The sequence below is a fragment of the Peromyscus maniculatus genome, chromosome 1 (genome assembly GCF_049852395.1).
Source record: "Peromyscus maniculatus bairdii isolate BWxNUB_F1_BW_parent chromosome 1, HU_Pman_BW_mat_3.1, whole genome shotgun sequence".
NCBI lineage: Eukaryota > Metazoa > Chordata > Mammalia > Rodentia > Cricetidae > Peromyscus > Peromyscus maniculatus.
Window position 1 is genome coordinate 160062105 of NC_134852.1, and position 143299 is coordinate 160205403.

General features: G+C 44.3%; 4 protein-coding genes and 1 long non-coding RNA gene across 12 annotated transcripts in view; 3 read left to right on the top strand and 2 right to left on the bottom strand.

Moving 5' to 3' along the window:
• Positions 1–9008, bottom strand: part of Spindoc (spindlin interactor and repressor of chromatin binding) — a 17078-nt gene extending 8070 nt beyond the window's left edge. The window contains exon 1 of one of the 2 annotated variants that reach the window (XM_006980749.4): positions 8686–9008. In XM_006980749.4, coding sequence (XP_006980811.2) covers positions 8686–8815 — 130 coding nt within the window. In that variant the 5' untranslated portion in view covers positions 8816–9008. The remainder of the gene's footprint in view (positions 1–8685) is intronic. The other variant, XM_006980748.3, reaches the window with a different exon arrangement.
• On the top strand, positions 8086–11551 carry LOC143270048 (uncharacterized). The gene is made up of 2 exons (XR_013046922.1): positions 8086–8428; positions 9449–11551. It is a non-coding gene; the product is annotated as an uncharacterized LOC143270048 (long non-coding RNA).
• A 42602-nt stretch (positions 11552–54153) lies between these two features.
• Zfta (zinc finger translocation associated) lies at positions 54154–62664 on the top strand. 3 transcript variants are annotated; one of them, XM_076558659.1, is made up of 5 exons: positions 54154–54924; positions 57012–57509; positions 58211–58600; positions 58877–59440; positions 59631–62664. In XM_076558659.1, the coding sequence occupies exons 1-5, from the start codon at positions 54786–54788 to the stop codon at positions 60092–60094; spliced, it is 2055 nt and encodes a 684-aa protein (XP_076414774.1). In that variant the 5' UTR covers positions 54154–54785; the 3' UTR covers positions 60095–62664. The 3 variants fall into 3 exon arrangements, with proteins under 3 accessions (XP_076414774.1, XP_076414777.1, XP_076414785.1); XM_076558662.1 differs by having other exon boundaries at positions 54155–54447; XM_076558670.1 differs by lacking the exon at positions 54154–54924 and adding an exon at positions 54967–56603.
• A 396-nt stretch (positions 62665–63060) lies between these two features.
• Rtn3 (reticulon 3) lies at positions 63061–119926 on the bottom strand. 4 transcript variants are annotated; one of them, XM_015999188.3, is made up of 9 exons: positions 119540–119882; positions 104542–104598; positions 91261–93216; positions 71959–72166; positions 68425–68563; positions 68063–68132; positions 67099–67145; positions 65691–65749; positions 63061–65067 (listed from the first exon to the last, which is right to left on the bottom strand). In XM_015999188.3, exons 1-9 carry the CDS (start codon positions 119679–119681, stop codon positions 65022–65024), a joined length of 2724 nt encoding a protein of 907 aa, XP_015854674.2. In that variant the 5' UTR covers positions 119682–119882; the 3' UTR covers positions 63061–65021. The 4 variants fall into 4 exon arrangements, with proteins under 4 accessions (XP_015854674.2, XP_015854675.1, XP_006980812.1 ...); XM_015999189.3 differs by lacking the exon at positions 91261–93216 and having other exon boundaries at positions 119540–119864; XM_006980750.4 differs by lacking the exons at positions 91261–93216; positions 104542–104598 and having other exon boundaries at positions 119540–119926.
• An 11444-nt stretch (positions 119927–131370) lies between these two features.
• The window catches only part of Atl3 (atlastin GTPase 3), a 44543-nt gene continuing 32614 nt past the window's right edge, over positions 131371–143299 (top strand). Inside the window, exon 1 of one of the 2 annotated variants that reach the window (XM_042260209.2) lies at positions 131371–131607. Coding sequence is in view for 1 of the 2 variants with exons in the window: in XM_006980753.4 (XP_006980815.2) it covers positions 132015–132060 (46 nt within the window). In the remaining variant the exon portion in view is untranslated. Of the gene's footprint in view, positions 132061–143299 lie in introns of both variants that reach the window. The other variant, XM_006980753.4, reaches the window with a different exon arrangement.

Here is a 143299-nt window from a genome sequence, read left to right on the forward strand (position 1 = left end):
TCTCTGGACCATCAGATTTTGTGTGCTGACCCTGAGGAAATACTTCTCTGAAAATTTTATCACAATAATGTCATGCTTTTATTAATTACTGTTGATTTTTTTCAGCACCAGGTAACCAACGTCCATTGTTCCAGTAAAATCTAGGTTTCACTTGCACACAAACTACCCTGATAAGAGTCTACTTCCTGTTAGGCAATAGTGGCACACATTTAAATCCCAGCACTCAGGAGGTAGAGGCAGGTGGATCTCTGAGTTCAAAGCCAGCCTGATCTATGGAGTAAGTTACAGGACAGCCAAAACTAGAGAAACCCTGTCTCAGAAAAACCAAAAGTCTTTACTTTTCCTGAAACTTCAAAAGCCACCCAAACCTTGATCAGCTGCATTTCTCTCAATTTCCTGCACCAAGACAGGGTTTCCTTAAGGAGCCCTGGAATAATCCTTTGTACACTGTGAATATGTATTACTCTCATTGGTTAATAAAGAACTGGCTGGCCAGTAACCAGGCAGGAAGTATAGCAGAAAAACCAAACTAAGGATGCTGGGATGAAGAAGGGCAAAGCCAGGAGTCTGAGCAGACAAAGAGTAAAGGACATGCCATAATGAAAAAAGGTATCAAGCCATGTGGCAAAGCATAGATAAGAAATATGGGTTAACTTAAAATGTAAGAGTTAGCTAGTAACAAGCCTGAGCTATTGGCCAAGCATTTATAATTAATATTAAGCCTCAGTATGTTTATTTGGGAGCTGCAGGTGGGATAGAAACTTCCGCCTACAAATGGTATCCCAACATGGGGCTGGATTTTCACATAAGACCCGAGAAAGCTTAAAAAAAAAAAAAAAGTTCCAAACACACAAAAAACTGAGTCAAGTGCAGCTTCTTGGTAACTACTTTTTATCGGTAAGCTCTGTTTTCTAGTGGCAAGCAGAGGCAAGGCTCCTTTAAGAGACAGCTTCTTGGCTCAGTGTTAGCAGCAAATACAGGTGTGAAAGAGGCACTGCCACCAAACACTTAAATGGGGTATATGAGCAGTGGGTGACGCACTACTTGGTGACAGCATGGACCCAAAAACTCCCTAGAGTGGGGGGCAGTCAACGTGGCTCTTGCACCAGTACCTCCACCATGAAGTTTGGCTATCAGGGAACCAAGCAGGGTGGAGCCAGCCGCCAAAACAGAGGTGGAGGTCCTAGCCACGCTGCTTAGCAGTTTAAAGGCTCATCTGGTCAGAAAAAGATTACAGATATGGATGGAAAAAAAAAATCTCTAAAATGGGTTATAGTGTATTTAAAAATATACATAGGCTTTAGAGAGAAAAGAGAAAGTATAATCATAAAAATGAAATATAGTCTTAAAAGCTGGAGAGGATGGCTCAGCGGTTAAGAGTATTGACTGCTCTTCCAAAGGTCCTGAGTTCAATATCCAGCAACTACATGGTGGCTCACAACCATCTGCAATGAGATCAGGTGCCCTCTTCTGGCCTGCAGACATATATGCAGGCAGAACACTGTATACATAATAAATAAATAAATCTTAAAAAAAAAAAAAAGAAAGAAAAAGAAAAAAGCCACATAAAGACGAGAAATACACAGAGAGTCTGGATCCTGTATGTTATTGTGCTGTCTTTAAATTTTTTGGCTTCTAAGAGACACAGAATATATAAAAACTGCTAGATTGAACCAACCTATATATTTAAAAATATCTTGAGTTCAAAAGCCAAGTCAAAAGGTGTTGCTTTGGGGGAGAAGACTCTCTGAAAGTTCTGACTACAGACATAAAGAAATCTACAAAAACTATAAACAGGGGGCTGGAGAGATGGCTCAGAGGTTAAGAGCACTGGACATTCTTACAGAGGTCCTGAATTCAATTCCCATCAACCACATGGTGGCTCACAAACATCTGTAATGAGATCAGGTGCCCTCTTCTGGCCTATAGGCATATATACAGGTAGAACTCAGTATAAATCATAAATATTAAAAAAACAAACAACTACAAAACATGTAACATACATTTTACCTGTTTAAATATAAAGCAAAAAAATTATCTTTGGCTAACTTGTGTACAATACACATTCTGTACCCATATTAATAAAAAAATATATGCTACCTTTAAAAGTTTATGTATTTTCAGAACAAGGAGACCAGACACCAATGAAAACAGATGGTCCAAGTGATCCACATCTGAAAATGCATCTTTTACAGTCTCCTCAAAAATTCTACATTCAAAACAGCTGCGGGCCGAGATGGTCCAGCCTCTCAAACTACTCCAGCTAAAACCCAATCATTATATTGGTTTTATCAAGGTTCCTCCCCAAACCCACAACCAACAGAAAGTAGTCTACAGAATACTTACATTCCCAAAATATTGGTTATGGATGTTTGTTATCATTTTAGGGAGGGTTGGTTACAAATTGTTATTGGTCATAGTCAAAAAACAAAAAAAGGCTAAACAAAGGAGTTAAATTCAAAGATCTCTTTCTAGGGAGAAAAAAGAAGGCTCTGATATAGGAAGGAAAGGAAAAAAGGGTAGATTATTGGCTCTATTCCAAAACACAGCTATTAATCTAAAATATTTTAAACTGATATGGATTTTGGTTTATTGACACAAATTTAAATTTATTTTAGCTATACTATATGTATGCTTCTACTCTTATTTGGGGTATTGTATTTATGCAACTCACTTAAAAATGTAATGCATATGCCAGGTGCTGGTGACACGCCTTTAACCCCAGCACTCAGGAGGCAGAGATAGGCAGATCCCTGTGAGTTCGAGGTCAGCCTGGTCTACAGATTTTGAGTTCTAGGCCAGGCTCCAAAGTTATAGAGAAACCCTGTCTCAAAAAAAAAAAAAAAAAAAAAAAAGTAAGGTATAATTAAAAATACAGGTTAATAGTCATCTATAATAGTCAAATTTATAGTCATGTTAGGAATGTTTTCAAGGTCATACACAGATATATTTAGATAGACACATGGTCTTCAAACACTTCAAAGACCTACATATTAATATGTTCAATAACCTAAGGCTTTTCATGACAGTGACACAGGTCTGCTCCCAGCAGCACCAATCTACTTCAGAGAAGATGATGGGCATTGAAGAAACTCCGTATGGAGTTTGCTTTCTTTATGGTAAAAAGCTGGCCATTTGGGCCAAGAAACTGCCCTTGCCTCAACTGCTGACAGTTACTGTCCAAACTAGACCAGCAGGATGAAAAAGAAAGCAACTGCCAAACTTTGCCAAGACAAGGTAATAGAGCCCCTCAAGATTCCCTGCTTCTCAAAAATGTTAGATATGCCAGGCCTGTAGGCCAAAGTTGGATACCCCAACATTACAGAACCACCTAGGGTAACTGTGCAGGCAGCCTGATGTCCCTGTCATTAGGTAACATTTGCTCCTTCTGGGGTCTTTGACAGAGTTGAAGATTAGATAATCATAGTTAAAAGTTTCCCTTAGTTACAATAAAACATAAATTAGGCATAAAATTTTAGTCACAAAGAGAAGTTATATAAAGAGTGTTTTCTCTAAATTTAGCAAATACAAATGGACTCAATAGTGTAATTGTAATTCTTTATTTTTTAAAGATTTATTTATTTATTATGTATACAATGTTCTGTCTGCCTGTATGCCTGTAGGCCAGAAGAGGGCACCAGATCTCATTACAGATGGTTGTGAGCCACCATGTGGTTGCTGGTAATTGAACTCAGGATCTCTGGAAGAGCAGTCAGTGCTCTTAACCCCTGAGCCATCTCTTCAGCCCCTGTAACTGTAATTCTTAATAACTGTTTTGTTATAGTTTTACTATGTTAAGGTCAAAACCTTTTTTAATTAGACAAAAAGGGGGAAATGCTGTGGAACAATTCTTCTGTACACTGTAAATATGTATTACTCTCATTGGTTAATAAAAGAACTGACTGGCCAGTAGCCAGTATAGGCAGGACAACCAAACTAAGGATACGGGGATGAAGGGTGGAGTCAGAGGAGTCATGAGCAGACAGACACAGACAGACATGCCATAATGGGAAAAAAAAAAAATGTACCAAGCCACATGGCAAAGCATAGATAAAAAATATGGGTTAACTGAAAATACAAGAGTTAGCTAGTAACAAGCCTGAAATATTGGCCAAGCATTTATAATTAATATTAAGCCTCAGTATGTTTATTTGGGAGCTGATGGCAGGAGAGAAACTCCCGCCTCCACTAGAACTCAAGAGATTGGCCTGCCTCTTCTTCCCAAATGTCCTGCACCACCATGCCTAGCTTCTCTCAAATTCTTATCCTTTAAGCTCCTGCTACAGCTCATTACACTCTGAGTACTTCCTATCCAAGTTCCAAATGGTCAGGTTCACCACAGCAACATCCCACTTTCCTGGTACCAATTTCTGTCCAAGTTTGGTTTCTGTTGCTGCGATAAACACCACACCAAAAGCAACTAGGGGAATATGCTGGCTAGTTTTATGCCAACTTGACACAAGCTGGAGTTATTAGAGGAAGCCTCAATTGAGAAAATGCTTCCCACAAGCTGTACAGGCAAGCCTGTAGAGCATTTTCTTAATTAGTGATTGATGTGGAAGGATCCAGTGCTTGTGAGTGGAGCTATCTCTGGGTTGGTGGTCCTGGGTTCTATAAAAAAGCATGCTGAATAAGCCATGGAAGAGCAAGCCAGTAAACAGCACCCTCCTCCAGTTCCTGCCCTGCAATGGGCTCCTGCCCTCACCACTTTTGATAATGAACTGTTAAACAGAATGTGAGTGAAATAAACCCTCCCCTCCCCAAGTTGCTTTTGGTCATGGTCATCACAGCAGTAATAACCCTAACTAAGAAAGGGAGGAAAGAGTTTACTTCAAGGTTACAGTCCATTATCCAGGGATGCCAAAGGCAGGAGCTTGAAGGAGAAACCAAAGAAAAGGGACTTACTGGCTTACTCCCAGGCTCCTTCAGCTACCTTTCTTACACAGCCCAGGCTTACCTATATCAATCAGCAATCAAGTAAACGCTCCACAGATAGGCCTATAGGCTAATCTGATGGAGGCAACTCCTCAATTGCGGTTCCCTCTTTCCAGATGGCAACAGGATTAATCACAATAATATATATTCTTTTGAGGGTGAGGATGCTAAATTTCATCTTACTGTTACCAAAAGAACTTGTATGCAGGGAATGGATGCCCTGCCTGTTCCTCTACAAGTTGAGGCCTCTCCCAAAGGTCAACCTCTTTCTCTGTCTCTCACAACCAGCCTTCCTTTTTTCCACGGTGTTCCTGAAGTATTTGCAATGAAGGTCATGCCCCTTTTGGCTTGTGTTATCGGCTCTCTGTATTTAAGGACTAAAAGTTCCCACAGAGCAGAAACTCTCAGTTCAGCATCAGCCTGGTACTCTTCTGAAAAGTGCCTATGATCCCTGGGTACCATAACCCTCTCTCTACCAACTGGGACTCCTTCATACCTAGGGCTTTAGGAAGAGAGAGCTAGAACAGTTTACGTCCCAGAACCTTTCTCCCATGTGACAGGTCCCCAAGTTTCAACTGGCCTAAACCAGGTCTTGTGAGGTCACCAACCCAGACAGTAATTCTTCCAGTCAGTCAGTCACCTTTCCCATCTTGACTTTTACAGGCATTCAGGGAACCTGTCCTGCTTGGTTCTCTTAACTTGCCTGTTCCTCCTCCTGTCACTCTGAAAACTATCTTCAACTTCCTGCAGGAGCTGCAACCTACCAGCTGACCATGCCACTCTCCTCTGCCTTGTTTCCTCCAGAGCACAGCACAGCACCAGCTCTGGAGAGATTTCCGTTTCGTGTCTAAACCTCAAGCACAAAAGGGACTGACTGGCCTCCTCCTTCAGGTAATTCTCACCTGTTGCCTGCTGACAACTCCTGTATTCTATTTATTTCAGTGGTATTAAGGACTGACTGTAGGGTTGCATACTTGTTATTTAGCAAGTGTGCTACCACTGAGCTCTATCTCTAGGTAATTTTTTTTTTTTTTACTTTTTGAGATAAGATCTACTGTCCAGGATGGCCGAGAATTTGTGATCCTCATGCATCAGCCTTCTGAGTAGCTCAGATTACAAGCCTGATCATCAGGCCTGGCAACTCTTATGTATACCCCTGGCAAGGCACTCACAAAAACTCTAGGTGTAGATATCCAAATGCTTAGCTAATCACTCTGCTAGAGCCTGTAAGAGACACTGTGAATTTAACCATATTCAAAGACCTATCCCAATCTTCCAACAAGTCTACACCTCAGCCCTGTGGTCTCAGTAAACTGGTAGATAATCCTTCTACTTTCAAAGAATAAAACTGTGGTGGTTTGAATGAGAATGGTTCAAAAGACTCATGGATATGAATGCTTGGTCTGCAGTTAGTGGAACTGTTTGGTGAAGACTAGGAGGTGTGGTGTTGCTAGAGACTGTGGGTCACTGGGGGTGGGACTTTGAGGTTTCAAAGGCCCCATGCCATTCCCAGTTAGTATATATGGTCTTTCTCTCTGCCTCTCCCAGTCAGCTCCTGTAGTCTCTCTGCCTTGTGCTTGTGGATCAGATGCAAGCTCTCAGCTACTGCCCCAGCACCATGCTTGCCCACCTGCAGCCGTTGTGATGGTCATGGACTCTAAGTTCCCAATTAAGTTTATCCCCTCCCCCCCAGACAGCTTTTCTGTGTGACCCTGGCTATCCTGGAACTCCTCATACCATAGACCAGGCTAGCCTTGAATTCAGAGCTCTACCAGCCTGTCCTCTGCCTCCCAAGCGCTGATTAAAGGTATATGCCAACAAAGCCCACAGACAAGTTGCTCTGTTTTTGTTTTTAACACTCTCAAAAAAACAAAACAAAAACAAAGAAACAGAGTCTCACGATAGCTCTGGTTGGCCTACAACTCACTAGGTAGACTAGGATGACCTGAAACTCAGCAGTCGGCCTGCCTCTGCCTCCTGAGTGATAGAATTGAAGGTGTGCACCACCACACTGAGTCCAAACAACAAAACTTTGAACTCATCCACTTTCTCATACCCTAGATCTTTCTAGAACCTTGTGCCTAGGCTGAGAGGCCTCTAGAATCTTTGCACTTTCTCTTCTAAGACCTCTTCCTTCTGTTCTTTTTTGTTATTATTTTTGTTTTTCAAGACAGGGTTTCTCTGTGTAGTGCTGGGATTAAAGGCGTGTGTCACCACTGCCTGGTTTAGAAACAAAATTCTTACCACACCCCCACTTCTCTATTCATGTTCCCTAAAAAACTGATTGCTGGGCCAGGGAAATGGCTGGGTTGATAAAAGTTCTTGCTGCCAAACCCGATGAGCCAGATTCAATCCCACATGGTGGAAGAATTGACTCTCAAAAGTTGTCCAGACATCTTCATGATGCATACTGTGACACACAAACCAAGTTAAATAGAACTCATTGCCACCTAGCACACGATAGTTCAATTTACCTGTTGGGATTTATGTTCAAGAGCGGGGCTTCATTTACCCTGTTCAGCACCGTTACCATATCTCCACTCCCCACCCCCCTCCCACACGTGCGCACCTGAAACAATGCTTGGCATATTAGTTGCCCAATAAATAAATACAGTTGAATGAATGAACCTCTGTAGATGTCTGTTTCCTTCTAACAGTGATGAGGCCACCTTGGCAGGGAGTCTGAGTGGATTAAGTGTGAGCCTTTGACAATAGCAGGGCAAGCACTCCATAAACCAGCACAAGCAGAAAATAACCTGTGTGATGCAAACACTGGGAGGAATGTGGCCTTCAGTTCTCGAATTTTCTAACCCTCCCATCTCCAAAAGGGAGGAGAGCAGAATTTCTTAAATTCAAGAAGCACAACGTCCGACTTAGTTCTCGATCTCTTTTGGGTACTGTCTTGCTAAAGGGAAACTCGTATTCCACCATAAGGAAATATTTGCATTTTCATGACTAATAGTCTTCCACAAAGGTAGCTCTTTGTTTTCTCCTTTGGACCAAAGAAGCGGAGGAAGAGAAAGGGGGAAGGGGAGGGGAGAGCAAGTTATTTCCAGATTGTCTCTCAAATACCTCCTTTGGTGAATAATCTCCATATAGATGGCTTAGGTTTCCCCCTCCTCCCCCCACCCCCCCAGCAAGTCCCGCTTTTCTCAAACTGGGTGCTGCTTGTAGTTCCATTCAACGGCCGGGTTCTAGAACTGACACCTGTGGCTCCTGCCAGAGAAGGTCTGGGGATGAGGATAGGACTGTTTCTACATGGCAGGGCTCTTAAAATTCTCCTCTGGGGAGGTTACCAGCCGCGCTAGCCTTTGCCCCCGTTATCGCTGCGGCGACCAGCCTGGGGCCTAGAGGCCTGGTCGCCCCTCGGCCTAGGACAGTCAGGCCGAAACGGGGAGATGGCGGCGGAGCACAAACCACGGTCCTGGGAATCTAGCCTTTACGCTGGGCCCGAGGGGGCCCAGGGAACCGGAAGACCCGAAGCGCTCGTTCGGTGAGGATGGAAGTCTCCAGACCCTGAAGGGGGAGGGGAGGACGAGGGAGGGAGGGGGCTCCGGGAGGCCTGGGATTCCAAACCCGAGTGGGGGAGGAGCGAAGGCGCGCGCTCGCCGCGGACCCGACCGGGAAGGGCCCGCCGGGGCTGCAACGCTGGCCTTGGACCGCGCCCGGGGACCGGGGACCGGGAACCGGGGTCCGAGCCCCTGGCCGCCATGCGGAAGTGAGGTTCCCCCCCCCCCCCCGCGCCCTTACCTCGGAGCATCGGCTCAGGCCGCGGGATCACGGCAACCACCACGGCCTCCTCGTCGTCCTCCCCTTCCTCACACTTCAGCGTCACCTCGAAGCAGTCCAGCGCCGCGGCGCCCTCTGCTCTCAGTGCCATGGCGAGGCGGAGACGGGCGACCCGATAGCGGAGGACCGGCGCGCAGGCCTCGGCGCGCCGCCACTGGCGGCCGCCTCCCGCCCCGGACCACGCAGGGCCCGCGGACCGTCTAGCTCACCCGCCTCCCGCCCGGCCGCCCGGCCGCCCGCCCGGCTGCCCGGCCAGCCACGGGCTTCACAGCGTCACGACCCCAAGCGGGGAGGGCTCGATCCGGGGCCCCCCCGACCCGCCGCTCCCTTTTATGGAGGCTCATTGTCAGCGTCCGTCCGGCAGCCCCGCCTCCTGGCCCGGCTGGCCAATCACGTGAGGGCTTTCCCCCAGCTCCGCCCCAGGCACGCGTCTGGGCCAGAACCCCGGGCAGCACCGAGTCGGTAGCTGCTTTACGCGGCGGAGAGGCCCGGAGTCGCCCTTGGGAGGGGCGCCCGCAGCTTTGGGGACCCAGCAGGGCAGCCCCACCTGCCGCTGGCGGAGTGGGCGCTGCCGGGCGGCTCGACATCTTGCTTTCCCTCCACTAGCCACCGGGAAGGCATCCCGACGAAAAAAGAGCGGTAGGGGTGTGAGTAGGACCTAGGTTCAGAATCGTGGAGACAGCATCTATTCTAATTTCCTTTGCGCCTTGTTTCTTTTTACTAGTTTATACGCTCTCGCGAAAAACAACAAAAAACGAAAACCACAAAACCACTTTGGATCCTCCTAAACAAAGATTCTGGATGATAAGAGGACTGGAGTGGCGTGTAGGCGTGTGTGAACCTCTTCCTGGTGGATATCATTTCCGTTTGAGTCCAGAGAGTGCCTTTTTCCAGGACACAGCAAATCCCTTGAGAACCTCCAAGACCGGGATGCGGTTGCCATGGCGCTGCTGCCTGGCATTGTGCTCTGCGTGGAGGCTGTTACAATGGGCGCTTACTCTTCTACGGAACACCCCATCACCTCCCCCCCCCACACACACACACACTAGATTTCAGCTGAAAAACAGCAAAAATGTCTGGCACTAAAACTTCCGATTTAAAGTGCCACTAAGTCAGCCCAGAAACAGTAATTCTGGATGATCTAGAAGACCAGGGAACAGAAAAAGAGAAATACGGTTTTCCTACAGTGTGTGAGCCTTGGGTATGCCCAGCAACTCTACCACTGTATCACCAGCCTTCATTTTGTTGAGATAAGGACTCGCTTTGTAGTCAGCCTGGCCTGGAACTTGTCTAACTCCAATCGGTCTGGAACTCTTCCGGTTTCCCAGACGCTAGGATTAAAGTGTCCTGGCCGGGTGGTGGTGGCACACGCCTTTAATCCCAGCGCTCTGGAGGCTGAGGCAAGCAGATCTCTCGAGTTGGAGGCCAGCCCGGGCTACAGAGTGAGTTCCCGGGCAACCAGAATTCTCAAAAAACAAAAAAAAAAAAAAAAAAAAAAAGAGAGAGAGAGAGAAACAGTAAAGTCCAAGACGGTCAAGACTACATAGAGACCCTGTCTCAAAACAAAACAAAACAAAACAAAAACAAACAAAACACAAAGCAAGGCCCTGAACGATGATGGCTCAGCAGTTAAGAACATTGGCTGTTCTTACCAAGGTCCTGAGTTCAGTTCCCAAGAACTACAGGGTGGCTCACAACTATCGATAATGGGATCCTAATCCCTCTTCCTGGCAAGCTGGAGTACATGCAGATAGAGCACTCATATACATAAATTTTTTTTTTTTTTTTTTTTTTTTGGGTTCTCAAGACAGGGTTTCTCTGTGTAGCCCTGGCTGTCCTGCTTTGTAGACCATGCTAGCCTCAAAATCACAGAGATCTGCCTGTCTTTACCTCCTGAATGCTGGAATTAAAAGCATGCTCTGACACCACCGCCTGGCTAAATTGTTCCTCTTGTAGCCCATAATGTTGTAGACTTAAAAGAATGTAGTTGTTGCCAAGGCAGGAATCACTAGTTCTGGTATGTGCCACCACTGCCCAGCTAATTCCAACACATTCTTGAAGAAACCAAATCAAAAAGCATGAACATCACAGACAGGAAACTATCCCATCTTCTTCTACTGAGCTGTGACCACTACTGTGTACTCAGTGCTGAGCAAGAACACCCCAAAGAAATGGGAATTTCCACTGTTGGTCTGCTGCTGAGACAGGGTGGAGCCTTGTCAGAAATCACAAGTCTACCTGGAGTCTTTTCACTGCAGGAATTTGTCCTTGGAATGTGAGATTCCTAAGCTGGGGCAGGAGGAACTGGAGGTGAAGAGGTGAGGATGAATTGCCTTTGTTCCAGCAACAACTTGCTCCAGGCCACTATAATGTGTGCTTAGCTCGGGCCAGAGCTGGAATGAAATATTTCTTTTGAGCATAGTTTTTATTGTTGGTATTTCAGGCTTCTGCTGAAGATTTTAAGTTGGTTCATCAAGGGAAGGGGTGGACGTCACCTCTAATGTAGTGACTTCAGCCAAAGCCATATGACCTACTTTGTGACTCAGGTCTGTAGCCCCAGCTACCTAGGTGAAAGTTTCTTCTGCTGGAGCATGTCAAAGGCCTGTGGACCCAGGGGCTAGATAGTTGGCTTAGCTATTAAGAGACCTTGCTGCTTTTCCAAAGGAACATGGTTCAGTTCCCAGTACCACGACTATCTGTAACTTTAGTTCCAGGAGATATGACATCCTCTTCTGGCCACATCAGGCACCAGGCACTCATGCAGGCAAAACACACACACACACACACACACACACACACACACACACACACACACATATATATTTTTTTATTAGAAAAAAAAGTAGCTGGGTGGTGGTGGTGGTGGTGGTGGTGGTGGTGGTGGTGGTGGTGGTGGCGGCGGCGGCGGTGGCGGCCGCGGCGGCGGCAGCCGCAAATGCCTTTAATCACAGCACTGGGGAGGCAGAGGCAGGCTGATCTCTGTGAGTTCAAGGCCAGACTGGGCTACAGAGTGAGTTCCAGGAAAGGCGCAAAGCTACACAGAGAAACCCTGTCTGGAAAAACCAAAATATAAATAAATAAATAAATAAATAAATAAATAAATAAATAAATACTAAATAAATAAATAAATAAAAACGGGCACTTACTGATCTTTCAGAAGACCTGGGTTCAATTCCCAGCACTCACATGGCAGGTCACAGCTGTCTATAACTCAAGTTCCAGGGTATCTGGCATCTTCTTCTGCGGTCTGTGGACACCAAGGCCAGACCTCTCTTCGTGGCACACGCCTTTAATCCCAGCTTTCAGGAGACAGAGGCAAGTGGATCTCTATGAGTCTAGAGTGAGTCCCAGGTTAGCCAGGAACACAGGGTTACATAGAAAGACACTCAAAAAAAAGGATGAAAGACATCAGTTATGGGTCAAGAAGATGACTCCCTAGGTAAATGTGCTTGTGTTATGGCTGTGTCATGAGCTCCCCAGAGACCGTCAGGAGTCCGAGTTCATATGCAAAAGCAAAGAGTCTATTACAAGCTTGAGCTTGGGCTCTCTGTCCATTCCTATACATACAGCAGTTGGATCAGGGAGAACACTGAGCTCAGTTATGGCAGGGTTTTTAAGGAGTAAAGGTATGGTGATATTTTATTTGTACTGAAATGTGATTTTAATTGTATGTTAATAAATAAAGTTGCCTGGGGGTCAGAGCTAATAGCAAGCCATAGCAGAGCTGGGCGTTCGTGGAGCACACCTTTAATCCCAGCACTTGGTAGGCAGAGCTAGGTAGATCTCTGTGTGTTCAAGGATACAACCAGCACTGGAGACACACGCCTTTAATCTCAATACCATAGAAGACCTGGAGGGCTGTACAACAGACAGTGACGAGGCAGTCATGTGGTTGGTTTTATAACCAATGAGAAGGCAGAACAGAAAGTCTATATAAAGACAAACAGACAGGCAGTAGGTCTCTTTCGGAGAGGTCTCTTGGCTTAAGAGGCTAGCTGCAGCAGGCGGGTAAGGCTCTTAGCTCTGATCTCTTGGCTTTCTTCTTTGCATTGGTTCTGTGTTTCTTATTTAATAAGACGGTTGGTTACATCTACATAAAGGATGTGGGGTAGGGGAATTCCAGATTCAGACAGGACTTGAACTCCTGATTGGGCAGGAGTGAGGTAAAAGAAGTCTCATCAAACAGTGATTGGTAATGACATTGCTACAGGAAATTGGCAACCTGTATATAAGTGATGTGAGCTATCCTTAATGTTCTAGAGCATTTAGTACTTGTTTGTCTCAATTCTGATTGGTCTCCCGAAGGGTACAGTTTGTGGCTTTTCCTGGTTATTGAAATGATGAGGCCTAGTCCTAGTATTGTTAGTCTGCAGCCTATCATGGCTGTACTAATGTTAAGTTAGGCCCCTTCACTTGGATAAGCCTGACAACCTAAGTTCCATTCCCTGTGGAAGGAGACAACCAATTCCCAACAGTTGTCCTCTGATCTAAACACTCTCTCATAACTATACACACACTAGAATACACACACACACACACTCAAAAAATTTTTTAAAACATTGAAAATGACTGAATATTAAGAAATAAATAGGCTGGGTGGTGGTGGCTGGCACAGGCCTTTAATCCTAGCACTCGGGAGGCAGAGGCGGGCAGATCTCCGTGAGTTTGAGGCCATCCTGGGCTACAGAGTGAGTTCCAGGAAAGACACCAAAGCTACACAGAGAAACCCTGTCTCGAAAAACAAAACAAAACAAAAAGACAGTGCCTAATGCAGAAGTTACAGGAAACAAATGAGAGCAGCTGTCCTTGTCTGTCCACCAGTGTCTGTCTCATGGAGCACAGACTCCAAGTCTGTGGACAAAGCACTAGCATAGATCACATGGACTTGTCGTCCATCCTGCTGCTGCTGCGGTAGATTACACTGCAGTCCACCCGAGGACTCTAGGGAGTCTTTCCTTAGGAAGTGAATAGTGTCCTACCTCCTTGTCTTTGGCCTTGACCGTTGTGACTTGCCTTGGCCAGTGGAATATGAACCTTCATAAAAAAAATCTAAGCCTGTCCGCACCCCCCCCCTCCTCCAGGCTTTCCTGCATTGGTTTGGCTTGTGGTCACGCTCTCTGTTGTGTAGCAATTGCCTCCCAGAAGACCCATTCCACTTTGGAGCCTAGCTCCAGGTGCTGGATAGTTTTGTATCAACTTGACAAAAGCTAAAGCCATATGAATGGAGGGAGCTTCAATTAAGAAAATGACTCTGCCTGGCAGAGGTGGCAGAGGCAGGTTGGATCTCTGAGTTCGAGGCCAGCCTGGTCTACAGAGCAAGTTCCAGAACAGCCAGAACTACACAGAGAAACCCTGTCTCAAAAAACAAAACAAAGCCGGGCAGGGGTGGAGCAGGGCTATTATTCCAGCACTTGGGAGGCAGAGGCAGGTAGACCTCAGGGAGTTCGAGGCCATTCTGGTCTACAAAGCAAGTTCCAGGGCAGCCAGGACTATTACACAGAGAAACCCTGTGTGTGGGGGAGACGGGGACCTAAATTAAACCAAACAAACAAAATAAATAAAAAATAAACAAAAACAAATACCTCCATAAGACCAGGGTTTGTGCATTTTCTTAATACAGTGGTTGATGGGGAGGGCCCAGCCCATTGTGGGTTCAGCATCCTTCAGCTGGTGCTTCTGGGTTCTATAGGAATCCTTCACCATCACAGAGGCAGACATGGCAGCAGGAACAGCTGAGAGCTCACTTCTCCAGTGAAGCAAGCAGATAAAGTTCAGCTGGGGATGGCAGGTGGCTTTGAAATGCACATTTCTTCCAGAAAGGCCACACCTCCTAACCTCCCAATGGTGGCATCATCTGAGGGCCAAATATTCAAATGCCCAAGAATTTGGGGGACATACCATTTAAACAACCACACTAATCCTTCACCTGTACTCCTGTAAGTCACCCAAATAAAACCCACCAAGTTGGACCTGGTGGTATCTGCCATTGGTTTTCTATCTGGGGTGAGTAGACATTCATTCATGTCTCTTAAGGAATAGTGTCACTCTTTGGTGATATTTTATTTATGCTGAAATGTGATTGTATTGTGTTCCCCAAAATATTGTGCACGCTAATAAACTTATCTGGGGTCAGAAAACAGGACAGCCACAATATTAAACATAGAGGATAGGCAGTGGTAGCACACGCCTTTAATCCTAGCATTCCAGAGGCAGAAATCCCTCTGGATCTCTGTGAGTTCAAGGCCACATTGGAAACAGCCAGGCATGATGACACACACCTTTAATCCCAAGAAGTGAGCCTTTAATCCCAGGGAGTGATGGTAGAGAGCAGCAAGATATATAAGGTGTGAGGACTAGAAACTAGAAGCATTTGGCTGGTTAAGCTTTCAGGCTTTCAAGCAACAGTTCAGCTGAGATTCATTCTGTATGAGGACTCAGAGGTATCCGGTCTGAGGAAACAGGATCAGCTGAGGAATTGCGAGGTGAGGTTGGCTGTGGCTTGTTCTGCTTTTCTGACCTTCCAGCATTCACCCCAATAACTGGCTTCAGGTTTGATTTTATTAATAAGAACTTTTAAGATTCCTGCTACAGTATGTTAATAAATAAAGTTGCCTGGGGGTCAGAGCTTTAACAAGCCATTTAGCAGAAGTCTGGCAGTGGTAGCACACGCCCTTAATCCGATCACATGGCAGGCCAAGTCTCTGTGTGTTCAAGGACACAGACAGCATGGAGACACATGCCTTTAATCACAGAGACCTGGAGGTCTGTATAGACAGGCAGTGACGAGGAGGTCATGTGGTTGGGTTTAGAACAAATGAGAAGGCAGAACAGAAAGGCAATAAAAAGACGGGTCATACAGGAGAAGGTCTCTCTCTCAGGGGAAGGAGGACAGCTAAAGGCTATTCGCTAGTGCTCTGACCTCTTGGGCTTTTAACTCTTTATTTGGCTCTGTGTTTCTGATTTAATAAGACTGTTTAGAATTACATCTACATCACAACATTGTCCATCAGAAGAACTTGCTCCTGGGAAATGCAAGAGGTGCTTGGGGCAGACTCCGAACCTGCAAGTCCAGCTGAGCCCAGTTGGCTCATACTGACTCATAGACCTGTGACCTAGAAAAAAATGCTGTTGTAAATGACTGAGTTTTGGACCTGTTTGTTACATAGCATTGCCATAACAAAAGGTTATTAATGTGCCAGACACTGAGTTTTCTCCCACATCTCCTTGTGTTTTTTTTTCTGATTTTTATTTTTTTTAATTGAAGATAGTTCTATTATTAGGGGAGCTACGTCTCCTAGTTTAATATTGGGAGGTTTCCTAGAACTTGAGACTTTCAAGTATTTAAAAATAGCTTCATCATTGGCCAGGTGTAGTGGCATACACCTTTAAGTCCAGCACTTGAGAGGCAGAGGCAGACAAATCTCTGAGTTTGAGGCCAGACTGGTCTATAGAGTGAATTCCAGGACAGCTAGGACTACACAGAGAAACCCTGTCTCAAAAAAAAAAAAAAAAAGAAAAGAAAAAAAGAAAGAAAAACAAACAATAAAAGCTTCATCAGGATGGAGATAGAGTTCAGTTGACAAGCACTTGCCCAGCATGCATGAAGCCTGTGTTGGATCTTGTATCAGTTACTGTCCTATTGCATCAATAAATACCAGGACCCAAAAGCAATGTGGAGAAGAAATGGCTCTTCACAATGCATCACATCATGAAGAGAAGTCAGTGCAGAGACTTAAGCAGAAACTGAAGCAGAAACCACGGAGAAATGCTGTTTATTGGCTCAGTCACTGAGTCATGCTCAGAGTCCATCAGCCTAGGGAGGGTGCTGCCCAAAGTGGGCTGGCCCCTCTCACATAAATCACCAATCAAGACAATCCTTCACAAACACAGCCACAAGCCAGTCTGATCTGGAAAATTCCTTAATTGAAGTTCCCTCTTTCCAGGCCATTCTAAACTGTCAAGTTCACCATAAAAACTAACTCGCACAGATCCCCACGTAAAGTGGTTACGGGGCATAAGTCTATAATCCCAGCACCCAAGAGGTAAAGGCAAGAAGATCCTAAGATCAAAGTCATCCTTGGCTATATAGGTTGAGGGTCAACATGGGTACATGATACCCAATTTCTTTTTCTTTCCTTTTTGCTGTGTTTTTGTTTGTCTTGTTTTGTTTTAGAGGCAGGGAGACAGGATTTCTTTGCATAGCCCTGACTGTCCTAGAACTCACTCTGTAGCCCAGGCTGGCCTCAAACTCACAGAGATCTGCCTGCCTCTGCCTCCCAAGTGCTTGGATTAAAGGTGTGCACTGCCACTGTCAGATGAGACCCTATTTCAAAACTAAAAATGGAGGAGCTTGGGAGACTGCTTAGTTCATAAAGTCCTTGATACACAAGCATGAAGACCACATTCAGCCCCAAGCATCCATATAAAAATCCAGGTGTGATGACATGTACATGTAATACCAGCACTGTGGAGGCAGAAACAGGAGGATCCTTCCACCATATGGTTCCCAGGGATCGAACTCAGGTGGTCAGGTTTGGTAGCAAGTGCCTTTACCCACTCAGCCATTTTGCCAACCCATTTGATGTTTGTTTTTGAGTTTTTGAGACAGGATCTCACAGTGTAGACTTGGCTGGTCTGGAACTCATTATGTAGACCATGGTGGCTTCAATCTCCCAGAGATCTGCCTGGTTTTTGCCTCCAGAGTATTAGGACTAAAGGTGTGTATTGACACACCCAGAATTGTTGGATGTACATGTGTATTTTATAAAAAATTTTTAAAAGTGCATGAGTATTTTGCCTGCATGTGTGTATACATTATGTGCGTGCCTGATACCTGGAGGTTAGAAAAGGGCAGTGAGTCCCTTGGAACTGGACTTGTGAGCTGCCATGTGGGTGCTGGGAGTTGAACCCAGGTCCTCTGGAAGAGCAGCCGGTGCTCTTAACTGCTGAGTCATTGTTCCAGCCCCTCATTGGATGTTTTTTAATGTATTCCCAGAACTGTGCAAGCATCACACTCTAGTTTTATTTTATTTCCAAGATGTAAAAATATTGTGTATAACATCAACTCCTTTTTGTAACTCTAATGTAATACCTGGCATAAACAACTGGAGAAAGAAAGAAAGGAAGAGAGAAAGAAAGAAAGAAAGAAAGAAAGAAAGAAAGAAAGAAAGAAAGAAAGGAGGGAGGGAGGGAGGGAGGGAGGGAGGGAGGGAGGGAGGGAGGGAGGAAGGAAGGAAAGATGCCTTTTACTCATGATTTCACGGGTGTCATGGTGGTTTCGTCCAGTGCACTTGGGAAGAACATGGCGGTGGGAGTGTGGTGGGAGCAGTACTCACTTTTTGACTGACAGGAAGTATAGAGTGAGCTATGAATGTTGTGGAATATTTGTTTAACCACGTGAAGATGTGTTGCTGTTTTACCTTGCCTGCCTAAGGCACCTGATTGGTCTAATAAAAAGTTGAACAGTCAATGGATGGGAGGAGATATAGGCAGGACTTCCAGGCAGGGAGAATAAGTAGGAGGAGGAAATTAGGCTTGGGGGAAGAAAGAAAAAAAGACATCAGGCAGAAGCCAGGGGCCAGCCAGACAGACACAGAGGAAGCAGGAAAGTAGGACACACAGAGTGAAAGAAAGGTAAAATGTCCCCGAGGCAAAACAGAGATGAAGAGAAAAAAAAAATAAGTTAAAAGAGCTAGTGGGACAAGCCTAAGCTAAGGCCAAGCATTCATAATTAATAACAAGTCTCTAAGTCTTTATTTGGGAGCCAGTTGGGGGCCCAAAGAAAATTCCAACTACATGTGAATCTGATTTCAGAATATTTTCTCTTTTCTTAAGGAACTCCACAGCCATTGGTGGTCACTTGTGGAACTCTACCCCATGGCCATTACCATCTTGAAATCCGAACAGCTGTGATTACCTACAGGAGACCCTCACAAAATCAGGCCTGTTGACATTATCTGGTAGAAAGAGAGGCTAACCAGGCCATGAGACCCATACCTGGGATCCCAGCTGCTCAATCAGTCCTAAACCATCCTCCTGTCGTCTGTGTTCCCATGCCTGAGGCATGATCTCTGGTAGTGCTAGAATGTGGATAGGAGGTCAAAGGTAACTCTAATAGTTTGAATAGGAATGACCCCCATAGACTCGTGTGTTCGAATGCTTGGTCCATAGGGAGTGGCACTATTAGGAGGTGTGGCCTGTTGAAGTAGGTGTGGCTTTGCTGGAGGAAGAAGGTCACTAAACTTGTAGGCTTTGAGGTCTCAGAAGCTCAAGCCAGTTCACTTCCGGCTGCCTGTGGATTCGGATGTAAAATTCTCAGTCCTTCTCCAGCAACATTTCTGCCTGCACGCCACCATACTTAATGCCATGATGATAATGGATCAAATCTCTGAACTGTAAGCCAGGCCCAATTAGATGTTTTCCTTTATAAGAGTTGCCATGGTCATGGTGTCTCCTCACAGCAATAAATCTCTAACGAAGACAGTAACTTGTTATGTGATATTTTGTTTGTTTATTTCTGACAAATAAAGCTTGCTTGGAGTCAGAGGGTGGAGCTAGCCACTAGTTAACCATAGAGGTTTGGAGGACTGTAGAGAGAGGGACAGGAAGTGATAAGGCGGGGCTGAGACGGATCTCAACCCTTTTGGACTGAGGAGTGGACGAGGAAGGAAGCGACTGTGGCTGCTCTCCTGCTTCTCTGATCTTTCAAGTTTTACCCCAGTATCTGACTCCTGGTTTTTATTGATAAGATTAATTAGATTTACACTTCATCTGGCATCTAACTTTTGGGGCATGAATTCACCATATAGCTGCTTGCAAGTGACTTTATAGCCACTGACATCTGCCAGAATTGCACCACCAGCTAGGTTTTCCCTTTCTTCCCCAAGCCCTCTGAGCAGTCAAGGATTTTCCTGTTGCAGCCCCTCTACAGCAATCTCCAAAAGTCCCAGACTCCACAGGCCCCTGGACTCCAAATGCTGCTGGTGTTAGCCCCTCACCACCCGCCAGCTCTGCCTTGAGGCAGCTCTGTGCTTTCACTTCCCGCCAGTCATGCATACTGCTTTCACAAGTTCCTTTGTGCAGACAGCTAGCTCTTTGGCTACTTTTCCCCTTTGAGTTGTGGGCTTTCCCTGGACCCCCTCTTTAGGCTGCTGACATGTGATCAGCAGCAGCTGTCCTCAGCCAGGCTGTGTACTGCCTGTGTTCTCTGCTTAGACATACTATGCAGCAGTCTGCCTCACACTTCACTGTTATCATCAGCCGATTAGGTCAGACAATTGGGGATTCTTAAAGGAGGGAATTAGTTTAAAAAAAAGAGAGAGGGATATTTTTCTCACATTAAAAAATGAGAAACACGGCGGGGCGGTGGTGGCACACGCCTTTGATCCCAGCACTCAGGAGGCAGAGGCAGGCAGATCTCTGTGAGTTCAAGGCCAACCTGGGCTACCAAGTGAGTTCCAGGAAAGGCACAAAGCTACACAGAGAAACCCTGTCTCAAAAGAACCAAGAGAGAGAGAGAGAGAGAGAGAGAGAGAGAGAGAGAGAGAGAGAGAGAAACACTATTATGATGGATGGAATTAGGTCTCTGTATGATTACACAATGGATGCTTTAAAAATGGAACAATTAAATGAAGGGATAAGTAACTTAGATGGGATTTACATAATGTCCATTATAATCATTATCAGTTTGATAATTCTTGTTTTGTCCCTAAAAAAGTTGGTTGATATCAGTGTCAAATATGAGAAATTGACTGATAAGATACAAACCTTAGAAAAACTTGCTATTCATAAAATACAGGCCTTAGAAAATGTTACTACTGATAATATGAAATCCTTACAACTAAATACTAAAGAAAATAATGCAATTTTGACTGATAAGTTACAGGCCTTAGAAAAACTTATTAAAACAGATAACAGATATTTAGACAAAGACAGAGGAACTTAAAGGAGAACCAATCTCACCATTGCATTATAAAATTAGAGAGGAACAGCCCAAGGTTATCAACAACCAATCTTAATTTATCCAGTCACCATACAGGAACAACTGCCAAAGGACAGGTGTCCACAAGGCTACAAAAGCACTCACTGGACTACTGTGGAAATGCTAGATTTGAGGAGATTTAAGGAAGCAATAGTCTCATATGGTATGCATTCACCTTTTGTGAAGCAGATGTTAAATTCATGGTCAACTAGTAACAGAATTGTTCCATAAGACTGGAAGACTTGGTTACAGCAGTATTGGAACCTGGTCTTCAATTACAGTGGAGGACCTGGTGGAATGATGAGGCTAGGACATTGAACAACAAAGTAGGGCTAGAGATATGGAAATCTCCCAAGACCAACTTCTTGGAGAGGGCAATGATGCTGATGTACAAAGACAATCTCTATATGTTGACCACACCCTGGCTCTATGCCATGCAGCAGCTTTGAATGCTTGGGACAGAGTTGAAGAACTCAGAAAGAGTCATTTACCAAATTTATATAGGGCCCAAAAGAAACCTTCACTGATTTATTACAAAGATTGGTTTCAGCTATAAATCAAATTATACCAAATTCAGAAGCCAGACAAATAATAATTGAATCTTTGGCTTTCAAAAATGCTAATTCACAATACAAAAGAATAATTAGGCCTTTAAAGTAAAGATTATCACCCATAGAGGAATGAATCTGAGATATAGTCAATATTGAATCTCATGACCATGATGATGCTTGGATAGGAGAGGTAATTTCCAGAGGTTTGAAGAAAAATTGAAATAGGTGTTTCAATTGTGGCAAACAAGGTCATCTAAAAAAGGGATAGTAGACAGGACATTCCTAGAAACGATGTTTCTTCTAATACAAATTGAAAGGCCCTTGCCTTGTGGAGTATGCAGAAGGTACAGCAAGGGCCAACACTGGACCAATAAATGTAGATCAACAAGGGACAGACAAGGTAACCTTTTGCCATTGGGAAACACCTTGGGGGACATTTCCCAGGCCCCCATGTCAAATTTGGTTCAGTCATTCCCTGTCACCATGGGGGAAATGCTTCCCCAGAGCAATTAAAGGACCTAATGCCTATTGTGAAAATAATCACACTGCTCTGGATGATAGAACAGCTTTAGAAGATAAAACAAAAATTTCAGGAGAAACTATAAAGCAAATATTTTGGCAAACTTCTATAAATGATCAAATACCAAAGCTAAAACTATGAATAAATGGCACTGTAATTGAAGGTCTTATAGACATAGGAGCTGATGTAACTGTTGTATTTTTAAAATTTATTATTTTTATTTTATGTGCATTGGTGTTTTGTCTGCATGTATGTCTGTATGAGGGTGTCAGATCTTGGAGTTAGACAGTTGTGAGCTGCCATGTGGTTGCTGGGAATTGAACCTGGGTCCTCTGGAAGAACAGTCAGTGCTCTCAACCTCTGAGTCATTTCTCCAGCCCCTTAACTGTTGTATTTTAAAAAGTGGCACAAAGAAGTCAAACCATACAACAGGGCCTACATGGGAGGTTTATTGAGGGGAGGGGAGAGAAGGGAGCAGAGACTAATCCCTGGGGATGAGAGCAAAGGGAGAGAGAGAGAGCGAGTGAGAGTGAGTGAGTGAGTGTGTGTGTGTGTGTGTGTGTGTGTGTGTGAGAGAGAGAGAGAGAGAGAGAGAGAGAGAGAGAGAGAGAGAGAGAGAGAGAGAACCCGCCTTTTATAAGGGAATGTAAGGAATGCACACAGGGGGTGCACTTAGTGGCTGCAGCTGAGGATATATCCTGTCAGGACCCTAAGGGCAGGCCAGTACAGATGCCTAAATGCGAAGTAACAATAATTGCACAAGAATCTTGGCATCCAAATTGGCCTCTTCAGGAGGTAAATGTTCAGCTTTTAGGTAAATGTTCACCTGAGCTTTATCTCAGGTGAAATAAAGTGCAAAATAGGTTGAATGTATAGGGCCAGGACAGTGAGGAAAATTAAAGCCGTATGTGACTAATATAGCAATGAATTTTTTTTATTTTATTTTACAATACCATTCAGTTCTACATATCAGCCACGGGTTTCCCTGTTCTCCCCCCTCCCACCCCCTCCCCTTACTCCCAGCCCACCCCCCATTCCCACCTCCTCCAGGGCAAATCCTCCCCTGAGGACTGCGATCAACTTGGTAGACTCAGTCCAGGCAGGTCCAGTCCCTTCCTCCCAGACTGAGCCAAGTGTCCCTGCATAAGCTCCAGGTTTCAAACAGCCAACTCATGCAATAAGCACAGGACTTGGTCCCACTGCCTAGTTGCCTCCCAAACTGATCAAGCCAATCAACTGTCTCACCTATCAGAGGGCCTGATAGCAATGAATTTATGGGGACATGATTGGTTACAGCAATGGAATACTCAGATTAACATTCCTCCAATTCTCAGAAACAAACTATAAACTAATGTATGTTTCTGGGGGAAAATATTAAAAGGTATTATAAAGCCAGGTAGTGGTGGCACACACCTTTAGTCCCAGCACTTGAGAGGCAGAGTCAGAGGCAGAGGCAGACAAATCTCTGTGAGTTCAAGTCCAGCCTGTACTACAGAGTGAGTTCTAGGATAGGCGCAAAGCTACACAGAGAAACTCTTTCTCAAAAAACAAAACAAACAAAACAAAAAAAAAATGTGTGAATGGAAGAATGGCTTTTGATATCAGAAAAATTACAGGCCTTAGAACAGCTGATGCAGGAGCAACTAAATGCTCAACATAGCGAAAAATAGACCAGTCCTTGGAATTCTTCTTTATTTGTTATTAAAAGGAAATCTGGAAAATGGAACAAATCTAAGAGCTATTAATAAGGTGTTTCAGCCAATGAGTTCTTTACATCCTGCCTTCTTTGGTATCCAAAGGATGGTCTATTTATTTTATTTTATTTTTTATTTTTTTTCTGGAGCTGAGGACTAAACCCAGGGCCTTGCGCTTGCTAGGCAAGTGCTCTACCACTGAGCTAAATCCCCAAGCCCTCAAAGGATGGTCTAATATAGCAATTGATTTAAAAGACTGTTTCTTTACTATACCTTTACAAGAAAAGGATAGAGAAAAATTTGCCTTCATGATGCCTACTTATAATTCTCAGCATGTTAATATCAATGGAAGGTTCTCCCACAAGGGATGTTAAGCAGCCCCACTCTGTGCCAATATTTTGTACAATAGTCATTGGAAATGATTCATGTACAGTTTCCTAAATCTATAATTTAGCATTATTTGGACATTATCTTACTAGCTGTTTCAAATGTAGATAATTTAGAGAGAATGTTTGAAGAAATAAAGAAAATTTTACCTTATTGGGGATTAGAAATTGCTCCTGAAAAAATACAAAGAGGAGATTCTATTAATTACCTAGGATATAAAATAGGTTTACAAAAAATTCAACCCCAAAAGGTGCAAATCCGGAGAGATCAATTGTGGACACTTAATAATTTTCAAAAATTGCTGGGAGACATTAACTGACTATGACCCACAATTGAATTAACAATTCAAGAACTAAGTAATTTATTTCAAACCTTACAAGGTGATAAGGATTTAAACAGTCCAAGAAAATTATCAGCTGAAGCTGAGAGAGAATTGGTTTTGGTAGAAAAGAAATTATAGGATGCACATGTGAATTATTTTGATCCAGAGCTTGACTGTGTTCTGATTATTTTACCTTCCATGCATTCCCCTAAGGGAATTTTAGTGTAGAGAGAAGATGATATCTTAGAATGGATATTTTTACCACACAGAGTAAAAAATTAAAGATCTATTTCTGAGTTGATTCAGAAAGGAAAATTGAGACTTTGTCAATTAACAGGAATAGACCCAGGAGAAATTGTAGTACCTTTTACTAATGCTGAAATTTCCTCTTTATGGACAAAAAAAAAAATGAACACTGTCAAAGAGCTTGCAGTAATTTTTTGGAAGAGATTAACCACAAATATCCCCAAAGCAAAAGAATTCAGTTTATAAAGAGAACCAACTAGATCCTTCCTCACATTGTATGAGGAACACCAATCCTGGAGCCCCTACATTCTGTACTGAGGTAAACAAACCAGAAAATGCAGGTTATAAGTTAGGAAACTTGAATAAAGTGGCTCAAAGCCCTTATGATTCTGTTCAAAAGTCAAAATTATGATATTATTAAATTTTCCAGAAACTCTTTATATAGTTACTGACTTTCAATATGCAGAAAAGTTGTTTTACATATTGAAACTGCTGAATTTATTCCAGATGATATAGAATTGACTTTGTTATTTATTCAATTATAAGAAATAATCAGAAATAGAAATCATCCCTTATATATAATACACATTAGGTCCCATATGGGTCTGCCAGGCCCTCTAGCACAAGGCAATGATGAAATTGATCAACTATTGGTAGGAAATGTGCTAGAATCCTCAGAATTTCATTTAAAAAAAAACCACCATCTCAATAGCAAGGGTTTGAAAAAAGATTCTTGCTTAACTTGGCAACAAGCCAAGGAAATTATATGGAAATGTCCTGAGTCTCCACAGGTAACTAGGAATTGCGTTTTTGTATTGTTTGTACATAACAAACTATGATCCTTTAACCTCTTTGAGATCTGCTGCACATGACATTTAAGATGTTTTCTGCAGTGAGCAAAGACTATGCCTAACAGCAACCTTTGAATTCCCCTAAAGGAGGATGGGGCCACAACGACAGTTCCACCTGGTCTATAGTAATGTCACTAAGGTTTGGACTCAGCTTTGGACTACAAACTGCTCAGGACAATTTTGGGTTGGATAGCTGAGATGGTCCAGCCTCACAGACTACTCTCCAGGACTTGACATAGCCTTGCATTTCCCTGTTACACTGGACAGCAAATGGTACAGCTAACTCTTCCAGGACTTGACAATTATCCCAATTTTTTCAGGGTCCTCTAAAGGTGCCATCCCCCCAGACAGCAGGAAGTAATTTTAAGAACATGATGCCCACATTGCCAAGAGGTGGGATGGGCGGCTTTTGGTCATTCAGTGGGTTATGGATGTTTGTCATCATCTAGGGGGATTGTTTACAAGTTGTTATTGGTAGTGGTCAGGAAAAAAAAAACAGAACAAAGGAGATTAGATTCAGGAATCTCATTCTGAAAAGAAAAAGGGGAAATATAGAAATAGGATACAAAGGTAGATTATTGAATCTAGTTTTAAACCAAAAAAGCAATTACTAGTCTTAAATATTTTACATTGATATGGATTTTTGTATATTGATACAAATTTAAGGTTATTTTTGTGAGAACATACTGTATATTCATTTCTACTCTTGTTCAAGGTATTGTACCTATACAGCTCATTTAAAAATGTAATATAAATTCTAGTTCTTGAAAGTTATTATTACAAACTATCTAGAATAATAAAGAAATGCAAGTTAGTAGTTAGTCACCTATAACAATGAAACTTGTAGTCATGCTAGGTATGTTTTCAAGGTCAAAGAGACATATTTTACATAGACAGGTGGTTTTCAAACACTTGAGACATCTACAGAATGTGGCATTTAAGCTGTTTTAATGACATAAGGTTTTGTTTTCTGTTTTTTGTTTTTGTTTTTGTTTTGGACAATGAGACATGTCTGCTCCTGGCAGCACCAATCTACTTCAGAGAAGATGATGGGCATTGAAGAAACTCTATATGGAGTTTACTTTCTTTGTGGCAAAAGTTAGTCACTGGGCAAAAAAAAAAAAAAAAATCTTGCTTTGACTGCTGACAGTATGCTGTCCAAATTGGACAAGCAGAACAGAAAAGAAAGTGATTGCAGAACTTTGCCAAGACAAGATGGGACAGTCCTTCAAAAGTCCTGCTTCACAGATAAATCTGTCAGATACTCTGGGCCTGCAGGCTAAAGATGGATGCCTCATGTTACAGAAGAACCTTGGGTGAATGTCCAGGCAGTCAGCTGTTTCTGTCATTTCTTATTTTTGGAAGTTGTTTACTCAGGTAATATTATATTCCTTCTCAGGTCTCTGATGGAGATGAAGATGAGATCATTATAGTTATAGTTTTCCTTGTTAACAATTTTAGAAAAGAAACTCACAAAAGAGGTATATAAGGTTGAGAGATATAAAAAGACAGTTTTGGGTTGGTAATGCAAGTTAGAATAGAAAGTGAATTAGGTACAAAACTTTGGACTCACCAAGATAGGATAAATAATGGAGTATTTTCTCTGAATTTGTCAAATGCTAATGGAGTAGACATTGTTAATGTAATTATCGCCTGTATATATTTATATTTAGTTATTATACATATTGTATATAGTTTTTTATGTTAGTTAAAACCTTCACTTTTTATTCAGACAAAAAGAGAGAAATGTTGTGTGATATTTTATTTGTGTTCTGACAAATAAAGCTTGCTTGGAGTCAGAGGGTGGAGCTAGCCTCTAGTTAACCACAGAGCTTTGGAGGACTGTAGAGAGAGGGACAGGAAGTGGTAAGGCGGGGCTGAGACAGGACCTCAGCTCTTTTGGACTGAGGAATGGAAGAGGAAGGAAGCAACTGTGGCTGTTCTCCTGCTTCTCTGATCTTTCAGGTTTTACCTTGGTATCTGATTCCTGTTTTTTTGTTTTTTTTTTTTTTGATAAGATTAATTTGATTTATAATTCAGTAACAAAGTGGACTCCATCTATGAACTTTTCTGGAGGTCATCACTAGTGCTGGGGTGGGATTTTTTTTCCATTATGTAAGCTGTTTTGGGGTCTGTATTACCTGTTTTACTATAAGTACCCCTTCACCTAAACATCTTTTATTAAGCCCACAGAAGCTCATGGTTTACCAAAGTGAACTTGAATGGAAGTGTTCCTTTAGTGTGTTGTTGTAGCAGGAATCTTAAAAGTTCTTATTAATAAAATCAAACCCGAGGCCAGTTATTGGGGTGAATACTGGAAGGCCAGAGAGACAGAACAAGCCATAGCTATCTCACCTCGCCGGATCCTCAGCTGATCTTGTCTCCTCAGTCTGGAGGCCTCTGAGTCCTCATCCGGAATGGGTCTCAGCTGAACTGCTGCTCGAAAGCCTGAAGCTTAACTAGCCAAATGCTTCTAGTTTCTGGTCCTCACGCCTTATATACCTTTCTGCTTTCTACCACCACTCCCTGGGATTAAAGGCATGAGTCACCAAGCCTGGCTGTTTCCAATGTGGCCTTGAACTCACAGAGATCCCAGATGGATTTCTATCTCTGGAATGCTAGGATTAAAGGCATGTGCTATCACTAGCTAACTAGTGGCTTTTCTGTTCTCTGACCCCAGATAAGTTTATTAAGGTACACAATATTTTGGGGAACACAATACCACCACAGTGTTGCCAGTGCCTCTCAGGTTTTGTGGTAGTTTGAATGAGAATGGCCCCCATAGGCTCATATATTTGAATACTTGGTTCCCAGATGGTGGAACTGTTTGGCAAGGATTAAGAGATATGGCCTTGTCAGAGGTGTGTCACTGGGGATGGGCTTTGAGGTTTCAGAAGAGTCATGTTATTCTCAGTGTACTCTCGCTGTGCCTTGTGGTTGTAAGTTGAGACGTGAGCTCTCAGCTGTCCCTCACTCTACCATCATGGACTCCAACACTCTGAAACCACAAGCCAACTCAAATAGTTTTTCTATAAATCGTGTTGGTCATGGTGTTTTATCACAGCAATAGAAAAATAACTAAAAGGTAAATAGATGTTTGTTCAAGTTTTCCAAAAAATAAATAAATAACCTCTTGTGATGGAAGTTGTTGTGTTACTTGTCTAAAAATCTCAAGATTTTATTTATTTAGTTTTAAAATTATGTGTATATGTTTCTTTTTCTTTTCTTTCTTTCTTTTTTTTTTTTTTAAATTTGTTTATTTATTATGTATCCAGTGAGTGTTTGGCCTGCAGGCCAGAAGAGGGCACCAGATCTCATTACAGATGGCTGTGAGCCACCATGTGGTTGCTGGGAATTGAACTCAGGACCTCTGGAAGAACAGCCAGTGCTCTCAACCTCTGAGCCATCTCTTCAGCCCATATGTTTCTTTTTCTTTCTTTCTTTTTCTTTTTGAGACAAGGTTTCTCTGTGTAGCCCTGGTTGTCCTGAAACTTGCTCTGTAGACCAGGCTGGCCTCAAACTCAGAGATCCTCCTGCCTCTGCCTCCTGAGTGCTAGGATTAAAGGTGTGCGCCACCTCTGTCCAGATGTGTATATTTTTCTGCATGTGAATGCAGGTGCCTGCAGAATCTAAACTAGAGTGTAAGAATGTAGGATACCTGCTAAGGCTCATGCAACCATTGGTCTTTCTAGTCTGTCTGTAAACATGTTTGCATTCTAGAAATTTCATCAAATAGGACCATAAAATTTGTGGCCTTTTGTGACTTAGCCCATGATGGACTTCTTTTAATTACCACAATATTTTCTTTTTTTTTTTTTTTTTTTGGTTTTTCGAGACAGGGTTTCTCTGTGTAGCTTTGCGCCTTTTCCTGGAACTCACTTGGTAGCCCAGGCTGGCCTCGAACTCACGGAGATTCGCCTGGCTCTGCCTCCCGAGTGCTGGGATTAAAGGCGTGTGCCACCACCGCCCGGCTAACCACAATATTTTCTAGGTCTGTCCATATTCTTTCTTAGTTTGTTAAAAACAAACAAAACAAAAACAAACCCATAGCTTAGGGGCTGGAGAGATGGTTTAGTGGTAAAGATCACTGTTGGATTCTCAGTGCATGTGAGGCTACTCACTACCTTCTGTAACTAGTTCTGGGGGGGGGGCGGTCTGATGCCCCCTGCTGGCTTTCTCAGGCACCAGGCTCTCAAGTGGTAAATAGACATACATGCAGGCAAAAGATTCAGACACAGAAAATAAAACAAAGCCACTGAGTGCTGGGACTACAAGCATGTCCAGCAGTGCCCTTTCATGCCACGGTTATGGCCTTTTGGATTGTCTCCACCCTTTGGTCACTGTGAACAGAGCAGTTTGTACGCTCTTGTGTGCACTTTTGTCTGAACATCTGTTTTCAGTCTCCTAGGCATATGCCTGGAGGGGATTTTTTCCAACTTCCTGGGAAACTGCCAGGTCATTTGCCACAGTTGCCGAGTCATGCTTTCCCACCAGCGGCCTAAGTGGGTTCCAGTTCCTCCATAACCTGGCCAGCACTTGTTACGTCCATCTTCGGTAGAAAGCCATCCTAGTGGATGTAACCTTGATGTGCCACGGTGGTGCTGATTTGCATTCCCTCGGTGACTACAGTGGTGGACACTTTTTCACCATTTCGTGCCTTCTTTGGACATGTCAGTTCAAATATTTTGCTCCCCCCTCCCCAGCCAGGGATAGAACACAGGACCCTGTGCATGCTAGGTAAGCTCTTGACCACTAGGTTATACTCCAATCCTTGCTCTACTCATTTTTTTATCTTTTAAAAGCAACCTCGTTTCTTTTTCTTGTTTCCATCCTTTTCTTTCCTTCTCCTCGACAAACTTCTAGCAAGTTTTATTTATTTAATGTGTGTGTGGGAGTCACGTGCACATGGCAGAGGTCAGAGACACAAGAGTTGTTTTTTTCCTTTCACCTTGTGGATTCTAGGGATTGAACTCAAGTCATCAGCGTTGGTGGCAATCACCTTTATTCACTAAACCGTCCTGTTAGCCCCTTTTGGTTCATTTTTGTTTGTTTGTTTGTTTTAGAGCTGGGCCTTAGGCTTGGTAATGTACCCCTTTAGTCTCAGCACTCCAGATGGAGCTCTGATTTTGAGTCTGGTCTATATAGCAGATTCCAGGATAGCGATAGCTACACAATAGAGAGACCCTGTCTCAAAATAAATATATAAATAAATTTACTTTATTTTGATTATGTGTCTGTTTGTGGGAGGAGTGTGTGCGGTCTTTATGTATAGAGCCCACAGAGGCCAAAGGAGGCTGTTGGATTCCTAGAGGTGGAGTTACAGATGGTTATGAGCTGCCATGTGGGTGCTGGGAACTGAACCTGGGCCCTCTACAAAAGCAGCCAGTGTTCTTAACCTCTGAGCTATCTCTTCAGCCCGTAATTTATTACTTTTTGAGAACAGGCCTTATGTATCCCAGGCTGCCTCAAATCTCTTGGAGCTGAAGATGGCCTCCCACTTCTACCTCCTGGGTGGTGAGCCACATGTAGTTAATGTCTTGCTAGGGACTGAACCGAGGGCCTTGTGCACACGAGACAAGCCTCTGCAAGTTGAATGACATCCACAGTACAAGATTTTTTGTTTGTTTGTTTTTGTTTGTTTTTGTTTTTCGAGACAGGGCTTCCTCTGTGTAGCTTTTGAGCCTGTCCTGGAACTGACTGTAGACCAGGCTGGCTTCGAACTCATAGAGATCCACCTGACTGCCTCCTGAGTGCTGGGATTAAAGATGTGCACCACCACTGCCTGACCACAGTACAAGTTTTTAAAAAATAATTTATTTGGGAGCTGGAGAGTGAAAGACCCCCACCAAAGGCCCAGACACAGTTCTCCCAGAAACCCAAAAGAGCTGAGAAAAGAGATATCTTAAAAATAAACAGAACTGAGTCAGCTCCCTCTTCCTGGAGAGGGTGAAGTCAGGTGTTTTCAAAAGAACAAAGTCAGGATGTCTGGTGGTGACCGATTAACCACGAGATGCCCCTTTCCAGAGATAACATGACCAGACCCCGGAGATGGGTTGTAAAACTCCTGACAGGGCAAACAGATAAGCTGAAATAAGACAAAGTCCAGGCCTGGGAAAAACTGGACCAATCAAGGATGGACCCGTACTAATCCCCTCTCCTTTAAGAAATTTTGTGGGTTTTGCCTATAAAAACTAACTCCCCCAAGAAAGAGTAACTCTCCTCCCTACCTCGAGGCATCGGGTGTGGTGGCCGAGGGTTCCCTGCTAGCTTGAACTAAGCACGCACATGTGCCGAGTCAATAAACCTTGCTATTGCATTCTGGACATCTTGAGTCTCCGCCAGTCTCTTTGGGGGTCCTGATCTGGGTAGAACAGAGAGATGGCTCAGAGGTTAAGAGCACTGGCTACTCTTCCAGAGGTCCTGAGTTCAATTCCCAGCAACCACATAGTAGCTCACAACCATCTATAATGAGATCTGGTGCCCTCTTCTGGTGTGTAGGCATACATGCAGGCAGAACACTGTGTTCATAATAAATAAAAAATGATTTTTTTATTTTTATGTGCATTGGTGTTTTGCCTGCATGTATGTCTGTGTGAGGGTATCAAATCATTTGGAGCTGGATTACAGACAGCTAAGAGCTGCCATGTGGGTGCTGGGAATTGAATCTGGGTCCTCCGGAAGAGCAGCACTTAAGCACTGAGCCATCTTTCCAGCTTCCACATCTCTCCAACCCCTCAGCACAAGTGTTTAATGTTGATGTGGTTTATCATTCTTTGTTTGCTTGTGTTCTTGGAGTTGAAGCCCCCAAGCTCCCTGTTCATGGAAGACATCTTAGTCAGTTAATTATGGTATCCTTTCTCGCTGAGCCGGGATGCATCCTACGCTGAAATCTCCCTCGGCACTGTCTTATAGGCTTTGTGCTGGTGCAACTGCAAGCTGTGGGAACAAGCTGGGAGGATTCAGATCCCCAGCAGTGCTGCCCATGAGTAGTGGTGTTTTCTTCACTGTATCAACACCTCCACCAGGAGAGCGGAATCCCGGGTGCAGGAGGGAGAAGATAATGACAATGACTTTTTCCATGAATTCTCTTTCCACGAGCTGGATTTAGTTGGGGCTCAGGCAGATGTGGGAATTCAAGAAATGAAGTAAGGTGGGCATGGCAGCACATGCCTCTAATCCCAGCACTCAGGAGTCAGAGAGATCAAAGTTAGCCTCAGTACATAATCAAGTTTGAAAGTGTGGACTATATCAAACCCTATTTCAAATAAAACAAAGGGGCTGAACAGATGGTTCAGAGTGCTGCAGGATATTCGATCACTCTGTGAACCTGGGTTTGCGTTTATTAAATAAAGTTAACCTTGCTTCAGGAGGCAGAGCCAGCAACTAGTTGACAGAAAGTAATCATAGAGAGTCAAAGGGGGTCTGTTAGACAAATAGAGAGCCGCACAGGAAGGAGTAGGGAGGGACTCTGAGTGTGGGGGTCTTTTTTGGTTTGGTGGAGAGGAAGGAAATGCCTATGAGGAGCTAGCTGCTCCTCAACCTCTCTGAGCTAGCATGTTTTAATCCCAGCCTCTGACTCCCGAGACTTGTTGATAAATAGAACGATAGAGAGTTAGTTAAAAACTGTATTTGGTGGCAGTGGCAGGAGGTGGTTCTGGCAGGACATAAAAGTCCTACAGGGCCACTGCCTGAAAAGCAGGCCAGTAACTGTGGAGCCAAAATTACTGGCTGCAACACATTGGATTCAGGTGCAGCCACTGTGCCAATGGAGAAACTTCATCAGGGATTGGTTAAAGCACTTGCCAGACAAGTGTGAGGTCTGGAAAGTTACATGAACACCAGGTGGGCATGGCTGCCTACCTGTCATCCTAGCTTTACAGGGAGCTCTAGAGTACATTGAGAGACCCTGCCTCAAAGAATAAGATAGAAGAGGGATTGACTCCTGACATCCACCTTAGGCTTCCAAGTGCATGCATACTCACACAAGTGTATACATACTCGCAAAGCACACGCACACACACACACACACACACACACACACACACACACACACACACGAGAAATGAAAAAAGAATAACAAAACAGATGAAACACACAGGAAATCTTACTGTTTCCCCTTGAAGCTTACCGGCCATTCCTTTATCAAGTCACTGCTATCTGCAAGTTTTTTTTTCTTTTCTTTTTGCTTTTGAGACAGTCTTGCTATATATTCTAGGCTGACCTAGAGTTTTCTAAGTAGCCCAGGAAAGCCTTGAACTCACCTGTCTCTGCCTCCCAAGTGACTGGGAGTCCAGGCATAGATCCCTGATACCAAGTGTTAAAAACAGTGCTACGTAGGTTTTGTCAGCTTTACACAAGTACAACTCAAAGGTACTGGACCCAGGCCTAGAACCTCCGGCCTCCTGCCCTGGGGCTTCTGTGACTGCAGCATGAAATTGACCACAGGCATGGGAACTAACGGATAAATGCTTCTCTGTATTATATGTTTTGAAGTTTTTACACTTATTGTGGGGCGTTTACCCACCAACCCCACAGCTCCCCAGAGTTTTCTTGAGTGTGAGCAGCAGGAAATATTAGATAGAAAGATTTATTGCGGAGAATATTGCGGAGAGAAACAGAAAATAAAGGACAGCCTCAAGAGGGCCTGGAACCTATTCCAACGGGCCCGGACTGTCTCTGCCTCAGGGTTTTTATAGAAATGCCAAGGGCTGGAGCAAAAGACCTCCTCCCCCAGCACAGCCAAGTGCAGACCATCTCAGACACCTGCACTCAGGCCCGTGGTCCTGATCATCCTCTATTCGGACCTGCTGGGTAAAGCCACGAGGAACCTGAGAACGGGCTCCCACAACTTATTAGCATACTTGTGTTTGCATATGTACGTATGTTTGTTGTCCGATAATCTTTTTGTGCACAGTGGTGGGGAGGTCATGACAGCAGGAGTGTGGGGTCACGTGACACCCGGTCAGGAAGTGAGAGCGATGAATGCAGGTGATGGTTTCTTTCTTTTTTCTTCTTTACTCGGGTCAAGACGCAGCCCACGTTCAGGATGGTTCTCTTTTCATCAGTTAAACTTCTCTGGTTATGAAACCATGCAAGGCAGAAAATACTTGTACTTAGTACTTAGGAGATGGAGCTAGGAGGGTCAGGAGTTCAAGGTCATCATCTACATAGCAATTCTGAGGCCAGCCTTGGGTACAGGAGAGGCTATCTCAGCTACCCTAACTGAGCCCCCTCAAAAGAAAACCTCCTTGGAGGTGACTTCACAGATAGATCCTGAGGCACATTTCCTAGGTAATTCCAAATCCAGTCAACTTGATGATGAATATGAACCAGCACAGCTCCCCGCCTGGTACCCCAAAATGGTACTAAAACAGGAAGTGAAGATGCGGAATAGTCACAACCAAGAACTGCTAATTCACATGGTGATGCATGCCTGTAATTCCAGCACTCAACAGTGCAGAGACAGGAGAATCACTGCCAGTTCAAGGCCAGCCTTGGTTACACAGTGACTTCCAGACTAGCCTGCCTGCCACCGCACACAGCTCGGGAATCTGCTCTCTTTATCAGGCATAGGGGAGTGCACACTAACATCTGCCAACACTGAATTAGCTAAATTCCAAATGCAGTGTACATTACAGAAGGAGCAGCGATTGCAATTCTGGCTCCCTTGGACATGCCCTTGCAGCACACAGAAAAGCAGCGTGGGCTGTAGTCTCCAAAGAGTCTGTCCACATCCAGCTTTTGGATCACCCAGTGAGTGCACGAGAGAGCTTCCTCCCCAGTCTCTAAGGAAGGCAACTTCTCTTTTCCTAAGGAAGACTCCACCCCTTTGCACAGGAGGCTTTGCCTCTGGGTTCCTTCCTGCATCCTGTTGTCTAGAGCTGGATCCTGGGCTTTAGCAGGAAGGGCATGGATGTTCACTTCCTGCCAGCCTGGTAAGCGCTGGGTTATTCCTACTGCCAAGACCCAAATGAGACTGGAGTGTGGTGGGCCCGTTAGTTTTGATAGTTTTAACACAGTTAGAAAAACACAGGTCCTGGGGTCTGCTGGTTTCCTTGTTAGGTAATTTCTTTTAATTTTTTATTACATTAATTAATTAGTTTATTGTGTGTGTTTACTCACATGAGTGTCATGGAGTGTAGGCAGAGGTCAGGGGACAACTGAGGGCAGTTGCCATAGTTTATGCGTGAAGGTCAGATAACAACCTGGGGGAATCACTTTTCTCCTTCCATCCTATGGGTCCTGAGGATTGAACTCAGATCATGAGGCTTGGCAGCAAGAGCCTTTAACCACTGAGTCATTTCATCAATCCCTAGATGACTTCTTTTAAAAAATTATGGGCTGAAGAAATGGCTCAGTGGTTCAGAACACTGGCCACTTTTCCAGAGGATCAGGGTTTGAGTTCCAGCACCCACACGGCAGATCACAACTCTGTAACTCCAGTTCCAGGGGATCTGACATTGTCTTCTGGCTTCCTCCGGCACTGCACACATGTAGTGCACAGACATACAATACACGCAGGCACATGCAGAAGATTATTTCTTGGAGTCAGGCGGTGGTGGCGCACACCTTTAATCCCAGCACTTAGGAGGCAGAGGCAGGGGGATTTCTGTGAGTTCAAGGCTAACCTGGTCTGCAAAGTGAGTTCCAGGACAGCCAGAACTACACAGAGAAACCCTATCTCAAAAAAACCAACCAACCAACCAAGCAACCAACAAAACAAACAAAATATTTCTTGGGGCTAGAGAGGTAGCCCAGAGGTAAAAGAGTGCAGGACCCAGGTTCAGCTCTCAGCACCCGTACAGTGGCTCACAGCTGTCTGTAAATCCAACTCCAGGAAATCCCATGACCTCTTTTGGCCTCTTCAGGCACCAGCATATATGTGGTACACAGACATACATGCAGATAAAATACCCATATACATAAAATAGTTTTCAAAGAAAATGAGGTGGGAAGTAACTGAGAAAGAGGCCAGATTCATCCTTTGGCCTCCTGTGTGTATGCTCTCAAGCGCGCGCGCACACACACACACACACGCATATACCCCATCATAAAATTTTTTCTAATAAAAAATAAACATTAACCAGGTAGTTGTGGCACACGCCTTTAATTCCAGCACTTAGGAGGCAGAGGTAGGCAGATTTCTGTGTGAGGTCAGCCTAGTCTACAGAGCGAGTTCTAGGACAGCCAGGGCTGTTACACAGAGAAACTTTGTCTCAAAAAAAACAAAACAAAAAATAAACTGTTTTTCTTTCCCTCTTTCCCTTTTTGAGACAGGGTCTTACTATGTAGCCTTGACTTGCCTGGAACTTTCTGTGTAGACCAGGATGGCCTTGAATTTGCGGAGATCTTCCTCCTGAGTGCTGGGATTAAAGTTATGCACCACCATGCCTGACAAAATTTGACTTCATAGTATTGTGTTGTATGATATGTGTGTGGGAGGAGAGTGCAAAAGCCACATCTTGCCCAAAAGATGATGATGTTCCACAGGTGTGGTAGTGCACAACTGTATTCCTAGCACAGCTGTAATCCTAGCACAACTGTAATCCTAGCACAATCTTTGGGAAGAAAAGACAGGTGGCTCTCTTCCAGTTCCTGGCCAGCCATGGTTGTAACATTCTACCCCTCATTTTAAATACCATATTGTATAGGTCCCCTTCTTCTTCTTCTTCTTTTTCTTCTTCTTTTTCTTCTTCTTCTTCTTCTTCTTCTTCTTCTTCTTCTTCTTCTTCTTCTTCTTCTTCTTCTTCTTCTTCTTTCTCCTCCTCCTCCTCCTCCTCCTCCTCCTCCTCCTCCTCCTCCTCCTCCTTCTCCTCTTCAAGACAGATTCTCTGTGTAGCTCTGGCTGTCCTGGAATTTGCTCTGTAGACCAGGCAGGCCTTGAACTCAGAGAGATCCACCTGCCTCTGCCTATTTGCTGAGATTAAAGACGTGCACCACCATTGCCCTGCTCTTACCTCATTTTCTACACATCCTGCTTCCTCAGTGGCTGTCTGGTGTCACTTCTGACTCCACCCTCCAGAGTCCTCTGTGTCTGGCTGTCCCGCCTATACTTCCTGCCCAGCTACTGGCTTGTCAGCTTTTTATTAACCAATGAGACTAATACGTATTCACAGTGCACAAAAGGATTATTCCACAGCATTTCCCCCTTCTTGTCTAATTAAAAAAGAAGGTTTTAACTTGAACATAGTAAAATTATATACAACAAAAACAGTTATAAATAAGAAATAGGCCGGGCGGTGGTGGTGCACGCCTTTAATCCCAGCACTCGGGAGGCAGAGGCAGGAGGATCTCTGTGAGTTCGAGGCCAGCCTGGGCTACCAAGTGAGTCCCAGGAAAGGCGCAAAGCATCACAGAGAAACCCTGTCTTGAAAAACAAGAAAAAAAAAAAGAAATAAAGTTACAATCTGTAGTCTATTTGTATTTGGCAAAATTAGAGAAAATACTCTATTATCTATCTTATCTTGGTGAATCTAAAGTTTTATACCTAATTTTCTTTTGATCATAACTAAGGAAAACTGTAACTATCTAGTCTTCAACTCCATCAAAGACCCCAGAAAGGTGAAATGTTACCTAATGACAGGAACGTCCAGCTGCCTGGACAGTCACTCCGAGTTTCTCTGTAACATTGGGGCATCCTGAAGGCCTAGTGTAATGGACAGACTTTCTGAGAAGCAGGGAATTTTGAAGGACTGTCCTACCTTGTCTTGGCAAAGTTTGGCAGTCACTTTCTTTTACAACCTGCTTGTCCAATTTGGACAACGTATTGTCAGCAGTTGAGGCAAGGGCAGTTTCTTGCCCTAATGATTAGCTTGCCACAAAGAAAGCAAACTCTATATGGAGTTTCTTAGATGCCCATCATCCTCTTTAGAAGTAGATTGGTGCCACCAGGAGCAGACATGTTTCATGTTGAGAAAAGTTTAAGTTATTAAAACATTTTAAACACCATATTGTGTAGGTCTTTGAAGTGTTTGAAGATTATCTATCTGAAATATATCTCTATCTACCTAGAAAACCTAACTAACGTGACTATAAGTTTGATAGACATGGGTGACTATTAGCCTACATTTCTTTATTATCCTGAATAGATTTTAAGTACTAAAACTTCACATTGCATAACTAAACAAGCTGTATAGTTAATACCTTCAGCAAAAACAACAAAAACCCCCAAAGGTACAGTATAAGAACAACAACAACCTTAAATATGTATCATTATACAAAAATATCTTAAGCAGAGGTAGAAACATATATACAGTATAATAAAAATAAACTTATTTTTGTATCAAAATAAAAAAATTGATACCAATGTAAAATATTCAACTCTAGTAGTTGCTTTTTTAAAAAAAGTAGATTCAATAATCTACCTTTTTATACTTTTTATATCTTTTTCTTTTTAGAATGAGATCCCTGAATCTAATATCTTTTGTTAGCTTTTTTCTTGACTGTTAACAATAAGAACTTGTAAGTAACTTCCCTTAAATGATAATAAAATCCGTAATTCATTTTTGGGGAATGTGGGCATAGTTCTATAGACTGTTTTCTGTTGTTTGGGGGTATTAGTAATCTTTGGAGGACCCTAAGAAAATTCAGGATTATGGTCAAGTCCTGACTGGAGTATTCTTTGAGCCTGTATCATCTTAGCCAGCAGCCTTGAAGCTATTCTGGATGCAGAATTCTGAGGAGACTATAACAGAGGCATTTTGAGATGTTGGATCACCTGGGCCATCCATTTTCATCAGAGTCTGAAAATACATTTTAAAGGTAACATACATATCTGCATTAATACAAGTACAGTCTGTACATTGTATACAAATCAGCCAAAGATGATTTTTTGTTTTATGTTTGAGCAGGTAAAATATACATCATGTGTCTTGTAGTTCTAGGTTTATTTTTTTTATGTCTGTTGTTAGGATTTCAGGGGGTCTTCCTCAGTCAAACCTGATTTTCTTCAACCCAGAATGAATCCACAGCCTCTCATTTCCCATGGAAACAAAAGCATAACCTCTCCCCCAAAGCAACACACCTTTTGACTTAAATTTTGAAGTCAAGATATTTTCAAAATATATAGGTTGATTTAATCTAGCAGTCTGAAACAATCCAGTGTGTCCTGGCAGGTAAAATTTTAAAGATACTGGGCGGTGGTGGTGCACGCCTTTAATCCCAGCACTCGGGAAGCAGAAGCAGGCGGATCTCTGTGAGTTCGAGGCCAGCCTGGTCTCCAAAGCAAGTTCCAGGAAAGGTGCAAAGCTACACAGAGAAACCCTGTTTCGAAATCCCCCCCCCCCCAAAATTTAAAGACAACACAATAACATACAGGGTCCAGATTCTCTGTGTATTTTTCATCTTCATGTGGCATTTTAAAAATTATTACTTTACTTCCTCTTTAAGGACTTTACCCTATTATTTTTAAACTATTTTTATATACCTTTTTCTTCTCTCTTCCAAGCCTAAGCACATTTTTAAACACACTGTAACCTATTTAGTGGCTTTTCCCATCTAAATCTGTCTTTACTGTGTATCTGTAACCTTTTCTGTCTGCATTAACAAAAACCCTAAACCTGCCATGTGGTTTGCTGGCGGAGCTCTCAAGCCTGTAGGCAGGCCAAACATTTATAAGTAATATTAAGCTTCTGTGCCGGTTATTTGAGACTGGCGGCTGGGATTAGGAAACATCCACCTACAATGGACATAATTATTTAGAAGGTAATTTGATGGGCATCTCATGTCTCCACAGGAAAACAACAGCAGTAGCTTATGGCTTCTTATGACTTCTCCAGGTCTTCGGCCACATTTATAGTACCAAACATGAGTTTCTTCCAGTAGAAATCAGAAAGCAGTTGGTTACCCCCATAACAGATTGGTCACAACTGTACCAGCAGACACATGGTAGGTTGGTAGTGTGGTATTCAGGGCTCACACTAAGACTATTGATGATAATTCTCCCTCAGCAGCCTGAACAGCACCTTCTCTCAGTATACGCACTAGCCGGAAGGGAGGAAACTTCCATCTCTGTGTTCTGTAACCAGTTCATGCCCTGGCTACAAGAATCTGCTTGTGTTTGTTTGACATAGAGTTTCTCTGTGTAGCCCTAGCTGCCCTTGGAACTGGATTTGTAGTCCAGGCTGGCCTCAGACTCATGTAGAGATCCACCTGCCCTTGCCTCCAGGGTGCTAGGACTAAAGGTGTGTGCCCATGCCTGACTTGTTTTTTGTTCTTTTAAATAGGGTCTCTCTACATAGCCCTAGATGTCCTGAAACTCACTTTGTAGACCAGCCTAGCCTCAGATCCTCCTGCCTCTGTCTCCCAAGTACTGGAATTAAAGGTGTGTGCCACCACATCTGGTTCAGTTTTTTATATTCATAAAATAATTTGCTGACTTTTTTCCAGATTGGGTTTTTCTGTGTAGCCCTGGCTGTCCTGGGACTCAATCTGTAGCCCAGGCTGGCCTTGAACTTGGAGATCCTCCTGCCTCTGCCTCCTGAGGACTGGGACTAGAGGCATTGTGCTATCATCATCTGGCTGATATTTTTTTTAAAAGTAAGATTGTACTTAATCTGTGGATAAAGTTGAGAAATTATCTTGGGCCAGTGGGGTGGCTCTGTGGATAAAGGTGCTTGCCACAAAGCCTACCAATATGAGTTGGAACCCTAGGACTCACAGGGTGGAAGGAGAGAATTTAGTGCTGCGAGTTGTCCTCCTACCTCCATATGCACAGCATGGTGTACACACCCCCTTATACACATAATAAATTAATTAAAATTAAATTGATGGGGGACAGGTGGTGGTGGTGGTGGTGGTGGTGGTGGTGGTGGTGGTGGTGGTGCATACCTTTAATCCCAGTACTTGTTTAATCCCAGCACTTGGGAGGCAGAGGCAGGCAGATCTCTGAGTTCAAGGCCAGCCTGGTCTACAGAGTGAGTTCCAGGACAGCCAGGGCTACACAAAGAAACTGTCTCAAAAAAAAAGAAAGAAAGAAAGAAAAGAAGAGTGAGAGAGAGAGAGAGAGAGAGAGAGAGAGAGAGAGAGAGAGAGAAAGGGAGGGAGGGAGGGAGGAAGGAAGGGAGGGAGGGAGGGAGGAAAGAGAAGGGAAAAAAGAAATTGATGGAAGGAAATAGGTTGAAGTTTGGCCAGAACTGGTGAGAGAGAAACTTTCAATTTCTCTGCCTTGACTGTAGCAAATTTGGGATTACTGGATGATGAAATGAAACTAGGAAATATACATGTATTGCTATAACTTGGAGATAGGTTGTCAGATCTGTGAGGTAATGACTCCTCTCACCTTACCCCCAGACCAGTATTCCTCAACCTTTTTAATGCTGAGACCCTTTAACACAGTTCTTCATGTTGTAGTGACTCCCAACCATAAAATTACTTCGTTGTTACTTCATAACTGTAATTTTGCTACTGTATGAATTGTAATGTAAGTATCTGTGTTTTACATGACCAGATGACCCCTCTGAAAGGGTTGTTTGACCCCCAAAGGGTCATGACCCGCAGGTTGAGAACGCTGCTCTAGACAGTCACAGTCTCAGGACTCCCGCCCCAGGCTGTACCAGGCTTTTTCCTTCGGGCCACCAACCAGCTCCCAAATCATGACACAGAGACTTATTAGTTATGAATGCTCAACCTAGTTTAGGTTCATTTCTTGCTAACTCTTTTAACTTACATTAACCTGTTTCTCTTTATCTACCTTTTGCCTAGTGGCTTGTACCTTTTTTTCTCTGTATGTCCTACTTTTCCTACTTCTTTCTTGTCTGTCTATCTGGTGGCTGCCTGGCTGGCTGGACCTGGCATTGCTTTCTCTCTCTCCCTTGTTCTCTCCTCTTTCTTCTTTTCTCTCGTTCTTCTCTTCTATTTATTCTCTCTGCCTGCCAGCCCCACCAATTCTTCTACTGACCAGCTATTGGCCATTCAGCTTTTTATTGGACCAATCAGGTGCCTTAGGCAGGCAAGGTGAAACAGCAACACATCTTTTCACAATTAAACAAATGCAGGATAAACAAATGTAACACAGCTTTACATAGTTAAATATTTCACAACACCAGGCCTATTCTCACCTTCAACAGTTAATTTTCTAGAGAAATTTCCAGATTCAGGAGAATCCAACTGGGGGCCTGGAATAGCTATGATGTGGCCCAACACAAAATAGTAAACATCCTTAAAACATTGTGTGATTAATTTTTTTACCTTTATGTATTTTTATACATTTATTGAATGAGTGTGTGTGTGTGTGTGTGTGTGTGTGTGTGTGTGTGTGTGTGCGCGCTCACATGCATGCCCAAGCCATGGCACATGTGGAAATGAAAAGACAACCTGCTCAAGTTAGTTCTCTCCCTCTACCGTGTGGTGTTAGAGACAGAACTCAATTGGTCAGGGTAGTTGAGGTAGTTAAGGATTAAAAAATTGCATTTATTGCCAGGCGGTGGTGGCACACGCCTTTAATCCCAGCACTCGGGAGGCAGAGCCAGGCGGATCTCTGTGAGTTCGAGGCCAGCCTGGGCTACCAAGTGAGTTCCAGGAAAGGTGCAAAGCTACGCAGAGAAACCCTGTCTCGAAAATCAAAAAAAAAAAAATTACATTTATTAACTTTGTGTGTGGGGGTTGGGATACATGTATCATACCTCATGAGAAGGTCAGAGGACCACTTGGTCAATTTTCTACTTGGGTTGTCAGGCATGGCTGTAAGTCCCTTTACCTCCTGAGTCATCTCATCTGCCCCCAGAAGTTCTAGAATTTGAAATCTAGAGTGATGCTATTTATGGGGCTAGAGACATGGCTCAGCAGTTAAGAGTACATTCTTCAGCCAGGAGTGGTGCTCCCAGGCAGAGGCAGGCAGACCTCTTGCGTTTGAGGCCAGCCTGTTCCACATAGTGAGTTCCTGGCCAGCCAGAGCTACATAGTGAGACTGTTTCCAAAACAACAAACAAACAAAGAGTACTTGCTGCTCTTGTAGAAAACCTAGGTTTTGTTAAGTTGCCAGCACCTATATGGTGACTACAGTCTTTGAAACTCAAGTTCCAGGGGTTCTGGTGCCCTTTCCTGGCCTCTAAGGGTTCTTCATGTATGTGGTGCATACTGGCAGACAAAACTTCCATACACAGAAAACTAAAATATTTTAAAAAATCATTTGGGTAGAGTGACAGCAATTTCTTTAAGGTTTAATGAAAACTGGGGGAGAGATGGCTCAGCAGTTAAGAGCACTTGCTGTTCTTTCAGAGGATCAGATTCCCATCATCCATATGGTGGCTCATAATCATCCCTAGGCACCCACATGGTGGACCTACATACATGCAGGCAACACATTCATGCACATTAAAAAAACAAAAACAAACAAGACACAACTGGGCGGTGGTGGCACCTCCCCTTTGATCCCAGCACTGGGGAGGCAGAGGCAGGCAGGTCATCTCTGTGAGTTTGAGGCCGGTCTGGTCTACAGAATGAGTTCCAGGACAGTCAGGGATACACAGAGGAACCCTGACTAGAAATAAACAAACAAACAAAACCAAGGCAAACAAACAAAAAACAAAAGACACCAGAAAAAAAAGAATGAGAATTTGTCCTGGAGAGATGGCTCAATGGTTAAGAGTACTAGGAGCCAGATTCAATTCCCAGCACCCACATGATAGTTCACAATGGTCTGATGCTCTCTTCTGGCCTCTGAGGGCACTAGACACATGCATAGTGCACATACATGCTGACAAAAGACCTAAAATAAAATTAATAAAAGAGAAACTAGAATGGCTAGGTATGGTGGCCCATGACTTTAATTTCAGCACTCAAGAGGCAGAGGCAGGTGAATCTCTGAGTTTGAGGCCAGCCTGGTCTACAGAGTGAGTTCCAGGCCAACCCTGGGATACACAGTGCCACCTTGTCTTTAGAGAGAGAGAGAGAGAGAGAGAGAGAGAGAGAGAGAGAGAGAGAGAGAGAGAGAGAGAGAGAGAAAACTGGGTAGTGGTGTTACACACCTTTAATCTCAGCACTCAGGAGGCAGAGGCAGGTTGATCTCTCTGAGTTCAAGTCCAGCCTGGTCTACAGAGTAAGTTCCAGGACAGCCAGGAATACACAGAGACACCGTCTTGAAAAACTAAAAAAGAAAAGAAAAGAAAGAGAGAGAGAAATACAGAGAAAGAGACTGAGAGAGAGAATTGTTGATTGATTTAAAAAAATTTCTTTTGGGACAGGGTATTACTATGTAGCCAAGGCAGACCTGGATCAAACTCTTAGAGATCCACCTTCCTGAGCCTCCTGTGTGCTGGGATGAAAGGTGTGTCCCACCAGGTCTTGCACTTACTTATTTGTTTGTTTGCTTGTTTTTTTTGTTTTTTTGAGACAGAGTTTCTCTGTGTAACAGCCCTGGCTGTTCTGGAACTCACTTTATAGACCAGGCTGGCCTCATACAGAGATCCACCTGCCTCTGCCTCCCCAGTGCTGGGAGTAAAGATGTGCACCACCATGCTCGACTCTTGTTGTTGTTTTTTGAAACAGGGTGGCTGTCCTGGAACTATGTAGACCTACTCTACATACTCACTATATTGACCAGGCTGGTCTCTAGCTCGAGAGATCTATATACCTCTGTTTAAGTTGGAAGCTCTGCTCCAGCCTCACTCTCCCCATTCCAAACCCCGCCCCCTTCTCAGAAAGCCTGCCGGGCCAAGCTTTGGCTCCTCCCCACACGCTGCTCAAGATCTCATCTACAGGGTATTTAAGCTTGATTTGGCTTATTGAATCAGTAAAGAAACCCATTACCAGGGATTCAAAATACTTACCACCTCTGCTTCTAAAGTGCTGGGATTAAAGGGATGGACCACCAAACCCAGTTATTATTATTTTTTTATGTTTGTGTGTGTATGTGTGTGAGTGTATGCACACTTGTATATATGGCTATACAGGTTCATATAGGCTTGCATGGTGTCCAGGGTCAGGCAAAAGAGAAAGTCAGATCCCTCAGAGCCAGCCACAGGTGTGTTTGTGCGCATGTCTGTACCATGGCACCATGTGGAGGTCAAAGGACAGCCTGTGGGAATTGGACTCAGGTGGTCAGGCCTGGCAGCAAGTGCCCAGGGATGTCTGGCTTATTATGTTTTTCGGTGGTGGGAAGCTGGGTATCTAACTCAGGCCCTTCTACTGCTGAACTAAACCCCCAACCCCTGGCCCTGGTCTTGATGTTTTTCAGCAAGCTCTCTTTGCTGCTGAGGAGCCATCCCTCTGCCCCTGTTGATCCATTGCTATTGTTTTTAATTCAGGGGCAGTGAATGTGTGCAAACCCAGAGGGCAACGTGGGGGACTGACTTAGGAAGGGATAACTTGGGAAGAGCAAAGTAGGAGCTGTAATTGCCTATAATTTTCTTCCTCTTCTTCTTCTTCTTCTTCTTCTTCTTCTTCTTCTTCTTCTTCTTCTTCTTCTTCTTCTTCTTCTTCTTCTTCTTCTTCTTCTCCTTCTTCTGCTTTGGCTTTTTGAGACAAGGTTTCTCTTCCTGGAACTCGCTCTGTAGACCAGGTTGGCCTCTAACTCAGAGATTTGCCTGCCTCTGCCTCCTGAGTGCTGGGATTAAAGGCATGCACCACCACAATCTAGTGATAATTTCCTTTCAAGATGATTGTAGCACTGTCTGGGTGGTGGTGGCTCACGCCTTTAATCACAGCCCTTGGGAGGCAGAGGCAGGTGGACAGGTGGATCTCTGTGAGTTCAAGGCCAGCCTGGTCTACAGAGTTACAGGACAGCCAGAGCTGTTACACGGAGAAATCCTTTCTCGAGAGAGAGAGAGAGAGAGAGAGAGAGAGAGAGAGAGAGAGAGAGAGAGAGATTGTAGCACATATGTTATTACTAATTTTCCTTTTCTATGTGTGTGAGAGAGAGAGATATAGAGAGACAGAGACAGAGAGAGAGGGAGAGAGAGAGAGATTTGTCAATGTTTTTGTTTTATGAGACAGATTAGATGGCCAGGATGGCCTGTATAATGATCCTCTATCTCAGGTTCCTGAGTACTGGGATTACAGTTATGGGCCACCAAGTCTGGTTATACGCTTTTGTCGTTGGGTTATTATTTTTTTTAGATAGGGCCTCATGTATTTCAGGCTGACGTTGAATTTATGTGGCTTTGAATTTCTTGCTTCTACTTCCCAAGTGCTGGGATTACAGGCATGCAGCACCATGTTGGGTGTATGAGGTACTAGCGATGGAGTCCAGAGCTTTGTACATGCTGGGTGAGTACTATTCCAACTGAATTCTATTTTAAATTTTATTTACTTTTTTTTTTTTTTTTTTTTTTTTTTAGTTTTTTTAGGAGGAAGCAGGCTTGGGACTCTTCCCAAAGCATTATCTGTGCTTTGGGACAAATCGTCTCCTTTCTCATCTGCTGCCCTCCTGGGCTCTCACACACCTTGCCTTGCTTTGAACTTTCCATTGAGTTAACGTCAGGAAACAACTTGCCTGGTTTCTCTTTTCTTTTTTCTTTTAAAGATTTATTTGTTTTATTATGTACACAGTGTGTTCTGTTTGCATGTATCCCTGCAGGCCAGAAGAGGGCGCCAGATCTCATTACAGATGGTTGTGAGCCACCATATGGGTACTGGGAATTGAACTCAGGACCTCTGGAAGAACAGTCAGTGTTCTTAATATCTGAGCCATCTCTCCAGCCCCCTCTCTTTTCTAAAAACAAGAAATGTATCGACTACTTTATCTCCAAACGTGTGTGGGACTGAAATTCTTGCCCTTCTTCTCCATCACAAAACTTTCTGTTTTGGCTTAAACTTGGATCAAACATAGCCCAATCTGGCTTTGAGTGTGCCATATGGTCAAAGCTGGTCTTGAACTGCATGCAGATCCTTTCGACTCCTAAATACTAGGACTAAAGGCATGAGCCACGACCACCCGGCTTGGATATAATCTTTATGTCTGGAATTCTTTAGGAATTTTACAAGGGACAATTTCATTTCCAGTTTATACAGAAAGTTCCTTTGAGGACTGGGGTGTAATTAAGTGGAAGGACCTTGCATAGAATGTTGGATTTTGGTTTCTATCTCAGAAACACACACACACACACACACACACACACACACACACACACACACACTTGACATTAACTGGCTATGTGTATTGACTGGTTGGAGGGGTGGAAAGGCTGCTTCGCATAACTAGCATCTGTTTCTGAGCTCTGAGTATACTGAAAAACAGACTAGACTAGTGTCTGTGGGCAGTTTGGGTCCAGTGAGGTTAACATTTTTACCCACTTCAAGTCTCTCCTTTCACAGCTCTTCTGGTTTAGTTCTCAGCTGGGGCCTTCTTTTCATGGTTCTGCACAAGGAATGTCTAAGAAGAGAGGAAGTAGCCTCTCTCTTTGAGGGTCTCTAGCACCTTGAGGCTTGTGAGCTCATAGCCCTGGCTGGTAACCCTAGCAGGCAGACCAAGCTCGAGGCTGAGGATAGAAGAGAAGAGGCAAGGTGTAAAAACTGGGAGGTCTCTGAGGCTGGAAAGATGGCCTAGCAGTCAAGAGTACTTGTTGATCTTGAAGAAGACCCAGGTTCAGTTCCCAGCACCCACATGATGGCTCACAACCATAACTCCAGGTCCAGGGCATCCAATATTTTCTTCTAACCTCCTTGGCCACCAGCCATGCACATGGTGTACATATATACACATAGGCAAACACACACACTCATACATGTAAAATAAATCAATCTAAAAAGTTGGGAGATGTGGTGCGATATTGTGTACCCTAATAAAATTTACCTGAAGATCAGAGAACAGAACAAGCCACTAGATTAAACATAGAGGCCAGGCAGTGGTGGCACACACCTTTAATCATAGCACTTGTGAGGCAGAGATCCGTCTGGATCTCTGTGAATTCAAAGCCACCCTGGACTACATGAGATTGACTCAGTCTAGGAGAGAACAGAACCAGGCAGTCAGTAGTGACACACACCTTTAATCCCAGTGCTGGGGAGCATGCATGCATTTAATGGCTGGGTGGAGAAAGGTATATATGGCGGGAGGAGGCAGGAACTAAAGGCTTCCTGACAAAAGTGTCCCTTTCAGCTAGAAGTTTTTTGGGATGGAGCCTTTCAGGTGAGGACTCAGAGGATTTCAGTCAGAAGATTCATGGAATTGGTGAGGTGAGACATGGCAGTAGCTTGTTCCTTTGTCTCTCTGATCTTTCAGTATTTACCCCAATATCTGGGTCCAGGTTTTTATTAAAAGACTATTTTAACATTTGAACAGGGAGACCTCTAGTTCAGGCTCCACTATGTAGCATTGATTGGTCACTATGCAGACCAAGCTAGCCTCGAATTCATAGAGAGCTGCCTACCTAATGCTGGGATTAAAGTTTGTGCTGTGATGCCTAGCTTCCCACCTTGTTTTGAGACGGAGTCTTTTTATTTATTGATGATACAACAGGCTGGCCCAAGAGCCCTCTGGCTTCTTTGCCTTCCACCCTGACATAGGAGTAGCAGGTTTCCTTGTTTGGGCCACCGAACCTGGGTTTACATGGGCTCTGGGGAATCAAACCTGTGCCTCATTTTGTTTAGCAAGCCATACTGAGCCACCTCACTAGCTTCTGACACTGAGCTCCTGATTCTCTTGCCTCTACCTTTGAAGTGCTGGGATTACAAATATGCACTACTATGCCCAGCTCTACTCTTTCTTTCTTTCTTTCTTTCTTTCTTTCTTTCTTTCTTTCTTTCTTTCTTTCTTTCTTTCTTTCTTTCTTTCTTTCTTTCTTTCTTCCTTCCTTCCTTCCTTCCTTCCTTCCTTCCTTCCTTCCTTCCTCTCTCTCTCTCTCTCTCTCTCTCTCTCTCTCTCTCCCTCCCTCCCTCTCTCTCTCTTTCTTTCTTCTCTCCCCAAGACAGGGTTTCTCTGTGTAACAGCCCTGGCTGTCCTGGAACTCACTTTGTAGACCAGGCTGGCCTCGAACTCACAGAGATCCGCCTGCCTCTGCCTCCCGAGTGCTGGGATTAAAGGCATGCGCCACCACCGCCAGGCCCAGCTCTACCTTCTTAATAAAGCTCAAGCCAAAGCCACTGCAAACCTCTGGGTGAACCTGGATAGAAACTTGGCAGAGGGATGAACTCTGGGTGTGAGCAGCTTAAGTCATGTGGCTAATAAATAGTTATCTTCTTCCAGCATCCATTGCAGGGGTGAGGGGTGGACACAGGTAGATCTCACTTTCCAGCCCACGCCCTCCTGTGTGCAGTGCAGATTGTACTACCGTGTGCTGTGGTCCACTCAAGCCCCATCTGCCCGCCGTCCCTCACGGGCACTGCTGCATTGACGGCTGAGGCCTCTTGCTGCGGCTGCTGCGGCTGCTGCTGCTGCTGCTGCTCTAGGGTGGCCAGTTGTGTTTTTCTATAACTTCTCTCTCTGGTACCCTCAGGGCTGCCTCCTGGAAGTTCAGTCTTCCCAGTCCTCCAGAAAGGACTGGACTTTCAAGGCTGCCCCCTAGGTTTAGTCCTTGTAAAGCTCCCTTTCCTTTCCTGTTTCTTCCTTTTGCCTGCCTATCCTTCACCTCAACAGGCCTGGCCTTGGCCAGCAGGGCCTGCTGTCTTCTCTTTCTCTTCCTGGCAATGACTCCTAGTCTGTTTAGGCTTTGTTCAAGCCACCCTGTCCCTTGGATGGCTTCCAAAATTGATGGCTTTTCTTGGACATAAGACCCATATTGCAACCAACTCTGGCATCCCATCGGCGCCAGAGGGTGAGAAGCCACAATGCTTTCAGGGACTTATGAAATGTTTATTTATTTATTTTTATGATCAGAAGGAAACAAAAAATAAAATTTAAAGGGTTAAAGAGGGCCAGGTGGTGGTGGTGGTGGTGGTGGTGTACTCCTTTAATCCCAGCATGCGGGAGGCAGAGGCAAGTAGATCTCTGTGAGTTCGAGGCCAGCCTGGTCTATAGAGTGAGTTCCAGGACAGTCAGGACTACACAAAGAAACCCTGTCTGAAAAAAACTAAAAACAAAAGTAACCACAACCAAAAACAAACAAATAAACAAACAGACAAATGGTTAAAGAAGGTCTGAAGTGGCTCAGTGGTTAAAAGCACTGGCTGCTTTTCCAGAGGGCCCAGGTCCTATTTCTAATACTCACATGGTGGCTTACAGGCATAATTCCACTATAAGATCAATGCCATCTTTTGGCCTCTTCAGGCCCCAGGCACACACATAGTACTCAGACATATACATAGGCAAAACATCCATACACAAAATAATTTTACATTTTTAAATTAAAGAAAGGAGACAGGCAGGGGTGGTCCACGCTTATATTCCCAGCACTTGGAAGACAGAAGCAGGCATATCTCTGTGAGTTCGAGGCCAGCTTGGTCTACAAAGAGAGTTCCAAGATAGCCAGAGCTGTTACACAGAGAAACCCTGTCTTGGGGGAGGGAGTTCCAAAAATGTTTTTCTTCCCCTTATAAAACTGTACTCCTTTAAATGTTCTGCTTCTTTCCTCTCTCCCTCCCTTTCTTTTTCTCTTTCCTCCTTTTCCTCATACCCCTCTCCTTTTTCATGCTGGCCTCAAACCTGGGATCCTCTTGCCTTTGCCTCTAACCTGTTGACATTACCTATGCACCCCCACCCATGGCTTGGAATTTATTTCTTCCTTTTGCTTTATTTTATTTTTGCAACAGGGTGTGTATGTAGCTCTGGGTGGCCTGGAACTCACTATGTAGACCATGCTGGTCACAAACAATTCTGCTCCCGGCCTCTGTTTGTCTACCACTGTGTCCACTGGACATTTCTTTTCTTTTTCCTTTTTTTTCAGTTTTTTGAGATAGGAGTTTTTCTGTGTAGCCCTGTCTGTCCTGGAACTCACTGTGTAGACCAGGCTCACCTTGAACCCAGAGATCCACCAGCCTCTGCCTCCTGAGTGCTGGGATTAAAGGCGTGCATCACTACACCTGACTGACATTCCTTTTCAATAGAGGAAGGAAGAAGTACTTAGGTCCCCTGAAAGTCAGGTCATGGCCCTGACCATCATTCTTGGTTCCTCCTTCCCACAGTTACCTGAGAGTGCCTTGGAAAGAAGTGGACACCTCTGTGCTGTCATTTGTTTTGGGGTACTGAGGACCATACCTGGGCCTCGAGTATCCTAGGTATAAGGCCTGTCTTTGAGCTGCACTGTTGGCACTATATTATGTTTCAAACTTTTCACATATATGTATTTACCTATTTCTGTTCATATGTGTGTGGTATGCACGTGCATGTGCAAGACATCTTTTTTCCTCTTTGATACAGGGTCTCCTACGGGCTTGGAACTTACTAAACCATGATGGCTGGCCGGGGAGTCCTAAGAAGCTACCTATTTCTATTTTCCCAGCACTGGGATTTCAAGCAGCACATCATGCCCAGAATTTTTTTGTGTTGGTCTCAAGGGCATCAAAGGCAGGTCCTCATCCTTGGAAGGAAAACACTTTACCGGGATGAACTATCACCCCGCCGCCATTTTTAATCCTTTGCTGCCGGCCCCAGGCTTGGTGCTCAGGAATCTCTCTCTCCTTATTGGATTTGTGTGTGTTTAAGGAAGCATCTCATACAGGCCAAGCTGGCTTTGAACTTATTGTGTAGCTAAAGCTGGCCTCGAATTCCTGATCTTCCTGTGTACATTTCCTAAGTGCTGGGGTTACAGGTTTATGTTACCATGCTTTGGTCTCTCTCTCTCTCTCTCCTCTCTCTCCCTCTTTCTTTTCTGAGGCAGGATTTTGTCAGTTCAAGTTCTCCTGCCTCAGCCTCTTGAGTGCCAGGATTATAGCAGTCCCCCAACTTCCCTGATTTCAGGTAATGCTTTCTAACTAGGTGGTTAAGCAAAGGGATTAACAGATGATCTTGTGTTAGTGTCTTTTTTCGTCCCTTTTTAAGCTAAGGTCTCATTATGTATATATCCGTGGCTGTCCTGGAGCTTAGTATGTAGACCTGGCTGGCCTCAAATTCACAAAATCCACCTGCCTCTGCCTCCTGAGTACAAGGATTAAAGGCATGTGCCATCATGCCTGGCTTGGACCAAAGTCTTGTTAAGAGTCTCTGCTTTTGCATCTTAACAGGTAGCTCCAGGTTCTTGGGTTGGCTGTAAGGACTAAGCTATAGATGGAAAATTTACAAATCATGGAGCCTGGGGGCCATTCCTGAGACTGAGCAGGGTATGGATGAGGACAGGCAAGTTTGAACATGGTTCCAGGTGGCTGTGATATCTTTCTTTTGGTAACAAATTGCCTTTTATAGATAAGACTGGAAGGATAGATTCCAAAGTATTTTGCAGTGGCTGGCCCTGCACTAGGGGACCCCTGCACCTAGAAACTAAAGTGGAAGGCCTTAGAAAAATAGACTTCTTTCACTTAGGTCACCAGATTGCTTTGCAGTATTTTATTCCCTTAGAAAGAGTTCTGGGGATAGAACCTAGAGCTAACATCTAATCATCCTGCCTCAGTTTCCAAGAGTGCTGTAATCACAGGTGTGTGCCATCATACCCAGCCCTTTCTTCCATTATTATTATTATTATTATTTTTATTATTATTATTATTATTTTAAGACACAGTCTCACTATGTAGCTCTGGCTGGCCTGGAACTTGCTATGTAGACCAGGTTGGCCACAAATTCAGAAATCTGCCTGCATCTGCCTCCAAGTGCTAGGATTAAAGGCATGCGCGTGATCTGGCCTCTTTCTTTTTAAAGTTTTACACATGAGCATGTGAAGGCCAATTCCCTGTTATTTTCTTTGTGTTCCTGGGCCTGGCAACCTTCCACCTCATGGTGCATCCTGCATCCCATGAGCATGCGGCCCTGTTCAGCCCAAGGGGTGAAATGAAGGGCAGCCAGCCATGGGAGAGAAGAGTTGTAGGACAGGGACTTAAATTTCCCCAAGGTGAAGTCTCTCCCAAGTCATCCTGGAGGCTGAAAACACGGGGATGGGGGGTGTTCCACCAGTGAAAGCGCCCTTGTGGCACTTCAGAAATTTTACTTCCTGTCTTCTCCGCATATACACTTCGGGGAATGGTTTCCTGTGTGCCGGGTAATTTAATATTTTCCTTTACTCCCCAGGGGCTGTAATTGTTTCTTTTTTATTGGCTGAGGATGCCTAAGTCACCGGCAGTAGCAGCATTCTTGTTCACTGCTGCATGTCCTGAGAGTCGGTGCTTGTAGCACATAGTAGGTGTTGCGTGTGAGAACGACCCCGGGGACGTGACTTCTTTGACCGACTGTTGTGTGCCTCCCCGGCAGGGAGAGAATAAAACCCACCTCTAGATAACAAGACCCTCATGGTGTCCCGCACCCGGTAATTAGGATCCTCAGGCCTTCGCTTTGTTGTGGGAGACCAACCAAAGGCAAGCGAGCACCTGCGTCCTCAGCTGTCTCGGTAGGACCCCAGGCTGGCTCGACATCACAACCCCTCGAGGTTCCTTCTCAAGGCTGTCCGGTAGCGGGGGACCTGGAGGTGTCCAGGGGCCGAAACCAGAATTCGCCCCAAGGGTTCCCAGCCTAGGGACGCGCGTCTCCAAGTGCCCAACGCCACGATCGGAGCCAGCATTCTTCTCCCCTTCGTCCTGTGTAGGAGCCCCGGGGCTCAGCAGACTGCCTCCCCTGGCACCTATAGGCCTGCGGGGGCAGGGGCCTGAATCACCGCCGCAATCGCCCTCTCTTTCCGGCTTCCAGCCCGGGGCCACCTCCGCTTCTCCGCTTCGTAACGCCGGCGGACCAGCGCAGCGCGCTCGCTCTCCTCCAGCCCTCTGCGCGCCCCTCTCCTAGGCTTGCACTTTGGCGGCCGCCGCCCTCACCCGGGCCGGCTCGGTGGAAGCCTCGCCCCGCTGCCCCTCCTCGGTAGAAGCCAGAGCTGCCTGCGCTAGCCCCAGGCTCCCGCGGGAGGGGGCGCGGCGGCCCCCACGGCTCCACCCTCTCCGCGGGGCCGCGGCCATCTGGGGCCCCTGCCAGGCGCGTCCGCTCGGGGCCCGCGCCCAGCTCGCGCGGGAGGACAAGGAGGCACCCGGGGAGGGGGTCCGGGCCGCCGCACCGGGCGGTCCCCTGCTCGCTGGCTGCGGAAAGCTGCTCGCGGAGATGCCCCGAGGGGGCGGTGGCTGAAGCGCATCGTAGCGGACTGGACGCGGGCGCCCCTGGTCACCTCGGCGACTCTTTACAAGCCCAGAGCTGCAGTTGCGGACGCGGCGGGGCGGGCCCGTGAGGGCGCTGAGGTCCGTGCTCCCCGCGTCCGTAACAGGCGCCCACTGCGGACTCGCCACCTCCCGCCTTCCCCGCGCCAGCCCCCCGCGAGCTGGCAGGAGGAAATTGCACGCGGCCCCTTTAAATTTACCCAGGAGCCCTTAAAGGAGCCCCAGGGGCCCCAGACAGGAATCCCCACCCCGGTCCAGCCCGCGCCGCCGAGCGAGCAGCCAGCCGTCCGTGCGGCCGGCCGCCCGTGAATGCGCCCCGCGCCCGGGGGCCCCGCGCACCGAGCGCCCTGCGCGCGCCGCCGCCGGCTCCGCGGCCCCGCGCCCCGCCGCCCCGGGGCCCCCGCTCCGCAGCACAGCTCATGGAGCCCGGCGGGGACCACCGGAGCCGGAGCGGCGGCGGCAGGGGCGGCCCCGGGCCCGCAGTGTCCTCGGCACGGGGCCGACGGCTGCCGCCCGCTGCCGCGAGCGGCGGCGCGGAGCCCGAGGAGGACGACGGCGGTAAGAGCTGGGCCCGACGGCCCGGGGCGGGGGCCCCGGCGTGGGGGAGGGGAGGGCTGCGGCTCCGGGCCCCTCTCGGCCGCCGAACAAAGCGGGGGACGAGCTCAGGGCGGCCGGGGGCGCCACCTGGCGGGCACGGAGCGCCGCTGCAAGGCCCGCGGGGCGCCCCCCGCCGGTACTGGGGTCTGCCCGCCGGGCTGGGGCGGATCCCTGCCCCTTAAAGGGCCCCGCGGCGCCCGCTTTTAGGGGACCAGCGACACGGGGGACAAGGCGCTGGAACTTACGGCCCCCGCCCTTTTCTCTTTCAGACTCTCAAGTGGTTTTTCTTTTCAAAGGCCGCCCAGCCCCCCCTGTCCCCGTCCCCGTCCCCGTCCCCTCCTGGAGCTTTCCCCAGAGTAGCATAGCTCGGGATTCCGCTGTTCTCGGGTGCGCCGTCCCTCTCTTGCGTGGCCTTGCTGGAGACGGGAACTCTTCCCTTCACGGTTGCGTTAAGGGAAAAAGAAAAAAAAAAAGCACAGCCTACGCCCTGGGGAGCCCCCTCTGCTGTCTCCCACATCGGGAAGGTCTTAAGTAAGGGGTGGGATCGCCGGTGCACTGTCGGGTTTCAGAATTTATTTTGGCTGCGGTTTGTCAGCTGTACCAGGACCGGCCGGTCCTCGTTGGCCCTCAAAGCCGACTGTTTCCCTCCCCCCCCCCCCCTTACTGCGGGGTTTATTGCCTTTATCAGCGAAGGTTCCGGCCTGACTAGGGAGACTGTTCCCTACTTTCTGAGCTCTCCTCCCTAAAAGCCCCCCATCCTCTTTTGTTTTTAAAGAATCTCAGCTCCTCCTTTTTTATTCTCTGGTCCCCCCCCCCCCCCTTTTGCTCTTAAAGGGCCAGTCTGCCTTAGACTTAGAAGGCTCCCGCACGGGAAGGATGCTTAGTAGTAGGATGCTAATTATCAGCCCCTGTGTGTGCAGACAAAGGGCTCAGGCCCAGAGAGCGACATGACCTGCCAGAGGTCACTGAGCAAGTCATCAGTGAAGCCAGACCTTGGACCTAGTGTTTTCTGTTTTTTTTCTATAGCTGCACTTAAAAACAATAATAATAATAATAATGAAAACAAAAGAAAACTCCACACAGGGACAGGAGTTCTCTCTGATGCTGTCTTTTGTTTGTGACTCTGGGATTCTGTACTGAGAGAATGACCAGAACATGCCTGTAATAGTTTTTGTGGCCAGGAGACCATTTTCTAAATAAAAATGGCCAGCCAGCTCTGTAGGGAGGGTAAGGTAGGGCTCTGGGTGTCTTTTTGACAAAATGTGAGAACACCAATGGGTTGGTGGGGCCCAGAAGTGCCCACCTTTCCTATGGCTGGGCAGTAACCAAGGCCCTGCCAGCCCAGACGAGATAAGTACCTAGAAAGACTTAATGGGTTTGATGGGTGGTGACGGTTCCCGATCTGCAGAATGTTCAGCAGTCACTCGGGTGGCCCTCCTACCTTCCCTCTTCAGGGCCGTTGGACTGCCGACTCTGGGGAAGTCTGGGTCTGAAGTCCTTTCCCTGGAGCTGTTGACAGCTCTGTCTTAGGTGCCCTCCAGTGGGAGCTGACCTTTCACACCCCATCCCTAAACTGGTACTTACAGGAGGACACAATTGGGGTATTATTGGAAGAAGGGACCTTCCTTGTGGGGCCTCAGGTGGGTGGGTCTTATGCACAGATCTGGGTGCAGACAGACACCCCCTTTGTTCCCCCGCTCCCCACTGCTGTCTCCATTCTGGCTGTAACTGCCCAGCCTGCTGATCTCCTAGCTTTATCCCTCCCTGTACCTCTGGAGAGTGCCGTCCCTGGCCTTCTGTCCCTGGCCTTCTGTAGCGGGCTTGCACAGTACCCGCATCCTTTTGTTTTGGTCCTCTCACTGGGTCCCTGCTCTTTGTAAGGGGTGTTTCGACTCCCTCGTCACCCACTTCCCCTCACCGCTCTTGCCAACCCTTCCTTGCCCTGAGCTCCCCATCCCCCACATCCCTTTCTCATGCTTCCAAATCAAAGCCTTGGGTCCTTTCCCTGGAAACTGGAGATTGAGAATGTGTCTCCCTTTTCCCTTCAGGACAAGCTCTTCAGCTGGAAGGGGGTGCCTTGGGGTCCTGGGGAAGTACCCCCCTACCCTCCTCCAGGGCCAGGGGACCAGCATCTTCAGGCAGGAAATACTCAGATCATTGTGAGGCTCGGGCCTCGAGGCCTGGAAAGAGCCGCATCCCTGGCAGGGACCATCGGCGTTACTACCATGACCACTGGCGACTGGAGTACCTGATGGATTTCATCCCCTCCCGGCACGGCATGGTGTGCATGGTGTGCGGCAGCTCCCTCGCCACCCTCAAGCTCAGTACCATCAAGAGGCACATCCGCCAGAAGCACCCCTACTCCCTGCACTGGAGTCCCCGAGAGAAGGAAGTCATCAGCAGCAGCTGGGATGCCCATCTGGGGCTGGGGGCCTGTGGTGAGGCTGAGAGCCTGGGGGCCCAGGGGGCTGAGGAGGAGGAGGAGGAGGAAGATGAAGAGGAGGAGGAGGGGGCCAGCCTCCAAGCTTGCCCACCCAAGGGCCCAGGTAATACAGAATATTGGGAGAGGCAGGGGATTGTGTGTAACGGGGCTGGGTAGGTGGGCAACTTTTCTGCTCTCCAGCTATTTATTTTCATTCTTTATTTACTTCTTCACTTATTTATTTTGAGCAAGGCTCTGCTCCATCTTTGGGTAGATTCTGTTTGCTCCCCTTGCTGTTGAGTGTGGGGAGGGATTAGTGATGCCGGGTAGTTCCAGCATCCCTGGCAGCCTTGACAGTGTGCAGTGGGAGGAGCAAGGAGAGTCGTCGGGGTGGGGGTGGGGTAAGTTGAGGAAAGGGCTGTGAGTGGGTCAGGGCAGTGGAGTGTGGTGTTAGAACAGGGAAGCCCAGGGAAGGGGTCAGAGTCTGGGCTTAGGGCTGCTGGGTGGACTTGAGTGAGTGGCCCTGAGGATTAGGGAGTGGGTGTGGTGGCACATGCCTGTCATTTTAGTACCAGGAGAGTGGGGGCAGGAGCGTCAATAGTTGGATGGGGCTGAACATAGAGGGTTTGAACCCAGACTATGCTGTATGAGTTTCTCTCCAAAAAACGAAAGAGAAGAGGAGAGGAGAGGAGAAGACGGGCCAAGGTCAGCCATGGGACCTGAGTCAGAGATGGAGTGAGAAGAGGCTGTGTGTGGAGCCCCTGGCTGTGGTGGGGGATTCCCCAGAGGGCCAGAGTCTCAGTTGCTTCCCTCCAACCCTTTCAGGCAAAGCCCCAGCTGGTGGGGGCTGCCGGCGCCAGCGGCGAGGGGTTCGAGGGGGCCCAGTGGCACCTCGGCGCCGGCGGCTGTCAGCCTCCCGAAGGGCTGGGGGCAGCAGGGGACTGGGGCCCCGGCGCCTGGAGCGGAGGCTGAAGGAGTCCCTGCAGAACTGGTTCCGGGCCGAGTGTCTCATGGACTACGACCCACGGGGGAATCGGCTGGTGTGCATGGCCTGTGGCCGGGCACTGCCCAGCCTGCACTTGGACGACATCCGTGCTCACGTGCTGGAGGTGCACCCCAGCTCCCTCGGGCTCAGTGGCCCCCAGCGCAGTGCCCTGCTGCAGGCCTGGGGTGACCAGCCTGAGGCTCTGTCCGAGCTCACCCAGTCCTCACCAGGTGCGAGGCTGTCCCAGGGCTGAGACCCCTTTAATATTAGGGCGGCAGCTTGGGAGCGGAAAACAAAATTGGGAGGCGGGGACATTTGGTTGAGGGCTGCAGCCTTATTTTCCCTCTACACACAGACTCGCAACTCCCCACCTCTCTCTCTCTCTCTCTGGCTAGGGCCGGCTAGCTTGGGGCTGGGGTGAGGAGCAAGGATTGGAACCCTCTTGTGTGGCTAAGGGCAACCCAGCCAGCAGGCTGAGTCCTTCTCCCTCACCCCTTCCCCAACAGACGATGACCTCGTCCCCCAGGACCTGACCAGAAAGAGCCGGGACTCCGCCCCCGCTGCTGGAGCCCCCTCCTCTCAGGATCTCAGCCCCCCAGACGTAAAGGAAGAGGCTGGCTGGGTGCCTGAGAGGCCCGGGCCGGCAGAGCAGGAGGAGGAGGAGGCGGAGGAGGGCGAGGGCGAGGGCGAGAGGGCGGGCATCCCGGTCCGGCCTCGGAGGGGCCGAGACCATCGCCGCCACTACCAGGAGCGCTGGCGGCTGGAGTACCTCATGGAGCTGGACGGCTGCCGCCGCGGCCTGGTGTGCATGGTGTGCGGGGGCGCGCTGGCCTCGCTCAAGATGAGCACCATCAAGCGACACATCCGCCAGCGCCACCCGGGCTCCACCAGCCTCAGCGGGCCAGTCAAGGCCCTCATCGCCCAGGAATGGAGCGAGAAGGCTGCGCACCTGCTGGCTTTGGGGCTGCCCAGCCCGGAGTCCCCCAACGACCCTGTCGCCCCCAGTGCAGCCTCGGCCTCTGAGGAGGGGGGAGGGGCAGAGGAGGCGGAGCCAGAGGAGGAGTGGTGGGGTGAGCCTGAGAAGGGCCGGAGCATCTGGCAAGGGAGAGTGGGCAGGGTCAAGAGGGCTGGGCGGGTAGGGTGGTGAGAGTGGGATGCTGCAGGGAGAGACGGGAGGATGGGACGGGAGGGCCTATGGAGAGTAGGGACCGGGCCTGATTCCTGCCACCCGCTCTAAGGCAGCCCTTTGTTCCTCCCCAGGCGACGCGCCGGTGTCCCCCGGGGCTCCATCGGAGCGGCCGGCCGAAGAAGAGGAGGATGAAGATGACGGTCAGGAGCCTGGGGGGCTGGCCTTCCCGCCGCTGCCATTGCCCCCGCCGCCCCCGCCCCCGCCGCCGCCGCCGCGCAGCCGGGAGCAGCGGCGCAACTACCAGCCGCGCTGGCGGGGCGAGTACCTGATGGACTACGACGGCAGCCGGCGCGGCCTGGTGTGCATGGTGTGCGGGGGCGCGCTGGCCACGCTCAAGGTGAGCACCATCAAGCGACACATCCTGCAGGTGCATCCCTTCTCCATGGACTTCACCCCAGAGGAGCGCCAGACCATTCTGGAGGCCTACGAGGAGGCTGCGCTGCGCTGCTACGGCCACGAGGGCTTCGGGCCACCGGCCCCGGCGCCGCGGGACGGCAGTGCAGACCTAAAGCCGGGCGCGGTTTGTCGCGCGTAGCACTCGCCCTGCGCTGGCCTGGCCCTTGGGCTGAGAGACCCTGATGTCAGGCGCTGGGCTCCCCCTCCCCGCTGGCCGGGCTGGACCGGGGTTGGGGATGGGGAGGAGCCCGCCACTGTTCCCCAGTGGCACTCTGATGTGCCGCTAGTCCCTGCGCTCTTTGCGCGGAGTCCCGCGCTTCTCGAAAAGCCAAAGCGCCTCTCCAGTGTTCACAACGAATGCTCCCGGCCGCGCCCAAGGGCGCAGTGCTGCCAGGCCGGGGTGGGGGTGCCCGCAGTCAGTATTAGGGTTGAAGGCAGGGCGCAGGGAAGTCAGGATAGACGCGCTGGCCGCTCGCCCTGGCCGAGGGCCCAGATCTGTGCGGCCTCGCACGCCCTCGGGCTTGGCTCTCGGCTCCCAGGCTGCTGGCTGCAGGGTCCAAATTGGTATTCTCGGTCTCTCAGAGGCCCAGGCGGCAGACTGGGGCAAAGGCGGGGGCGGGACGAGGGCGGGCGGAGCGATGGGACCCAGTCATCTGCGCCAGCTTCCCGGGCTGGCCCAGGGGACCGTGCATCCATCCTGGGCCGCTGCCATGCCTCCGGGACCGGGGTCATAAAGGGATTAGCACTTTTTTCCTTAACCTCTCTTGCTCAGAGAGCATGTTACCCACCCAGTGAAAGCGGCGGGCGCGCTCTTGGTCCAGCGCCAGCACCGTGCGAGCTCGGGGCACTGGGTGGTTAGTCTATTACTGCCCCCACTGAACGTGATTCGTCCTCGGTGGATGCGACACCGGTTCTCAGCTCCCAGGGCTTGGGGCCGGGCCTTGGCCTCTCTTTCTCTTACCCGTGGTGCCAGAAGGGCCCCTCAATCTCCCAGGCAGGTCCGAGAGGGATGTGTAGATTTCATTCTCCCGTGGAGAACAGGTGGTCCCAAGATCAGGCCCTTTTTTGCTCTTTGTATTTTATTTTGAAACTGTATTTAATGCTTTTTATATGAAAGGGAGAGGGGAACTGGCCCGATCACCCTTATGTGCAAATGTCTTATTTATTATTCGTGTATCAGAGATAAGCTGTGAGGTGGAGGAGGAAGGACAGAGATGGGCGTGTGGCAAGGGGATTAGGAGGATACTAAATATCCCACGTTCCCCTGGCCTTGTTTCTAGGTCCGGTGTCTGCTCTTCACAGAGGGAAGCCACTGAGGCACTGTGCCCTCCTTTTAAAGTCAGGGTGTGGTGGTCAGGAGATGGAACTTGGGAGGGGCCCTAGGTTCTGGGGTCAGTGTATAGCCCCTGTGGTGAGAAAACAAGAAAAAGAAATCCCTTCTCTCACCCGCCAGAGCCAGAGCTCAAGGTTCAAGTGCCTCAGGCCCAGTTCCCTAGACTTCCTGGTCGACAGTTGGATTTTATACCACGGATTTTATAGCATTTTTATATAATTTCAAGATTGTCAGTGGGAAAGGACCCTGGAGATCACAAATTGATCCCTTTCAGAGAGAGGAGCAAAATTCCGAAACCCAGAAATTATTACTTAGCCAGCTAGGAACAAGTCAAGAACTAGAATGAAAAACTCCCGGTTCAGTGAGCTTTGCACTGTATTGCACTGCTTTCAGGATTTCTTTACCCGTTAGGCCTGCCAAGATTCGTGTTGGCACTGCAGGCCCTCAGCACTTGTGACTCCTGAGGACAGCAAAGCATTGCACTTCCTGGGAATAAGGATGAAGGCGGCTTTCAGCACTGCAGGCCTGGGGCAGTGAGGGGTGAGGAGAGGGCCCAACTCCAGGTGGGGCCCACCTCTCCTGGGGCCGAGGTTTCTCCAGCAGAAGGTGGCTCCGTATCAGTGCTTGTTTTCAAGTTATCAGATATTCTGGAACGGCTGCTGGCTCAGTTAAATTCCAGTTTTGACCAGCCAGAGTTTTGGAGACAGTATTAAAATCTTTAGAACAGGTTATGGATGGTGCCAGGCTGGGCACTGACCTTTTTTTTTTTTACTTTTCATCATGCATGTTTTTAAACAGAGTATTCTCTCCTGCCTCTACACCACCTTTTATAAACAGTAGGCAACATTGGAGCTGCTGATTGTCACCACCAGGGCTCACTGCTGAAGTCCAGGTTAGCTGGGGCAGAAGTTAGAAACGGTTTTCCCCTTGAGAGGCAGCCCCAGACTAGCATCATTTTAGGCACTTGCTAGAGACAGAAATCCTTGGGCCCACCTGACTAAGCCAGAAGGGTGGGGCCCACAGTGTATTCCCAAAGGCCCTTCCCACAGCTGCAGCTCCCAGGGAGGTTGTCTGGCAAGTACCTCTTCAGTGATTCTACCATGACTGGATGGCCTCAAGGGTCAAGGGGTTGGTGGGTCTCCTCCCTCGGGATTCTGATTGAACAGGTGAAATTTCTTCATTGTTTTAATGGTATGCTTGCTATTATGGCCCATATGTAAATGTTACTCTGGATACATATTTATATGCCATGTTACTTAGTGACACTATTCAAACATTTGTATGTGTATTTGTGAAGTTGTTTGCATCAGTCATTTAAAAAGTATTTCAGTCTAAGTTTTCCCGAGAGGTATGTTGAATAAAATCTTAAAAGTCCAGCACGAGTCACAGCCAACTTAGTTCTGGGGCAGAGTGAATGGGATGAATTCTGATGTCAGATCAGGTGTGCCATGACCAGCTCAGTTTCAGCTTTTGGCTGCATGTGGTTTATGGGCTGCTTCCTGTGGTAAGCGGGGAGGGACCCTTCCCATTCCCAGGCTGGTGAGAAGTTGAACCAGGCCCTTTAACCCAAGTCACTTCTAAGGTCACCTTTTACACAGTCTCTTCACTTCATTTTAGAAACCAAATCAGTGCAGCTCTGCTCAGTGCCCGGAGTCCCTGCAATCTTGGGAGTTCTTTTTGAAGGTTCCCGGAATGTGGGTGAGAGCAAGTGAAAGCCTTTCGTTCTCACTTCACCCAAACTGTGTAAAAAGAATAAAGTTGCAGACTGATGAGACAGTCACTGTGTTCTTTATTTATAATTAATACATCAATTTGCAGTTTTACAGGGACCACGAGAGCTCCTTGAGGCTACTGTATTTTTATGTTGCACGCACAGACACGTACACAATTTCATTAGTAACTTGTTCATCTATAGATTTTTCTTAAAAAGAAAAAAAATTCCTGTGTGGCACAAAAATCTTTCCAATTATTTTAACACAGCAGCAACACAGAAAAGAGCCAGGTGTGGAGGCTTCCAGTGCAGAATGGGGCCCCTTGTTGGGAGGCCCCAAAGACCATCAGTGCATTTACTTCCTGGGAGGGCAGAGGATGGCGATGGAGTGTTTTCTACAATGGAAACCAAAAATTCAAAATGAACATGGGCAAAGAACTAAGAAAATGTAGTAAGGCATTCTACCTACCAAAATCCCTAAGTCATTTCCCAAAAGGAGGGGAAAAGGTTCCATTCCTACTTTTATAGTCACAGACCTCGGTGACCATTGCAGACCAGAGCCCGTGAAGTCCCAGCTCTTCCTCATAAAGGCAGGGCTGAGACCTGAAGGAATTCTTGGATGCCACTATACAAGCTGACTAGATTTCCATGCTGAAGGGTAGATAGATGCAAGGTCACAAATAGAAATCAAGATCCCCAGTCAATCATAATGACAGATGTTGTCTATCAACATCTCCTGGTCCTTCCTGGCCACCCACAACTTAAAACTTGAAAATACTCTCCAAATGAGCATTGTAGGCCAAGGTAGGAACAATGTCATAAATGTGTCTAAAAATGGAGATCCCCCTCAGAACAACACTCACTCACAAGCTGCTCTCAAAGCTACATGTCGGGAGTCTGGAAATGTACCTCCCCCTCTAAGCAGCTGATGCCTCTGGACTACAGACACACGACTTGTATGCAGCCAGTGGGGCTTCAGTCCTCAGCTAACCCTGCGAAGCACAGGTGGAAGCAGCGGTGGAGCAGCAGCAGGGAAGACACAGAAGGAAGGCTCGTGTTCTTGTCCCTCGTTCCCACAGACCAAGGTAGGGTTACGGTAACTCAATGGCTGGAGCCCACATGCAGATTATGTTTCTTAAGCTTATAGCAGTGTACAGCAGTTACAGACATTTATTTCATAATAAGAAAAGTACAACCATATTTATTAAACTTGAGGTAAGGTGGGCAGGGAAAAGAGGGAGAAGCACATTCTGGAATGATTTCTCAAGCCAACACTCACACTGGTATCCCAGACCAACGGCTCGGACACTGCCCTCCCAGTGGCAGAGCCCTTCCTTCCTTCCTTTTCTGGGAGGGCAGCAGGAGGAGGGGGGTGACAGCTCCTCCTGCTGACTGCTCCACCCCACTCTGTCCCTCTGTATTTCTCAGATGGCGTTCTGGGAAAAGGGAATTACCTCTATCACCTGCAAGTTATTCAGAGCTGACAGTTCTTTCATTTAAGGAAGAAGAAGAGCAGGAGGAGGAGCTGCTCAGGTGTAAGGCAGGAAGGTGGGACTGGAGGGCCGCACAAACCCAACGGAAGGATCCCACTCCTGCCCCTGACTATGTATTCATAAGTTAATCATTATTTCTTAACTTAAAAATAAGGGCAAAATTATAAATGGGAACTGTGTATGAGTCCTTGAAACAGGAGAGAGGACCCTAAGGCATTTCTCTCTTCTTTTTCTCCTTTTGTGGTACAGGTAAAAGCTCCACCACTGTTATGGTCTGATTAATTCTATTAATTTGATTCATTCTTTATTCTTTTGGGTTCTAAGAGATCAGTTCTTTTTTCAGTCTAACACATCTTGTGCTTGGTACTGAGGGTAAAGGGAGAGGAGGGGAGAGAACACCAAATTAAGAACAAACAACTTGGAACCAGGCTCAAGCTGATACTGAGCAAGTTCCTTCATGGTACAAGTGACGATGTTATAACTATTAAATGGCGTTTTAGTAACTGTTGCACTTCTGGCTTCCACGTGCTTATTCTGCCTTTTTTTTGGCGATTCCGGGAAGCTTTGCTTGGATCCTATTGAAGAAAGAAGAAGACAACTGAAAATATTTGTTTTAAATGTGCTTTTGTCCTAGGTTTGTATTTCCTCCAGGATATCAGGTAGGGCTCTGCTGTTCTCTGCCTGGAACAAGCCTGAGGGATTCCACCTTGCTGCCCTTGAACTCACATTGATCCACCTGCTTCTGCCTCCCAAGTACTGGGATTTACAGGTGTTTACCCCAATGCCAGGATATAAGCTTTATATTATTTATTAGAAAAAGACAGGGAAGAGTTGCCTTAACTTGGATACATATGAGAATAAATAGGGTTCAATAACCAAAAAATATTTGACAGCCAAAGTATTTCTGTTGATTATTTTTCTTGAGAGCTGGAGGGTAGGACATTAAGTTCAAGGTCAGCCTGGGCTATATATAGCAAGACCCTGTCTCTAAAGCAAATAACCCAACCAACCAAACTACCACAACAAAACCCAAAGATGCTTCTTAACAAGAGGCTCAAGTAAATAAAACTATCTAAGGTTTTATTCAGGGTGAAAATTAGTTACCTTTGACAGTAACATTTTATATAAGAGACTAGAAATTATAGGGGAGGGGATGGTATACATGGGAAATGGTGACATGATCCCTATGGGTACTTACTTTTCAACAATTGACTTGGTCTGATCCCGGGCAATCCCAACATAGTGATCAATCTGTGTCTTTAAGAAAGAAAGGAAGGAAGATTCAGCTGGGTAATACAGGAGCTGAGAGTTTTCTTGAAGGCTTTTTTTTTTTCTTTTTCTTTTTCGAGACATGGTTTTGCTGTCCTGGAACTCGCTCTGTAGTCCAGGCTGGCCTCTAACTCAGAGATCCTCCTGCCTCTGCCTCCCCAGTGCTGGGATTAAAGGGTGCGCCACCACCGCCTGGCTGCCTTTTTTCCCATATAAAAAGCACTGTTCTTTTTAGTGCAGCCATCAAAAACCCCACCAGTCACTATTTAGAAAATAAAAATGATGTCTAGTTTTTCAAAGAATTATAAACTTCTGTTTTCAGACTTCAACTTATGCAATACTTCAAAATAAAAGTCATCATTTGTAGATGTAGGATGTATGTAGTGTTTCCTTTAGCAACACTGAGGTACATTTTCTGAGTACTAGAAATTTCAGATTTAATCTATATTCTGTAGTTGTTAGGTGTGATGGCTCCTGGGCATGATTAACTTATTTAATATTAAAAAGCCAAAAATCTTTTGTGTGTATGTATTTGTGTGTACGTGTATGAGTGTGCATGAGTCTGGAGGAAAAAACTGACATATGGTTTTTCTTCAATTGCTCTCTAACTAGTTAATTAATAAGAAGATAATTAAAGATAGGGTTTCATGTAGTTTAAGCTGGCCTACAACTTATTATGTAGCTAAGAATGACCCTGAACTTCTGATCATCCTGACTCCACCTTCTACATGCTAGGGCTACATGAGTGTGCCACTACACACAATTTATGTAATGTTAGGGCTTAAAACCCAGGGCTTTGTTTATACTAGGCAAGTACTTTACCAACTGAGCTACATCCCCAGCCCTCTACTTTATTTTTGAGACAGTTCAGTCTCTTACTGAACCTGGAGCTCACTGATTTGGTTAGAATGGCTGGCCTGCACTCCTCCCCAGGGCTGGGATTACAGGTGTACATTCTAACAACAGGCAATTTTATGTGGGTGCTTGAGATCAGAACTCAGGTCCTCCTGCTTGGGTGACAAGCATTTTATCAACCGAGTCATCTTCTCCCTTCTCTCCCAAAAGGTCTTCTGATCCACGCAGCCCACAATGCAAACATCTGGACATACTAACATTTCCTTGAAAGTACAGTTTAGTTTTGAGAAGCTCAACTTTTATTATATAGTACCTCTTCACCTTCCTTTTTTGGAAAGGATTATTCAACCCTGTGACACAGAATATCTATCCTAGGCTTCCAGTCTTGCTGGAAGACACGACTCTCAGTCTATTACTTTCCTTAAAATGACTTGAAGCCAGTCACACATTATTAGCATATCTGCTGCCAGACAAATGCCTACCTTATACTTCTCATAGACAATTGGAACGCTGAAAACAAGCAGCTCAGCTGTAAGACAGAATCAAAACATGGCAAGTGCAAAAGTGAGACTCAAGCAATACAGACATTTTTCATGATGTCCAAAGAAACAACCAAAAAGAGAAAAACAAGTGCTCCCAACTGAGGCCGGCAGGAGAGAGCAGATCAGGGTCATATTAAAAACCCAAACAGGCTGCTTTCTTTGTATGACAGGCATCAACTTCTAAGCTACAAAAGTGATTTCTAAAAGCAAGGTCCCCACATTTAAACCAAATCTAAACAATCCTTTACTTACAGTTGCTTTGAAATTTCTACACCCCCCCCCACCCCCGGAGATAGGGTTTCTCTGTGTGTCCCTGGCTGTCCTGGAACTCATTCTGTAGACCAGGCTGTCCTCAAACTCAGAGATTCCCCTGCCTCTGCCTCCCCAGTACTGGGATTAAAAGCATGTGCCACCACTGCCCAGCTCATTTTGAAATTTCTTTGTCAGGCCATTTAATCAACACAGGGCCACAAGCCCAGGCTACTCCAATATCTAACACACTCTAGACACCACAGGCTGCCATGTAGATTAAGTGGTTATACTGTGTGCATGCTCTTCAGCCAAGCACTCTGCCCCGGTTACATTTTTTTTTTTTTTCTTAATTGAGGGTCTCATATGTCCTAAGTGGGCCTAGAACTCATTATGAAGCTTAACATGATAATCCATTTTGATCCTCTTGTTTCCATCTACCAAGTGCTGGGATTATAGATGTGTACCATTACGCCCTTTTTATAATTTGTGAGACAAGGTCTTATTAAGTTGCCCTTGCAGGTTTGATCCTCCTGCCTCAGCTTCTTGAACAGCTGTGATTATAGGTCTGTACCATTTGGCCCAGCATTTATACTTAGTCTTACAGAATACTTCAAGAAATAAACACATGGACACACTTTCCTTGTCACCTTACCAAGGATCAGAAGGGTGATTCCATTAAAAACAGCACCAACATAGGTCATCAGCCACATGAAGACAGCCAGCTGTGAAAGCCAATGGCAGAGGGTTAGACAAGAACAATGATAACTCAGAGTTCAGGCTACCTAGGTCTGCACCAATGCAGTGACAGGATACAGATCCCCTACTTGCACGTCACAATCAGAAAACTGCCACCGTCTTGGGTGCCGAGCTGGTGACTACTGTTGTAATGCTGCTCTTTAGAGGGTGGCCACAGCTTTTTCTGCTGACTCCCACCTCCTTTTGACAGGCTTTCTCCTGTCTAATAAAAACCCTATATTCTCTATTTTACCTCTGAACCACAGACCAGCAACTAACCTTCAAGGAGTCAACCAGGTCTTCTACCAGAAAGAGACGGATGATGAGTTTGAGGGCTCTGTTGACATGCACCATTGCAGCATTCATGTAGTTATGGAAAGCTTCTGAGGACAGGGTAATGTCCACATCCAGGTATGCCCTTCCAGGGAAGAAGAAAACAGTCACTCATAAAACACATAAGGGAACATTCTTCAACAACACAGTGGTTTTCAGTGGGAAACTGGCATTCTAGAAATCTATAGGGGACACAGCTGCCATTTAATGGATAAAAGCAAATACGTCAATTATGTATATGAATTGTAGGGCTTTCCTGTATAATCTGTCTAGAGTGGATATGTCAAAACACACTCTATGGGAATGTAGATTGATAGCAGAAGACTTGCCTAGCATGCATGAGATCTTGGGTTCTATTCCCAGCATTATAAAACAAACAAGCAAAAACCTAAAATTGATTTGTATGTGTATGTCTATGCATGTAGAGATCAGAGAACAACCTTGGGTGTCATTTCTCTGAAACTGTCCACCATTTTTTAAACTTTTTTTGAGATAGTTTCCCACTGGCCTGGAATTCACTAAGCAGACTAAGCTAACTGGCTAGTAAGCCCCAGAGACCTGCCTGTCTCCTCCTCCCCGATACAAGTGAGCACCATTTCAGCTTTCATTGTTTTATTTTTAACATGTGTGTGTGTGTGTGGGGGGTGGGGGGTTGGGGAGGAGCTGAATGAAAATGGCCCCCATAGGCTCATAGGGAGTGGCACTATTAGGAGGTGTGGCTTTGTTGGAAGAAGTATGTCACTGGGGCTGTGCTGTGAGGTTTTAGAAGCTCAAGTCAGGCCCAGGGGCTCACACTCCCTCTTCCTGTTGCCTGCTGATCTAGACGCATAACTCTCAGCTCTTTCTTCAGCACCATGTCTGCCTGCGTGCCACCAGGCTTCCCACCATGATGACAATGGACTAAATCTCAGAACTGTAAGCCAGCTTCAACTGAATGTCTTCCTTTATAGGAGTTGCCATGGTCAGGGTGTCTCTTCACAGCAACAGGACATCGACTAGGACAGTGTGTATGTATCTGCACATGTATACTATGTGCATATGCAGAGGTCAGAGGACAGGCTGTGGCCGTTGATTGTTTCCTTTTACCATGTGGGGCCTGGGGACTGAACTCAGGTTGTCAAGCTTGGAGGCAAACAACTTTACCCGCTGAACATCTCGCTGGCTAAGACTCTGTCTTAACAAGTTCCAGAACAAGCACCACCAAAACAAAAACTAAAAGAAAAAAGAGGGCAGGGACTATAGCTTAGTGGTAAAGCGTTTACTTAGCATGTGTAAGGTCCTGGACTCAATCCCCAATTTTTTAAAAAAAGAGGAGGGGGTAGAAAAGGAAAGACTTAAAAGGGTAGTGATTGGGGGCTGGGCGGTGGTGGCGCACACCTTTAATCCCAGCACTCGGGAGGCAGAGCCAGGCGGATCTATGTGAGTTCCAGGACAGGCTCCAAAACAACACTGAGAAACCCTGTCTCGAAACAAACAAACAAACAAACAAACCCTAAAAAGGGTAGTGATCATGAATATGCTAGGGCTGGAAATTACACAATATACTTTGTTTTGTTTTTAAAAGGTGAGATTTAAAGAAAAAAAATGGGGGTAGAGTGTGGGCAGGGAAAGGGACTCACTATATAGACCTTACTATATAGATAAGGCTTAAAGTGATCTGTCTGCCTTTGCTTCCAAAATGCCATTAAAGGTGTGTGCCACCATAACCAGCCACCTTGTTCTGTGGTGTAACCCTGTACTTTTAGCTTGTTCATTCACCCAGTAGCTACTGAGTGCCTAGCGCTGGTCAACTTTGAAGATACCTTGAGGAGCTCAAATTTTTGGAAGAGTGACACTGTTCTCCTTTCTGTTTATTAAGAAAGTATCAAAAAGTTGGTCTGTGCTGGGCAGTGGTGGCGCACGCCTTTAGTCCCAGCACTCAGGAGGCAGAGCCAGGCGGATCTCTGTGAGTTCAAGGCCAGCCTGGTCTGCAGAGGAAGTTCCAGGACAGGCTCCAAAGCTACACAGAGAAATCCTATGTCCAAAAACCATTAAAAAAAAAAAAAAAAAAAAAAAAAAAAAGTTGGTCTGTAGTGGCACACGCCTTTAATTCCAGCACTTTGGAGACACAGGCAGTGCGTCTCTGTGAGTTCAAGGCCAGCCTGGTCTACAGAACGAGTTCCAGGACAGCCCAGGCTACAGAGAAATCCTGTCTCGAAAAACTATACACACACACACACACACACACACACACACACACACACACACACACACACAAATTTACAATAAAAAATTAAGTTCACATATGACTTTAAGTTACCCCTTTTATTTCTACCAACAGAAAGTACAAGCCCCAGCAAGGAGCCAGCGGGCTATTCCAGAGAGGTCACAGCAGGCGCTCTTTCTCTGAGACAAAAGGTTTTTTTATCTTATTGTATTTATTTATTTATCTATTTTGTACACAGAGGAGGGCGCCAGATCTCATTACAGATGGTTGTGAGCCACCATGTGGGTGCTGGGAATTGAACTCAGGAACTCTGGAAGAGCAGTCAGTGTTCTTAACCTCTGAGCCATCTCTCCAGCCCTTATTTTTGGTTTTTTGAGACAGGTTTTTTCTGTATAGCCCTGGCTGTCCTAGAACTCATTTTGTAGACCAATCTGGCCTCGAACTTGGAGATCTGCCCCTTGAGTACTGGGATTAAAGGCATGCAGCACCACCACCAGGAGGAGACAAAGTGTTTTTAAAAGCTGCTGTTTGTTAAAGCTCAAATACAAATTTTTATGGGCAAAGAATTTCAACAGCACAAACATGAGGAAGCATTTGGTAAAGCTACAACACAGCCAGAAAGGCATTAAAATTTGTCACCAGATTGGGGCTGGAGAGATGGCTCAGTGGTTAAGAGCACTGGTTACTCTTCCAGAAGACTTAAGTTCAATTCCCAGGTATCATCACAGAGCAGCTCACAACCTGTAACTCCAGTTCTAGTGGACTGGATGCCCTCTTCTGGCCTGCTAGGGCACCACACATATTATGTTGCCCAGACATACATGCAGGCAAAACACCCACATACATAGACAATAAAATAAAGGTTAAAAAAATTGTCCCTAGACCCAGAGAAACTACACAAGAGCTAAAGTAAATCAGAAATAAAATTCAAAATAAGCACAGAGCAAATGCCTGGTTCCAGAACTAGGAGTTCAAAGCTGTTTCTGGGCTTTACCATAAAGGGCTGAAACAGGGACACAGCGGCTCACTGAGGGCTGCCCTAGGCGAGCTATTTTGTGCACTGCTCAGGATTTGCAGCTCTCTTTAGCCTTAAGTATGAGCCTCTAGCTAGTTAAAAGTTCTTAAACACTAACCTGATGACTTCTTAGGGTGACTGCAAGGTATTTAGGGGATGTTTCTACTATCAATTGGCTGCAAGAGGCAGGTCAGAACTTCAGATCTGAGCAATCACAGCAAATCCCTCTACTGAAATGTGGGTTGTGACTTCAACTTACTTGAATGGATGGCCTTCTTCTGACTTCTGCACAGCTTGAATGACAGACTTGTAGACTCTGAAGCTGATGGTGACGGAGAGAAGAGCCAGGATGAGGTAAGAGACCACACTGATAACACTGAATGCTGCCAGGGAGAGCAGCATGATCAGCGTGGTACCAAAGACAAACCCAGTCTTCTTCACATCTCGCCAGAAAATCAGATCACGTACTGCCAAGAGAGAGGGAGTAGAAGTTAGAAAAACCAGGACTACCCCACCTGTGCTGTACATGCAGCAGAGCAGAGCGTTCACCAGCACATATATGCACCTATGTGCCTACTTCAGAGATGAGAGACTAGGCATTTATTATGGCTACTGGGTCCAGTGGGGTAAAGTGTCATCAAACTTTTTTTGGCAGAAAAGCTAATAGAGGTGGTCAACGCAGTGACTCTATGGCAGACTGCCTGTTTACCAAGTGAGGTCCTGAGTTCTACAGGGTAGGGGTGGAAAGGACAAAGCAGACAGAAACATCTTGACAGGTGTTGACTACATGAAGTAAACAAGTCAGTGTCAGGATGTTGAGACAGGAGGATCACTAGAGACCAGAGTTCACCAGAGTAGACAACACAGCAAGACCCCATCTTAATCAGTCCATGAAATGAAGTAGACAATGCTTCTAAAATGGTTAGATCCCAGACCCAAAGCCACATACTAAGTGAGATGTACAAGTTGGGGTAAGAGAGAAAATGGTGATAAAAACAGACCATCTCTACTTGAAATGAAACACCAGTCTTTGTCTTAATCTGAAAACAGAAGGGTTGTAAGTAGGAGACGATGTACTTACCCAAACCATGTGTGTACATGCATGGGATTGGGAATCCAGGGCCTTATGCATGCTGAGTAAAAGTTCAAACTACTTTCCTACTACTGAGTTACAGATTTGTGTCCCTTTAAGGCATTGTTTTTAAAATAACTTTTAATTGATACATATGGGTGTGGTGCAGATGTGTGGAGGCCAGAGGAGAGGCGCCAGTGTCATTTTTGAAACAGGGTTTCTCTGTGTAGACCTGGCTGTCCTGGAACTCACCGAAACCCACCTGCCTTTACCTCCCGAGTGCTGGGATTAAAGGCAAACAAGCCAGGCAGTGGTGGCGCACGCCTTTAATCCCAGTACTCAGGAGTCAGAGGCAGGTGGATCTGAGTTAGAGGCCAGCCTGGTCTACAAAATGAGTTCTGGACAGCCAGGACTGTTACAAAGAGAAACCTTGTCTCAAAAAACAAAACAAAAAACCAAACAACAACAAAAAACAAAATGACAACAAAAAACAGGGTCCCTCACTGTTCTGGAGCTTGCTAATCAGGTTATGCTGAGACCCAGGAATCCACCTGTCTCTACTCTCCTTCCCCAGCACTGGGATTATAAACAGCACTGCTACACCCCAGCACCCTCCTCCTCTCCTTCTTACCCTAATGTGGATTCTAGGGATTAAACTCAGGCCCAGCACTTTACTGACTGAGCCATCTAGCTCCTTAGTATTCTGGAACCTCTTTATTTTTGGTTTTGCTATTTTGGGTTATTTTTTGTACCCCAATCTTGAGCCCCTGAACTAAGAGCTGGGATTGAATGCCTGTGACACACACCTGGCCATACTTTTTTTTTTTTTCCTTGAGACAGGGTCTTGCTAAATTGCCTAGTCTGGCCTTATAAAGATGGATGAGGCATCCAGAGTTGGACAGATCGGAGTCTTAGTAATTTCTACCAGTGTTATTTTAACCTTTATTTTATTTTATTTTTTTCTGAGACAGGGTTTCTCTGTGTAGCTTTAGAGCCTGTCCTGGAACTTGCTCTGTAGACTAGGCTGGCCTTGAACTCACAGAGATCTGTCTGGCTCTGCCTCCCGAGTGCTGGGATTAAAGGTGTGCGCCACCACCGCCTGACTTGTCTGCCTTCTAAGCCATCCTTCACTGTAAAGTGAAGAAAATGGAATCTTCTCCCCAAAGCTGTTCCCAGGAGAACATAAGGCCAGTGCAGGTAGAATGCATTATGACCTACGTGGAATAACTTCACTCACTTTACTGGGAAGGGGAGGCTCTGTGATTCCTGGTGGGAACAGCTGCAGTGGTTTCGCAAATCAGGGAGAAAATGGGTGCTGCTCAGGTGCACATGACTGAAGTAAGACTATACAAGAAAAATGAACAGAGCCAGACCTACTTAAGAAAGCTAGTACTAAGTAGGATAATTCCTACAGTCAGAGTTCAGGCACACACAAATGTTAAACTTTACATGTCTGTTAAGTGTAGCTTCAACACAAAATGCAGAGAGGCTCCATGTCACCACCAGCAGAACAACCAGATGACACATGCTCCTGGATATGACACATCAGAGAAGGACACGATACTGCTTCTGTAGAATTCCAGCCTCAAATACATAGCTTGTATTTAAAGAGAAAATAACCAGACAAATGCAACTGGAGAAATATTCTACAAAATAACTCATCGATGTTCTTAAAAACTAGTGTAAAATATAAACAACAGGGGGCTGGAGGTTAAAAGCATGGCTGCTTGATCTTCCAGAGGACCCGAGTTCAGTTCCCAGAATTCACAGGGTAGCTCACAATTGCCTGGAACTGAAGTTCCAGGGGATCTAATGCCCTCTCCTGGCCTCAATGGGCACCAGGCACAGACACGGTGCACATATATACATGCAGGCAAAGCACTCATATAAATAAAATAATATATAAAAGTTTTTACAAAGAAAGAAAAACAAATAGACTTCCACACTGCACAAGTTGGAAAAGGCCACTGTGTCCTCATGGACTTTACTGCCATCTGCTGGAAAGCTGTCATACAAGGCAGTCAGACCTACAATGATTACACACGTGACTAGTGCCACCTACAGTTATGCAGAATATAAAGTGCACAGCAGTACAGAGAGGCCCTGGGTTCAGCCTTAAAATAATCATTGGAGTTAGGGTCTAGGTCAAGAGGATTTACTGATGGAAAGACAGATAGCAGATAAAGGACATCAATACATGATTTTATACATCAAACCTCACAGCGTGTTCCTTTGCATCATTCAGGCCCCAGCCTGCGGTCATTTCCTGCCCTACACACTGTATGCCCTTAAAGCTTTATTTCTCCCCAAACAGGCTCTTCAAATCTATGACAGGCCCAGTCATAACCAAGAGCCAGTGTGACCACAACTGCCATTCACTTCCTGATCTTGGCCCTCACATGGGAATATGCCAAGTGGAGACTAAGCTTTCTCAGCACAGCAGCAAGGGGACTGGCAAGACCTTTTGAAACTCTTACCTCTCTGAATCTCTGGTAGTTAGGAGGAAGAAAAATATGAGGAAAGATGTGAGAAACAGGGCAGCTGTTAAGGTTTAATATGTGAAGCCGTTAGACTGGGTGCTCAGGTTACGACCAGAGACCAGCAAGAACCTGCAGTGGTTTTGTTTCCATAAATGTATTTTTATTTTTATCCATTTGTTCCCACTGCTTTAAAATAGAAAATTAGCTACGTACGGTGGTGTACACCTGCAATCCCAGACCTTGAGGGTGAAGCAGAAGGGTCAGGAGTTCAAGGTTATTTCCACATCCTGAGCCAGCTGAAATTAGAGGCACACACAAATTACCTGTAATATGTGGTGCTAAGGATCAAACTAGGGACTTCCTGTGTGCTAGGCAGGCACTCTATCAACTGAGCTACATCTCCCCTTCCCACATTTCTCACTTTTTATTTTTGAGGCTGGCCTTGGGGTTCTGAGCATCTTGCTGACCTAGCTTCTTGAATAGCTGTGATTACAAGGCCTGTACCACCAGGTATATCTCTTTCAAGGGATGGGAAAGGAGACCAGAGGGGGTAATAGGGTGTGAATCTGACCAAAATACATTACATATATGAGTGAAATGTCACAAAGGAATTCATCATTCGTCTTTCTTTAGCTGATAATGTACAAACAGATTCTGAAGCACGTGGGTTTGCAACCTTTGCCATTGATTAGCTGGGTAATTTGGGACAAGATGCAGAACTTCTGTATGTTGGGTTCTCATTGTAAAATACAGTAACGTCCTTACAGGGATGCTGCAGGACTGAATGGGTGAATGTGGAAACACCAGCGCACTGCTGAGCAGGTAGCTAGTGCCTAATGTTAGCTACGATTACTTAATGGGCTGCCAGTCTCAGCACACTTACGATGGAAAACTGATGAGCAAAAGTTTGCTACAGAGCAATAAAGATTTGTTTCCTTTTTTGTACTGTTGCTAACAGGATATAAAATTAATATTGAGGGGTTGGAAAGGAATTTTTAACGAAATATCTTTAAAAAACTTATACTTAGAGCTAGGCGTGGTGGTGCATGTTGTTAATCCCAGCACTCGGGAGGCAGAGGCAGGCAGATCTGAGTTCATGGTAGGCCTGGTCTTCAGAGTGAGTTCCAGGGCTACACAGAGAAACCTTGTCTTGAAAAACAAAATAAAACAACAAATTTTATTTAAAGATTTTTTTTTTCGTGTGTAATCTGTGCTATGTACTGTTGGTGTGTGCAGTTTCCATGGAAGCCAGAAGACAACACTGGATCTCATGGGAACTGGAGTTACAGACAGTTGTGAGCTGCCACGTGGGTGCTGGGAATCAAACCCCTTGTCCTCTAGAAGAGCAGCCAGTGCTCTTAACTACTGAGCCATCTCTAGTCTCATTAGTTATTTTTCTCTGTTTCTGATGCAGAGCCTCTGTCCTGAGAATATTTATGTTGCTGGTGAATTATAAGCGATTCCTCCCTACTTCCCAAGTCTTTTATAATATGGCTGTGATGGCCATTCTTGTTTGTCAGTTTGACTACATCAACTTAAAATCCAAGTAGCTGGGTACACTTATGAAGGATTTTTTTCATTTGAAGTGGGAAGACTCACTTTTAATATGGATTTTTTGAGATGGGAAGATCTACCTTTAATCTGGGCCACATGTTCTGTTAGCAGCCTATATAAAGGACATGGAAGAAAAAAAACTTTAGATCTTTGCCTGTTCTCCCTCTCGCTGGCAAGTCTATTCCTTCACTGGCATTAAAACTTACTTTTTTGAGATTCTGATGGACTCTGAAGTCTAGCTAAGACGTCCAGCCTAATGGACTGAACAACTACTGGATTCTTAGATCTTCTGTTGGCAGATAGCTGATGTTAGACTAGCTGAACCAGAGCAGGTAAGTCATTTTAATAAATCCCCTTCGTGTGTGTGTGTGTGTGTGTGTGTGTGTGTGTGTGTGTGTGTGTGTGTATACTCACACATATTTTTTTCATTCTATAAGTTCTGTTTCTCTAGCAATCCCTGACTAATACAGTGGCCATACTACTTTTAAAAAAATGTTTAAATATAAAAATGGACTTATTCACAATCCTTGAGCAGTTACCATTCCTTCAGAAAATTCATTATAAACAAAAAGCAAATGGGGCTCAGTGGTTAAGAGTGATTGCTATTCTTTTAAGGGACCAGAGTTCAATTCTCAGCACTGATAGCAAGCAGCTCACAGCTGTATCTCCAGCTCCAGGGGATTTGATGCCCTCTTCTAGCCTCAACAGGCACTTGTGTACACATAGCGCGCGCGCACACACACACACACACACACATAAAAAAGTAAATCTAAAAACAAAAATCACCAACAACTACAGTAGCTTGAGCCAAAACAAAAACAAAACATTTATCTCATGTGCAACATACAACTTAAAACCAGCATTAGCACAGGAAATTCGGCCAGACAACAAACAACTCTAGTGATTTCTAATAAAACTGCAGCTTCAATGATACTGACATGCAAACAACAGCATGACTTAATGTCTATTCACATTAAAGTGTCCTATTTATCTCTACGAGATCTAGATCCCATCTGGACTTCCCTTTTCAGGACACTGCACTGTTGCTGCTGCTAGACAAAAAAGAAAATATACTAAGGAAAGCCCAGGTGAGTGTGCCTACAGAAACCCATGTTCAATCCTCAGCAAAGTCGGGGAGCAATCAGGGAACATTTTGTATTTCTGGCTTTTTATTTTACATTCATTCATGCATTCATTTAGTGTGCGTGTGTGCATGTGTGATATCAGACACTTTCAGGGGTTGGTGTTCTCCTTCAACCATGTGGGTTCTGGGCATGAACTCAGGTCCGGCTTGGCCTTTATCTGCTGAGTCATGTCAATGGCATTCCTTGGCCTCATATATTGGTTCATAAACTTAGGGAAAAGAAAAGCTGCCTGCCACAAATTATATAAACTGATATTAACTTGCTCTGTAGACCAGGCTGGCTTTGAACTCACAGAGATCCTCCCTGCCTCTGTCTCCTGAGTGCTGGGATTAATGTGGGTGCTGCTAGTCCATTTTTAACAACACTAAGTCAGAACTGCTAAGCAGGGTCACAAAAATTTCCAATCTAATCTGTTCATCTGTTTCAGACTGTTTGATACTAGAATCTGACAGTTCTAAACAGGATTCACAAACCTGCAATACTCAGAATTGCCACTGTTACCCATCTCAGCACTAACAAAGTCCTTCCTCTCTTGCCCACAGAGATCATGAGAGCCTGCCTGGGTCAGTGCTATACCTAAGCACTGCCTAGAGAATGTATTTCTGTTTTGAAGGCTGCCTCATGCGAAGCATCCTAGTTATTCCTCCTCCATCTTCTGGTCTCACTGAAAGATACATGGTCATTAGTTGACCTAGTTTTGGTCAGCTGCTTTGATTACTTGGTATCAATACTGTGTATCTGGTGAGACCCACACTGGCGCTGTTTCTCAAACAACATCCAAACTCTAACTGCTAGGGGGTACATGGCATGTGCACCTTTCCTGCCCCAAGTGCTTTCTCTGTTTTGCTGCCTTGGCTGCTCCAAGCTGGGCCATACCAAGCTGCTGCTTTTCATTTTAACTCTTCCTGTGAAGTTAACTCTGGATATTCTGACCAAGGTCTGTTTTGCAGTAATCGACTCATAATGCCTCTCTCACAAATCAACTATTTCTTCCTCAGTAAGTAGCCTATGGCTGCTTCTGGTCTCTCTCCAGCCATCACTTAAGAGTAGATGTGAAGCCTGGCGGTGGTGGCGCACGCCTTTAATCCCAGCACTCGGGAGGCAGAGCCAGGCAGATCTTTGTGAGTTCGAGGCCAGCCTGGTCTACAGAGCGAGATCCAGGAAAGGCGCAAAGCTACACAGAGAAACCCTGTCTCGAAAAACAAACAAACAAACAAACAAAAAGAGTAGATGTGAGGCCGGGCGGTGGTGGCGCACGCCTTTAATCCCAGCACTCGGGAGGCAGAGAGGCAAGCGGATCTCTGTGAGTTTGAGGCCAGGCCGGGATCCAAAGCTACATAGAGAAACCTTGTCTCGAAAAACAAAACAAAACCAAAACAATAAATAAATAAATAAATAAATAAATAAATAAATAAAAGAGAGAAGATGTGTAAACTCTGCAGTTAAGCGCTCACCTCTCGGGCATGCTCTAAAACACCTGGATCCTGTACTGCCGCCTCCTGTCTGCATCAGGCCCCCTTCCTGGCAGAGTAGCCGGAAGCTCGGCGTCCAGCAGCAGTTTCCCATCGCATGCTGCCCAGGCACCACCCGCCGCATTGGTCCGTCCTGGAGACCTCTGCTAAGGCGGCCGTTATTGCAGTAGCCTCGAGAAGCCACGCGAACAGAAAGCGCACAGTGCCACAAGGGAGCAACTCCTGGAACCCACACCAGGCCCAAGGCATTATTTTTATTATTATTGAAAAAAGAAAAAAAAAGTTTTCTATCTCTTGCTAAAGAGATTAAAGGATGCTAGCTGCAGTAACTATAATACACCAAAAGAGGGAGCTGCCGTGGCTCGTGGCAGTCTCACGAGATGGAAGCCGCCCCTCCACAAATTTCAGTCGGGAGCAGCAGCTGTGACCCTTGCTGATTTCCCAATCCATTTATTTGCTGTATTACCAAATTTAGGCAAAGAGTTTGATTTTAAGCTCAGTTTGATTTTAACCTATTATCCCCAAGGGTCAACAGAATTTAATCTATTCTCCCAAGCAGAATTTTCTGAGTAGTCCTAGAATTTACTCTGTAAACCAGGCTGTCCTCAAATTCAGAGATCTGCCTGTCTCTGCCTCCCGAATGCTGGGACCAAAGGCATGTGCTACCTATCACCCAAGCATTCTTTTTTGTTGTTGTTGTTATTTTTTTGTTTTCGTTTTTAGAGTGAGGGTTTCTCTGTAGCTTTGGAGCCTGTCCTGGAACTCACTCTGTAGACCAGGCTGGCCTCAAACTCAAGGAGATCGCCTGGCTCTGCCTCCCGAGTGCTGGGATTAAAGGTGTGCGCCACCACCGCTGCCCAGCTCCACCCAAGCATTAAGTGTAGAAAATGCTTATTCTGAAAAAGAAGTAAAACTGACAAAACTCCAACTCTTAACTTCATTTTTAAAGAACAGTTCAGAATTTACATGTTTTATTTTCTTTGCAGTTTTTTGTTTTAACCTGCCAACATTCAATACATCTAAGAAAATTCAGGTGGGGGAAAGTCAGGCTGGGTGGCTAGGTTGGTTGACTAGTTTATAGAGTAGGGACACCAACTAGTGACCTTCCTCAGTTCCCTGAGTGCTGGGATCACAGTCCTTTGCTACCTGCCTGGCTAAAGACAGGCTTTGACTACAAAAGGGAACACTGGTCATTAATAAAGAGGTATGCTAGCCAGGCGTGGTGGCAGAGGCAGGCAGATCTCTGAGTTTGAGGCCAGCTTTGTTTACAGAGTGCATTCCAAGAAAGTCAAAACAACAGAAAGAAAGCCTGTGGAATGCTCAATGACAGGCACTTGCCTTTAACCATGCTAGGGTCAAAAGTTTATAACATAGTCACCAAGTATATGTACAATATGGACATCTTTTCAATTCCATCAGTGTATAGAAAAAAAGACCACACTTTCCCTAATGTACCTTTCTCATTGTGGAGTTTGGATCCCCCCACCCCAAAGCCCACTGGTTATGAGGCAGCTCTAACAGGGAGGTGAGGCCTAGGAGGTCTTGGGTTATGGCGTATTGAGGAGACTGTGGGACAGCTTTCTTCTCCTGTGTCCTGGCCGTAAAGCTGGCAGCTCTGCTTCAGCACATTTGCCCTACAATGGGTGATGCCACAGGCCCGAGAGCAACCCAGTCAACTGTGAGCCAAACCAACTTTTTCTGTTAGTTCAGCAGACTAACCCCACCGTCTCTCCACTCTGCTCCAGTTCTTTTACTCTACAGGCCCACACAGATGTAACTGACATAGTTCACATTATTTTATGCTGCCCTTTTCACGGAGCATAATTTCTGAGATTTGTTTATATTGATGCAAGCACCAAAAAAACCAGCCATGTCCGGCTGTCGAGACGGCTCAGCAGCTAAGACCACGTGCTGCCAAGTCTGGCAGACTTGGGTTCCATCCCTGGGACCCACATGACAGAAGTAGACGACTGACTCCACAAGTTGTCCCATGACCCACACACAACTATGTCAAGGGACATTTGTCCCCTTACTGATAAATTACTATTTCCAGCTTCACGACATTATTACTAACACTGCCGTGAAGAAAAATCTTTGTGAAGGAGTTTTTACTCTTCTGCAGTAGAGCTGCTAGTTCACAGGGCAAATGGGTATTGTTTTTTTAAGAATCTGCCCAACTTTCCTTACACTCTCAGCCACAGTCCATGAGACTCATTGCTCTACCACCTCACCTTCACTGGGGACTGTCTTTAAATTTAACCATTAAAATGTATGGATAGTAGCAAAGCTACACAGTGAAACCCTGTCTTGAAAAACCAAAAATAAACTAAAAATAAAATGTATGGATAGTTGTGGAGGCCCAAATTACTCAGAGTCCAAGAATCTGAGCTTGTTTTACCCAGCAGGGCTGCATAAGGGGATGATTGGACCACGGGCGTGGTTACCAGGTGTTTGGAAGGGTCTACACTTGGCGGTGCAGGGTGCTTTGATCTAGCAAGAGGGAGGTCTTTTGCCCCGCCCCTTGGCATTGTTAAAAAGCCCTTTTGAATAAATGGAAAAGGCCATTGGGTATTGACCCAGGTCCTCCCGAAGCTATCCTGTGTTTCTCTTTTTCCTCTCGTCATCTAGATCTCTAATATTTCTTATCCCTCTCCCCTCCTCATAGGAACCCCAGAAAAGATGGGAGCTGGCCTCCCACAGATGGTGGTAACTGTTTAAATTGTGTGAGATTGAGTGTTGGACACATTTACACTGTCTTACCAGTCATTTGTGTCAAGTTCTTTTGGGAAGTGCCATTAATCTGTACAGTCCAGTTTCTGATAGTCTAATTGATATACTATGGCAAGTATTTTCTCAAAGCAGTGCTTACTAGTAATGCCTTTCATTACGCAAAAATTAATTTTGATAAAGTCTAACTAACTTATTTTGACTATAGTGCACCCAATGACCTAAGAACCCTTTCCCTAGTCCTAAACCATGGAGATACTCTTTTCTTCTCTCCCTTTCAAACAGAGCCTTGCTATTCAGCCCGGGCTGAACTCAGTCCTCTTACCTAACCTTAGGTACATGCCACCACCCTGGCCTTGTAAGATTTTTTTTTTAAGTTCTTATATTTACTGATTGATTTTCAATTAACTTTGCATACCATGTGATGTTAGGACTGGTGGGCAACATGCTAAGACACCACCTAAGACTTGTCACTTGGTTTACATGTCCTGTACAGAATGCCCTCCTGTCCTCAAATATGAAAAGATCCTGTGATTAGGATAGGCTAGTCACTGCAGTAAGCTACCACATGAGAGGACTAGAGACTAGAACCTAAGAGAAGCTCCAGAAGCTAAACATGTCCACCACTCCCCACTCCACAGGTGACAGCCAGTAAGAGTGGAGAGCTATGGTGAAAGAGATGGTTTAGCCATTAGAAGTGCGGCTTTTGCAGAGGACTGAATTTCAGTTCCTAGCACCGACATGCAGTGGCTCACAAGCCCAGAGGTTCTGGTGCCCTTTCCTGACCTTTGCAGGTACCTGCACTCGTGTGTACAAAACACACAGACACACACAGGTTTTCTGCTTGTTTTTGAGACAGGATATCACCACAGGCTGGCCCCAAACTCAGAGATCCACCTGTCTCTGACTCCTAAGTGCTGGGATTAAAGGTGTGTGCCACCATGCCTAGCCCTAAATCTTTTTTTTTTTTTTTAAATTACCTACAATTTTAAAGTGTGTGTGTGTGTGTGTACATGAATCCAAGTGGCTGGTGAAGCCACAGTTACAGGTGGTTGTGAGTCACCCAATGTGGGTGCTGGGACTGAACTTGGGTTTCTGCAAGCGCAGTGCATGCTCTTGACCACTAAGCTACCTCTCCAGCTACCTGCCACGAACTCTTACCAAAATAAATAAAAAGTATAAAGTGGACAGCAGGCAGTATTCTCATCTGCTGAGCCATCTTCCCAGTTCCTACTCTGTGTCTTGAGACAAGATTTCTCTGTGTGTAGCCCAGGCTGGTCTTGAACTCAGAGACCTGCCTGCCTCTGCCTCCCGAGTGCTAAGATTAAAAGTATGTGCCACCACTGCCAGGCTTTCTAGCACGTCTTAAAAATATTGGTTAATTAAAAAACATGTGGGTGCTGGGTATCAAACCTTGGTCTTTTGCAACAAGTATTCTAAGCCACCAAGTCATCTCTCCAGCCCTTTTGAGTTAAATATGATTTTAAGAGGAAGTGTTTTTGTATGGGGGGTTGGCAGAGTCCAGTAGCTCTTCCTGGTTTGCAACTCCCTATCCCTCTTCATAGTCTTTAGAGCACTGGACCTCTTGGAGCTGGAGTCATAGGTGATTGCTGACTCATCTGTCCAGCCCCTGAGTATTTTATTGTAGTTCTGGGGATCAAACCCAGGGCCTTGTGCACACTAGACATATGCTTTATTACTTACATTTTGAACATTAACCAGTGTCTTTCCTGTAATTTTGTTAAATTCATTTATCAGTGCTAGTGGTTGTTTTATAGATTCTGTAGGATGGATTCCTTCCTTCTTTTATGCTCTATTTTTTTCCTTTTAGAGTTATTTATAAGTGTACTTTCTATGTGTGTGCTCCAAGTGAGTGCAGGTTACCTGTGGAGGCCAGAGTTGGATCCCTCTGGAGTTCGACTTACAGGCTGTTATGCTTTGCCTGACATGGGTACTGGGAACTAAACTTGGGTCTTCTATAAGATCAGCAAGAACTCTTAGTTAATGAACCATCTATCTCTAGTCCATTCCCCCCACCCCCCAAATAGGGTTTCATGATGTAGCACAGGTTGGGATTGAGCTCACTGTCATGCATAAAAGACAGAGGACAACTTGTAGGAGTTGGTTCTCTCTTCTTATCATGTGGGTTCAGGGGGACTGAACTCAAGTTGTCAGGCTTACCAGTCTGACAGTCTTGGCCTCGAATTCTCGATTCTTTTGCCTTTGTTGTTTGATGAGACTGATGTCATTTTTCTTTCTGGAAAACTTCCTTTAGCATTTTTGTAGTCTAGATTGTCCATAACAAATCCCCTTAATCTCACATCTAAAAAAACACTTTTATTATTAAAGACTTGTTTTTATTTCATGTATAAGAGTATTTATGTGTATGTATGTGTACCACATTATGTGCAGCACCCACAGAGGCCATCCTCTACAGGAACAACCAGGGCTCTTAACTGCTGAGCCACTTCTCCAGCCCCTTGATTTTATTTTTTGTCTTTCATTACTTAATACAGAAATCTGGGTTAAAGCTGAGCGTGGTGGCACATCCCAGCACTTGGGAGGTGGAGGCAAGAGAGAAGAATAAAATATCTCCTGATGAACTTTTTTTGTTTACATTTTACAAGTCTCCCTCAGGCCTATGCTCTTTCACAGTGATCAGATTAAGTGTAGTCTAATAAGGTGATTTATGTATGGCAAATGCCTGTTTTGGCTTGGTGGCGATGCTGGAGTCTGAGTAGTCATGTAGCAGTCACATGGGCATTGCTTGTCATCCTGGATACCAAGGACTTAACAAGCATTCCTAGATGGCAACTCTGTGCTTTGATAGTTGTGGAAGAGTCCAGTACTTCCTGCATGAGTGTGTTGACAGCTGGAAGCTCACCTATGGCATCTTCCTCTGTGTGTCCTTTTGCAGCAATCAACTGTCACAGTAATATTACCCGTTTCTGAACCCACTGAGTCCTCTCAGTCAGTCTGGGAGTGGTCTCGAGGCCCCCAACACCTGTTCCATTCCAAGGTTGTCTTTGGACTTACCCTAGTAGGTGACTGCTGAGCTGCTTTGGCCAGTGTGTGTGTGTGCGTGTGTTTCATAGACTAGGAAACCTGTGATCACTTTGTCTTCAAAAAGCTCTTCTCTGGTCTGCTGTGGGAATCCTATTGTTTAATATTTTGGTTATTCCACAGATCCTTGAATTTCTGGTGGTATTTTTTCTCCCTTGTTCTTCAGGTTGTGTAATTCCCTGTTTATCATCAAATTCACAGATCCCTCCCTCCATCATCTTCACTTTGCTATTAAGGCCACTTAATGAATTACAAACTTCAGATATTCTAGGGTTTCCTCTAGGCTATTTTTGTTTCTTTCTTTTTTTTTTTTTTTTGGTTTTTCGAGACAGGGTTTCTCTGTGTAGCTTTGCGCCTTTCCTGGAACTCACTTGGTAGCCCAGGCTGGCCTCGAACTCACAGAGATCCGCCTGCCTCTGCCTCCCGAGTGCTGGGATTAAAGGCGTGCGCCACCACCGCCCGGCCTTTTGTTTCTATTTTTAAGGCTGAAATTTCCTTTATTTTCATTCAATACAAACATTTTCCTTCACTTTGTTGGGTGGCTGTAATAACCTCTCTTTCCTTCTCCAGGGTTCACTGGCTGTCTTGGACCTCACTATATAGACCAGGTTGGTCTTGATGTAATTCTAATATACAAACTTAGTTTTATATAAATCCTTTTTCTCCAGACTGGATTATATTTTTCTGGTTTTTAAAAAGTTAGTTTAGGTTCCATTCTAAACACATTCTAGACTAACATGTTTTACAGGTGGTGTATTTATTCTGTTATAGTCCTCTAGAGTATGCATTTAAAAAATTATTTACCTGGATAATTTTAATCCCACTATTCAGGAAGCAGTCAGATGGATTTCTATGAGTTCAAAGTCATAAAGAGCTCTAGAACAGCCGGGGCTACATAGAGAGACCCTGCCTCAGCATCCCCATCACAAATAAATAGCCCTCTGCAGTAGGGCTTATAACCACTGAGCCCTGGAGAGTATTAATTTTGGGGGGTTGCTTTAAGCATGCCATAATATTTCTTTAAACCCAATTTGCAAACTCTTGTCTCTGGTGCAGAAGATAAAGTCACGGCTCAGTTCTTTCATCTTTAGCTGGTTTGCCTGGATCTCTCACGCACACACGTAGGTCAGAGATTAGAAAGAAGCTTACACAGACATTACTTTATAGAAAGAATTTTAGGCTCTCATCTTCTAGATCCTTTTTCCAGATCCTTCCTCCCTTTTAATTTCTAATTTTTAATTAGTCATTGAGAATGACTTAAGTTATCTTCTCTCAGTTTTCTCCAACTGTCAAGTCCCAACTTCAGCCTGTTTTTCTGGTTACAAGCAGTAAAAATGGATTGAATTTAATTGTTCAAATATATTCCATTCTTTCTTATAAGTGTTAACTCTTTCAGAATCTGCTTGCTTCTGTATGTTCTACACTGCCTTCAGGTCTTTTTCTTTTAATTTAAAAATTTTGTTCAAAGTATAGTCATGTGCAAGAAGACTGGGTCCAATAGATGCCTACCTGGCTATAATAAAAAACAAATTACGACTTTATTTTAAAATTTTAAGATTTTCTTTCTAGGGCTGGAGAGATGGCTCAGTGGTTAAGAGCACTGGCTGTTCTTCCAGAGGTCCTGAGTTCAATTCCCAGGAACCACATGTTGGCTTATATATAATGGGATTTTATTTCTATGATATATAGGAGTACATGCAGGTAGAGCACTCATATACACAAAGTACATAAATAAACAAATCTTTTCTTTTCTTTCTTTTTCTTTCTTTCTTTCTTTTTTTTTTTTTTGAGACAGGGTTTCTCTGTGTAGCTTTGGAGCCTTTCCTGGAACTCACTCTGTAGTCCAGGCTGGCCTTGAACTCACAGAGACCCGCCTGCCTCTGCCTCCCAAGTGCTGGGATTAAAGGCGTGCGCCACTACCGCCCGGCTTATAAACAAATCTTAAGGATTTTATTTCTAATTATGTGTACATGTGTATGGGTATCATGTGTACACACCTTGTGAAAACAAGAAGTTGATGCATTTTACTGAAATGGTTTATATCATTAAAAATATGGTCATAAAATAACTGACAAGGTTTTTAATTTTAAATTTGTAAAGATAACCTTTAAGCTTCTAACTATATGTCAATCTGCCTTAACTATCATTTAAAAATATTTGCCAATAACAAAATTTGGTCAGTGAGAAATATCCTTAACTTCCACATGTCTTTTCATCTCTCAGTCTAGATCAAATAGCTCAGCTGGGAATTACCAATAATTACTATTTACAAAATTCTTTACTTATAACAACACTATAAAACATAGCAAAATAATTACCTTTACTTCATTACTAAAGGAAGATGCTGAACCAGTTAGGCTTGTTTACTAAGGTTACACTGAAGTCTAAAAATGCCAAAATTAGACTGGAGGTGTTAAGGCCTAAGTTTTGTATGCCTCATTACTCAAAAGTAACTCTTCAGTTTCTAGAGGATAGTTACTTTCTTTAATTCTTCTGATTTTGGGGGATGGAGAGGGGGGCGCATGGTGAGGGAGGGGATGTAGCTCAGTGGCATTGTGCTTGTCTGGCAAGCATGGGGCCTTGAATTTAATCTCTGCTCCCCAATGTAGAGAAAAGGGGTCAGCAAAAGAAACCCATTCGGGCCCTGGTTTCACACCAAACACCCAACCAATTAAAATTACATAAACAGAGGTAGTGAGCTGGTTTAGTGGGTAAAGACTTGCTGCCAGGTCTGACAACTTGAGTTTTTTATTCCTGGCACGGTGGAGTAAGAAAACTGGTTGCTTCAAGCTGTCATGATGCACGTGTATCCAAGTGTCTCTCTCCCCTCTCTCTCTCTCTCTCTCTCTCTCTCTCTCTCTCTCTCTCTCTCTCTCTCTCTCTCTCTCTCTCTCTCTCACACACACACACACACACACACACACACAGAGAGAGAGAGAGAGAGAGAGAGAGAGAGAGAGAGAGAGAGAGAGAGAGAGAGACTACGAAGAGATAAAAAAAACTAAAATAAATCTTTAAAAATTTAATTTTAGGGAGCTAGAGAGATAGCTCAGTGGTTAGGAACACTTGGCTGCTCTTCCAGAGGACCTGGGTTTGATTCCCAGCACCCACATGGTGACTCACAACCATCTTGCTACTCCAGTGCCAGGGGTCAGGGTCCTCTTCTGCTCTCCTCGAGCACGAAGCATGCATGTGGTGCACAGAAACATATGCAGACAAATACTCACCCATATAAAACAATACATGCACACACACACAAAATTAGGGTTTCCTTGGTTGTTTCTTTTTTTCTTTTTGAGACAGAATCTCTATAGCTCTGGCTGTCCTGGAATTCACCATATAGACCAGGCTGGACTGGAACTTACAGAGATCTGCCTGCCTCTGCCTCTGGAGGGCTAGTATTAAAGGTGTGCATCAAATTTTAGGGTTTTTCAACAAATAATTATCCAATATCAACTACATGCCAGGCAGGTCCCATACCACATTTGACTATTAACTATATACTCAACAATGCACTATCATATTTTCACATTTAATCTTTAAAATACCATTACAATGTTCAATAATTCTTGATTTTAAAGATTACAATTTAAGATTAAGTAGTATGTCCAGTAGTCTGCCTTTTTTGTTGTTGTTGTTGTTGTTGTTTTGTTTTCGAGAGGGTTTCTTTGTGTAGCTTTGGCTGTCCTGGAACTCACAGAGATGTGCCTGCTTCTGCCTTTGGAGTACTGGAACTAAAGGTGTGTGTCACCACTGCCTGATTGCCCATGCTCTTTTTTTTTTTGGTTTTTCGAGACAGGGTTTCTCTGTGTAGCTTTGCACCTTTCCTGAAACTGGCTTTGGAGACCAGGCTGGCCTCGAACTCACAGAGATCCGCCTGGCTCTGCCTCCTGAGTGCTGGGATTAAAGGCGTGCGCCATCACCGTCCGGAGGCCATGGTCTTTAGTAAAGAAATACATTCATAGGAGAATTAGACATAAATGTTTATTTTAAATGCAACTCCTTCCCTGTCCCATCCCCCCCCACCCCCCCCCCACCCCCGCCCAAGACAGTTTCACATATCCTAGGCTGACCTCAAACTTACTATGTAACCAAGGATGACTGAACACCTGCTTAACCTCCCAGGTGTGAGAATTATAGGTGTGTACCAACGTGCCTGACCAAAATCTTAACTTTTGTTATAAATACTACAACTTTTAAGTATGACTTCATTTGCAAAGAAGGATCAAGTATCAAAAAAGTTTAAAAACTACGGAAGTCTACACAGCACCTAATACTGTCTATGCAGTAAGGGTAAAAAGCTTGGGTATCAGATGTGAGGTCCAGAGCCATTTTTTATGGACAGCTTTGTTTTTGGAAATAGGGTCTTAACGTGTAGCCCAGGCTAACCTTGAATTCAAGGCAATATTCCTGCTTTAGTGCTAGGATTACAAGTTTGAGCCACAAGGTGGGCTATGTGCAGAGCTTTAAATATCCCTTTCCCCCCTTAAACTTTCTGTGGTAGTCTGAATGAGAATGACCCCCATAGGTTCATATATTTGAATGCTTGGTCCCTAGTTGGTGAAACTGTTTTGGTAAGCACTAATAGGTATGGCCATGTTGGTGGAGGTGTGCCACTGAAGTTTCAAAAGCCCATGCCACCCCAGTTTGTTCTCTGTTTCCTGATTGTGTATCAAATGGAAGCTCTCAGCTATTGCTCCAGAGCCATGCCTGCCTATTTGCCTCTGTGTTCTTCACCATGATAGTCATGAATTCACACTCTGAAACTGTAATCCAGCCCTTCTTAAATGCTTTCTTTTATAAGTTGCTTTGGTCGTGGTGTCTCTTCATAGCAATAAAAAGTAACCTAATACACTTTGTGAGACAAACAGCATTCAAAACCATTTTACTGGGAGCTAACTGCTAGGAAAAGGATCATTTCAAATAAACAGCTCACAAGAAGAGCTTCTGTACTGTCAAATGTTCTGTTGTCTAAAGACTATTCAGTAGGTCTGAAGTATGAGTGAATGAGTTTCTCTTAAGTATTACTCCAAAGGAGCACTATAATAATGGTCACCTACTTTTAGAGCATAAATCCTCTGTGGAACACAGTAAATTAATTAAAACTTACATTTATTGAGTGTCCCTGCAGGAATTCTTTTATCTTTGTTAACTAAAATTTATAAGTCCCTTATAAAAAAAAAAAATCGGTGGTGGCGCACGCCTTTAATCCCAGCACTCGGGAGGCAGAGCCAGGCGGATCTCTGTGAGTTCGAGGCCAGCCTGGGCTACCAAGTGAGTTCCAGGAAAGGCGCAAAGCTACACAGAGAAACCCTGTCTCGAAAAAAAAAAAAAAAAAAAAAAAAAAAAAAAAAATCCAAGTGTCCATCAATGTTAACTAACATGGAGATTTTAAAAAAAGAAACTTTGAAAATAAAAAGACGCAGACTGGTCTGCAATCCCAGCACTCGAGAGGCTGAAGCAGGATTACAGTAGTTCAATACCCTGGGCTACATAGTCAGTTCTAGGCCAGCCTGGGTAACCCTGTCTCCAAACAAAACCACAAAATCGAAAATTAGTAAATAAATAAGAACGTGGTAATATTTTAAGGGTGGGGCTGGAGAGATGGCTCAAAGGTTAAGAGCACTGGCTGCTCTTACAGAGGACCTGGGTTCAACTCTCAGCACCCACATGGCAGCTGCCAACCTTCTGTAACTGTAATTTCAGGGGATCCACTGGCCTCTTCTGGCACTGCACACACACATGATGCATAAACATATACACGAAGGTAAAACACTCATACACATAAAAAAAATTTTTAAAGGCAGTAGCCATACTCAGGCCACCTCTAAAGAAAGGACCTTGAAACAGAACAGAAACATTAAAAACTTAGGAGGTTAGTATGACCAAGTAGTCTGTGGCTTTGGGAAATACAGGTATAGAGAAACAAGTTAAGTGACCACTAAGTATGTGTGTGCAGGGAAATCTCCTTTTATGTTTACGGCATAAAGCAGAATGATAATCACAGAAGAATCAACCACATGCAGAATTTCTGATGTAAATGGTTACCTGAGAAGTCAGTCAGAAGTCTCGCTAGGACATGCTTGTTAACCGTTTCAGTCTTGCTAAGGCTGGAAATAGGATCTACTCTAGTGTCTTTGATGACAGTGGGCTTTCTGGGAATCCCAAGATCAGATCCAGTCTTGACATCCATGTGTTCTAGGATGTTAGATGACCTCTGTGGCCAAGATTGTGGAGCAAAGGCTTGCTTGAGTTTTCCTCCAGGAGCTGCTCCTTCAGTCTGCACCTGCTCAGTCTGCCTTTCCCCTAATTCTTTAATGGCTCTGATGGTGAGCTGCTCTTGCTCTAAGTCAGGAGACACCATGGGGGCACCTTGAGGAGCGTGCACACCCAGCTCACCTCCACTTGTTTCTGTGCTGTGCTCACTGTATTTGCTTTTAATGTCTTTGATTTCAGAACCATCTAGCTCACTTTCATGCAAGAGTTCCACAGGCAAAGTGTTTTTCAAGTCTGCTGTCTTCACTGCTTCTAAGCCGCTGTGATCTTCATCCACTATTCCTTTCTCTCTGGCTCCTGTGAAGGCAGCCAGCAAGTCCTCAGGGGAGGAACCATCTGTATCTTCAACATATTTTCCAAGCAAAGACTCCAAGTTGACAGAAGCTTTCACAGTTAGCGGGAATCCTGTACCACTAAGAACACTTGGAGGTGCTGCTGAAGGAACTGTGGGGTTGTCAGTTACAGCAGGTGTTGTTTCAGGGGCGACTTTATTCGGAGTATTAGGTACTTGAGAACACCCCTCCTCACCTTCCCGACTCCTTCCGAGAGTAGTTTTTGGCTGGGCCTGATGCACCTCAGAGGCACTGCTCGGCTCTCCCGAGTTTTCACACACTTCACTCCTCACAGCCTCACCACTGAGAGTCTCTTTGATATCCCTTGCACTTGTTTCTGCAGGTTTGGGGGGCAGAACCGTGTTGGTCTCAAATGAGGGATCTGCTGGGATGTCCTCTATGACCGTGTCATCGGACTCCCCAGAACTATCGGCCTCTGCTACTTCCCCCAGAACAGAGCTAGGCCAGGCGTCCCTCAGATCAGGTAAACCTGCTCCCACTGTGGCTGCTCCAGAGCCTGAGACCCATTTCTCAGGCACAGAGCCAGGCGGCTCTGGATGCGGATGGGAACTGCCTGGCACACCTCTGCCGCTGGCTTCTTTTGTGGAACTGAGGTAGTCTTTGTCAGGTTTTCCAGCCATGTTTTCTGGAGAGGAAGATGCTTCTGCCCAGTCATCTGTGGATTTGGTGATGGGAGTGTTCCCATTAAGAGAACATACAGGCATTTTCTGATGAGCGTTTGTTTTAAGATTTATAACTGGAATCTCTGAGCGATGTTCACTTCTGTCTAGTCCTGTACTTTTTGTGGTGCAAGAAGATTTATCAGACTGATGTTTGGCTTGGGGAACTAAGTCCCAAGTCAGTATTTCATTAGTGAAGTTGTGCATATCATTCACACATCTAGACACCTCTTCTAGTGCTGCTGTAGTGTGTGAGAACTGTCTACTGAGCAGAGCAGAGGCTGGGTAACGCCCTGCCTCTTTACTTCTCAGGGGAAACACTTTGTCATTCATTTCCAACAAGTCTGCAGGGGATTCTCTATCACTGGGAGCTGCCCATCCACCCAAATCATTTGTGCTCTCCTTATACAAATCTTTAAATTCTCTGTCAAAAGTTGCTTTGTCAATAATGACTTCAAATGGTGACTCAGGAGAATCTTTTTCTACACTGGTTCCGGAAAGTTCAGCAGGGGACAAGGAGTGTGTACAAATGTGTTCTGCCTTTGACTGCCCAAGAGCCAGTGCACTCCTGTCCTCTCCACTGGGAACCTTGTTCTGGTTCTTGGGTTCTTGGTCTTCAACTGTCCACTCTTCTGCTGGACCAGTTTCCTTTGAGAGAAAAGCAGGCTGCTCTGGGAAACTGTCTGGAATGGAAGGGTGGCTGCAAGACCCGCCAGCTGTAAGAGAAACCGGAGTGTCTACTCTGTCCTTATTGGTCCCCTGAGACGCATCCAGCTTTTTCATACCTAGAGGAACCAAGGGGTCTTTTCCTTCTTTGGTTAGAATAAGTTGGCTGCCTAATGTTTCCCTTTTTTCTCCAAGCAGTATTGTAAGGTCAGGGTTACGTATTTCAGAAAATGAAAGAAAGGAGGAAGCCGTAATTTCTGAAAGTGGCTCAATAGAGCAAAGAGAGCTCAATACTGCTATGGTCAGAATTTGAAAGAAAAAGATTGCTTACCAGATGCAAGTACACATTAGCTAGTCAGGCCAAGCAGCATGCTTTTTATTTTTAATCACACACACACACATACAAAATGTATGTATATAAACATATGCATACACACACAAGTACATAACAAAATAAACATCAATGGTTATCCTACAAAACATGCATTAAACCACCAACAGTAAAACAAAAGCCAGTATCATGCTACAAATTGTGAATGACAAAACATTCTCAGGACAAGTATTTTTTAATTGTCTACTTTTTTCCCCTGCATAATAAGGAGGTGATAGTACTGGAAGGTTTGGGAAGTTTTTCTTTTCTTTTCTTTTTTTTTGAGAGAAAGGTTATTTAATAGGAGCAACATAATCTACACAAAACAGCCTGCTGTTATTACATGCTGCTATACCTTCCTTTTAAGCTGAACAATTCAGAACACATTGGCTCTACTATTAGATCCCCTATTACAGTCCTCACAATCTGAGAAGGAGAAGGAAGTGGCTCGGCTTAAGTTCTTGATCTAGAGAGGCAGCAGATCTTTCCTGAGCCTGAAAACCAGACTAAAAACATTCCATTCCATCTTTTAAGAAAGGGATCCAAACTGCCTGATGTCCTTAAGAGTGTTGAAAAAACCTGCCTGCTTCCCAATCTCCTCTCTGACTGGCCATTTTAACCAAAATAAAAAAGGTATCACAGTAAGATTGCCTTGAGCTTCTGAGGAGACAGACTCTGGGCTTACTTTGAACAATGTTGAAACTGTTAAGGCTATGGGGATTTATGGAGATGGACACAGCCTTACACTGGGCCAGATGTGCAGTGTTACAGTGATATATTTAGTTGTCAAATTGACAAGGGTGGACTCGTGAGGGTTCATCTTCACTGTCACTTTGGCAGAATTTAGAATCACCTCAAACACTCTGTGAGGATGTTTCAGAGGTTAACTAAGGAGTGAAAGTCTGCCCTGGATGTGGGTGGCACCATCCCATGCCTAGTGTAAGGGCTCAGACAAGAAAATAGATGGCCTCTTGAGTATCAGCACCCTGTTCTTTTTTTCCTGACCTACTGAATACTCTGAACTCATGAGCCAAAATAAATCTTTCTTACTTGAAAAAGACTGATTGGTATGAGTTTCTTTGGTCAAGACAGTAAATAGAATTCTTTTAAAAACAGGAGTGATGTATTAAGACCATTCACTCGTTTACTATAATAGTCTCTTTCTAATCTAAGGAAAGATGAAAATAACCATACCAAAAAAAGGCACTGTCTTTCCCACACATGAGAGAAGGCACTGTCTATCTCTCACACTGATACATCTCTGGAGCTGGAACAAAGCAGACCTTAAAATATTCCTAAAATAAATGAATCAAAGGCACAACTTGGTCAGGGGAGACCTACCTAGGCTCAGGATAGTAAAGCCTTGAGCATGAATGAGTAATTGGGAAGATCTGAAAGAAAAACTCCTTTGAGATTGTCTCTATGTGTAGCCTAGTTCTAATTATGTCAAATAAAAGGAAATTTATGACATCATGCAAATTTATTAAAAACTAAAGTAAGAATTAAGAATTTTAGTACAATAAACAAAATCTCACTATTATAGGATGTTTCCAAATGTCATATAACAAGTTGTCTTATTATCTGGGAGCGGTGGTGCATGCCTTTAGCCCTAGAATTGGGTGAAGTGGGGGTGGGGGCACCAGAGGCAGGAGGTTCTCTGTGAGTCAGAGGCCAGCCTGGTCTACATAGTGAGTTCCAGGACAGCCAGAGCTATGTAGAGAGACCCTGCCTTTTAAAAAAAAAAAAAAAGTTGTCTTATTCTGGCACAACACTAAAATTTTATGTCACAAGATCTGAGCTTTTAGAACAGCAAACTGTAACCTAGGTAGTAGGAAACTTCATAAATGAAAAAAAAAAGGTGGGGGGGGGGGGTAGGGGGGAGAGTCTGGTTATAAAACTAACAGAAAAAATGAGGCTTTAAATGTAGCAAACATGGCTTACAACCATTACTACATACCTGAGATACTCAGCATGAAAAGAATGTAAGATAAACGAAGCCCAGCAAAGTGGGTTAAAATTCTGAAGCTTTCCTAACAGGAACAAAATTCTGAGGCAAACAAAACTGACCACACCCCACAAAGAGAGCGCAGCCTACTTGTTTTATAGACATGGAATTTCAGATGATTCAGAAGACCTATCACAGATGAGAGTGTCAGTAAGGTGAATTATCATTCAGCAAATATGTACTATGTCTATCACATGCCAGACACTGTTTCAGAAACTAGGTTTAATGCAATAAATGAAACAGAAAAAATAAAATAATGGTATTGGTTATATTCCATGAAAAGAAAAAGAAAGCATGAAAGAAAGAAAGAAATGATGATCACAGAATGTGTATATTACTAGAAAAATATACACTGTGCTTTTGGCAGGACATGATAATGCCAGTTTCCTATGCCCTGCTTCTCATATTTCCCCTGAATTCTGAACACTCCCAACGGTTCTGAACTGGGTATAGAATAATCTAAGGCAGCACTATGAGGTTAGGCTAGAACTCTTGCTGTCAGAATGCTAGTGGGTTTTCTTATGAACATCATACCCACCTGACACACTGCAAATACTTTTTTTAAATCTATACCTTTTTTTGGAGACAGTCTTCTGTGGTTCCAGGCTGGCCTCAAACTTATTTTGTTTTTGTAACTCAGGATGGCCCTCAACTCCTGATCCTCTGGTCTGTACCTTCCCAAATGCTAGTACTACAGGAATATAACACTTCTGGTTTATGGGGTGCTAGGAATTAAATCCAGGGCTTCACAATGCTAGGCAAGCAATCAATTGGGCTACAGTCCCTGCTCAGAACTATTGTAAACACAAATAATCTTAGAGATGTGTGCTTTCCAGGGTTCCCAGAACTGGTAAGAGTGAAGTAGGATTGAGAGTTCAAGGCTGGTACAGACTATATATCAAGACAGACAGACAGACAGACAGACAGACACACACACACACACACACACACACACACACACAGCTCCCTAATAATGATTTCATAACTCACTACTATCTGGGTGGACAGCGTTTAGTGAGGGCAAGTTTGGAGGGTAAACAGAACATGCTTTGTTCCTTCTTTGGCGAACACAAGATACAGATGCTAGCTCTCATTACTGTCAGACTTTCCCATGTGTAGTCAAAGAAGGTAACATCTTCATCTGTGTTTTCATTTTAATGATCTCCATTAGAATTTTGGCAGATGAAAAGAAATTCCAGCTAATTGTAATCCTAACAAACTTGGGTAGAGCTGATATGTACTAACACAATGAAAAAAAATTGGGCTGGAAGTAAAAGGTTCCTAGTGTGGAAACATTAAGCAGACTATAACAAATCTTTTACTACAGCTCTAAGCAAGAACTCTCCAATTAGTAGTCAGCATGCACTTAATAGTCATCAGTGTTGTTCAAATCAGTATCTGACAACATAGCAGAAAATTCCAGAGAACTTTAAAGTTGTTACCTATTAAATTACTACACGCTACATGGCTTGCTGGTCAAACACTTTTGGATTATTTTATGACTCAGAAAATGTCTACTAGTTTTCCTTTTTTCAAACATCCAGCCCATGTGCCTTATGCCTTTGACCCCAGCACCCAGGAGGCAGAGGCAGGCAGACTGCTGTGAGCTTCAGGCCAGCCAGGGCTACACAGTTATCTTGTCTCAAAAACCAAAATAAATACAGACAAATATATACCTTGCAATGTTTCACATATACTTAGATCTCCATGAAGAAATCTCACAAGTAGGGTATGGTGCACACATCTGGGATCCCAAAGTTGGGAGCAGTAAGATTAGGAGTTTGAAGCCAGCTTGTGTTATGACACCTTGTCTCTAAGACAAACGAAACAGAAAACAAACAACAACAAAAAAAGGGAGGGAAGGCTGGAAAGATGGCTCTGTGGCTAAGAGCAATTTTTTGGCAGAAGACCTGGGTTCAGTTCCTAGCACTCACATGGTGGCCATTTAAAACTCCAATTTCAGGGGATTGATCCAATGCCCTTTTCTGGCCTCTATGGGCATCAGGCATACATACAAGCAAAATACTCACACATATTAAAATAAGAAGAGGACAATCCTTTAATTCCAGCACTAGAGAAGTAAAGGCAGACGGATCTCTGTGAGTTCAAGGCCAGCCTGGTCTACATAGTGAGATTATCTCAAATAAAATAAAATATATTAAAAGAAATCATTGCAAGTAGTTTCTAAATTAGTTTCTCCAACATTGGGACTCACTATCCACATTCATTTTAAGAATTCAAAACACTCAAAAGTACGGTGTTACTTTATTAAACAAATAAGGGTAAATATCACATAGATTTATTATGTTGACATTTAACCACTATAAGTTTCCTACCATTTCCAGGCAAAAAAAAATTAAAAGATGCTGGGGAGCTGGGTGGTGGTGGCACACACCTTTAATCTCAATACTCAGGAGGCAGAGGCAGATAGATCTCTGTTAGTTTGATGCCAGCCTGGTCTACAAAGAGAGTTCCAGGATAACCAGGGCTGTTACACAGCGAAATCCTGTCTCAAAAAGCTACAACAAAAACAAAACAAACAAACAAACAAACAAACAAAATGCTGGGGAGACAGCTCAGTGGTAAGAGCATGTCTAATCAGCATGAGAACCTGAGTTCAAATCCCTAGCATCCACCTGTGTGCCTGTGACCCCAGCAATGTCGAACAGAGACAGGCAGGTCACTGGGGCTGGTTATGTCCTCTTCTGGCCTCTATGAACATCTGCACACAGATACACAGATGTACACACAGATATATATGCTGGAGTATCAGCTCAGTCTGTAGTATCTGTCAATCAAACATGAGGACTTGAGTTTGTTCCCCAGAAACCCAAGTTTAAAAAAAGCCGGGCACAGGGGTGAACATCTGTTATCACAGCACTGAGGATGCAGACAGACAGATCTCTAGGACTCACTGGCCAGTCAGCTTAGCATAACCAGCAAGTTCCAGGCCAACTGAAATACAGAAGCCTCAAAAATCCAAGGTGAGCAGGTCCTGAGAAACATCGAGGTGTCTTCTCCTCTGCAAACTACCTAACCACACACAGACACGAAGTCCTTATACTACTGTATAAAGGTAGGCAAACTGCTCAATCTCACACAAAAACTTTCCTGACACAGACGCCATACTATCCTATGCCTTTAATTTGAGGGGCAAGATGCAATGCTGAGGTGATAGGCTTGTACCACCACAGTTGACTTTAAAGAGCTTTCTCTCCAGTTCTAAGTTTTAGGTAGTGAAAAACTTCTACATCATTTGGTCTAAGTCAAACAGCAATTCAACTTGTGTTAGGTGCTATGTGAATGAAGATGTTAAAATCAACACAACAAAAGCTAAGCCAAGGTTGGAAACAAAAAGGTGTCTGCAAGCCATCTTCACCAAGGATTAAAAGTCTATCTTGGCCGGGCGGTGGTGGCGCACACCTTTAATCCCAGCACTCAGGAGGCAGAGCCAGGTGGATCTTTGTGAGTTCGAGGCCAGCCTGGTCTACAGAGCGAGATTCAGGAAAGGCGCAAGAGAAACCCTGTCTCGAAAAACCAAAAAAAAAAAAAAAAAATTCCATCTTAACTCAGTGTATAAGTAGCTGCATGATTTTAATAACCTAGCACAAAAACAAAAAACAAACCACCTTGGGCACAACCTTTTACAATTCTTTGGGGAACTACTAGTATTGTAGAGGCACTTTTTCTTTTTTTCTTCTTTTTCTCCAGACAAGGTTTCTCTCTGTGTAGCCTTGGCTGTCCTGGAACTTGCTGGGATTAAAGGCCTGTGCTATCACTGCCCAGCTATAGGAGCTTTTTATTAAAAAAAAAAAAAAAAAAAAAAAAAAAAATTAAATCTCTTTTGAGACAACCTCTCCCTACATAGCCCTGGCAAGCCTGGAACTCATTTTGTAGAGGAAGCTGTTCCCAAATTAACAGAGATCCATCTGTCTCTGCCTCCTGAGTGCTGGGATTAAAGTGTATACCATCATGTATTTCTGGAGTTGTATCTTTTGTTCACTAACTCAGAATCTCCAAGGATAGAGCCCAGAGTCTGTTCTCTAGGCTTCAGCATATCTGGTAAATTTTAGGGGGCAGAATGATCAGAGCTGCATTTCAGAGCTCCAGTTCTATAAGTCACAAGTGGTAACCAGTCTTCATTGTCTGTCATTTTGTCCAGGAGCACAATGACACAGTAGAAGAGGAGCAGGGGTGGATCTTCTTTGTCTACTTTATTCCCATAGAGCCGGGGTGGAGCTCAATGGCAAAGCACTTGCAGAGCATGTTGTGCTCGGCTCTGGGTCCCGTTCCCAGAATCACACACTAAACTAACAAAGCCAATGCTAAGCCTATTTTTAAAAATACAGTAACACTACATTTGAATGGAATAAGTCAAAACTCCACTTGACTAGGAAGTCTGGCATGGGAATTGACTGAAGAGGGTTTTCTAGAATTAGAATATTTTATAAGATGAGGATTAAAAAAATGACACAATTAAAAAAATAACAACTTCAAGTGAACTCAACGTATACATCAAATGAATATATCTGAACTGTAAAATCCCTTACAGCTTACCCTACTCTTAAAAAATTATCTTCTCTACATTTTTTCCACTCAAACAGCTCTTAGAGTAAGTTTACTACTTCTCTATGTAAATGGTCCTACCTTAATCACTGAAAAACATGTGATCTAAATCCAAGAAGCATCATAGACAGACTGTTCAAGAGTTCTTCCTAAAAAGAATGGATAGCTGAGACTACTGTTATGATTACCACCCAGTTCATTCCCCTCACTCAGGATTCCTAGTTTTAATTAAAGGGGTACTCTCAACATCGACACCACACAGTAGCAAGGGGCGCCAGCCTGCAGTAGCCACTAAGTCACGCTCTCACACAGAAGTATCTCAACACAAGGGAGGCTTGAAATATTCAGGTGCAGGTTTTCCTACACTTGAATTTTCTTAAGTTCACAAACAAGGCAAGACACATCACCGTGCACAACAGTACCAGCGACTTTCAGCCACAGCATCCAAATAGGAAGTCAGCCAGCAGACAACTTTGCAGCCAAGCAAGGTCCTAAACAAAAAGTCTCCTTTGTACAAAGAAAAATGTTCCACTTTCAAAAAAAAATTTTTTTTTTGTTTTTTTAGAAAAAGGCTGTAACTGGCAAAATGTTTTCCTCAATGCTTGCCCCAAAGTTCAATGTTGTAACTTTCTATTCCAGACACCCACTACATCAGTCAAACTGAGCACAAATGCCCACAGTGCAGTTCCACTTCCAATCCTCAATGGTAGATGGAGCCCCTCTTTCCAATCTTATTTCCATCTACTTAAAACAAAATAAAAAAAAAACCAAAACATTTTTCTAAAGAAAATCAAAGTATTTTTCAGATCTACTCTCTTCAAAGCCAAAACCAAATTTCAATTTGATTTTGTGTTTAATGGAGGGTCTCTCCCAAAAATGATAGCATATTAGACCACTAATAATGGGAATATGGTTAAAGTTCTATCGCTTTTGCTCTCGTGTTTTGTTTGTTTTTGCTCTCATGGTTTTAATATCAACTTCAATATAACATCCTTTAAAAAGTTTCTAAATCCTAAATACAGCTATTTATCTGATCGTCTGTGTCACAGGGGCAGCAGTTATACGCAGGGGCTTCGGAGTCCTTGGTCTGTGTGACCCTGAGCCAGGCATCTCTCCATTCTAAAGCCAGGTTGCTCCACTGAGCTGGTACCTTCCCTCTACCACTGGCTGTGAGGATCAAGGATCTGCATCAAATACTAACATGGTAAAAGCTCACTAAAAATTTTTGTTGTTGTAAAAGTATCCACATACACTATGTCTGCCAATGCCTTTATGTGTCTTATAACACACAGGAAGTCACCATTAAAATTCATTCTTCATTTCTGAAAGGCTTAGGGAGTGCCTGAAGTTTAGTTCTGCCTGTGGAAAAAGGAGCCCAGAGGCACAAGACTACAAGGGTCTACTCCAGAGCACAAGTTAATTAAGAAACTGATTATTCCATTGACATATTAACTATATTTATTAAAAAGCTTGGGGGCTGGGGATTTAGCTTAGTGGTAGAGTGCTTGCCTAGCAAGCACAGGGCCCTGGGTTCAGTCCTCAGCTCTGGGGGAAAAAAAAAAGCTTGACTTCCAAGGTATGCAGTATGTCTTTCATAAAAGTTAATAAACATAATTTTGGAAAAACATTTTCACTCAATTCAAATTAATGACGTCTTTTTTTTTCTTTTTGATAAATGTCCCTCCCTGAAACCTGATAATGGTAAATAGATAATCTGTATTTCCGTATTAAAAATATAAAACAATTTTTGTTGTTGTATGCTGAGGATTGAACCTAGGTCCTTAATATATGACAATTACTGAGCTACAATCCCAGCCCACAAATCATTCTTAAATCTAAAAATGTTCTACTTAATGATGGCTACAGTTTGGATAGATAAAAGTAGTGTGTTTTCTCCAAAACTAAAGGGCCAAGGGATGCAGAAAAGATTAGTCGGGTTAGTGACAGTTATGGACTCCAGGTTCCTGCTGGTGGCAGCACTCAGAAGAGCCTCTGTGAGACAGAACTGCTTCTAATCCCAGGGCTTCGATAACCAAACATACCAACTTCCTCTCCTTATTTTTAAAGGCAGACTAGAAGCTTCCAATATTGGCTACCCTAGAGCACAACTAATCATCTACCAAGCGCTTCTTTACACGATAAACAGGCTGGCCTCCAGACTGGCAGAGCTCCCCTGGACTGATTTTTAGATACTGGTTTTTTGTTTTGTTTTGTAAGGGAACTGCTACTAATGAGGCTGGGCTGGAACACTGTGAGGGATAAAGCACCATTAACTGCCTTTACAGTAAGACTATTCTGAATCTGCATGAGTCAAAATAAAATTCTTTGATAAGCAAAAAGTAAATATGTATTTCAAAGGTCATGATTTGGCTTATAAGATAGCAGAATAATGAATCTACTTATCTTAGTATCATATAATTATGGCTACCATAAAGGACTTAGGGGCTCTAATGTTATCAGTCTGATTAAAACATTTCATAAGATTTTTATTCTTTTCAAATTAAAAAAATATTTCTATTTATTTTATGAACACAAGTGTTTTATGTGCCTATATGTAAGTTCACTTCATGCCTGCCTGGTGCCTGTGGGAACAGAAGCCACTGGATCCCCCAGAACAGGATTTACAGATGGTTTATAAATTGCCACATGGGTGCTGGGAACTGAACCCTGGTCCTCTACAAGAGCAGCTAGTACTCTTAACCACTGAGCCATCTCTCTCCAGACTACTTTTTAATTTTTGCAGTGCTGGGTGTCTAACTCAGGGCCTCACATATACTAGTCAAGTGTCCTCAATTGAGCTGCATCCCCAGTGCTGTGTTTTTATTATTATAAGGTCAGTCTTCCTAATGAACCAGCAGCCAACCTGTAGAAAACCCCAGCTAGAACAATGAACACTTTATACAGAACTTTTGAGATGTACTAGTGACTTTAATTATAGATGCCCCTCCCCCCACCCCCAGCACTCAGTTGATGCTGGGGCTGAACCCAGGGACTTGTGCATGGAAGGCAAGTGTTCTATCACTGAGCCATAACAGTCTTATCATTTTATCTTTAAAAACTAAGAGTTTCCCACTGACCTGTATTTGTTTAGTAGCACAGTACAAATGGAGTGCACTTTACTAGCAGCATTAATCAACAAAGCACACAGCACACTCTCACATTCTTGGTAGAACTGCCAAGAAGATGCCTTCCCCACTGGTAGACATTTTTTTTTTTTTTTTCCTGACTAGGTGGATCTTGCTGTGCAATCCTGGCTGGCTTGGAACTCTCAGGTGACCTTCCTGCCTCTGCCTTCAGAGTCCTAGGATTATAGGTGTGAGCTACCACACTTGGATTTTTTTTTTTAAGTCACAAGCTTAATCTCTGGGATAAGGAGCCTTAGCTGCTACAAGTCAACTGACTTGTTCAATATTCCTAAGGATCAGAAAGCAGCCTTGATGTTGGAATGAACTTCAGTCAGACTGACATTAAAAATCCTGTAGCTAGGCTGTTACTTGGTAGGTCAGTGGAAGTGTACTGCTTTCTAAAGCCACTGCCCTCTATATCAATTACATACATTCAAATTAATAGGTTAAGTGCATGCTGGGATTGAGAAGTCCCAAACCCTACAGGCAAGCTTTAAAACATTTTAAGATTTATTTTAATTGTGTGTCTCTGTGGGGGAGTGGGGTGGTATACTCATGTACAGTGTAGTGCCTGTGGAAGCAGGAAGGGGGCACTGATCCCCTGAAGTTAGAAATACAGTAACTCACCCAACATAATTGCTGGTAATCAAATTTAGGGCCTCTGGAAAGGCAGCAGGAGCTTTTATCTTAACTGCTGAGCTACCATTTCCAATGCAATATACGTTTAACTCTGTGTGTGTGTGTGTGTGTGTGTGTGACATCAGAGGACAACCTATGGAAATTGATTCTCTCCTTCTACCATGTGGTCCTGAAGACTGAACTCAGATTATTAGGCCAGGTGGAAGGCATCTTAACCTGCTGAGACATCTCACTGGCCCAAGTTTTTAATTTTTTTTATGATTTTTAAAAAATTTTATATTCATTGGTCTTTTGCCTGCCTGTATGTCTGTGTGAGGGTGTTGGATCCCCTGGAACTGGAACTACAAACAGTTATGAGCTGCTATGTGGGTGCTGGGAACTGAATCCAGGTCCTCTGGAAGAGCAGCCAGTGCTCTTAACCACTAAGCCATCTCTCCAGCCCTAGTTTTTAATTTTTAATAGTCAAAACTACATCTAAAGCTTATGCTGTATTAAATGGTTCGCTCAGCCTCATTTGAGACCTACCTTAAGTAGCAAAAGGATGGGCTAGTCACTATTTTCCATTTTAAGAGATATAGAGGCAATAAAAAATTTCCATCTCATCCTCAGTTACAGCCTCTTTCTTAACATTTTTCTTATGTTAATGTGCAAAAAAAAGTTACGGACTTGCCTTGTGAGGTCGAAAATATAGATACAGGCTGAGAGGAAGAGGAAGAAACAAAGGAATCTGAAAGAAAATATACAGCATAAAAGTTTGACAACCTTACACAGGAATCTTAACTTCAACTTTCTTTTTCTGGAGGTTTATTTAGCTAAGGGAAGACTCCACTTTATTCCAATGACTGTTTTCACTCACCTGCCAGCGACACCTCATTTCACTTCCAGGATGCATTTCTAAAAGTTTACCAAGTCAATCTCTTTTAGACAAGCATTATCACTTCAGGAGAAAAGAGGAAGTCCTACCATTTCACAACAGCTACAACCTCAAGAGCAGATGCACCTCTGCTACCTTCTGGCAAAGTAATTTCTAAGTACTAATTGCCACTTGCTTTAAATAGTTTCCAACTACATTTTGAAGCATTAAGTCACTAACATGACCAAGGCAGGTAGATCTCTTTGAGTTCGAGACCAGCATAGTCTACAAAGCAAGTTTCAGGATAGCTAGCACTGTTACATAGAGAAACCCTGTCTCGAAAAACAAACAAACAAACAAACAAACAAACAAACAAACAAGATAAGCACTTAGAACTTAGCTGGGTGGTGCTGATGCATGCCTTTAAATCCAGCAATCGGCAGGCAGAAGCAGGCAAATCTCTGAGTTCCAGGCCAGCCTGGTCTACAGATCGAGTTCCAGAACAGCCAGGGCTACACAGAGAAACCCTGTCTCAAAAAGCAAACAACAAGAAAAGAAAAACAACAACAACAAAACCTGGCAAAACCTGACCCTCGATACTTTAAAAACAAAATCACAATTCATTGAAAAATAGAGCTAACATGAGAAATCTTTCATCTTTGAAAAATCACAATCTTCCAATCTGTCAGCATATAAAAATTGTAACATACACATAACATCCCCTTTTTATCTGTTCAATAAATATATCCTTTAACTAAGCAGTTAATGCTTCCAGGAATCCATCCTACAAACAAGACACGTATATGTACAAGGACATGTATGTAAGGATATCCAGTAAGGGCACTGGTTTTAAGTACTAGAAATAATGTAAATGTCCACCAACAACGGATGACTAGTTAGAAAACAACATCTAAGCCTGGAGGTGTTCCCATTTGTTCAGTGCAACAGAAGGGACTAGCAGAAGGGATTAATGGTCTGGGTGAAACCCAAAATGATAATGAAGGTCTGTAACTCCAGCATTTGGGAATTAAATGCAAGAGGGTCACTTTGAAGGCAGCCTGGGATACATGAAAGTCTGTCACCTCTGTCTCTGTGTCTCTTTCCTGCACACACTTAGAGCCGTGCATGGCAGCACACCTTTTAATCCCAGCATTCAACAGGCAGAGGCAAAGCAGGCAAATAGATCTTTTTGAGTTGAGGCCAGCCTGGTCTACATAGAGAGCTCTAGGCCAGCAGAGTTAACTAGTGAGACCCTGTTTCCAGAAAAGAAAAAAGAAAAAAAGAAAAGGGAAGAAAAGGAAATGAAAGGAAAAAGAGAAATAGGAGAAGTTATTGTCTGGGATAGAAGGAAGATTTTGCTTTTTGGCACTTAAGAAAACATGATCTTTTCAATAAAAATAAAATATTAAAAAAAAAGTCTCCTGAGATAGCAGAATGGTTCATCAGTGCTTGCCACCAAGCTTGATAATTTAAATTCAGTATCAGGGCTCACACATAATATGAGATAACTGACTTCCACAAGTTTACCTCTGATCTCCATACAAACACTGTGGCACGCATGCACCCATATAAATAGACATACAAAATAAATGTTAAAAAAATCACATGAAAAATAAAACATTCCCCAAAATGTCCTAAATATACAAAACATTATGCATGAACTCCTTTTCTTCAAATTATAAAAATGTTTTCACAAATATTCACAAATTTTACTTAAAACCAGAAAATTGCTTTAAATAACTAAGCCATAATAGTTATCTGTAAGTATTAATCTAGGAGAATTATTTTGTAACAAATGTTATTCTTAGCCACTTCTGGAGTCACATGACTGCGCATGTGCTGTCAGCAATCAGGCAAAATGCTTAGTCACCCCAGGGCCCTACGTCCTATGTAATCCTTACGCAATGTGATCACATCATCTATGTGCCTGCATGGTGTAGCTACAGAAGCCTATATACGCATGCGCGAGGTGACCTATAAAGGCAGGCTCCACCCATTCCCCACTCTCTCTCTCCCCCATGCCCCCACCCTGCACCTTTCTTTTCTGTAGGGCTACCAACTTCGACCCTTTACCTTCCCTAATAAAAACTCTAAGAGTGGGTTCCATTGCACCTGTGTTTTCTCAAGCCGGTAAATAATACCGACAAATAACAACAAATACAGAACACATTAAATCAAGGAAGTTGGGAGGCAGAGGTAGGTGAATCTCTGTGAGTTCAAGGCCAGCCTGGTCTACAGAGTGAGTTCCAGGACAGTCAGGAATGTTACCCAGAGAAGCCATGTCTCGAAAAATTTAAAATAAAATAAAAATCAAGGCAGAATTTGGTGGGGATCAAATAGTCACTCATTAATTCAAGACCAGAATTTGAAATTCACTTTCAAGTTGCTTTAAGATGAATCATCACATACATTCTTAAACATAAGAACCATTCTTGCTCTTTTTTAAATGCCTTATTATTTTAAATTATTGTATATCTATGTGTGGACATGTACACGAGTTCAAGTGCATGCAGAGTCTAGAAGGGGGCATTAGATCCTCTAGCACTAAAGTTATAAGCAGTTGTGAGCCACTGAGTGTGGGTGCTGGGAACCGACTCTGCAAGGGCAGAATATACCCTTAAGCTCCTAGCCATCTCTCCAGCCTCTCCCCCTTTTTAAAGGAGAATCCTTACTATCTCTTGTTCAGTGTTTCCAGATGGGTTCATTTCTACATGCAATTACCATCAACATTAAATCTATCAACCGATCAGTTTAAATCTAAACAGTCAGGTGTGGTGGCACACACCTACAACCCTAGAATTCAGAAGGCTAAGGTAGGAGATTGTGGGTTTAAGGACAGACAGCCTGGGCTACATAGTAAGACCCTGTCTCAAAGAATACACAAAAACAAAATGTGAATGTATCTGACAAACCTGGTTGGGGAGGGCTCTCCTTTAAGTAAACCCAATGCCTAAATAAGTAAATAAATAAATGAAGCCAGCCAGCCAGTCCTATGTACCTGCCAGCTGTCCGCCTGTTCATTTCTACTTATACCCCCCACCCAGTGGAAAATTCTACCCTGCCAATTTGTATGCATAGCATCTGTTCCGATAGAGAAGAGAGATAACCAGCAGTTTGCAACAATATTGTATGAGGTTTCTAACTTACAAAAACCACATGACATTCCTACTCTATCTACCCTACAGAAGTGAACTCTAGAATGGTGATCTTAATCCTCCAATACAAGCGAAATGTAAGAGCCATCACACTAGTGTGAGTTGTTGGAATAAACAGAGACCGCCACTGGGGTAAATGAAGATCATCCCAGAAGGCTTTGCCATCTTTGTAGGTGAACAAGCACCAGGGGATAGGGTGGGAAGATGAGGGTGGGGTGGGGGCAGGTATTCTGGAGAGAAGGAACTGGGCCTTTACATATCTAAATGATACACTTTGTACAGTGAGGAATCACTAAAGGGTGTGACACTATCATATATAAGTGTTTTTTGGGGGAGACTGTTTTGTTTGGAGACAGGGTTTCACTATGCATCCTTCGAGAGTGCTGGGTTCACAACCATGTGCATTACACCCAGCTTTCACACATTTTAAAAAGAACTCAGATCTTGGCTGGGCATGGTGGCACATACCTTTAATCCCAGCACTCAGGAGGCAGAGGCAGGCCAGCCTGTTCTACAAAGCGAGTTCCAGGACAGCCAGGGCTATCCAGAGAAACCCTGTCTTGAAAAAACAAAACAAACAAAAAGTGAAAAAAAGAACTCAGATGTCTACTAAATTGGAAAGCTCCTGCATAAAGTCAGGCATGATGGGCTGGAAAGATGGCTCAGTGGTTAAGAGCACCAGCTACTCTTCCAAAGGTCCGGAGTTCAATTCCAAGCACCCACGTGGTGGCTCACAACCATCTGTAATGGGATCTGATTCCTTCTTATGGCATACATGAAGACAGAGCACTCATATACATAAATAAAGTCAGGAATGATGGTACACACCTATAATCCCAGTACAAAATAGAAAAAAAAAAATCACCACCTCAGCAAGACTGAATGGAGACAACTTGGAATCTTCTGATTGGATGCTAAAAACTAGAGAAATAATAGTCAAAGATAACCAAGGAAGTGGGAGTGGTGGTGGTACACACGTGTAATGCTGGTACTTGGAAAGCAGAGACAGGAAGATCACTGTAAGTTTGAGGCCAATCAGGATGACACAGTGTGACCTTGTCTAAAAGGAGGAAGGAAAGGAAGGAAAAGGAAAAAGAAAAGTGAAGGACTCAATGTCATTTGTGAACACAAGAGATAGTTTATAGTATTCTTCCTTATTCATTTATATTCTGTCTCTTTTAAGGTTTAAAAGAGGGTCTTACTGTGCATCTCAATTAGTCTGGAACTTAATGTAGTTTGGAAATCAGTATGTAATCAAGGCTAGATTCAAACTGGTGATGCTCCTGCTTCAGACTCTCAAGTGCTGGGATTACAGGCATGCGCCACGACCACTGGCTTATATGGTGCTGGAGACTGAACAAAGACAGAGCTTTGTGCATCCTAGCCAAGCATTTTTATCAACTGAGCTATGTCCCCAGACCCAAGGCCCGCTTCATGAGTCAAGAACACATGCAGGATATCACATTTTGTCATTATCAGTCCCTTAACTTGCAGAAGATGACAGCTTCTCAGACTTTTCTGACTTTATGATCTTGAATGAGTGTGTGTGTGGTGTTGGTTTGTATTAAGTATGCAAGTTCAAGGTACACCTGTCTATATGTAAGCATGTGAGGACTAGAAGCAGACATCACTTATCTTCTCTGTTGTTCGCCACTATCCCATCTCAAAAATAAATGAGCCAGGCGGTGGCGGTGCACACCTTTAATCCCAGCACTTGGGAGGCAGAGCCAGGCAGATCTCTGTGAGTTCAAGGCCAGCCTGGTCGACAGAGCAAGATCCAGGACAGGCACCAAGACTATACAGAGAAACCTTATCTCAAAAAACAAACAAACAAACAAACAAACAAAAAACCCAACCAAACAAAAAAGATATTTTACAGAATGTCTTCCAATTAGGGTCTGACATATTTTCCTTCCTGTCAGATTGGAATGATGGATTTAGATTAAGAATGCCACCAAGATAAAGGGTCATCTGAAGGAATGGTACCAGTGTGACTTGCTTTACAAAGTTTCTCCAGGACAGTTCTGCTCCCCATCCAAGTCCAACTAAGTGTGGAGATTAGAGGACAACTTGCAGGAATCGGTTCTCTGTTTCCATCACATGGGTTCTGGGGATATAACTAGGACACCGGCTTGGCAGTAAGCACCTTTACCTGTAAGCCAGTGGTTCTCAACCTGTGAGCCAAGACCCCTTTGAGAGTTGAAGGACCTTTTCACAAGGGTCCCCTAACACCACCGGAAAACACAGACATTTACATTATGATTCATAACAGTAGCAAAATTACAGTTATGAGATAGCAATGAAAACAACTTTATGGTTGGGGGTCACCACAACACGAGGAACTGTATTAAAGGGTTGCAGTACGAGGAAGCGTGAGAACCACTGTGCTAAGTCATCTGACCAACCCAGGTTTTTCTTAAACATTGTATTACTTTTCAGGTGTAGTGGGGTATTCCTTTAATCCCAGCATTCAAGAGGCAGAGAAAGGTGGAACTCTGTCTGAGTTCAAGGCCAGCCTGGTCTTTAAAGAGTTTTAGGATAGCCAGGGCTACACAGAAAAACTGTCTCAAAAAAACAAAAAACAACTTCCCCCACAAAAATATGTATGCATATGCATACTATTTTTACTTATGTGTTTTATGTATGTGGGTTTGCGTGTGCTAGGCACCTAAGTTAGTTCTCTCCTTCTACTGTGTGGGCCCCAAGTATGGAATTCAGGTCATCAAGCTTTGTGGCAAGCACCTTTACTGATCTATCTTGCCAGCCATAAACTGGCAGGTTGACCTTTTTATTTATTATTTTATCTATTAAGCTAACATTAACTATTGTATTTTTTGTTTGTTTGCATGATTTTTTGAAACAGGGTTTTTTTCTGTGTAGCCCTGGCTGTCCTGGAATTTGCTCTGTAGACCAGGCTGGGATCATACGCAAACAGAGCTCCATCTGCCTCTGCCTCCCTAAAAGTGTGTACCACTACACCTGGCCCTTAACTATTGTAAACAATAGACCAATTGGTAATATGTTTTAGTTCTTTAGAACCAATAAACATAAATATAGTACTCAAATAAACCTATCACTTGTTAGTAGATATAATGGTAACCTGGTAACTTAGGTTAAGACCGTCTTACAGGACTCGATAGAGTGCTTGCAGAGCATGGGCAAGACTATAGGTTTAAGTGTTAATACTACAAAAAACAAAAACAAAGGAAGGAAGGGAGGAGAAGAATAGAGAGATAGGAAAAAAGAAAATGATATATTTTCCCCAACTCTGAAGGCTGGAGTATCAAAGATAAAAGCTCAGGCTGGGTAGATTCAGTCAGTGTCTGGTAATTCTCCCTGATCCACAGACAGAAATTTCCCACTATGTTCTCACATGGTGGAAGGTGTACACAATCTCTCTGGATCTCCATTGTAAAACCACTAATCCCAACCATATGGCTTCAAGATCTCCCAAAGGCCACCTTAGTGGCTATGTTTCTTCAGATGAATTTGGGATGATGAAGTAAGAGGTACATGCCATGATCTACTGCACTGAAGGAAGAACATTACTGGCAGAGTTAACAGCAAATATCCCAAGACAGGTGAGTATTTCCTAAGAACAAGAAGGCCAAAAAGTAGCTAAATCAGACAAACAGAGTATCCAATGGGGTGTCGTATACTATAATATAGGATATAATAAGCCCATAAAGACTTTGGTGTTGATTCTGAATACGACATGAAGCCATTGAAGCACTTTATCCAGGAATGACATGATCCAACTGAACATTTTCACAGGTTTACACCTGCTGCCGTAAGAGAAAAGAATAATCAGGAAGAAACTATAGTTACCCAAGAGTAATGAGTTTGCTTGTAGCTTAATAGCAGCCTTGATCAGGTTAGTAACGAATGAGGTCGAGAGACTTGGTCAGATTCTGGATATATTCTGAAAGTAGACTCAATGCTGATAAAACAAACAAACAAACAAACAAACAAAAACAAAAAAGAATGGATACATTAAAAAAAAAACTTAGGTAAATGATGGACAGGGCTGAAGAGCCATTTATTGAGGTAGAGAAGACAGTGAAAAGAACATCATAAAGGAAGGATCAGGAATTCAGCTTAAGACACAGGAAGTTTGGAATGTCTATTAGACACGAAGACTGAAGAAAAAGATCTTCAAGTATTAATTAACAAGTAGCATATTAAATCATAAGATGGGCTAGCATAAACAGAAAAGTTCTGTGAAGTGGAACTGGAGCATCTGTTTATAACTGAGGAAAATTTAAAAATAAATAAATAAATAAAGGGACTGGAGAGATGGATCAGTGGTAAGAGCTCCAGGGTAAGTTCCTAGTACCCACATGGCATCTCACAACTGTGCATAACTACAGTTTCAGGGGATCTGATGCCGTCTTCTGATCTCTGACGGCAGTAGACATACATGTAATACACAGATGTACATGCAGGCAAAATATCCATGCAAATAAAAAAATACTTTTTTTTTTTGAGATAGGGTCTATTATGTAGTTCTAACTGGAACTCACTACTTAGACCAGGCTGGCCTTAAACTCACAGAGATCTGCCTGCCTCTTCCTCCAAGTGCCGGGATTAAAGTTGGGTGCCAGCATAAAACATTTTTTTTTTTTAATTAAAAAATAAAAGAACTAAAGTTGGGCATGGTGACATATGCCTTTAATCCTAGCACTCAGGAGTCAGAGGCAGGTGGATCTCTGTGAGTATGAGGCCAGTCTGGTCTACATAATGAGACCCTGTCTTTAAAAAAAGTGAGTTTTACCAGAGTATGGTAGTGTACATGCCTGTAATCCTAGCAATTAGGAGGATCAGGAGTTCAAGACCAGCTTTTAGTTGGGAGGCTAGCCTGAGCTAAGAGACCCACCCTGCTGTCTCAACCACCCTAAAACCAAAGTTATATCCCATAAACTACATAAAACAAACTAGAAAAGGAGTCAGAAGAGGAATCATGAGAGAAATCTGTGGTGTCATGGAAAACAAACCTAAAACATGTCAAGAAGAGGGTGATTGATTATGCTCTTGAGAGGGCATGTAAGAAGGATGACTCAGAGTGACCACTGGATTCCACAATGTGGAAAATGGCCAGTTAACTTGACCAGAAGTCAGTGAAGCAAAAAACAAAACAAAACAAAAAACACCTGGCGTAGGAACTATGTGACCCAAACTAAGATTTTCAATTTTAACTGATCCTGAATTTAAGGGGTGACTAAACCATTTTTAGCACAAGTTGCTTCAAATCCTAAACAGAAGCAGTATATATGTGTATGAGTAAGAGAACTGAGCCTTAAATTCCTTGACTCTAGACCATCTACCAACTTCACTTTTGCTAACCTTGAGTACATGGTTTAATTTCTCTAGGTCTGTGTCCCAACCTGGGGTGTGTGTGTGTGTGTGTGTGTGTGTGTGTGTGTATTATTGTTACCCGACTCACAAATAAATATAACACAAATCTTTCTTCTATTGAATATAGCCTCCAAACAGATAGCCTATGTTGCATATCTATCTCCCTATCTCCCAGAGTTCCTTTCAAGCTGGGCGGTGGTGGTCGCACTTGGGAGGCAGAGCCAGGCAGATCTCTCTGAGTTTGAGGCCAGCCTGGTCTACAGAGCGAGTGAGATCCAGGACAGGCACCAAAACTACACAGAGAAACCCTGTCTAGAAACAAACACAAGGGTTGGGGATTTAGCTCAGTGGTAGAGCACTTGCCTAGCAAGCGCAAGGCCCTGGGTTCAATCCTCAGCTCAAAAAAACCCAAAACCCAAAACCCAGAGTTTCTTTCAAAGAGCTGTAACATGCTCGGCTGTTCAATTGTTACACAAGGGCATGACTTAAACCCTAAGGTAATAGGCAAAGGTAATAGGCAAAAGGTATCCGAAATATTAGCCAGCTCTGATTGGCATACACCTGTAATCCCAGCTGCTTGAGGCAGAGGCTGGAGGACTGAAGATCTGAGGACAGCCTGGGCTATGAGTGAGTTCAGGAACAGTCTGGGTGAGACCCTGACTAAAAATAAGATATACAAAGATAGCTGGAGATGTAGCCTAGTGGCAGCATCCTTGCCTAGTACTCACTGAGTCCTAGATTCAATTTCCAGTTGGGCAAAGATCCCTGTTATCAAGTATTTCTACCTTAAATGTAAACCAAAAACAATGTTCATTGTTGAAATACTTTGATATAACAGGACAAAAAGGGTTCTGTATTAATTTCGCTTGAGAAGTTTTCCAGAATACCCTTCCATTTATCCCGAAGGGCAAGCTGCCAATGAGGAATGTGCCAAGTGCCAACATGTACCCTTCCTGGTTATGTTATGAAGATGCCTTTACAGGAAGTAGTAAGTCAGTTAACGTAAGAAAAGAGGTAAGGATAGTCCTTGAAATCATCACCATCTACCACAAGATGATCCACCTGCTAATGATTAACCTTCCCTAAGTGAAAATCTTACACAGCAGTTAAAGAAGCTCTCTCTGAGCCAGGTGTGGTAGCACATACCTTTATCCCAGCACTCAAGAGACAGGTGGATATCTATGAGTTCAAGGCCAGCCTGGTCTACATCGAGTTCAGGATAGCCAGGGGATACACAGTAAAACCCTGTCTCCAACAACAGAGGTTCTTTTTGGAGCTGCAACAGCAGAGTCATATGTCTTCCATAAGTCACAGATATACAATAAAAAAAGATTTCCACGGGCAATGGTGGCACACGCCTTTAATTCCAGCACTCGGGAAGCAAAGCCAGGCGGATCTCTGTGAGTTTGAGGCCAGCCTGGTCTACAGAGAGAGCTCCAGGACAGGCACCAAAACTATACAGAGAAACCCTGTCTCGAAAAACCAAAAACAAACAAACAAACAAAAAACAACTTAAAAAAAGGATAGATTTCCACGATGCAAATAGGAACAATAGTGTTATAGCTTAAACTGAGTTAGCATTTTCATATCTTTCAAAACATTTACAATAACCCATAATCTAAAACAACTGTAGAATTATATTGTTATAAATGAATTAGAATAAAAGCAAGGCAAGTCAGGTGGTGGTGCATGCCTTTAATCCCAGCACTTGGGAGGCAGAGGCAGGTGGATCTCAGTGAGTTTCAGGCCAGCCTGGTCTACAAAATGAGTTCCAGGACAGCCAGGACTGTTACACAGAGAAACCCTGTCTCAAAAAACCAAAAAAAAAAAAAAAAAGCAACACCTTTTCTTGAAGTAAGGTCTCAATATGTAGCCCTGGCTGGTCTGGAACTCACAAAAGGCCACCTATCTTTGCCTCCAAGTGCTGGGATTAAAGATGTGTAGATCACACCTGGCCAGAAAGTTATTTGAAAACAAAAATATTTTTTTTTTAAATTTTCTTTTTGCAGTACTGGAAATTGAACCCACAGTTTAGAACATCCCAGGCAAACACTCTGTCCTTTATGTTTTAAAAGTCTGTAAAATTTAGAAGGCTGAACTCATTAACCATAAAGCTGAACACAACACTGGGTACACATGATTACTACACATACTCACTAACAAAATTTACTTGGAGCCAATGTAATTCTGCCCAGAACTAGGAAATGGTCAATTCTAAGACTATAACTACTTTAAACTAGAGAAGTGTCTTTCAACAGAAATACTGCTTGGCTCAAACAAAACTGATAAACAACTTTCTCTTTTCTCTAATGATATGTCACTAATTCCTTCATTACCAAACTTCACTTCACAAGTGCTTGCAACACTCACCTGAGTGGAACAGGTGACTGGCGTATCATGAGGAACAATTTCCTCACAGCTGAATTAACAAAAGCAACACTATTCCTGCTATGGTTTTCAGACCATCTCTAAAATACTAAAAAGCAAAAAAAAGGGTTCAACACAAAAGCAGTGCAAAGGATAAATGAACAACAATAAAAAAATAAAAACAATGAAAGTCTTACCCTAGACTTTGTAAAGAACCACCTGGAGATTAAAGTTAGGGTTAAGGTGCATCCATTAAATTTATGTTGGCAAGTACTTTTATATGAGCTGAGTAGTTAAATCACTTAGAAACTTGGCTTCAATAGAAAACAGCATTCAAGGAAACCTTTTCTTTCCCAGGAATAACAAAAATAATAAAGTCAGGGGGTGTTCGTAGACTATTCTGACATGACCATTCTTGCTATCTCTTACACATGTCTGCTGTGACAAGCAGTTTATAATGTATCCTAACTATATTTACTATGGCCAGAATGCTACAGAAAATATTTAAGCATACTGATACTATGCCAAGCCACCTAAGAAACAAGTTGCACCCCTCCTTGTTGTTGTTGTTTTGTTTTTCGAGATAGGGTCTCTGTATTTAGCTTTGGCAGGCTAGGATTTGATATGTACATCAGGTTAACCTTGAATGCACAGAGAATTGCTTGTCTCTACCTTCTAAGTGCTGGGATTAAAGACAAAGCCACTATGTCTAGCTGTTAAAACTTCTTATTTTTGTTGTTGGGCTGTGGTGGCACACACCTTTGATCCCAGCACTTTGGAGGCAGAGCCAGGCAGATCTCTGTGAGTTTGAGGCCAGCTTGGGCTATAGCGTGAGATCCAGGATAGGCACCAAAACTACACAGAGAAACCCTGTCTCAGAAAAAAAAAAAATAATAATAATAAGTTTTTTTTTTTAAATGGCTGGGGAGAGGGCTGGAGAAATGGATCAGCAGTTAAGAGCACATAAGCACATATTGCTTTTGAGAACTGGAGTTCAGTTCCCAGCATTCACACTGGATGGTTCACAACCACATGTAATTCTAGTTCTAGGTGGATCTGACACCTCTGGCCTCTATGGGAACCTGTACTTGTATATACATAACTACACACATACACATAATTAAAATTTAAAAATATGTATTTACAAAAGTAGCTGGGCCACTTGGGAGTAAGAGGCAGGTGGATCTCTGTAAGTTGGAGGCTAGCCTGATCTACAGAGAGTTCCAGGACAGTCAGGGCTGTTACACAGAGAAACCCTGACTTGAAAAAAAACAACAACAAAACAAAAACAAAAAGTCTGGGAATACATAGCTCACTGGTGGACTGTGTGTCTAGCACAGGCCAGCTCCTGCTTTCACACCTTGGTAGTATTGGAAAAACAACAATAATAATTTTCTTTTATTGTTTAGGAAGATTGAGATTTTTTTCACTTGTAATTCAACTATTATTCTATATGCAGATAATTTGTAACTTGCAGATGCATCAAGTATTAGATATTGTTAATAAAAATCAGTTTTGAAGTAGTTTGCTTTTAAAGACACAAAGCAAAAGCATCTAGTTCACACTGCTGATTTGTATTTTATCCCTTCAGATTAATCTCTATTCTTTGCTAACATTCACTTATGGGCAAAGCCCTTTCTGTTTCTGCTTAATTTTCATACCAACTACAATTTTAATGGGGTGTAAACTAAGACACAGCCCTCACACAAGAACAACAGTTATTAAGAGGTAAACCCAAAGGTGGGGGTGGCCCACGCCTTTAGCCTCAGCACTCCAGAGGCAGGCGAATCTCTGTGAACTTGAAGCCAGCCTAGTCTACAGAGCCGAGTTCCAGAACAGCCAGAGATGTTAAACAGAGAAACCCTGTCTCAAAAAACAAACAACAAAAGGTTAAAACAAAATATTTTTCAACTGTCCAAGCTATTATTTGAGCTAATTTCATAAAGAGAAATGTAGCTTTATTTTGACATCATGATTTTCAGGAAAGTAGTTTCTAGCAAACTGAAATTTCAGTATCATTAGGTATTAAAAACATATGTGTGTATATATATATATATATATATATACACACACACACACACACACACACACACACACACACACACTTGCATTTTTCTGATGCACCAAGGAAGCCAATCGATGACAATGCATTAAAAGAATAAAAATGTGGATTCTTGCTAGGTATGGTGACCTGCACACATAGCCCCAGTAGAGGCTGAGGCAGAATCATCTTGCATTCAAGGCCAGCCTGAGCCACTTTTGTCTTAAATTTTTTTTTCACCATTTGATCATAATCAGGACTAAAATTTTAATTCCCTGGCTGCTAGCTAGAATGATTCCTCAATACTTAAGTTCTGATCTTGAGCACAAATGGCCAACTTCTAAAACCTAGATCTTTATCAGAAATTTGGAAATTAAGAATAGGAAGAGGCCAACATAACAGTTAAGTAGTGATGTAATTAAAGCCAAGGGACCAAGTTGCTAAGTTATAGAAAGCCACTGTTCATTTGGAAGTTAGCCCAGAACACAAAAATTTGGAGGAGAAATGCTGGCAGTTTAAACAGAACCAGGGTTCCAAATATGCTGCCTCATTCCTTTATCTGCAGAAGCTTCCTCCCATACCGTTTACCCAAATGGCTACAACCACCCTGGAGAATCCGGCAGGGCAACAAAGGTCTCAGGCAGGTGGAAAACCAGTATTAGGAAACACAAGAGAATATATTTGCTGCTACGATCAGGAATATTGTATTCATTAGGAAGACCAACGCAAGAGTACGTTGGAGATAACAAAGCATTTTTTAAACCTCTCAAAATTCTTCCTTTGACAAATCGCATTTTTTTCGCCAAAGACTCCGTTCCTTTAAGAACCACCACCTGCCAGCGGGCTTATTTTTCAAGAAGGCATCTGCACTGCAGCTCTCTGCACAGGGGAGCTTGCTTGTCAGCTCCCACCAGCAGGCAGACATGTATACAATAGAAACTAAAGGAGGCCGGCAGCGTCCCTCCCAGGCTTTTCACAGACAAGAGAAGGGGGTCCAACCAGCCCAGGCTTTGTCTGAGTTTTCTCCTCTGTTCCCTGCAGTAAACGTTCCCTTTTGCTATACTGCTATCGAGAATAGGCCATCGAAAACATGAAATCAAAACATGGTGATGGCTTGGCATAACTATTTATTATCTTCTAGAATATAGCAACTGATTGCGTGTCCCCACCCCCACGGTGCGCCTGGGAAGAGCCGGCTGTATTGCAGATGCAGCCAAGGATCCATCTTGGACTATCGGTAGCTCCCTCCCAAATCTTCCTGTGCTATTCTCTCATCACGCCTCCTCTACCTCAGATAAATCTGGCATTCAGTTTAGCCCAAAACAGTAATAGAACTTCCTGATCCCGGCAAGCAAAAAAAAAAAAAAAAAAATTTTTTTGGAGGACTATCACCCATGTGAGAGCGTGTTAACACCTGTCTGCAAACCTGCAACGCCATCCCTTCCACCACCACTCAAAATCCTAACATCATTTCTCCTACGACCCACCTGTCACAATCCTCTGAAGCTAGCTAATCCTCCACTAAGTCAGCCCCCCCTCCCCGCCCCCCGCCCCGTTCCACCCCAGGGCTCTCCGGCCTCCCGAACACGATCCATTCGGTTCACCGAGCCTTTCTCCGTTTCCAGCCCACGACCGTGTCCTCACCTGCAGGGAGTCAGCATCAACGCCCACTCTCTAGACCACCTCCCCGCCCCCCAACCTGTTTCTTCACACCCCGTTATTTCCTCACCGCGGCTCGGCCCTTCGCTCCCCTCCCCCTTTGCCTGTTCCTCAAATGCCCGCCTAGGGGGCTGAAGCCGCCCGCCGCCCGCCGCCCGGGTAGGGCCCCCGCCCCCGCCCCCGCCCGGAGACCCGGCTGCTCGCGCACCCCAGGGACCGAGCTCCCCGCGCGCCTCACCTGCACACGAGGAGCCGCAGCTCTTCGCCCCCAGGGCGGGGCAGGCTCCGGGGCTCCCGCCGCTGCCGAGCGCGGACGGCTCGGCCCCGGAGGACGACGAGGAGATTGACGGGGACTGAGTGGCCGCCGACGACTCCGCCATGGCTGTACGAGCAAGGGCGGGAGAGGGGTGAAGCGAGACGTGGGGCAGGAGAGCGGGAGGGCACACAGAATAATCCGGCAGCTGGCTCCCCGAAGTACCCGGCGCAGGGTGCTCCGAAGACCGACTCCGACAGACTGACTGACTCAGCCCAGCTCCGCGGGGAGAGGTGTACGAGCGCGCAGGCGCACAAAGAACCCGAGGACGCGCGGGCGGCGGCCTCGGAGGCGCGCAGCGACACAATGCGCAGGCGCAAGAACTGTCCCTCTGCGCTCCCGCAGGAAAAGACGCAGCGTGACCGGCCCCGCGGGTGGGGCGAGCCCCTGGAGGGTGTGTGTGTGTGTGTGTGTTGGGGAGGAGGGGGGGATAGGAGGGTGTAGAAACCTGACTTAAGGGACCTGGCTAAGCACCAGAACCCACCGATCACTGCAGCCCCGGCTGCCGATTAGTAATGCCCTGTTTCCTGCCCACCCCCTGGTTCTTTATGTGAATGTTTTCTAGTTGGCAGATTACGTTTTAACGATCGAGGTTTCTTTGTGCTTCCATACACTACAAATGAATTTTTAATCATAAATTCTAGTTGATGTCTTCTGCCAGTGACTCCAAAGAAAAGTGAAAGCCACAATATAGAGAGACCCCCCTCTGTAATGTGCTTTTTGAGTTATCTGGCGGTGTCGTAATATCGCCTCACCGAGGCAGACATGGCACAGTCCCACGTTTGATAGGTGGAGAGAAATGCTAAACTATTACTCATTCCAATCACATTGCAATGCAGTCTCAGAATCAGCTTCATATTTTTATCTTGTTTTTCTTCTCAAAGAGGGCTTCAGGTTGCCTTTTCTCTGAATAGGTTCTGAGCTGGAAAAGACATACTTTGGAAGGGGAAAAAAGCTTCTGAGGAAAGGAAAACCAGGAGATAACATCTTGGTTGTGACTGGGAGGGCATAAAATGAGGTATTAAAAAGGAGATACAGATATACATTACTGAATTTTATTCATGTCCTAAGGTGAGTCCTCAAACGAAAACATATTTGAAACTGGACATTAGTTTATATAGGACCTTTTTTCTTCGATCTTCTGGGCTGGCTTGCTAAATTCAAAGCCTCCCTATATCTAGTCAAAATTTTTGAAAGTACATAATAATGATGAAAATCAAAACTGTGGGATTTGATGTTGCTAAGCAGCAATCGATGACCCAAAGTGCAATTGCAGGGTCAGCAAATCCTGTAAAGGTGCAAGCTCATGGGGCGCTAGACAAGCAGGCTGCTGCAGAGGGGGAAAGCCACCTGACCAGTGGAAATCTTAGAACAAGCTGGGGACCTCATCTGTCCTAGACAGTTTTTTAAGGTCAGCATCCTGGTTGTTGCCAATGCTTCAAAAAACGCCCAGAATATTTTCCAAAATAACTATGGAAAATATCTTACTCCGGCACACAACGACATCAATTAATAATGCAGCAAACTGACGGGCAGTAGTGGTACACGCTTTTAATTCCTTTTAATTCTAGCATTCTAGAGGCAAAGGTCAGTGGATCTCAGAGTTCGAGGCCAGTCCCTGGTCTATAGAGAGAGTTCCAGGATAGCCAGGGCTAGAGAGAGAGAGAGAGAGAGAGAGAGAGAGAGAGAGAGAGAGAGAGAGAGAGAGAGAGAGAGAGAGAGAGAGAGAGAGAGAGAGAGAGAAGGGAAAGGGGGAGGGGGGGAGGGAGGGAGGGAGGAAAAGAGGGGGAGGGGAGGGGGGGGGGGGAGGGGGAGGGGGAGAGGGAGAGGGAGAGGGAGAGGGAGAGGGAGAGGGAGGGAGAGAGAATGCCTTCATAAGATCATGCTGTATGGCATTTTCTTAATTAGTGATTGATTGGGGAGGGCCCAGCCTATTGCGGGCGGAGCTATCCCTGGCCTGGAGATCTTGAGTTCTATAAGAAAACCGCTCTGAGCAAGCTAGAGGGAGCAAGTCAGTGAGGAGCACCTCTTCATAGCCTCTGCATCAGCTCCTGCCTTCAGATTCCTACCCTGCTGGAGTTTCTGTCCTGACTTCCTTTGATGGTGAACATTGATACAGAAGTGAAAGCAGAATAAAACCTTTTCTCCCCCAACTTGCTCTTTGGTCATGGTGTTTTGTTGCAGCAATAGAAACCCTAACTAAGACAAACTGGTACCAGCACAGTGGGGTATTGCTGTGACAGACCTGACCATGTTTTTTGGGGAACATTGTCAAAGGACTTTGAAACTTTGGGCTAGAAAAGCCATTGAGTGTTGAGAGTTCAGTGGAATAATCTGTATGAGTTTGGAAGATAAGCATACTGGGAGTGCTGGGCGATGGTGGCACACACCTTTAATCCCAGCACTCAGGAGGCAGAGGCAGGTGGATCTCTGTGAATTCGAGGCCAGCCTGGTCTACAGAGCGAGCTCCAGGACAGCCATGGCTACACAGAGAACCCTGTCTCAAAAAAAAATAAAACAAAACAAACAAAAAGACTGTTGAGAGCAGTGCGGATGATGGAGGCCTGACTTGTGAAGTTTCAGAGGGATGCAATGACTTGACCAGGCCTTTAATGTGAAGAATCTGTGGTGTCTGGTCAGCTGGAGTTGACGAGTTGTCTGTGATTAACAAGAGACCAGAACCACTAAAGTAAAACCTTGGTTTGCTGGAACAATAGGTCAAAATAATCAGATGTGATTAAGAAAAGACCAGGTCACTGAGGTGAAGTCTTCTGGGAAGTGTTTCCTCAGAGTCAGCACACAGAATGCTGTGTTCCAGAAATGGTCAAGGTTGTACCTCTCGTGTGGCTGCTGAACTTGGTAGTATGAGTCACCCAGGTGGTACTGGGCATGAAGAGGTCATGGAGAGCCGCTGAGGCTTGGCACTATGTGGCAATGCTGGAGTCCCTGAAGAGAGCACAGGAGAGGTTATTGGTGAACGTGTAGCCTAGTTTCGGCAGAAGATTCCAGCATTTTGGAGATGCCAGTACCATGGGATAGCCAAGAAGGGCAGCAGTTGTGGAATGGAGCCACCTGGAGCCTAGAAGACAAGCTGTGTGTGCTGCAGAGGGCAGAACTGGAAAAGTGACTCAAGCCCTTTGGAGGAGCCCAGGAGGTTGTGAGTGGATCCCAGACGCTGGATGCTGAGTTATTTACACTGAGTTTGGTTTTGCTTTGTTCAGATAGTTACTTTGCCCTATTTCTTCCCCTATTGAAGTATGAAAGTACTTATTTTTTTTATGTTACAGGAGCCCACAGTTGAAATACTTTACATTTTTTAAAAAAGGAAATTTTGGAGCTTTACATAGAATTTGGATTTTAAAAGAAACTGGATATTTTTTTAAAAGACTGAATTCTTAAAGTGTTTGGATTTGTAAGGCTGTGGGACTTTTTAAGTTAGTAAAATGTTTTGTATTGTGATGTTTATATTAATGTGTGATCTTGGGGATGAACAAGAAAAGAAAGGTTGTGACTTTACAGTGATTTGTTTTTTTTTTTTTCCCCGAGACAGGGTTTCTTTGTGTAGCTTTGCGCCTTTCCTGGAACTCACTTGGTAGACCAGGCTGGCCTCGAACTCACAGAGATCCGCCTGCCTCTGCCTCCCGAGTGCTGGGATTAAAGGCATGCTAGTGATTTGTTTATGTGTCAGGTTGACAAGGGATCAATTGTGCTGGATAGTTTTATGTCCTAAGATAACCAGGTGTGGTGACAATACCTGTTATCCCAGCATTCTGGAGGTTAAAGTAGAAGGATAGGAAGGGGACTTAAGGCCTTATCTTAGGGTTAACAGAAATTCAGTAAAAAGTTTTTAAGTGGGGAATGACTCAGAAGAAATTATTATAATAATAATATTATTATTATTGTTATTATTACACACACACACACACACACACACACACACACACACACACATGATTTTTTCAAGACAAGTTTCTTGGCTAGCCTGGAACTCTTTCTGTAGAACTCTCTCTATAGACCACGCTGGCCTCGAACTCGTAGAGATACTAAGAGTTGGGAATAAAGGTGTATACCACCACTGCCTGGCAGAAATTACCATTTTGAAGGTGGGTCTCACTGTATGGCCTTGGCTGGCCTGGACCTCACTATATATATACAAGATTGGCCTTGAACTCAAGGAGATCCAGTTGTTTCTGCCTTTTGAGTGTTGGAATTAAAGTTGCGTGCTATCACACCTGTCCTTACTATCACTCTTATTATTGTTATAGTGAGCATTGAACCCAGGGCAGCACGAATGCAGAGCAAATGTTCTACCACTGAGCCATGTCTCAGCTTTGTTATGAGATAGGGCCTTGCTATGAAACTCAGGCTGGGCTTGAATGTTCCATCCTGCTGCCCCTCTCCAACTCCTAAGTGGTAGAATTACAGGCACACAGCTCAGAGACTTTAAAAAATAAATTTTCTTGGATAAAGCACAGGGACAAATAGCCAAACGAATGGAAACAAATGAACTATGAACCAAAGGCTGAGGGGCCCCCAGCTGGATCAGGCCCTCTGAATAGGTAAGACAGTTGATTGACTTGATCTGTTTGGGAGGCATCTAGGCAGTGGTACCAGGTCCTGGGCTCATTGCATGAGTTGGCTGTTTGAAACCTGGGACTTATGCAGGGACGCCTGGCTCAGTCTGGGAGGAGGGGACTGGACCTGCTTGGACTGAGTCTATCAGGTCGATCTCAGTCCTCGGGGGAGTCTTTGCCTTGTAGGAGATGGGAATGGGAGGTGGGTTGGGGGGAAGGGAAGGGGGGCAGGAAGGGGGAGAACAAGGGAATCTGTGGCTGTTATGTAGAACTGAATAGTATTGTAAAATAAAATAAAATAAAAAATATATATTTTCATGTATATGTGTGCACTTTTGTGAGTTCATGTGTAATACCACATGCATGTCTGTAGGGGCCAGAGGATGGCATTGCATCCCCTGAAAATGGAGTAGTGAGTGGTTTTGAGCTGCCATGTGTGTGCTGAGAATTGAATGTGGGGGTCCCCTGCAAGAGTGAATGTGCTCTTTCTTAACCACTGAGCCATCCCTGTAGACTAATAAATTTTTTTTTTAAATGAACATGTGGTATTTGTTTTTTCTGTGACTAATTTATTTTACTCAACATAATGACTGTCAGTTCCTGAATGTTGCTGCATATCACAGGATTTCCTTTTTTCATTCCAGAATTATATTTTATTGTGCATATATACGACATTTCCCTTATCCATTCATTCACTGATAGACATGGTACTTGCCATGTCCAGGCATTATTAGCGATATACACTTGGATGTACAAATTCTTCACGTGACTGACAGTCCAGCAGGTTTGCCCAGCATTAGCATAATCACGTGAGTGAGAGGATGTGTACCACAATGCCCACATCACTAAATGATAGTTTTTCGGTCATTGACCAAAATGTCATTACGTGGTATGTGACTATATTGTAGTTTCTTTTATTTCTAACCTCCTCCACATCGCTACACATAGATAGGTAACCTTGGTTAAAATCATCATCTTTTTTTTTGCTTTCCCCTGAGACAGGGTTTCTCGGTGAAACAGTTCTAGCTGTCCTGGAACTCACTCTGTAGACCAGGCTGGCCTAGGACTCACAGAGATTCCCCTGCCTCTGCCTCCCCAGTGTTGGGATGAAAGGCGTGCGCCACCACCGCCCGGCTGGTTAAAATCTTCTATAAGCAACAATAAGTGTGGCAAATCTACACCTACATCTACCTTTTAAAAAAAGCCCAGGCCAGCCTGAGCTACAGAGTGAATTCTAGGAAAGGCTCCAAAGCTACACAAACAAATTGTTATTATTTTTTTATTTTCTCAAGACAGGGTCTCATTATATAGCTCTGACTGTCCTGGAATCATTATATAGACCAAGCTGGCCTCAAATTCACACATCAGCCTGTCTCTGCCTCCCAAGTGCTGAGATTAAAGATATTCACCACCACATCCAGCTTTGAAAGTCTTTTTCAAAAAAGGGAGGTATGTGCATGTGAGTACAGGAGTCCTCATAGGCCAGAGGCATTGTATCCTGTGGAGCTGGAGTTACCTGAGTGGTGCTGGAAACCAAACTTGGGACTTCTAGAAGAGCTGTAAATGCTCTTAACCACTGAGCCTTCTCTTCTGCCTTGCACACCCACTTTTTGTTGTTTGAGATAGGGTCTTTCTACATTGCCCAGACAGTCCTGGAACTCACTTCGTAGACCAGGCTGGCCCCCCAAGTCAGAGATCCTCCTTCCTCTTCCTCAATAAAATTATAAGCATGAACCACCACACCTGGCCCATATCTTCCTTTCTTTTTTCTTTCTTCCTTTTTTTTTTTTTTTTCCTGAGACAGGGTTTCTCTGTGTAGCCTTGGGCCTTTCCTGGAACTCACTCTGGAGCCTAGGCTGGCCTCAAACTGATACAGAGTTTCTCTGTATAGTCCTGACTGTCCTGGAACTAGCTCTGTAGACTACTAGGCTGGCCTGGAACTCACAGAGATCTGATTGCCTTTGTCTCCCGAATGCTAGGATTAAAGGTGTGCCACCACTGCCCAGCTGAGGTAGGATCACTCTTAATGTCCCTGACACTTTGCCAGCTACCAGCTACTCCTAGCCAGTGGTTCTGTGAGCTTCTCTTATCTCTCCCATCAACCCACAGGAGGGCTGGGATTACCAAATGCAACTTTTTTCTGTGGGTCCCTGGGTTTCATTTGAACTCAGGTCATCAGACTTTCTAAGCAAATGCTTTTGCCAGCTGAGCCACGCCCTTCCTTTTTAAAGAGACGAAGTCTCTCTGTTGACTGGCCTCAAATCACCTTCTTGCTTTAGCTTCCTCAGTATTTGGGACTTCAGGTTTTTTCTTTTTCTTTTTGTTGCAAGGACTAATTCAGCTTTATAACACACCATGAAGTGGAGTTGACTATTGTAACCAAATCATCACCCTATTTAGTTTTTGAAACAGAGTCTCACTCTGAAGTCCTCATTGTCTGCTGGAACTCAGAGTTCCACCTGCCTCTGCCTCCTGAGTTCTGGGATTAAAGGCATATGCCACCATGTGCTGTACAATAATCCTTCTGCACACTGTGTGAATATATGTCACTATGATTGTGAATATATGTCACTATGATTGATTTAATAAACAAGCCAATAGCTGAACAGGATAAAGGTGGGCAGGAAAGCCAAATTGAGAATGATGGATGAGGAAGAGTGGAGTCAGAGGAGTAGCCAGCCAGCTGCAGTCCGAGTTGGACACACAAAATGAGATAGAGGTAAAAGTCATGAGCCTCAGGGCAGCACACAGATTAATAGAAATGGGTTTAGTTGTAAGAGCTAGTTAGTAACAAGCCTGAACTATCGGGCGAGCATTTATAATTAATATAAGCCTCAGTGTGTTTATTTGGGAGCTGATGGCAGGACAGAAACTTCTGCCTACAACCATGCCCAACACTCATCACTCTACTATATAAACAAGAAAATTAGGATGCCAATATCTATCTTATTTTGTGATAGTTGGGAATCAAACTCAGGACCTTCTACATGTTAAACATGTGCTCTACCACTAAGCTATCTCTTGAGCCCAGGCAGGCATTTTATCTTTGTGTTGATGGGATCCAAACTAGGGCTTTGAGCATGCTAGGCAAGTGTTTTACCACCAAGCTCCAACCCAAATCCAGGAGGTATTTAAATAATTTCCAGGCAGGTGCCATTGGTCCTGTAAGTAGGTGTAAGAGGCCAAATGGTGTCACTGTACCATCAATAGGGAATGATACTTAGCCGTTTAACCTCACAAGTCCATGAGTCTGTGGAAGACAGGAATGTGTCTTATGCAACATTACTACCTCTCACTGTGCTTGAAACATAACAAATGTCCTATTTTGGGAAAGCTTTGGAATCTTGAGTCATAGTAGATGTCATTTTGGATAACAATTTTGCTATTTTTATGCTTCATAAGTGCCTTGAGTATTTATGACTTTGTTTGGCTTTTCCAGAATGAATATAATCACCAGTTCTGGACTAACCGTATAGCAGTCATCAGGGACAAACACATCTCATTTACTCTAATACTTTGTGGGTATTAGAATTAGTTTGTAGCTGATGAAACAGATTCCGAGAGATTAAGTCACCTGAGTATGCACAGCTAGTGAGCATTAGTGCTAAAATGTAATGCCAGTCAGTCTGGCCCCAGATCCAATGGCCGTAACCGCTCAAAAACGTCTATCTATCCCCTGTCACCTTCTTCTAGAAAACCATAAGGAAAGGTCAACCTTCAGTCATATCGGGTGACTCAGTTCTAAAGGCAGGCTGCAATGGGAATCAATTTGGTGTTTTGAACTTCAGCTGTGTGTTTTTGTTTTGTTTTGTCTATGTAATTCTGGCTGGAACTTGATATGTAGACAAGGATGGCCTTGAACTCACATAGATTCACCTGTTTCTACCTCCCAAGTACTGGGATTAAAGGCCTATACCACTAGGCCTTCGATGTTTCATTTTTGGTCTTCCTGTTATAATGTAAATTCCAAATGGAAAATTTTGTTTGTTTTGAACAAAATAGCCACCACATCATTGTATTTGGAGTTTTCCTGTCCTGGGAGCTGCTTCCAAATCACCACACAGAGACTTATATAATTGTAAATGCTGGGTCAATAGCTCAGGCTTATTCCTATTTTCCTATATTCCTTATTTATGCTCTGCCATGTGGCAGTACCTTTATTAGCATGGCATGTTCATCTCCTGCTCCTCTGAGTCTGGCTGGCAATTCCTGACTCTACCCTTCTCTTTCCTGGCATTCTCATTTTGGCTTTCCTGCCTAACTTTATCCTGTTCAGCTATTGGCCAGTCAGCTTCTTTATCAAACCAGTCACAGCAACAAAACTTTACAGTGTACAAAAGGATTATTCCACAGCAGCATCAGTGCCTTAAACAGGCAGTAAGTAGAAAATAAAAAGGTTGTATTAATGAATGAAGGGGGTATACGTTACACTAACTGTTCACGAACTTTCTGCTTCTTTTAATATTACATACCTAATTCTGCTATGGAACATGATACCCTGTTTGATTTTAACAGCTTCTAATGAAAATGCACTTAATTCCAATCTGTTGGGCAGTGAACAGCAAGTGCTAGCATTAGATCTGTCCAAATACGACTTTGAAGCCAATAAGAGTACATCAGTTTCCCTCACACTTGGAAGAAGGTTTTGACTTTTGAAACAACATGGTAAAAATTGTAGATTTCAGGATTCTAAGTCACAGCTTAGTAACCAACCTCTACCAAAAGAATGCATATTTGATGGTGGTTTTCCAGGACAGCCAGGGCTACACAGAGAAACTCTCTTCCAAAAAACCAAAAAATAAATAAATACAAAAAAAATGTAAAACTCAAATCTGATAGTAAGAAGGCACTGGGAGAAATGTAGTGCAGGAGCCAGCAAGATGGCTCAGCAGTTAAAGACACTTACTCTGTATGCCTGACAACCCAAGTTTGATCCCCACACCCACATTAAAAAAAAAAAAAAAGATAGCCAGCCAGGTGGTGGCACACGCCTTCAATCCCAGCACTTGGGAAGCAGAGGCAGAAGAATCTCTGTGAGTTCGAGGCCAGCCTGGTCTATAGAGCAAGATCCGGGACAGGCTCCAAAGTTACACAGAGAAATCCTGCCTTGAAAAACAAAACAAAACAAAAGATATAGTGGCTTTCTCAGAATTCCTATAGCAAGATGGGAGTTAGAGACAGGGCAGTTTTCTGGAAGCTTTCAGAGTCAGTGAGTACCTCAAAAACAAGCTGGAGAGGCTGGAAGGATGGCTCAGCAGCTAAGAGTGCTTGCTCTTGTGCAGGACCCAAGTTTGGTTCCCAGCACCCATATTAGGTGGCTTACAAACACCTAAAACTCCAGCTCCAAGGAACAATACCTCTGGCCTCCATGGCTACTCACACTCATGTGTACATACAGGCATATAATAATTAAAAATAAATCTTAAAAAGGTAGAGAATCAACTTCTGAAAAGTTATCTTCTGACTTCTATGTGCACTGTGGCATATGTGTGCCTACATTCACACACACATACACCATAAAAATCATTAAAAGAAAAATATAGTTTAGCAAAGGGAAGTGGAGAATGATAGGCTATGTGGTGATTTTAAATTCTTTCACAATAATGCTTGCAATAACGACAAGTCATTGACCTTTGGCTCTTCTATGTGAGCATGTAACATAATGGGTTTGTGTCATGTCCTGGAGGTACTTACTGTCTTCTGAATTAAACTCTTCCACTGATGTTCGCTTTTAGTTTCTTGCTGGTTCAGGTTGGCCTGTGCTATGTGCTTTTCTTGGGAGATAGAAACAAAGGCCTATTCATCCTGGGGGGAGGGGCACTGACAGACCAAGGAAAGAATTCCATCCAAATCCAGCTTGGTGAACATTGAGTTTATTGGGGCTACTTATAGGTGCATGGGTGACTCAAAGGCGGTTACATCACCCACAAAGTTCCTTGGGCAATTTATGGGCAACTATACAAATTAAGAGTCTCTCCTGCGGCATGGATGACTCACAAAGATCTGCACCATTAAGGAGTTTCTTGGGCCACTTATGGGAACTACAGTAATGGAAGAGTCCCTCTTTCTGGTCAATTTTCCCCCTTGTATACAAGCTTGGGAGCAGTGGGGTCTCTGAGGAACTCATGATGGCTCCTGAATATGTACCTCCCCTCATGAGAGGACATTAATAGGCCTGGTTCAATGAAAGTCTCCTGTGGATGATCACAGCTGCTGATTCAAGACAGCAATGGTCATTTCCATCTTAGAGGAAACAACTACATGACATTCTAGAAGATCTAATCTGGGTCTTCAATCTAGAAGAGAGTATCCCAACAGTCTTGAGAGTTTGGTGTATGTGGGGGATCAGAACCGGGCAGGGCTGAAGAAGTGTAAATAGGACTTCTTTAGGTAGGCCAAGGTCTTTACTTCATCACCTCTGGCTTAATCACTTAGGAAGTCAAGACAGCTGAATGGCTTGGCAGGGTCTAGAGGTAGTTGGAGGGGAAGTTCTAGGCAGAAGGAAGAAAGTCGAAACATTTGCTGAACGAAAGAGAACGGTGAGGACAGGTGGTGGTGACTGGGGAGAAGATGGACAGCTACCTCCATCTGTTAGGAATCATTAGAACTCAGAAAACAGTATTCCTCAGTTTGAGGCAAATTGTATTTTCACAGTCATGTATGTGTCAAGTATGAATAAAAGCATTTTCCAACAACTTCGTTCTGTAAAGCAACTTTGAGACGGGCGGTGGTGGCCCATGGCTTTAATCCCAGCACCCGGGGCTGGGGCAGAGCCAGGCGGATTTCTGTGAGTTCAAGGCCAGCCTGGTCTACAGAGTGAGGTCCAGGCACCAAAACTACACAGAGAAACCCTGTCTCGAAAAACCAAAAAAAATAAAAAAATAAAAAATAAAAAGCAACTTTGAAACAAGGTCCTATACGCCTAAAGGTGAGTCATGGCTTAGAACAGAGAAACTCTAGCAGAGGTCACGCTAATGGTTTTTGTGTTTTGTGTTTGTTTTTTGACAGGCAAGTAGATGATCGTCCTCCCCGGGTCTCCTGGGTACTGAGATTACTAGTGTGCCACACGGAGCCTAACTTAGTAAGGTCTTACTTAACTATTGGTGATGATTCGTAAGACTTAGTCGAGGACAGGAATTGGGGGTGGTGATGATACTGGTAGTAATGAAGTCACGAGGGTCTGTCCTTGTGAAGTCAAAATCACTAAAGCGTCACGTCATCCCAGGTTGTGCCCTTCTTTCAGCCCACCACCTCGACAGCGAGGAACACCAAAGCCCACTAGACGGGCCGGGTCGGGGCTCCCGGCGGGAACCGGGTAGCCAAAGCCCGGCCCTGGTCTCCGCCTTAGCAGGGTCTCCGGAGAGTCCTCCTCATTCCCCCCAACCGTTTACAAGGCCTGCTGGGAGTTGTAGTTCAGCGGTAAGACGACTCACTCGGCCCCGCCCCCTCCTCCGTTTCCTCTTCGCCCCGGATGAGGGGGAGAAGCCTCGGGGACCGCGGGGGCCGGGCCCAGAGAGCGCCGGACTACAATTCCCGACGGGCCCGAGACTCCAGTACGCTAGCCTAAGTCCCGCGTCGTGATCCACGCCCCGGCGCACGCGCACCGAACGGTGGCGGGACTCGCCCGCGTGCGCTTTCCCGCCCTCGCCACGCCCTGCGCCGTCGGTCGGGCTTCCCCACCAGCTGTAGGCTCTGGCTCCGCGCGCTCCTCCTCCTCCTCGGTTTCACCCGGAGCCCAGGCCCCGCCTGCTCCCCTCCCCTAGGGCCTCCTCAGACCTCTCCTGTCTTCTTGCGCCTCTGCTCCTTCTGCTGAAGGCGGAGGCTCCATGTTGTCCCCTCAGCGAACCGCAGCGGTGTCCTCGAGAGGAGCAGGTGAGGCGTCCAACTTCTCCTGTACCCGCTCCGTGGTCACCCACGCCGCCTCCCAGTGCTTCGGCTCCGAGGTGACAACCCGTCCCTGCCGCCGCCCTTCCTCGTGCGGCTCCGCGGGGTTCCTCCGCTCCGAGTTCGGAGCCGGGGGCTCCCGGAGCGGGCAGCGACCTCAGCCGGGAGCCCCACGGCTTGGTGCGGGCCGCCCGGTGGTCTGGCCCGTCGAGCTCCGCCCCGTGCATGGCAGGGCGTGCCGGGCGGCGGCGCGCTCCGGAGCCGGGAAGCCGAGCCCAGAGACTGTCAGTCTTAACGGGCCGGGATCGGCGGGAAGGTAGATGCTTTACTGCTCAGGCTTCAAGTGCTGGAATGCTGCGGCGCGGCCTTGGAGTTGGAACGTTTTATTTTAATCGGAACGACCTTGAGGCACTGACAAGTATTAGTAAAGTTTGTTTTCCACCCGCGCTTGTCTCCATGTTAGGAGATAAAAGAACTTGCCTACATTGGTCGTTTTGTTTTGCAAGTTTTTTTTTTTTTGAGTAAGTTTGGGTTCTTGGACTCTTCCGAAGACATAACACGAGGTGGTAAAAGTACTGAGTGAAAACCAAATAGTCCCACCATAAATTCAGGGATGCGATTTCGCCTGTCATTTTACCTGGCACTATTCTTGTTTAATGGGTAAGCTCCCGAAACGATTGCAAGTTTCAATTGCGAAATCTGAAGGGGGGGGGGGAATCAATAGCAGTGTTTGAAGAATCTTTTAGCAAATCTCAGTCTTCAAATTTGAATATGAAGTGGAATGTTTTGTGAAAGGTGAAGAAAAAAAACTAACGGACTAAAACGGCGTGGTTGGAATTTTTGCTTTGGAAAAGTGTCAGGTATTTAGCATCCATACAAAGTGGCAAGTCAGTTTCTGTGCGGCTTTAACGTGAGTGAAGGAACGTTCGGTTGAAAAAAATTCCACACAATTAAGCATTAGGTCAGTACCAACATACTTTATTTGCAGTGGTTTACTGTCTCCTGTGATAGTCATAACAATAAGAAAAACAGGTAGGTGTGATTGTGTGCCAGAATAATTTTCTTCATGTTTAGTAAATAAGACCTGTTTGTTTTGTGATACTAGGGATTGAACTCAGGTCCTTGCATTTTTGTGCTTTTTGTGAGCTAGGGTTTTTAGTTTCTAGGGTTTTAGTTCCTAGAGCTTTTAGTTCCTAGGGTTGTTCAAAATGGGGTTTTAAAAAATAAAAAAAAAATTTTTTTTTGAGTTGGCATGATGATGCATGCCTGTAATCCTAGCCCTTGAGAGGCGGAGGCAGAACATGAGGAGTCAGAATTATGCTTGGCTACATAGTGAATTGAATTTGAGGGTCAGCCTGGGTTACATGAGACCTTTTCTCAAACTTCCACCCTCCAAAAATAAAAATTAAAGTTGGTTTTCTAAACAAAATTGTAGTTACTAATTAAAACAAAATAATGGAGCTGGGCTTGATGGCACATACCTATGATCTAGCACTCGGGAAGTTGAGGTAGGAGCATTTTGAGTTTCAGGTTTTTGTCCCAGTCAACCAAACAAAAATCCTAAAATGAATAATAGAGAATCATATGACATAAATATGAAGTTCATTCTTGCCTGTTCCTATGAGTAACTTAGATGGATGTGAACTTGTTTGAAAATTGATTTAGAATTTATTCATGATGGGCCAGCCTGATGGCTCATTATGTAAAGGCTTTTTTTTTTTTTTTTTTTACCATCCAAGCTTAACAACCAGAGTTTGATTCCTGGGACCCACACCACTCATGCAAGGAGAAAACTGATTCCTACAAGTTGTTCTTTGACCTCTACATGTGCACTGTACATGTGAACACACATTAAATAAATAAATAAATATAATAGAAAAGAAATAACTAGCATGCCTGTTAATCTTTTGTCTGGTATTTTGAGACAGTACCTCATGTAGCCTAGGCTTGCCTCCAGTTGAGGCCAGCCTTAAACTTCTGATCTGCTTCTACTTCATGTGATTGCAGACGTGCACCATTGCACCAGATGCTGTTAAAAGTTCCTTATGGTCTTGTGTTTCAGGTTGAGAAGTGTTAAAGTAACACAACTGCATTTTAAAATTTGAATTTTAAAACATTTTCCCTGGCTCTCTTACAGTCTAGAAGCATATTTAATGCTTAGGGGAAATAGTGGAGAGGAATAATGTAATTTAAAACAAATCCCAGTTGTTTAGAATTGTGGTTCGGTATTATCTAGGGACTTAAAGCCTGTAAATGCTTGGGTTAAATGAGTAGATTTAAAAAAGGACAAACAAAAAAAAACCTGGGTCTCTCACTGTGTAGCCATAGTTGGCTTGGAATGTGCTTTGTAGATGATGCTGGCCTTGAACTGACAGAGATCTGCCTCCCCTTCCAATTTTTTGAATCACCACCACAATAAGCATAACTCATAGATTATTATTTTATTCATTCAGGGACCAGGAAACAGTGAAAGAGAAAATCCACACGTTTCATTTTGCATGCTTATAAATAATCAAAGTTCCCTGTTGGTAGTTGTATACATTTGAATATTTTACTTGATAGAAAAATAAGCAGTTGTTAGCAATTAGTATAAGTTAAGTGATAGGCTTTACTCATATATAGCAAGTAAGCAAAAGATTGGAGTAAGGGCAGGGATACCCTGAAATGGTAAGTCTAAGCCAAGTAAATATTGCCAATTGAAGATATTCTTTTTTTTTTGGTGGGGGGACTTTTTTGAGACAGGGTTTTTCTGTATAGCTTTGTGCCTTTCCTAGAACTCACTTGGTAGCCCAGGCTGGCCTCGAACTCACCGAGATCCACCTGGCTCTGCCTCCCAAGTGCTGGGATTAAAGGCATGTGCCACCACTGCCCAGCCAAGATATTCTTGTTATTAGCATCTTCTCTCCAAAAAAGCCTTATTTTAAACTGGATATGGTGTCTCACACTTGTAGTTCTAATATTTGGGAGGTAAAGCAGAATTGCCGTGGACTTGATGTCACGCTGGACTACATAGTGAGTTTCAGGACATCATGAGTTACAGAGTAGTAAGACCCTCTCTCAAAAAAAACAAAAGGTAAGCTGGGCAGTGTTTGCCAATGCCTTTAATCCCAGCACTCTGGAGGCAGAGGCAGGCGGCTCTCTGTGAGTTCAAGGCCAGCCTGGTCTACAGAGTGAGTTCCAGGACAGCCAGGGCTGTTACACAGGGAAACCCTGTCTCAAAAAACCAAAAAGAAAAATAAAAGGCAAATGAAAACAACAAAAAGACCAAACCAGACTAAAACAAATCAAGAAAGGTTATTTAATTATAATTTGACTAATTAAAACCTTCAGGTTAGATTTCCTTTGTTTAGGAAAGAGGCAAGTATAATTACTATTGAATTTATCCTGTTAGAAAGTTGTTTTTTATCCCTGGGGCTGGAGAGATGATTGCCCCATGGTTAAGAGGAATTACTGCTTTTGCAGAAGACACATTTGACTACCAGCACCACATCCAGTCTGTACCTTTACAACTGTTTGTACGTTTTGCTTCAGGAGCTCAGTCACCATCTTCTGGTCTCCCTGGGCTCCTGCATGAATCTTCTGCTCATAAACTTGGGAAAGCACACATATATACACATAAAAATTTTTTTTTGAGACAGGATTTCTCTCTGTAACAGCCCCTGGCTGTCCTGGAACTTTCTTTGTAGATCAGGCTGACCTCAACTCGCAGAGATCCACTTGCCTCTGCCTCCTAAGGGCTATGATTAAAGGTGTGAGCCACCATTGCCCAGCCTGAATCTTTTTTTTTTTTTTTCAGTTAGAAATGATTATCATTGTTATTATTGTGTGTGCATGTATGATGGTTGTGTGTGGTTGATTATGGCCTGTGTGTGGAGGTCAGAGGACAACTTGGTACATTCAGTTCTCTGCTTCTGGGTTCCAGTGATGGAACTCAGGTCAGCAGACTTTTGAAGAAGCACCTTTACTTGCTGAGCCCTCTTGGCTGCTTGTTTTCTGAATCATAAATACTGTTCAGTCATACTTGGTTGTCATAAACCCATGAAACATTGACTTTCATGTCAACAGACAAAATGGTTTTGTTTAGCATCTTGTACTGAAGCACAAAGATTATCTATAGTAAATGAATTGGGAAAAAATTTTTTCTCCTAAACCCTTTAATTAGAATATACATTTCCCAGGGTTGGGGGATTTAGCTCAGTGGTAGGGCGCTTGCCTAGCAAGTGCAAGGCTCTGGGTTCGGTCCTCAGCTCTGAAAAAACAAAAAAAAGAATATACATTTCCCAAATATTCTGGTTGGTTGGTGTCTTAGTGTTTCTATTGCTGCGATGAAACACCATGATCAAAAAGCAAGTTGGGGAGAAAAGGGTTTATTTGGCTTACACTTCACCGTTGCTATTCATTACTGAATGGAGTCAGGACAGGAACTCAAACAGGAGGCAGGAGCTGATGCAGAGGCCATGGAGAGGTGCTGCTTACTGGCTTGCTTCCCATGGCTTGCTCAGCCTGCTTTCTTATAGAACCTAGGACTACCAGTCCAGGGATGGTACCACCCACTATGGGTTAGGCCGTCCCACACGGATCACTAATAGAGAAAATGTCTTACAGCAGGATCTTATGGAGTCATTTCCTCAACTGAGGCTCCTTCCTCTCTGATGACTCTAGCTTGTGTCAAGTTGACACATAGAACCAGCCAGTACAGTTGGATTTTCACACAACCTTTTCTATGTACCTACTGGCACACTTACTGCCGTAAGCCAAAGTGCGACATAGAAGCACTGAACTGCGTCCAGTGGTTGTGGAGTTAGGAGAGGGCTTTAAACTTCAAGTTCAGCAGACTTCCCTTTGTGATATTTTCTCTGGCTGTTTGAGTTGGGAACTTTAAGGACTGCCAGCAAAGACAAGGCATGGAGGTGGTATGCCTTTTTGTGTGTTGCTCTTGCCCTGCAGAGAATGTTATTTCAGAAGAGGACTGGAAAACTCAGGTCATAACTCCACCATGACTCATATAGTCTGCTTAGTAAAATGTGTCTGTAACTTTGGTTCCTGGGCTTTTCAGAATTCTCTGTACAGTGAGGATGAGTACTGAGGATGGTTCTAGCCTAGTAGTTCTTTTTTATTTTCATTTGTTTCTTTCTTTTTTTATTTTTATTTTATTTTTATTTTTTTTAAAGATTTTGCCTGCATGTATGTATGTACGCCATGTGCATGCCTGGTGCCTGCAGAGATCTGAAGAAGGCATCAGATATCCTAGAAATGGAGTTACTGACAGTTGTGAGCTACTGTGTGGGTGCTAGGAGCCAAACCAGTGTCTTCTGCAAGAGCAACAAGTGTCCATCCTAACTACTGAGCCATCTTTCTAGTTCCTCAGTGGTTCTTAACAGAAGATGATTTTTTTTGTTGTTATTCACATGTCTTTTAAAAATGTCTATAGGTGTTTTTGAATTGATACCACTAGTATGTGGTGGGTATAGACCAGGGATGCTGCTAAATATCACATAGTCCATAGGATCCCTTCTCCCCACAAAGGGTTATATGGCCATTAATGTCAATATTGCCAAGGTTGCCAAATTTTGATCTACATTAATTAATTAATTCATTAAATTAAAAATTTTTGAAGTAGCAATGGTAACTGCTTTAAATTAACCAGTTTTATTGAATACATCACTATTTGGATGGTTTTTTTTTTTTCATTTTTCTTTATTAAGAAAATTTCTACCCACTCCACATGCTATCCACAGGACCCCCCCCCCCCCATGGTATTCTTAAATATTTGAGAACCACTTAAACTTACCTATTATGGGGCTGGGCATGTACCATAGTTGGTAAAATACTTATCTAGCATGAATGGAGCCCTGATTTGTATCCCAGAATCCCATAAAACAGGACCAGTGATCCCAATATTCAGGAAGTGGATCCAGGAAGAACAGAAGTTCAAGGTCAGCCTGGGCTACATGATATTCTATCTTAGATCAGAAACCTTACTGGCTGTATGTGTGTGTCTTCTGTGTATTTGTAGTGCTTGGGATCAAATCCAGAGCCCTGTGCATGTTAGACAAGCACTCTACCTCTGAACCTAGTCCTCCCAGTAATGTTCTTATAGTTGAGCTTACTAGGTTTTGTGTATTCTTTTGTAAGATTGAAAAGGCTAGACATGATTAGTAGCTAACCTTATGCTGTGCTTTTTAAACAAGCCGAACTGTTTTTTTTTTTTTTAAGAGACAGGTCTCTCTATTATGTACCTCTGGTTGTCTTGGTATGTAGACCAGGCAGGCTGGCTTCAAACTCACAGAGATCTGCCTGGGATCAAAGGTGTAGGCCATGAGGCCCAGTGCTATATTGTTTTTTGTTAACAAAATATTGAATCCAGGGCCTTGCTCATCCTAAGCATGTGTTACAAAACTGAGCTATATTCCCAGGCTTCCCAGCCCCCTCTACCCCATTTGAGACAGGGTGTTACTATGCTTGGAACTTGCTGTGTAGACCAGGCTTTTGAGTGCTAGGATTAAAGTTGAACACCACCACTCTTGGCCCCCCGCCCCCCCCCCCCCCCCATAGGGTTTCTCTGTGTAGCTTTGCGCCTTTCCTGGGACTCACTTGGTAGCCCAGGCTGGCTTCGAACTCACAGAGACCCACCTGCCTCTGCCTCCCGAGTGCTGGGATTAAAGGTGTGCGCCGCCGCCGCCGCCGCCGCCGCCGCCGCCGCCGCCGCCGCCGCCGCCCGGCCTGGCTTTGTTTTTAAGACCTGTAATTCTAGGAGGAATCAGTGCTGTAATACCTATGTCTAGAAATTTTCCTAATAATTTTACCTGTTAGTCGTTTAACTTCATTTTTCATTCAGTGTGAGTGATTGTCATTTTAGTGCAGAGAATATATGGAATGTGGTTTACTAGAGAGATTGTTTGAATAGGCCTGTTAAACCTCTTGGTTAGTGTGGATTAGATATATTGTGTCAAAAGTAAAGGATACGTCAGTAGTTCATAAGTAATTAGGAAAAAGGTTGTAGTGTCCACATAAGATGTTAGACTGTCTTCTCATTACTCAAGATTTTTGGCATGCTAAAATGATGACTGATAGTTATCATGAGCAATTTTCAGCAGTAGTCAGACAACAGTGATAACAGTGCTTCTTGAGGTATAGGCTTAAGTTTTCTTCTATAGATATGGATTTAACTATAGATAGGCCAGATTTTTGCATATTTTCAAAGTCTTACATCTGTTATCCACATTTATGTAAGTGCTTATACATAATCTATAGCATTATGTATTGTCTCAGTATGCAGATGCGTACTTTGGAAATAACTGCTTCTTTAAAGGGAGAGGAGGATATTATCCTTGAGATTAAATGTAATCACCAAGAGTTTGAGATTGAGAGGTAAGCCAGGTGTTGTGGCTCATGCCTGTAATTTCAACATGTAGGAGGCTAAGGCAGGAGGATTGCCATGAGTTTTAGCCAGTTTGAGCTGAAGTGTGAGACCATGTCTCAAAACACACACACACACACACACACACACACACAAAAAAAAAAAACAAAAAAAACAATAACAAACAAACAAACAAACAAACATGCATGCTTACCAAAAAAGCAGTAGTTGGATTTTTAGAGCTAAACGAATTGTTTCTACCTGACTTTGTAGTACAAATGGAGGTGTGGAAATGAAATGATTTACTCAGTACAGAACCAGGGCCAAAACTCTAGTGCTTCCTTATTGTTATGGTAGGCTTTTCTTCTTTGCACATTGCCTCATTAGAGTGACAACCTTTGTCTTTAATCCCAGCCCTGTAATTCCAGCACTCTGGAGGCTGAAGCAGGAAGATTGAGAGTTTGAGGTGAACCTGGGCAAGACCCTGTGAAAACAAAAAGCTCAAATAAAAATACCTGCAAATAACCTTTCCAAAAGCAGAAACTTCAGTTTTAGAAGGGAGACTGGATAATATATTGCATATAGGGAGATAAAGCTGGGAAAATGCAGAGGACTTGGGAGTGATGGAGTAATTGAGAAGAGCCATTTTGAAATACTAGACTTGTAAAATTACGACGGGGGAGTTTTGAAAGGAGACTGAAGGCAAACCGGCCGGATCACACAGGCTGAGTGGCAGAACTAGAATAAAGACTTGTTTCCTGACTTTTCAGGTCAGTGTGTTTCCACATATCCCTTTTGCTAGTGTGAGTGGAACAGCTGGTGACTCTGTACTTAGGCTTTTTACATGTCACCTCAGTGTAGGTTAGAGAGGAGGCGAGTTATATCATCAAAATACAGGATAGAAAAAGAAAGAAATTGAAAATTGAGCACAGAGTTGAAATTATAAAATAAAGAGCTTATTAAGCTAGCCATAGTGGTCATACCTGTACACCTAGCACTTGGGAGGTGGGGTCAGCCTTGGTTACATTCTGATTTTGAGACTCTGTCCCTGCAAAAAGCCCATTGAGAGAGTAAGCTACAAGAGATTACAGAAGAGCATTGATACAAATCCAGCCACTGAAGGTGAGGAAAGAAAAGAACTTCTGCAAGGAGATGCCAAAGGGCCCGAAAGGATGCTAGGATGTGTCTTGAATAGAGGTTTTAAGTTGCTTTGCTTTTTCACCCCTTGCGAGAGAGGAGGGTGAGACAGGTTCTCTTTATGTAGCCTCAGTTTGCCTCAAACTTTCAACCCTCCCTAGTTCTAGGATTACTAGGTTATGGTTCCCAGTCTGGTTGCTAGATTTTTTTATTTGTGAGGCTTTTTTTTTTTTTTTTCCTTGAAGATTTGTGGTCCAGTGCACCTTTTGTCTTCCTGTGTTTCTAAAGCTGGCCTAAAATGCTTGATTCTCTTGCCTCTGACTTTTGAGTGTTGGGATTTGCAGGCACGTGCTACCATCCCTTAACTGATAACTCTTAATTACAGTATGACAATATTGTAATGAATGAAGTATGAAGTAATGGTATGTACACATCTCAGTGGAAACAGGAATGTGGGAAGGAAAACTGTTTATTGAGCACCTTACATTGTCAGGTGCTATGCTTTAACTTTTAGATTTTTTTTTTTTTTTAAGATGGGGTTTCTCTTGTAGCCCTGGCTGTCCTGGGCTCTGTAGACTAGGCTGGCCTAGAACTCACAGAGATCCACCTGCCTTTGCCTCTGAGTGCTAGGATTAAAGGTGAGCACCACCACTGCCCAGCAGATTTTTTTTTTTGTTTAATAAGTTTTAATTTATTTATTATGTATACAGTCTTCTGCCTGGGCATATGTTTGGATGCCAGAAGAGGGCACCAGATCTCATTATAGATGGTTGTGAGCCACCATGTGGATGCTGGGAATTGAACTCAGGACCTCTGGAAGAGCAGCCAGTGCTCTTAACCTCCGAGCCATCTCTCCAGCTCCCCCCCTCCCTTTTTTTGAGACAGCATCCTGGTTTTGAACTGATACTGTAGCCTAGTTTGGGTTTGAATCAACAGTTCTTCTGAGTTTTCCTCCTTTTTGCAGCTGTTATGTTTATAAATGGAGACTGAAGTGGCTATATGTTTTCTAGAGTTATACTGAGACAAAGTCATAGACTTTGTTTATGCCACAATTTTTGTTTTTGTTTTTGTTTTTTGAGACATGGTTTCTCTGTGTAGTTTTGGTGCCTGTCCTGGATCTCGCTCTATAGACCAGGCTGGCCTTGAACGCATAGAGACCCGCCTCGCTCTGCCTCCTGAGTGCTGGGACTAAAGGTGTGCGCCACCACCACTGCCCAGCTATGCCACAATTTTTTGCTGGCTGCTCTTTGTGGGCATTGTTCTGGGAACTTGAAGGACATAGCATTGAACAAAATACAAAACTTCCTGCACTCATAGAACTTGGAGTGGATAATGTCAGAATTCATGCCTTGCTCTGTCTTGATGCTAAAGCCTATTTTTACTTATTTTTTAATTATACTATATAAAGCAGGGCAAGTGAGATAGCCTAATCATTATCTTTGACTGTTCCTTTGACTACATCACTCCTATACTTTTTTACATATTAAGTACATCAAAGCCAGGAAGTAGTGGCATACACCTTTAATCCCAGCACTCAGGAGGCAGAGGCATTCAGTTCTCAAAGTTCAAGACCAGCCTGGCCTACAGAGTGAGTTCTAGGACAGTTAGGGCTACACAGAGCAATCTGTCTTGAAAAACCAAAAACTAGCCAGGCAATGGTGGCACAAGCCATTAGTCCCAGCATTTGGGAGGCAGAGGCAGGTGGATCTCTGTGAGTTTGAGGCCAGCCTGGTCTAGAGACTTAGTTCTAGGACAGCCAAGGCTACACAAAGAAATCCTGTCCAAAAAAACAAAAACAAACAAACAAAAAAAGGAGAAAGAATGAAAGAAAAACCAAAACATATTATCATGAAGACAGCCACATTAAATGCTATCAAAATTACAAGTTATAGGGATACAGCTCAGTGGCAGAGGCCTGTCTAGTATGCACAAAGCCCCATGTTCCACCCCTAGCTATACAAAAATACAAAATAAAACATTTATGGACTGACAGTTCAAAGCCAAGTTTTCATCTTGTAAGTCAAAATGTTTCACTATTGCCCATACTCCTAACTGTTCACATTCTGCTTGGAAAATTCATTCTCACTGATATTTTTCCAGGGAGAAAGCTTGGGCTCAAGCCCTATCTTGTCCTGCCTTAACTCTACAATTTCACAGATGACCCATACAACCACTTATCTTGTGGCCTGAGATTCTTCTTGCTCTTGACTCAGACTTCAGTACCCAATTCCTCTTGTCTGGATCACTACCTCACCCTCTGAGTACTTGGTTTTAATTTTTTGTTTCATTTCTTTTATTGTTTGTGTGTGTATATGTGGCTTGCACTGGTGCTTGGGTTCATGTGTAGACATGAGAGGAAAACTTATAAGGCTTAGTTCTCTCTTTCCACCATGTAGGTCTCAACGACTGAACTCAGGATAACAGATTTAGCATATCATCCCTCATTTGAGAATTACTGTGTTTGCCATGTGTCATTCTCATTGTTCAGTCAAACTGTAATAGAAAAATAGATGAAGTTGAACGTTCCAATGTATAAACTTAGTAATAAAGTCTTGGGAGACTCTTGTATTGATTACTTGATTTGGTTGTATCTGAAAGTTGCTATGATACTGAGTTAAACAAGATAGACTTCTTTCCCATAAAAGTGAACTGGTCGGGCACTTCTGCATGGAGCTCAGGTCCTGCCTCTCTTGTTGTGCCAGAGTTTTAGGGTGTTGCCCTCCTGTGCCT

Excerpts from the sequence above, each read along its gene's own strand:
- Zfta (XM_076558659.1), top strand. The coding sequence starts at position 54,786 with ATGGAGCCCGGCGGGGACCACCGGAGCCGGAGCGGCGGCGGCAGGGGC. Across the intron at positions 57,510-58,210 it reads TTGCCCACCCAAGGGCCCAG|GCAAAGCCCCAGCTGGTGGG; the intron begins GTAATACAGAAT and ends CAACCCTTTCAG. Across the intron at positions 58,601-58,876 it reads GCTCACCCAGTCCTCACCAG|ACGATGACCTCGTCCCCCAG; the intron begins GTGCGAGGCTGT and ends CTTCCCCAACAG.
- Rtn3 (XM_015999188.3), bottom strand. The coding sequence starts at position 119,681 with ATGGCGGAGTCGTCGGCGGCCACTCAGTCCCCGTCAATCTCCTCGTCG. Across the intron at positions 93,217-104,541 it reads TATATTTTCGACCTCACAAG|CTGGCGGGTCTTGCAGCCAC; the intron begins GCAAGTCCGTAA and ends TTTCTCTTACAG. Across the intron at positions 68,564-71,958 it reads GAAGAAGGCCATCCATTCAA|GGCATACCTGGATGTGGACA; the intron begins GTAAGTTGAAGT and ends CTTCCCTGGAAG.